This window comes from Calonectris borealis, chromosome 1, assembly GCF_964195595.1.
Source record: "Calonectris borealis chromosome 1, bCalBor7.hap1.2, whole genome shotgun sequence".
Classification (NCBI taxonomy): Eukaryota; Metazoa; Chordata; class Aves; order Procellariiformes; family Procellariidae; genus Calonectris; species Calonectris borealis.
The window spans coordinates 49,062,628-49,184,523 of NC_134312.1; the positions used below are offsets into that span (position 1 = coordinate 49,062,628).

A 121,896-nucleotide genomic window follows, 5' to 3' on the forward strand; every position below is an offset into this window, starting at 1 on the left:
GCTGTTACCTTGGTTTTACACATGGGGACCTGAGAGACTGTATACTGAAAAAAAGTATAGAAATACTCTGAAGTCATCACAAGCAAGATCTCCCAAGGCCTGGAGTAGCTTTCCAGCCATTGAATAACCCTTCTCTTTCACCCTAGAAAACTTCAGCTGAGGTTACTAGGGGTTCCCGCATGTGAAAGGCCAATGGGATTCATGCCTGGAATAGAAAGTACACAGTGAAGCCACATATATTTCTAGTCTGTGCAGCTGAAATGACAAACAAAAAGCCATCAATACTTCCTACAACATAGAAGAGATGTGGCTACAGAAGGACTCTTGGCACTCAAGCCCGTTAATTTTGGCTCTCTGAATAAAGGGTTGTGCTGTCCTGCAAAAAAAGGCATTCTGTTTCTGTTGTAAAAGGGGCCGTGTAAGAACGGAGACAGGCAAATACACAAGTGAGGTTAAAGAAGGAAACCTCTGACGCACTATGTGTTTCAGATCTTTATCATTGATTTAACTTGTCCATGGCAAGGAGCTGTTGTTTATAGACCTCATGTTCCTCTCTGATGAGTGATTTGGGCTACGTTGATTTATAGAGTGAATGGTCTGACTATGTTTTTGAGTTATCTGCTATGGCTACTTGCCCTGTAGAAGCCACCAAGAAGTTTTTCCAGTGAGATACTCCCTGTGGCTTCTCAAATTTTGGCTTATGTCCTCTGTTCAGGCTTAAGCACCTATTAGAAATATGGGATAAAGTTATACTCACATTGCTTTACCTTTAGGGACATGAGTCTGTCAGACATCTGAACATCCACTATCAGATGCTAGGGTTACACACCTCTGACAGGTAATCTAAACAGCCCAGGTTGTGTTTGAAATCACTTTTTCTTTGAGAGTTAAGGTCTCTGAGAGACACCTGCAAGGAAAGATCTTGCAATATCCTTGAGGTCCAAATCCCCAGATTCACACCTCTGGACAGGGTGAATCTGCACTTTTTCCTTAAGTGGTATCCCTAGAGATGGAATCTACCTTTTCTATTACAGTCTAGTGGTTGTAGTTTCTTTCTTTTGCCTGCAGAGGATTAAAGCCATATCTCCCCTGTAAAGTGGGATTACATGGATAGGCAGGTTATTGATTAGCCTGGGACTGAGAAGACTCATCTATTTCTCTGCTAAAGCCAGGCCAGTATGAAGCAAAGAGGTAAAGACTGGTAAGAAAGAGAAGGAATGACTCCATGGTCCTACTAGTCAGCCTGTCCCTTACAGGAGAGCTCTGCAAAACGACTGCTGCTAAGGCATTGCAGTCCTGGCCCCTTGCTGAACAGTGGCATAACTGACAAAAGAGATGGGTCTTCCTGTGAGTTGGGTTTGAAATCTCTCGTGCTGGGAAGGGCTCCAGATCTTCTAGAGAAGAAATATAAGCCATTACACAAAAGCTGGACTCCTAAATCCCTAGCTTTTCAAAAGAAAGTGGCCAGCAATGCTTTTCTGAGAGCCTTTGAGCTACCAGCGTATATGAAGGATGCTCTGAGCAAGAGACGTCTCCCACGGGACTTAGATGATGGAACATCTACTGCTGGTCTCAGATGAGACCTGAGTGTCCCTTTGCTCAAAAGAGGTCTCTCTGACAAAGCACAGACATATAACTCTAGGCACCAGGAAAATTTCAGGTTAAAGACGTAAGCACATACTGAGGTTGGCAGCTTTTTCTACCAACAGCATTTTCTATTATGATTTTAGGTTTAGGCTTCTCAGAAACACTTTGTTCCTGCTTTAGGACTAAAATCCTTTGCGGTATATAGCCTGTGGTCCAATTCACATGCGTTAGCTATAAAGTCCAAAAGCAAAAATAAGCATGAATTGTCAGCTTTGTCCACACAAAAAAAACCACTCATCAAAAGTGCAAACGCAAAAGGTCTCTGGATTCTGTTATTCTGGATATGCACTGTGTCAGATTTTGGAGCCTGCTGACTTCAGAAGCGTGTAACTGAGAACAGATCTTCACCATATGTATCTAAATGGCTTTGCTTTATATGCATTATCATCAGTTAACTCACTGTAGATGACTTAAGTATTGATGATGTAAGTGAAGCTAAAATGGTAAATAATGTGTAACACTGCGTTGCTACATACCCAAAAAGCCTCTCGCTTGTTTGAACTCTGTCCATTGGTACTGGGGATATTGTGGTATTTGTGTCTCACAGACACTGTAGTGACATTCCTTGTGAATACGCCAACCTGGCAAGAAGGCATAAAGAAATCACATTTAGAGGAACTTCCTTTTCACCCTGGTCACATTATGTTTTGAGAAAAACTGGCAGAAACCAGGTTTGAGGAACAGCTTTGCCCTGCTTGGCAGCTGCGTTCTCTGTGCCGGCTGCCGGCGGAGCTCCAAGGTGATCTCACCATCACCTTCTCTTTAGCCTCATTTCCTGAGGAACTTGAGCTTCTTTATTCATGCTCTCTTTCCATTTGTATCTCAGTTTGTCTGTCATTCACCTCCTACCCCGCTAGCTTTTAAATCTGACAGCTGCTGACAATCACGTCTCACAAAAAGGAAGAATTTCCGATGGGAGATGAGTTCCTACAAGCCTTGTGAAAATCAACAGGTGGGTAAAGGAAAGCACCTAATGCAAATTAGAGAAAAGAGAAACAGAGAAAAGTTTCAATATGAGCTCCCCAAGACCTTCTGGCTGGACAATCACCATGCATGTGTCTGCTTTCTGATCAGCATACGTATGGGCCACAGCATCTGCAGCACTGTGCTACTTCAGCCCGTAGTTAAGGGACATGGGGTGAAATGAGGTGACGAAAAAATAGGGAAATAGAGGAAATAGGAGTAAGTTAGGATTAACCTGAGGATGTGTAGCAGACATGAGGGGGCTGGGGAAGTCTTACGGACTTTTGAGAGAAACTGTGATTATCATGGGAAGGTCAGATGAAAATCCATAGGAAGTTGGGCTTCCTTGTTCTGCTTCTCATGAAACAGGATATGTGACATATTTAGAACTGAACCAGATCAAAATATAGTGGCAAAAATGCATACCTTCAGAGTACAGCCAAGCTACAATTTCATTAGGTACTGCCTTCATTCCATATTAGGCCAAATTTGGTAACAGATGTAGCTGCGGCTGTGCAGTAACCGTATTCACAGTGAAAAGGGACTTGAAGCTAAGCTTTCAACAGAGGCCCTTGCTGGGTAGCTCCACTGCTGAAAACTGAGTATCTGAGTTTAAACTAAGGAAACATTGGCTGCATCAAGTACTGAATGTGGGTTATTTTCAAGCATAAACGATACCCTTGCCACGGATGAAACAGGCCCCCGTCAAAGATCAGCAGACGTCTCCACTGTCACATACTTCAGCTTCCTGTTTGCTGCCAGCGTCTGATCCTCTCATCATTCATGCTGCATATATGCTCGCTCACTCCCAGGCTCCCTTCTGAAGCGAAATGACTAGTTTCCTTGGAGAGGAAGCCTGGATGCAGTTGACAGAATAGTTTGCTCCAGGCTCTGCTCCAGACAGACAAAATGGACTTGGACTGCAGCAAGTTTAACTCCCTCAGCCCATGACAGTTGTCTGATGTTATTCCAATAGGCCTTGTGTCCTCAAATCCCCTACGTGCTGTCACGGCATGCCACAAGCAGGCAATACATACTTTGAGTTAGTAAATCACCAACGCTTAATAATAAGCTCTCAGGGCCATACAGGGCCAGAGGAGACCTGGACCAAGGACTATCCCAAATCTGGCCATGCTGCCCTAAAGAGAGTAGTTACTCCTGAGCAATGTGGACAGGAGTCATCTTGCACCACTTGGCCTGGGGTCAGAGACTACCCTTGGGGCAGCTGCCCCAGTAGCATAGACATGGCCTGGAGAAGCCAGGGCAGACGCCGGAGCTCCCAACAGAAGGACTTTGCTTCCAGGCTTACGGCTGGAATTTGAACTATTCACACAGATAGGTGCCACCCCTCGCCATCAGCTTTCACTCGGGAGACTCGGGCGGCCCCTCCAGCCCTTCTCCTCAGAGGCCGGTTAAAGTATTCTCTCAAAATAGATAATGAGGTAATAATTTTATTTTCCTAGTTGCTTAAGAAGAGTGTTAGAAGAGTTAATCCAGGGATCAAAGGTCTTTGTTAGCAGAGAATCTTTTGAATCCCATGTGTGCTGGTCACAAAAATAACACAGAAAGTGTACGGATCTGAAAATGACAGCCAGGATGGAAACCAAATCAGCCACTACCTTCTAATGGCATTTAGTGTCTTTTAAATGTTTGGGTCAAGTTTGTGTTTTGCTGGTTTATGTAATTTGTTGTGGGATTTAGCCAGCTGCTCAATCTTTTCATGCAAGTAAAACTTTCCAAAAGGGCCTTAAACTCCAGTGACGAGTACAGTTATTTGTATGTCAACTGCAGCTTCTATTTATAGGATGACGAAAATATCCCCCAATCAGTAACTCTCTAAGAGACAGGCATTTCATAAAAATAGATTATAAAAAAACAAACAAAGAAGCAGGCATGTTTTAGGTTAACAAAAACACTGATATTCCAAACTCTCCTCGTAACCCTTATATTTAAGACATTGGTAAATTCAGATAGTAAACCCAGACACAAAACCACCAACTTTACATAGGATAAGGAATTTGGGTATTCAGGGAGAAGGAATATTAATATATTCTACGGTGAATGAACACAAAAGTAAGTGGAGGTTTTTAATGACTCATATAAAATTAAATTAACCGCTTTCTGTGATACCCAGTAGAGCTTGCATGAAGGCACTTACCAGAGGTGTATTGCTTTTAAAGGGTGTTGATTTAAGACCTGATTTGTTTGAAGGTTGACTTGAAAGAATTTCAAAGGATGTAGCTTAATTAAAAATATTCCAAACTTTGCATTCCTCGCAAAACCTTTTGACCTCTCATGACATTTAATGCTTGAAGGTGAGGAGTTGACTGACTGCTTCTCACTTCACCAAAGGCACTTCTGATCCTTCCCCCCATGCAACGACCGTCATTAATTGTTGATAGGTGCTCATTACATCACCTAAAACGAGCGTCTAGAGAAGTGGCAGGTCAGTATGTTGCAGGCACCTACTGCACCGGGGGGACTTTTTCCAGCTGTGCATCAAACACGGCTCATCCTTTCAAAGATGCCAAGAACGGAGCGCGCACGTGAAGGTCCGCGCGTTGCAGCCATGGCAAAGTCTGGCATTCCCACCGACGGAGGAATCAAATGGAGCTATCCATTAACAGGCCAGCAAGGAGTCATTAGAGGGACTCCTCCGACCCCCGCTGCCAGCCGTGATGGATGGCCTGCTGTCACCCCCTCCGAGGGGGCCTCTCACCATGCAGGCTGTTTGCATTCAGTCAACACTTTGCTTTTATAAGCCTGTGGAGCCAAAGATTGCTAGACTTTTGAACCCCAGGCTAACTTCTGTCTGGCTACAGCCTCATTTTCTGGAGCCAAAATCTTTTTTAACAACTACACAATAACAAGTAATTAGGGTAAAGTCTGCTAATCTTCTCCTTTGGGCCTGGAGGTTGTGTATTCAGAATCCGTTGGGGTGAAGGTAGAATTACTGCCATCAAAGCTGAGGTTACTTTGTAAAAGGGGTTGAACTCTAGGTCAAGGAAATGTTAACTGGACAAAGAGAGATCAGGGCAGATAGTGTTAAAATTAAAACTGTCCTACTGAGATAATGCAGAATTGACTGCTTTTGCTCTGGAAACTAGCTGAATGCAAGACGTGAAGGGAAGGCTAGAGCATTTCTTTCAAAAGATGAAAACATAGTTAGCAATAAAGGATCTATTGACTTACTTTCATATGGGAATTTATTTTTAGTCTCTTTATTCAGTAAGACAAAGTAAAAGGTCTTATTTTTTTATGTCACATTGTATTTGGGCCACCCTGTTTCCTAAAGCTGTTTGATTTACTAAATTAAATAAGCTATTTCTTAAATATCTTCTCTCTCTCTCTCCCAAAAGCCCCAGTGCAAAATTCATTAGAAATTGAGAGGTTTCTGCTCTTGACTTAAGAGTCCTGAGGACAAATGGGACTTGCTGGGTGGCCGGAAGGATAAACAAGCCCAGACTCACACGAACAGTGGAGGAAACGTGCTCCAGAAGAGAGTGGTGTCCGCGCAGTGTCCTGCATACAGCACGAGGCTGGTTTTTGTGCCTCCGCTGCTTGCACATAGCACAGGTCGAGGAGAGATTCCAGTTTTTCAAGGGATTAGAGCCCAACCACTGAAAATCTTTAAACATTCAGAATAAGATCACAGATTTTGCCTGGAAATCCATCACAGAGCAGGGCAGCCCTCATTCCACAGCGTGGAGTCACTCCAAAATTAATTCTGCTCGCTGCCGTCAAGGATAACAAATACGCCGCTACCCCCTCACCGGTATCAAAGCTGACAGCTCCGGCAGGATCGGCGGCACTTTGTTCTCCCCCGTCGCTGCGAGCAGGCCTTTGCCTGCTGCTGCCAGTGGATTTTGAGTCCCTATAAGGGAGCGGAAGAGCGGAAATTTTGAGGCCAGCTATTTCCCATGCCAGGTCCCGCTGGGCTTTGCCACGACACCCTGGCCGCCTCCCTCGCTTTCGGGAAATGGACGGAAATGCTTGGGCTGAGTCAGGCAAGGGGTATCTTTGGAAATCCTCACTATGTGACGGCAATCAGCACAGCAGTGGAATTACCTCGCAGTTCAGTTCTCAGGGCAAAGAAGTATTTAATGGTGCTGCAGTTGCCAGCTGGATTAAGCCAAGCACAGTAAAGCAGATACGGCTTTCTGCATCCAGGCTAAGCTATCAGAAGGATCCTCTTGTGGGTCCTCTGCAAAGTTGAAGGGTCCCAGAGTAGCTGGTACAGATACCATCAAGACAGAAAAAGTGTTTTGTACAAGACTAGTGGTAGCAAAACCAGCTCTCAGCTCTGTGGTGGGACACTTGAGTGCACAGGGAAAGACGTCTCCAGCCCATCTTCCTCCCAAGGAGGTGGCATCCTAAAGCTCTCCCCTGGGCTGTGGACAGAAGGAGACTTTCCAGTCTCTCCAGAAAAAAAGGCAATAGCCAGTCTTCTTTAGTTCCCTGTCATTTTGTTGGCATTTCCCAGGGGTTTGAGGAACCCCAGGCTGGCATTACCTTCACGAAAATGTAAACTTTCTCCATATATGAGCCAAATGAAGCAGGTCTCATCAGTAATAGCTTTCTTTTGTGATGGGTAGGTTTTGCATATATTTTCTTTTAATTATATCAGAGTAAAATGTATTAGTGGTGATGACTAATCACGGACACAAAGCATTTTTTTTTCTTTTGAAGCATTCTTCTGACATGGAGATAGAAAATGACAAGTGCATTTTTATGTTAATTATGGCCATGTGAATTACCCCAGATAGATGGCACAAGAACAATGCTAAAATCCACCAAAGTGAAGGGTGCCTTTTTTTCTGAACCCTAGCACAAGAGCAGTGTCCATGGTACAACAGACATTGGGATATGTTTCTTCAAGGTTCAGATTAGAAGTAACTGCTCTCTGCTGCACTAGCAGCCACATCAAAACTAGTTAACTTTTGCCTGGTTTAAATGCCTCACAGATTAAACTAACCAGTGTAGCTGTACCATGAAGCAATTCTTATTTGTGTGAATATAACAAATTGGTCTTTAGTCAGATGCGTCTCAGACTGAAATGCAAATCTGCTTCCTAATTCAAATGCCTCCATACATACTCTTTTCTGTTTTAACTCTGCAAAATGGCGTTTTGCGGCTACCAGTGAAAACTGCCCATCAAAACACCACACAATACTTCTTCAATTTGGTTTTAGAATACAATTTATAAGCACATTGTGGCTATGACACAAAGGTCTGTTCAAAATGGGAAGAAAAAGTAGACAGAAAATGATGTTGCAGAATAAAAAACTGGCCGCCTTCTGTGAGGAACTGGTAGTTTCGCACGTGGGTGTTACCCTGTTGGGCAGCTAGCAAGCCAGTTTGGGGGTCTTGCAGGCTTCCTTCCTTTAGGAAATAAATCAAGTGTGTGAGTCTGGTGTGCCCTCTGGTACCATGCCATTTTAATTCTTGAAGATTTTTTCCATGAACCCAACAGAAGCAGACATCAGGAAGCACTTTCCTTGCCCAGAAACCCCCCAGCCTGTCTTTCCAAGTAATTCTATGCCCAGACACTGGGGCCATAGTTGGATTTTATAGCTAAGCCAATCTCAGCTCAAGCTAATGCCAAAAGATTCAGTTCTGTCCGTCCCTCTATTGCCACTAACTGCATTTTCCTATTCCCGGCATCGCACTGCGTCTGATGCTTTTCTGACCTCATGGTGTGCTACATCAGGGCTAGATCACCAGAAAAAATATTGGTAAGTTTTGCAGAGCTTTGCAGACAGGCAAGTGCTTATGACAGCAAAGGAAGAAACAAGAGGACACAACTGAAAACTGAGAAGAAGGAGAAAGGGAATAGACTGCCTTTTCAGAGGCATCTGATCATCTGATTGCCTGGCCTGGCATCAGACTGTACCCTGCACCCTGACTGTCTGCTCCATCTCAGTGTGATGATCATGACTCTTTCCCTTATAGTCTGGTGACTTTTTTCTTTTCTGTACAAACAACAGCTTGCCCATCATATTCTTGTTCTTGCGCGCACAGACCAAGTATTTTAGTACTGCTCAAGCTTTGTCACGCACTGCTTGCCTGGGGCCATAACCCATGTCTGCTTCCTACCATCTTTGTATAAAAGAGCATTTATTAAACTCTCTGGTACTGAGTCCAAAAGAAGCAAACTCACTGTCTTTAGCCAGGTCGGTGATTACCAACAGATCAAAGACCTGCCTGACAAAAATTATGACTTCTAGGCAGACACCCAAGATACGAAAACAGCTAGAAACTTCTACAGGGAATGAATCAATCCTCATCATCACCATAGGTAGAAGACACAAGGAACAGAATCATTTGACGTGCACTTTGGAACAAACCAGGTTCCTTTCTATGTTTCTTGAATAACAGTAACTCACATTTACAAGAATACATTAGAAAGTCTATTTATCCTTTTTTCCCCCAAGTAATGGCACACACACGCACAGCTCCTGGGCCTGATTCATCACTCTATTACTTCAGCTTTATTTCAGGGACTCCATTTATAGTGCTGCAACAACATGAACTATCAGTCCTGTCTGTGAATGTTCTCAAAAGCAAAAGGGTAAGATGGACTTCCAAGTGGCTCGTGACTTAAGACTGAGTTGTCCAAGTGTCCTGCTTGATGCTCCTCTGTGGGACCAGCTCCCCAGGGTGTGAGGGCTCTGCACTTCCCAAACAAACTGCTTCTTCCTCCCTTATGCTGAGCAGCCCTAACACAAGGGCATTTAGCTCATTAGTTAATTCAGAATATTCTAGTAGTGTGAGAAATTGCCCTGCCCAAGAATTCCTAGCTTCTTCAATCATTAGTCGATATTATCAATCATTATGCAGCCTGCAGTGTGCAATGTGTTTTCACAGCCAAAAGAATGCCCCAGTGTCTAATTTTGCCAATAGTTAAGCATGCAACTAACTTTACTGACAGGAATAAGCTCACTGAACTCTGTAGTAAGACTCAGCAATCCAAGGATGTGGATAAGAACTGACATTCTGGAATATAGCACAAGCATTTAAGTCAAGCTACATACTGTACCTGGCTGTGCAGGACTCGGGAAAAAGGAAAATTTTCTTTTGACCTCAGATAATTATCGTATTTATTATTAACATAACAATAATTTCCCATAGCTCTAACCAGCTCTCATTAGCCAAGGTACTGTATAAACATACCAGATGATTAAATCCCTGTCAAAGGAAGCTTACATACACTTTGAAGCATAAAAAATGAGAATCCTGTTAATTTTATCCCACCGTAATTGACGTCTTTTAAAACCTTAATACTGTAATAACAAACTGAGGGTTTGAGTGTGATCTCTTCTACTCTTGTGTAAAGCCATAGGAATGCCATTCATTTAGACCTCAACCGAGAGGTTGAAATATGTATTGCTGGCATGAAGTAAAAACACTATTAGAAGAATATTATTAAGGTTGCAATGTCAAGCTCTTTGAAGCTTACAGAAGAACTTGTGCACCTAGCTGCCACCTGAGACACCTCAAAGCGTACAAAGTTTAACTGCCGATGAACCCCAGAAACAGCTACATTTTCTCATCTCTTGCCTTTCCGGCACCACCACCAAGGTACCCTGCTTTCTGTCAGCTGACGTCCGTTTTCTCCTCTGCCTAACACCAAAACTGTTCTTAGATGACTGATCTCATCCATATTTTGCCCGGGGAAAACAGGGATATAAAGAGTATTTATACTGCACAGTGCAGAGACATTTGAGACAGCTGTGCTCGGTACTGCTCAGGTACAGAAACAGTATAGCTGTGCAAACTTACCACTTTTGGGGCAGACTTACTGCACCATCCTCTACCTCACTGACACAACATCAGACATCCCTTCCCTCCCCCCAGGGTGCTGTGCCGTTGCTGCTCGGCGGGGCTGGCAGCTCAACACCAGGAGCCGGCTCAGCTAAATTTTATTGCTGCTAACTTATAAAGAAAGTTCAAGATGCAGTCGCTTGGCATGTGCACATCACCATCTTCCAACTGCTCAGATCTTGGGCAAAAGGAGCTTTTCAGGGAAGCAGCGCCAGGCGCATTCCCAACACACCCTGCCAGATTTCATGTCCCTTCCTCCCGGCACAGAGTGCTGAAGATGTTCGAGGAAACAGTAACAGATTTTGTTACATAGACAAAAAACAAGGCATTTTCTTCAGAAAAAAGGGCCAAGTCTTTTAGGATGACATTTTCAGAGGGATATTCATTTCTTTTCATCTTTATAGATCAGCCTGAGGCATTTATATTCGAGTCCAAACAAAGTCTAGCAAAGCTGTAAACATCTGAAAAGAAAAGTCCTCTTTTAAAAGGAAGCATTGGTCCACCTTAATAATAGATATCATCTACTGTCTGCTCTGACAGTAGTTTAGAAATATAAAAAAGCATTTGTTCACATACAGTAACCTGCAAAATTTCACTTAAAACAAAAAAACCTGGGTGAGGGATTGTAAAGGTGTATGTGAAAGACTAATTTGTTGTTCCTGTTTTGTATTCCCAGAAAACAGACACATTTTGTCTTTATTTATAACAAAACCATCCTGCACAGAGTCCGAGTGTTACTCAATTCCTAATGCTTAAATTGAATATCAGCTCAGTGCTGGGCTTCAGCATGGGCTGAATTTCAGTCCAGATGAGAGGTGCTGTGCTACATTTCTTCGCAGAGAGCAGAGTTGGCCTAGAAACCCCTCGAACAAATGAATGTGGTAGAAATAACAACACAGAAAATGCAATTTAGGTCACTGATAGCACAGAAAATCCTAATCAATCAAGCAATAGCTGAAGTCTCACTGATCCTGAATTCCTTTTTTTATGTGTTAGTAGGTCCCCAGGACACTAAAACGATCATTTTTTAAAATGAGGAGAAAAGTTGTCTCTCACCGCATTGAGACATTTTGACTTTCTACCTCTATGTCTAGTTCAGACTCCTATAATATTACTGCATATAGGGAAAAAGGATGTACAAAAATTACTAATGACCCTAATATAGAGGCAGATAATGTCTTCAAGGAGTTCAAGAGTGTTACGACCACCAGTCTGTGGCAGACTCTCCACTGGTAGTCTCTGCCTCTATGCTGATTTACATCATCTGAGTGTCCAACCTACCAACTGAACAGCTAATGTGTTTTCACAAATAATAAATACTAGTGCTTCCACTCTGTTTTTGTAAGGACATCATTTCCCGGCAAAGGAAAAAAACGCCACCTTTAAACTATCAAGAACTTTTGCCCTGAGTAAACCAAGTATCAGCCATCAATATGTTTTTCAGATGGCTTCACTTGCAGATGGGAATTTATTTCCTACAGAGTTGAGGTCAGCAGGAAAAAAAGATGAAAAAAGAGACTTCCGTAATGCCCCAAACATGGCTTTAACAGAAAAACAGAGAAGTTCATTAAAACAAAAGTCTTGGAGTTAAGCAAGGACATTGCCCATTTGGGAAGATGGAAGATCTCGGTAGCAGGACTTTCCAAAACACTTGTGCCTCTGGCAAAATGAGCAAAGTGCTTCACCATGGTCTCCACATTATGGTAAACAGACCTCCCACATAGTATCATTTTATGTCGCTGGTATCTGCAGTGCTGGAACGGCCCAGGGATGGGAGAGCGCCAGCATTTCTGCACGCTTCCTGCGTCCCGGGGATCGCAGCTGTGAAGTAGAGCAGGGCACAATTTCTGCTGCATGTCTCAAATATAGTCCTGAATGCAACTTCTGTCATTAAGAAATATTTCCTAAACAGACTCCATACCCCCACTTTCCATCTGATAATCATCTCCTTGTGTTTGTGGTAAGTCAACATCCTTCATCTTTGCCTTATGAGGAAAAGCTATGGCTGTGAGCACTCCAAAATTCCCTCAGCGCTTGCAGATCCCTACGATAACAAACAACAGAACGCATCTAACACGCTTTTTTCCTTTCCTTACAGAGACAAGCACTTTACTCAAAAGAGAGCAGCTCCCGTACCAGCTTTCTGCCTGTGCTATCTACTGAGTTACAGCACATGCTTTTCCCTCAGATTTGGCAATGAAGAAAGGAGACGCATGACGCAGCACCATCCGTTTCTGGCTGTTGCAGGGGGAAGAAAATGCATACCCCAATGTCACCACACCCCATAAGAAAACGCCAGTGGGTAGCCTTTATGTCCCTTCAGCTGAGGTGTTTGGAGCAAACTCGGTCACCTTCCTTGAATGCAGCATCTCGTTGGAGTCCCAGGAGTCGCTCATACACGCTGCTGCGTGATGGAGGGGTCTGGCCCCATGCTCGTGTTCCTGGGGTAACTGAGCAATGCCGAACACGCACAGTCAAGGTCTAGGGGGGGCACTGAGCTGAGCTTAGCAATTTGTTCCACCATCTTCGCTCAGGCAAAGCTTCCGCTGATTTATAGCGGTGTGGAGAGAGGGCCTAAGCTGTAGCCTCGTTTAAATGTTCACATGCAATTGTTTTTTCTGGAGCTCTGAATAAAGTGTCATCATGGTTCTCAACAGGGAAAAATTTTTGGATAAGCTTCTCAGAGAAGCTGAAAAAATGCTCTGCAGGCACATGGTTGTTAAACCCGGCTTCAGCTTTGCTAGCAGAGCCGCCTTTGGCGGCCACGGTTTCGGTCTCTCCCCACTTTCCTCACCGGTCCCTGCTCCTCAGAGGGGGGTCAGTGCCCTGTGACGCTGGATGGGCCCCGAGGAAAGGCTGCTTCCTCACGCCCGCCATCCCTGTTAGCAGCGGCAGAGTGCTGGGTGCTGTACAGAGAGGACCCAGGGAAGCCATGCGGAGCCAAATCCACACAGCGACAGGGAACGGAGAAGGGGAATAAGGTCATCTGCTGGGAAGTGGCAAAAGGACAGCAGTGGTATTTTCTTACTTTTTCCTCTCATATACACCTTTTCTACAGCTCACTACAACTGACCGAGTCCATGAGACTCATCCTGGTTTTCACTGTGAAAACAAAGAGTAGCGGGGAGGCTTAAGGCTGGGAGAAAGTAGAGTTGATTTAGGAAACATGAGACAAACAGCAAGAGAGTAACAGGGAAAAGAGAGAGGGTAAGAAAACAAAAGAGAAGTAAGAAAGGGCCATGGAGCTTAGGAAAAGGTCTGTGGAAGAACAGAAGGCATAGGGGGAAAAGCAGCATTAAAAAAGGACGAGAAAGAGAATGGGCAAAGAAAAAATTATGGCTACAACAACAACAAAAACCAGAAAGAGTTGGAAGACAGTTTGAAGGTGGCCATAGAGTGGTTTGAAAGGGTGTGAGCGGGAAAGAGGAAATGCAAGAAGGGGAACCAGGGCAATGAGCTACATGATGTTGTTGCACAGAAAATGGAAAGCAAAGTGCTAACGTCCACCCAAACACCGAGGGGAACCTCAGCCTTACCAGGGCAAAGGAGACGTGGATGCCACGGGACACAATTTCACCCTTTGTGTTAAAGGCACAGATGGGTCGCGTGAGAAAGCTCTGATCACTCCTGAGGGTACAGTTTTCCTTCCTAATATCTCCATAGCTTCTGAAGGAATTCAGTACCTCACACTCCTACATTATAATATGAAGCAGGTTGCGGTTTTTTTAGCTGCAAAGGGGGGCTATTCCTCCCCTTTCCCCTATACACATCAGGCCTGTCCCTACAGGCACAAAGGATTTATTCTTCCCTTTACAAATTACTTTACCAGCTGAAGAACTGCAATAGCTGCCAAACCCCCCAGAAGCCCGAGACCTCTGCCCCATCCCAGCAAGGACTGAAACAAGGGAGGGGAGAGAGGAAGCGAGTTATTTTGAAACAAGTTCTGGGGGGGGGACTGCAGGAGCAAGCAGAGCCCAGCCTCAGAAAAGCTGGCGAGCGCTTGTGTAGCAGGAGCCGTTCCCTGCACCGCGCTGGGGCAGTTACCCGGGAGCCTGTGCGGGGAGGGTGAACATTGCTGGTGAGAGCCCTCGCCCGCTCTTCCCTCCAAACCATTTGTAATCAAGAGCCAGCACATGAGCAAGCGTGAACACCCCCAGCAAAATCAGGGGTTGAACCAGGTTTTGGTTTGGCTCCAGTTCTGGTTTGGATTTGCCTGTGACCAAAGTTGTTCTCACCCAGTCCTGGTTCAAGTTCAGCCAAGGTTTCTGACTGACAGCTCTGGTTCAGGCCTCGCTCGAGGAAAAATCTGGAACAAGTTTTCTGCCCGACTCTGCTATATGTGTGTATGTGAGCAAAGCTGGTCTTCTTCGCTTGCTTGTCCCGAAAAATGATGAATTGCAGAAGTACTCATTTGGTGTTAGTCACTCGGTGCAGCAGGAAGGAAGCAGGAAGCCCTTGTGAGCACTAACTTTTCAAAGCAGCTTGCAAAGAAAGCCAAGGCCCTCCTCCCCGAGGCTACGTCGCTGCACGCTGCTCTTTACCTCCTCACCTTAACGGGCACCTAGTCACAATTAACATTTGCAACTCATTCAGCCGGAAATATTTGCCCGGTGCAAACAGCTGAGGCATTCGGCGTCAGCCCTTTCCCTGCACAAGGCGTATTAAAAAGGGGGAGGGAAGAGGAGCCCTACACTTGCTGAACGGGAGAGGCCCGATGGCGCTCGACAGGTTCAGTTCACGCTGTGACCCTGCCCGGCTTCCTGCTATTCAGATGTGTTACTTCCCCTTTGTGGTAATGGCCTGTGGCAGCCGGCCAGAAAACACTATTAATTTCAGAAGTGGCCTGACAACAAACCCACAGCGAAACGAGAGGAAGTGGCGGGGAGGCCATCTGTTGACTTCAGCAGAACAGTAGGGATGCAGCTATGTAGGTTCTACAAGGAAAGCAGATTAATAATCCACAAAGAGGAAACCGGCTAAAATTATCCACGGACCGTATTAAAAAAAAAAAAAAAAAAAAAAAAAAGAAAAAAAACAAGGGAGTCACTTGAGCTGCAGCTGGACAGGAAATTGCTAGAGCTGCTTGCAAATCTCCACTTTGAACAGAGCAGCGTAGGGAATGCCAAGAGCGGAAACCGTTCAAAACTGGATTAGCACAAGCCAAGTTTAACTGCAACCCACTTCTACTTTCACAGTTTATGCACTCAATCTAGGCCACTACTGCATGAGACACTGACTCACTTTTTTCCCATGTTTTGTTTGCTTTTCATTTCACACACTTGCAGTTTCTAAAATTACTTGAAATGTGCTCCGGCTGCCAGGAGTTCTGCAGAACCCCAGCCGACAGCCCCAGCTGCAGCATCAGCCCATCACCGTGGTACTGCACGCAGATTTTGGCACCACCCTACCTTGGGCCACTTCTCATCAGGAAGGATGTTAATGAAAATAAGTTGCAGCAGGAAGTTTTGCAATCGCTATAATCCCCTTTTCCTTCTGCAGAGACAGGCCTACTTGACGGGTCCAAAGAGGAAATGAGGTGACTAAGGGTATAATAGAGACTTTTCCTCCTTGCCTTCACCTGCTAAGCTGCAATGGGGCTGCACAGCAACAGAAAAATCATTTACAGGCTGCAGACTGTTGATGGATCTCTGCGAAATGAGTTCCTGCCAGACAGATAAGGGGAGCATGAACCCGTCTCCTGGCATCTGTAATAGAGTGGCCAAAACTTGTAAACAGATCCAGAAAACAGCAGCTCCTTACTCTTAAAAACAAAAAAGATCCTTATGGCCCAAGGTCAGGTGCATCCCTGGGGTAGCAAAGGGATGCCGGAATATTTTACAGTTAACCTAAAAGCCTTCAAAAGCATTCCCTTCACCAAAGCAAGACAAGAATCCAGCACATGCACTGTTTATTTATTTAGGCACTAGTGGACCAAAGGGGAAATCAACGCTTTATTGTCTTAGGGGCTGTACAAAACCTATTGAAAGCAATCATTACCTTTAAACATAACCATATGTGTATGTGCAATTAACCACACCCACACAGAGAGGAAAGGGGGGAATAAACCAGCCGGGTTCTCAATAGCCAAAAATAGTTATTTATTTATTAATAATTTAAGGTTTTACATTCTTATAATAAATTCCATCTTAAAACTTTTACACCGTGAATTAGATTCTCCCTTATTGGCAACCATGTGCAGGTTCACTGTGCGTACACACAGGTACAAATGCTCGCACATACTTCCAGTTTTATAGAAAAAAAAAAAGAAAAAGACGCAAAATATTGCATTTGAGGTGAAGCTCCCTGAAGAATTTGTACAGAGGTAATGCACTGTTTAGCACATCTGAAAGTTTTAAAAAGTGATCAAAAATCTTTCGCATTCAAAGACAAACCTCCTCCCAGATGATCTATTTACAAAAGGTAAGGCAAGAAATTAATTTAATTTAAAAAAAAAAAAAAAATATTGTGTGGAAACTACATCAAGAGCGTGAGGAAAAAAAAATCACCACAAGGAAAAGAAAGATATATGAAAGAAGAGGCTGTACTTGTTCACAAAGCATGATTTGCAAACTTCTCACCATTGCCATTTCTACCTCGTGGAAAGCTTGCTTCAGTTGAACAATAAAATTAAGCATGCTGCAAATATATTCTTTGCAATTAAAAAAAAAAAAAACAAAACAAACAAATAAAGCAGAATTTATGAAGAGAACAAAAACACAGATGTCCCTTGGATTGATTTCTTGAATACATGTGAATTAAAAAAAAAATTGCAAATCGATTTAAGATTAAATATTTACATTGATCAAGTAGAATACTACCGAGCTCCCGGCAAACAAGTACTCCAAATACACTAAGCTGAAATCTCTTTCTTTGGCTCCTCTAAATTAAAACAAACAAACAAACAAACAAACAAAAATAACCAGTCTTCACTGAAGACAAAGATGTGTGTCACAGATCCGAAAGCAGAGAGGGAAGCAGGACAGTTCCAGTCTCTAGAGAACACCGTGCTCAGCCTGTCCAGCCTTACCCTACCCCCCTGGAAGTCCTCGGGCCCAAGCCACTGCGCAAGCAGGGATGAGCGCGCTGCCCACCTGCCGCCTGGTCACCGCGGTCCTTCCCAGAGAGCTCACCACGTTCCCTCCCTTCGCAATAGCCAATTCCATACTGCGTAACCTTTCCTAGCCTGCACTGGCAGCTGCTTTTTGATAGCAGAGGCCAGAAAAAGAGAAAGCTGCGTTTTCTTTATCTTAACCATTGAGGAGTGATCCCATGAAACGGACAGGAGAAGGGAGGTGGTGGGAGCTCACGTGGACTGCAGGGAATCCACCTGGAAGACGTTCTGGTTGGAAGGGGTGGTGAAGTACAGCTGCTGGTTCTGCACTCGATTGTCACAGGGGCTGCTCAGCCCCAGAGTCCGCTCAAAGTCCAGCAGCTGACCCATGAAGTTGAAGTTGGGCGAAATGTTGGACTTCTTCATCTTGACGATATCGTAGGCATCGTTCATGGACAAGTTGAGCTTCTGCATGAGGTAGGCCACCGTCACTGTGACCGAGCGGCTGATCCCGGCTAAGCAATGCACCAGGACGCCGCAGTTCTTCCCCCGTGCTTCGTCTGTTCGGAGACAAAGAGGCAGAGAAGGACACGTAAGACAGGGGGTTGGTAACTGATCTCTCAACGCAAGTGAGATGAGTATCAAGTAGGAAGAAAGGACGATTCTGATCCCAGCGGCCAGCAGTGCAACGCAAGAGTTAACTTCACCGGCTTAAAACCAGGACAAGAGGAGAATCCACCCCCTACGTATATGTACCCAAGTCCAAGAGCTGAGAAAACTAAGAATGAGACAAAGGGAGCAGGATACTCTGCATGACACTGTTTTAAAAGTCAGTTTTAAAAGACATGCTTTCGCCTAGAGATTTGCCTTAAATTCTTACGGTCCCCTTGCCCCAGCATGGAAATCCTGCAATATGTCACTGAATGCCTTTTATACAGACCAGCAGACTGCAAAGGTCTATTAAATTATTCTCCAACTGTTGTGCAGCTAACAATGGAGGTATTCAGGCATTTTAAAAGAATGAGGGAAGTCACAGGGGACAGCCCATTAGGAGGAACAGGATGTCAACATTGGTTGAAAATGGGTTCCTTTGTAATAGGAAATGCATTACAATGCCTGGAGATTAGTTTCTTTGTGGCTTCCAGCCCACATTTCTTCCTGCTGGGCTCAGATTACCTACATTCTCCACTATTACCGGTATCATTCAACTGGATTACAGCACAGCTTCCCAACAGATCATGCGATGCCCACCCCACCGCACCATGATGGGGTGATTTTAGTCCTCCCCGAGACTAAGGAGAGTGCAAATTTTAACCAGAACTCCTTGAGCCCAAGGGGACGTGTTTCCAAATGTCTAAGGGCTGGCTAACCGAGGGACCGAGCCCGAGAGGTATATCATTATTGCCACGTGATTTAATTAAAGCTCTGACTATACATTCGCCACGGATACCGCTTATGAATAACTTGCATTTAAAAGCTAAAGTTAGCTTCCCAGACCGTTTCTTTTTATTATATTGCTCTTCAGTAACCTCAAGAAGGAAAAAAACCAACCAACCAATCAAAAAAAAAGGATGAATGAGCCATCAACCCCAGGCTCATCTACCTCCTCCCCCCGCCAGGAAGAGATTTAAAAAGATTCCCCATCCTGCGCATTGCTCAGTCCCCAGCTCCGACACAAACGGCTCAGGGAGGAATCCCACAGCCAGCCAAACCAGGTATGCGTTTGCAACCCGCAAACGTCGCTTACAATTCACCGGGGCTCCTTGATAACCCCCCAAACAGTCCCCACTCGCCCCTCAACTTAAACCGGCTTTAAAACCAGAAACCAGGGCATGCCCCAGAGACTGCCAGAAATGCTGCTACCGCTTCTCGCCCGAAATCTCCTGAATTCTGCAAAAGAAATTCAATTCTGCCGCTTGACATATAGCTATTAGCAAATAACCGGGTCTCACCTATAAAGGAGATGGCCTCAGGAAAGAACTGAGACAGATTTTGGCTCCAGTGGTCAGAGATCGGGATCTGTTTGTACTTGAATTCACCGGCGTTTTCAAAGAGATTAGGCAGGTTGGGTGTAACATTCAAGATATATTTAATGCCAAACTCTTCTAAAACGTCCAGATTAGTGGAGTCCTTGGCACAGCCTAAGTAGAGGTAGGGTAAAATCTCCACCGGGAAGGAAGGCTGGTTGTTGGAGAGAGGGCTGCCATCGGAGTCAGTGGCACTATTGGGGTCTCTGTCAATGTCAGATTCAATGTCTGACGAGGAATCGGAGCTGATTCGGAGGCCTCCCAAGCCCAGGACTGGCAAAGGAGGAGAGCTGCTGCTACACGAGCTGTCTAGGTTAGTTTCGCAGTGCAGGGCGAACTCGGCCTGGAACTTGCTGAAACCACCTGGGGAGAAAAGCAAAGGGGGAAAAAAATGCAACCTGATTTAAGATGGCAAGCCGACTTACCTCCCTGGTACAGCCCTGTCTGCAAAGGGGCATCTGTTTCCCACCCTCTCGAGCCCCGGGAAAAAGAAAAATAATATGTCACACTCTCACGCAGACGGACAAACCTAAAAGAAGGTTTAAGAAAATCGCCCGCTGCGGCGGAGGGCTCAGCACATTCAAGATTAAAGCTTTGTGCCGCTTCGCCCTGCGGGGACCTCTGGAGAGGTGTCTCGGCGGCAGTTCCTTCTGCCCTCCCCGGCTCATGCCGGGATCCCTGTTAGCCCTATCCTCCCCACGCTGATACAGCGATTCCAGTCCTCGAGGTCTCTTTAAACAAAGCGAGGACAGAGGTGCTGGGGGGGAAGCGAGCAGGGGTTGGTGTCCTCCCGGAGCGTCAGTGTGCAATGCCCGGGGGACGCTGCGGACGCCCCCCCCCTTCCCCGGGCAGAGAGCCGCACCGCCGAGCCGCGGGGCTCGCCTCCCCGTCACCCACAGCCCCGGGCCCCCAGGCAGGCAGGCAGCGATCTCTCCCCCAGCCCCGGGCGGCCCTTCTCACCTTCCAGATAAAACGCTTTGCAGCCTTCGTCTTTGAGGCGCTTGAGGAGCAGCCCCAGCACGGACTCGCCGCCCGTGTTCTCGTTCCAGTCGCGGCTGTGCTCGTCGTACAGCACCACCGTGTCGGTGCCGCACCGGCGGGCGAAGCGCTCCCGGTCCTCCTCGCTGCTGGCGACGAGGGAGCGCAGGGGCAGGTTGCCCTTCTGCAGCCGCCGCAGCATGATGCCGGGGATGGCCACGTTGATGGCCGACTCGATGTGGGACGACTCGTACAACTCCTGCGGCCGACAGTCCATCAGCAGCAGCCGGTCGTTGCCCATCTCCAGCTGCTCGTTCAGCCACGCCACGGATTTACTAATCGCCATTTCCGACGCGAAAGGGACGGGTCTGAACGTATCTAGCATGAGGAAGGACGGGGGGAGCGGAGCGTGCTCTAGAAGCGCCCCTCTCTCTCACAGAGGCATGCGGCTGGCGCGGCGGGCGGGCTGCACCCCTCTAACTCGGCACAACTTATCTCCCTCCGCCCCAGGAAAATGAATCACGCAGCCCCCCCGCGCCGCCTCCCCCGCGCCGGGCGGCGGTGGAGTCACGGGGAGGGAGAAGCGGCCCCGGCCCCGCCGTGTGTGTGTGTAAGTGTGAGCGTGCGTGTGTGTGCGCGAGCGGCTGTGTGAGTGTGTGAGTGTGCGAGCGTGTTCCTGCGTGCGCGCAGCCAGCCTGCCTGCTCTCCTCTTTTTTTTTTGTCAATGAATCCCTGAATGAACCTGCCTAACCGCCGCTGCAGCCCGAGCCCTTGGGCTTTTCCTCCGCCCCGAGTGAATGAAATCCAATTAACGTGCCGGCGAGCGGGGCTCCCCCGCTCAGCGCGGAAACACCGCGCCGGTGCCGGCGCTGCCGCGTCCCCGCCCGCTGCCCCGCGCCCCTCGGCCGCGGCCCCGCGCAGCCCGGCGGCTCCTCAATGGGTACAACCGCGGGACGTCTCAATGGATACATTCTCCGGCGCAGCCAATGGGGGCGCGCGGAAGGGGCTGTTGCCGCGGCGACGGGCCGGCTGGAACAGGTTGTGTTGATGAATCGTTAATGAGTTTGTCATTCACAAAAACGGAAAGGAATTTCCGCTCCGGATAAGCCGAGTGCAAACAAGCGGCAGCCGCGGCGCGGCGGGCGGGGGTGGCGGGGGCAGGTGAGGGGGCGGCTCTGCCCTCCCTCCCCGGCCCTCCTCTGCCTCCCCTCCCTCCCCTCCGCGGCCGCCGCCGGCGGAACAAAAGGCACCTTTTCTCTCCCTCCCTATTTTCTCTCCCTAAGTCCGGCGCCCGCGGGGGGCCGGCCGCGTCCCCCCTAATTCCCCAGCGCTGACCGCGGCCCGGCTTTTCATTAGGGCGTTCCGGGAATCCCATTTTTGGGGAGGCGGGTAGCCTCTGTCCTCAGCCGATCTCGACACGGGTGAAGGGTAAACCCCCAGCTAATCTCTTCCCACGCGGCCCGGCTTTATTCGCTGCACGAAGCGCAGCCGGGGAGCCAGCACCGCCTCAGGAGCAGCCCGCGGGCACTGCTAAAGCCCGGGCGGGCTACCCCAAAAACGTGACCGGGGAAAGCGGCCCGCCTCGGCGCGGCCGGCCCCTCCAGGTAGCCGGTAATTGAACCGCGCTCGCCCGGCTGCGGCGTGGGGCGGCCGCCAGCGCGGAGCCCGCAGCCACCCCCGGCGGCGCGGGGAGCGCCCTGCCCGCCGCCAGCACGGCGGGGCGCGGCCCGGCGGGGCCCCTCGCACCTGGCCCCCGGCCGCCGCATCGGCTCCTCCCGCGGGGCGGCCTGCGGGTGGGGCCCCGCCGCCGCCGTCCAGCGCTTCCCGCCGGCCTCGGCCGGGCGGAAGGGCACTGCGGTTCCGCCGCACCGGGGGGGGGAAGGCGCTGCGGGGCCCGGCGGAGCGGCGCCGGCGTAGCTGGGGCCGGGGGGGAGCGGGCGGAGCGGCGCCGGGGGACCGGTGGAGCGGGGCCGGCGGGCTGGGGGGCTCCGCGGGACCGGGGCTGAGCCGGGCGGGGTTGTTCCAAGGTGCGGGTTAGCAAATGGGTAAGTGAAAAGCGAGGAGCGAAAATAAACCGGGAGAAGCCTGGCCTAAATGCTAATCCCGTCGCCAACATCTGCTTGGGAGTAAAATTGTTCTGAAGAGGCTAATCTCCTTTACACTGCTGCTGTGCTTCAGGGCTCGTTTTTAACCCCAGCTGAAGGAGGTTCCTTAGGTAGCGAGCGGCTGGAGAGCGTTGACCCTGGGAACAGATAGTGGCATGGACAGTCTTGTGTGTTCTGCGCAGAAAACATCCGTGATGTTAATTAAAGTTGGCACATCAGTCGCTGCAGTTTTAAGCAAGGCTGACACCCAGATGGCGTTAACGACATGCTCCCCAGCAGGGATTTTGAGAGGATCCCTGCTTGCTACCTTTTTCAAAGGCTTGAAAGTGGGACTAAAGTGTTACACAAACCTTGCCCTGCCCCTAAGCAGGGGGATTTGGCCAGGCTGATGTGCGACTCACTGGACACATGCCACATACCTTGTCCCACCGCTCGGTGGGGACAAATTGTCCAGTCCACCATGTTCCCGCCCTCTCTCATTGAGAAGTTTCCGGACTGTTCTTACCAGGTGCTTCACTTGCTGTTCAGCTCTGTGTATTCAGGGTATGGTGTTTAAATGTTCAGAGCAGTGACAGATCAAAGCAGGAACCTTTGGGGTTTTTTTATTTATTTGTTGATATTTCCCCCCCCCCCCCCTTACTATATTTAAGTCTTTTGTTTTCACCCATGTCAGGGCTCAGGCAGGACAGCAAATTCTTTGGGCCTGGCACTGTTGGTCACTCTGCCATAGTATGACAAATAGCACAGTCCTGGTAAAATGAATAATCAGGTCATAATTTAAGCACTACCTTTTTTTTTTCCCCCCTTAAAATTGGCACCATGTTTATTCTTTATCCTTCTTCTCAAGTGTATCAGATCAACTTTTGTTCTAATTTTACAAACTAATATAAACCAAGCCTCAACCTTACTAACCATGGATTTCAGGCTTAAGAAATGAAAGTTCTAGAAATGGAAGTTCTGCCAAAGCAGATGAAATAGAAATTCTCAAACCACCTCAGCTGTAATTATCTCTTAAGGTGCAGTATAATGCGATGCATGTCTTACAATCATCTCAAACGTTTCTTATTATTCATTTATTGTAACAATAAGCTGTATTTTCTCTGTTAACCTTCATCCCAACAGGAACCACAGCCAGAAGAATCTTCAAATGATCAATTGTCACCTAAGGGGTCACTTAGAAAACAAGCAGAAGGAGTCATATTGAACTATAGTGAATGTGACCTGAAAGTTAAAGACAGGGACAATTTCTGTATAATATTGTGACAATTCCCAGCAAGATTGACACAATGATAAATCCAATTTGTTCCTTGTAATCCATGTTATTATTAATTAACATGGTTCTTTGGGGTTACATTGTACTTTGATTACACTTTTAAAAATGAAGATGCACAGAAAAACATCAGCACGTTGCAGACTTAGGATTTGAAGAAAACAGAACAAGCCCCAAATTACTTCCATCAAACACTTCCATATTCATATAAGGTAAACTTGCCTCTCTGATGACTAAAACATTTTAGGAGGAAAGTATGTTCCGATTATCATCTTTAGGGCATTTTCAGTGACGTTTTATGGCAGTGGTTTAAAATAAAAATCTTAGTCATTCAACATTTTAACCAAAAGCTACATATTATGCAAGCAGTTTATCAAACCCATTGAGATACCTGCCTAGTAGTAATGCAACAATAAATATTGATAGCATTTAAAGAGATTTTTATCATTAGTACTGTCAGATCTGATTGAAATGAGCATTAAGGTTAAGTATATGAAGGCAATAAAATGTTAGATGAAGCACGCTGAGGAGAGCTGTATTTCCCAAGTGGAGCTGGGGGCAGAGACTCGTAATGGTGATGGCTATACCCAGCTCATTGCATGGCAGCAGTCTGAGGGTGGCATTTGGTGAGTTGGGAGCCAGGCAGGAGATTTTGCACTGCAGCAGAGTTAAACAAGTAAAATACAAATTGACACCCTTTGAATTTGTAGTAGTACATCCTTCAGCACACACCAGCTGAAGAACTCTAAAGGAGAATGAAAACTACACGGCACATTGTTATCTTTGTGTTCGCATACATGTATGCACTCACTTTTCCTCTCTCTGTCTGAACCAGGCCGCCCTGTCAGTCGCTGAGGGATGCAGGAGCGGATTCCGTTAAACACACTACCATTTGATGCTTTGTCAGAGACCAGATCTACAACCCAAGCCTCACTAGGAGGTCACTTATCCTTCAACTTCCAGAAGTTTTTATAGTACATAGGCAGTAAGAAGAGCCTGTTCCTGTTATCCCTTCATTCATCCAGTCACTGGCAGAGTTAGCTTTTGAACTCTGAAATGTTTATTTCTGGGTGGGGTTTGGTTTGGTTTGGTTTGGTTTTATATCTCCCTGGCTGTGAATGAAACCTCTTCAGCCCAACTCATCACGAAAAGCCTATTTTGCTGGCTTTTGGACCATAAACCTTTTGCTCATTCTTAGCATGTGTAGAGGCCCAAATAGATCTGCATGAGTGCTTATAACCTGAGCTTGTCTTGGCCAGAGATGCAGACACAGGGGACAAGAGCCTCACATGGATGATGGAGATTAGAGTTCAGTGTTGCTTTGCCCAATTCCTTCATGTCTCTCCCTGTAATAGAAGCCCCGGCCCTGAATTAGGCAGACAGGCTATCTACATAGTGTAATGGGAGAGAGAAGTACCAAAAAGGCAGGTGTCGATGGCATTTTGAAACTAGGCCAACTGGGCTACTGTGAGACGCTTAACAGCCTGGGATACTGAGGCAGCGATGCAGAGGCATCCTCAGGAGGCTAAGTACTGATGAAATTTCTTCTTGCATTAGACATCAGGGATGGGAAAGATTTTTCCTTATGTAAGTGCTTTCTTCCTCTAAAGATGCAGGTTCACGCTTCTCTCCTACTTGATTTGGAGCAGAATTCAATAGGAGCTTGTCTTTCTATGAGAAGATAGGGCCTAAAATAGGAAAGGTTTTCTGCTTCTTTGGTCAGACCTTTCCCATGTTGCATCAATCAATATTTATGAAAGCAGGGACTGCAGCCTTGGTTTTCCACATCCCGCTCATGACCTGAATCAAAGTGGCAGAGACACTTTCTGTCTCTGCTCTGTTTAATGTCGGGCAAGTGAAGTACACTCTGGGATTGCCTGCTGGAGAAGGCCATGGAGCATGAAACATGCTGGCATCAGGATTTTGGTTGAGATGCCAACTCAACTCAACTCTGGAAATGCAAGAGCTTGGAAAATGTAGTGGAGACAGGTTTCTCCACCAACAGGTCACACTTAGGCATGAATTTTGAGGATCTTGACTGTCAGCTTTGACTGAACCAGCAGATACCTGTGCTTCAGCTAGGTAGTCATTCAGCTTTAGATGTCAGAAGTTAGAGGTTCACATTTTAGCTAGTTATTTCTCTTAATAATCGCTTTCGGGGGGTCTTCAGAGAGGACAAACTGCACTCTGGAGCCGCTCAGTTCCCTTCACTGTCTCTAAATGGTGTCTAGTGTAACCAGCTCTTACTTTTAGGTGCTTACCTTACAGCCTGTGATTCTTACCTCTAGGTTTATCTGTAGGTCCCCCTCACAGTTCCTTTAATTTCAGTAAAAGTGAGAAATAATGGTCTGTCCGTGTTGGTTTGTGTGAATGATCTATTTGAAAGTAGAAATACAAAAATCATCCTAGACCAAACTGGCCATAAAGTACCGTGCCTTTGGAGCAAAACTGGTTAGTGCAGGGTGCTTCAAAGGGAGAACAAAAGTGCCCCATAAAGCATTTTACTTGTTTTATGTAAAGCACAAACAATTTATGGAAATGGCATTTAACTGATTATTCAATGTCCAATTATTCACATCTAAAATAATTCCTGAAGCTGGAGAAATAAAACACTGAATGACTCCATTTAGGAAATCCTTTTGACTCAAGTGCTTTCCTTGAAACTGCAAATAGCTGGATGACCTCAAGCACATATTTAATTGTGCCTTGCAATAAAGTAATGTAATTAGCAATTACTTAGGAATGACGCTTTAAAATACTTAACAGCTACTACGGGCATGCATTTATTCAAGAGATCTTGTTTTCTTTTGACTTCTTGAAGTATAAACTAAGTTCCCTTCTGAATGTAGCTCATACGTGAGTTCTCCGAATGGTTCCTCAGGGTGTGGAAAGGTGAGCAGTTCTGTTTGACAGCAGATCGCTAATGGCTGTAGGGTTCTCCTTTCTTAGAGAATAAAACTCAGCTTGCAGGAGGGCAGTGCAAGGCACACATTTAGCCAGGCTCACAGTGTATTGGCCAAGCACACAGGCCAGCACTGATGAGGCTGCTGAGAAAATGCTATAATCTCTTTAGTGCTGCCCATTTTGATGTTCTTGGAAGGGCTTACTAGGCACTAACACGTGGGCTTACCTGGGGAGGTATTAGTGCTATCGCTGAAGTATGTTCCTTCAGTAGCACTGTCCCATTTTCATCTCGTTCATTCATCCTACAAGGAAGCAAACCTGAAGCAAGCATAGAAAGCAGCTTCCTGTTCCCAATGCTAAAGATTTATTTTGCTCTGCGTTTACGAGGTCCCCTGATCCCAAATCTCTCTCTTGTTCTGACCATGGGAATAAAGCCTGCCCCTGGGATGCCTGAAGGCTTGTTCGAGACCGTGAAAAGAGTAAACAAGGACTGCTTTTGCACACTGCAGGGTAAATCAGCTGTGCAGAGAGCAGAGCAGGGGCAGCAAATTACTTAAGAAAAAGATCTTCATCCTGGGACAGGCATATTCAGGGAAAGAAATGCTGTGCAGCTATCTTATGTTCTGGTTCCAAAGAGGGGCAATTAGGAGTCCAACCCAGGCATGAACAATTCAATTTCCGCTGTCTGTTTTTTATACGGCCACTGGAATGTGTCCTGGGGACCCGATGGAGCCAAGCACACAGTTTGGCTCCAGGATGTCACAGGGGGAGAGACGTGGACAGATATATGTCCTGGCACCTGCAACTCCCATTTAGCACATCTGCTTTACTTTTCACAGATGTAACCCGCATGGGGACCTCTCCTGGGCCAGGCAGGACCTGCACCAAATGGGGTAAATGCATTGACAGAGGCAAGAGTTTCCTTATTACTGGGGCTGGGGGGTTCCCTGGTGACCCTCTGCTGTCAAACACAGTTTGGAAAAAGCTTATTGGGGGGGAAGCACCAAACTGATGGCTCGACCTAGATGCTAAAATGTCCTACTCTGTTAAAAAACAGAGTTCAAATCACATGCTGGATTTGAAGCACCAGCGGTGTTGCTGACTTATGCATGTGACATAAGTCTTCGCGTCCTGCCATGCAAGGGCCTAGCTTTCTGGTTTGTATGCTGCATTTTGCACCACCACCCCCTAAAAAAAAAAAAAGGAACAGGAGATAAAAAGAAAACTGCCAAACTACAGTCGTCTCAAGGGGTCAGTCACCACAACTCCTAAATCCCGCAGATTAACCTAGTAATTTCTTTTCATCTGGAAGCTCAAGAGACGTTGGTCAGTGGGAGAGGGAAAGCAGTAGAAAGAATTTGGTGTAAATGGAACAAATGGGGAAAGGATAATGCCCTAAACATGGAGCAGTATTAAAAATGTCCGGGGCAGCATTGGGTTGTGCACATTACTAGGAAAGTATATATTTAAGGTGTACAGTCCTTTTGAAAGGCATACATCTTAAGGTATAGCCATAAATGGGGATGGTAGTTATTTCTTCATCTTTGATTCAGCATTTAAGAGCTTGGCAGTATACAACATACCTTGAAGGTTGGGTGTGTACAAGTGTAATCTCTGCAAATGTTGACAAGAGAATTACTGCTGTTAAGTTTATCCTGGCTTTAGCATGCTTAGATATTTATGAGGACTTAATGGTAGAACTGTCCCATCCAAATACCAGGTCGTCAGTTGGTATGTCAGAGCACAATGGCATGATGATTACAGTACTGTTCATGGTCACAGTTTATGTTACTCATTTGGTACATTGGTGCCACCAGCATACCACAAAGGTAAATTATATTAAATTATTACTTTCTCCGAGCAGTTTTGTAGTATAGCTGTAAAGTATAAACCATTTTCACAAAGTTTCCTATTCTGGCTAAACTGTGCACATAAATCTCTGTTCAAGTGTTCACTTGAGGTTGTTGTAGAGATGCCTACACCCCTATGCTTTCCAGTGATGCACTGGAGCCTCCCCACTCTTTCTTAGAGGTTTTCTCCAATAACTTATAAGTGTTGGTTTGTTATTTTGTTTTTGCTTCCAATCCAAGTTTGCACCAACCTGCTTCATTTCATGTGGCAGTCCCATCAGATCAGAGAAGTTAAGCATTTCTGGATCACATCGGAATTTGAATGGGAGTAAAATAGAAGTATGCAAGAAGCAAGGACCAGGATCCAGCAGTGCCCTGCTCCTTTTCCAGTCTGTGCCAGGTCAGTGCCCCAGCACAGGATCAGGATGAGCTGCACAGAGGGGAGCACTGTCCTGCAGATAAGAAGGTTCATGGCCAGCTCTAATAACTGGATTCGGAAAGGCGAACATTACACAGCATGGAGGTCAAAACTGAGTAGGTTGTAGGTGCAGTTTTTTCTGCATCTTGATTCAGCAAAGAGAATCCAGAAGACCACAGCCACATCTAATCCCAGCCTGCCCTTATATGGGGCTCGGACAGGTTTTCGCAGAGCAGATACCCTCCGCAGCACTGCCATTCTTGGCCGCTTCCTCCGTGATGGGTGGGCAGGATCCTGAAGATACAGATTATTCTCTTTTTTTTCCCTGAGTGAAGTGTAACTTCATTGGATCAGGGAAATCGCATTAGAATTACGCTATAGATGACGTATCCTAGATGGTTAGATATTCAGATACGTAGAGGAACGCTCAGTGAGTCAGCCCTGCAATTTTTGGTGGAGTAGGTCTATTCCGGCGTGTGGGTGTTCGCAGAACAATTACGTAAGTGTCAGGGTAGCGAGGAACTTTTGACATTTCTGGCAGCTTAACTGAGTTCTTTTCAGTCAAAAATATACTAATTGTTGTTCTCTTGCATTAAACACACATCATTGCCTTAACTGGATTTGGGGGGCATTTTTTTAAGCGTCAGTTGTCAGGGCAAGATATTGGAGTGCTTTTATTCTGGAGAAAACAGGAGATTTTTCACAGTTACAGTGAGACTAACATTTGTGAGAACCATTTTAAATCATATAAGAGGGTGCGAAAGTTGCTATGCCATATGCCTGGAATTTACTATGGTAAAGCTAATTACTGCCACTGAATGCAAGGGCCCATCAGCATTTTCATCATCACACCCACCCTCAACACCTTTTCTCTTTTTTTTTTTTTTTTTTAGTTTTAGTTTGCCTGACTTTTTTGCTTATATAGTTTTGGGGCTAAAGAATGATAATGCAACCTCCAAACTAACCCTTGAAATGCCTATATTCAAGGTGGGTAGGTTCGGTACCCCACTGAAGTATGGTGGATTAAATTACGAAGCAACTGCTTTTCTACGTGTATTACACAGCGAAAGAAGGAGAACGGGTTTGTTTCCCAAGAGCAAGATACCAAAATTAGTCAGACTAAGTCAGTGTCCAAATGGCATTTTCAGAGAAGATTTCTCTCTAAAGATTAAATATGGAAGAAACAAAAACTGATACCTGTTTTCTTTCTTATTTGATCCAAGTTGTGCCTTTGGTACCAAAAACTCCAGTCAAACTAGACAATGGATTTTTTTTTGATCTGGATAAATATGAAATCTTTCAAATGATCATGACCTTGATATACTGTCTCTTCTTCTGCACGATACAATTAATGAGCCAGGTCACAACTCTGAATGGTGCTGGGCATCCAGCTGACATGCCTGAGTGATCGTCTAGCAAAACAGCATTTGTCCATGCTCTTGGAGAGTCAACAAATGGTTGTAGGAAGTTTTTCACCTAAAAAAGTGTATTTTCTGAAGTCGGTCAGAGAGGAGGGCTCTGTTATGTGCTCTCTGGTCTCGGAGGGAGAACTGAACCTACCAGCTGTGTGGGTGCTTGTCCACACACAGCACGCTGGCTGTGTTAGCAAGTCCTTACCGAGACTGGAAGTATGCAAGATGAGGACTCTACCAGTGACAGTATGTGGTGAGGAATCACTGGGATAACCTGTGTTCTTTGGGCTCCAACCTATATATTTTTGGCCAGGAATTTTCCTAATTAGTGAGGACAATTTCAGCCTGGATGTTCTGGCTTAATGATATGTACATTATACCAGCTCAGACTCTTAGCATAAGGGTGTACATTTTATCACTTGTCTCTGAAAATAGCAGACTCAAAATTTGAATCTGAAGTCGCTGCCATCATCCAATTGCTTCTCCAAAACTTTTAGAAAATTCTGGAGATCTGCAGTGTGAATCCATGGCCTTATATCACTTGCAGCCTGGTGGACTGAAGGGATTCATTGTTCTGATGTGTGCAGGAGGAATTGCTTAAATCCAATGAGCAAAAACAAAGGGACTTTCAGTGCCTCATATTTACTCCCCAGGATTTATGCAAAGTAAATAAAGGAACCAAGTCTTCTGCATTGAGTGCTGGGGATGAGAGCACTCTTCACTCTAGCCCAGTGCTTTCAACCGCCACCCGTGTTGATTCACGTAGTTACTTGGAGAAAACTGGAGGCAAATAAGCATGAGTTCTTGCATACCAAGAGCTTTCTGTGCTCACTGATAAAATTAATCTCTCTGAGATTCAGACACAGACTAATTATTTAAAAACAATTGCTCCCACTCCTTTGAGACTCATTAACAACACACGTGATGCCTCTCCTATGCCAGGTGGACAAGAACTGTTACATACAGGTAGGGAAAGGTCACCTACCTCCATCATTCAGCTTCAGGGCAACTCAGAAACCTACAAGAGGATATTTCCTTTGAAGGGTTTTGTTAGCTGGATCTTTTTTTTTTCTGAAAACCTACAAAAGTAAATGTATGAATGCTGCATTATTAATGGTAAAGCTGAGAGATATATTGCTATGGGAAAATACTGATTACAATCTGCTAATTATCAGATGCACACCTGTCTGTCTCTATTGAGGAAGTATTGCTTGATTCAATCACTTTGATGCTATTTATCTCATCTGAGTAAGATGATCGGTATTCTCGAGCTAGAGACTGGACCGGAAACAAATAGAGCAGTCGGTTTTCTGGTTTTAGTGGCGAGGCAACTGTAGGTAAATTGACCCAATTCTCTTCATCGATATGTTTCACAACAAATAGCAACTGTAACTTTAAAATAGTAGCAAGAAATAATAGGAAAATTCATAGCCATTAGAATAACAGCAGCCTGTGCTGTGAAAACCATTTTAGGTGTAGTGCCTCACCTCCCTGTGAGCGGTGTTACAGCAGTTTTTCAAGCTAGGTTAGCTGACATAGTAAGGCAAAAGCAGTGCCTGGAATAGGATCCGTGATGTTGATTGTCTTTTTGCCCTTATAAGCATAGCCCATATTGATTTTGCAACTGATTCCCTGCAAAAATATATTGCATATTACTTGGCAAATGAGGCCAAAATTGCAGAGAAATTAACCAAAGGCTTTTTATTCTCAGGGCTTGGAATTGATCAGTCGCTCTGATCATCCATTACACTGGATTCAGCACATTGCCTTTAGAAAGAAGGGGAAAATGAGCTTCTGACCATAGAGACAGTAGAGATGAGATGGGGAAAAACATGCCAGAGGGATCAGGTCCAGCTGTGGCAAGGTGAGCTCCAAGCAGGGGTTATATGTAAGGTGAAGGTGACCCCAAAACCTCCCCTATGCCAACAGCTGCCCTGTGGATCTGTGCAGCTCCAGCCCCGTGCCCCTTGTCCCCTTTCCTCCCAAATTCCCACCTGACCTTCACACTCAGGCCTCCAAAAACACGTGAGCTGCCTCCATTCACTAAGGGTTGAAGAGTTTTGCCTGCGAGCAATTCCTGGGCATCCGACCTGTCCCCTACATGCACTGTCGTGAGGCACACTGACGAAAGGGTTACATGGGCCAGCGAGGACGGAACTGAGCATTTGCTGAGGTTGTTTTTGCCTAAGGCCACCCCTTAGAGCAAGAGCTCTTTTGGGAGCAGCCAGGAGACTTTTTGCTTGCTCGGGGTAGGGTTATGAACTGTGGCTGAGGTCAGGGAGGAAGGAGCAAGGTCTAGACAAAATGGGGCTGCTGAACCTGAGATAACACCCCTCCATGAAATGTGGTCTCTCTGTCTGAGAACAGGCTGCCCACCTAGTCCAGTCTCTGTCTGAGCTTTTCTTACCGGCATGAGGAGAAAACGCCTTAGCTGATGTATTCTTAGATAAAGACTGTTTTCTTTAGCTTTTCATAATCTGCCCAGCAAGGCCATTTGTTGAAACTCAAGGTGTCTGTTTTCGTTTCTGCTGCTGGGTGAGAGGGCACCTCGCACTTCTCTGTGGGCATGGTCTAGTTCACTTTTGGAGGAAGTACGAAATGCTTCTTGAGAAGTGGCAGGGAGGACTTTGTTCTCTGACTCCTTTCCTTTCCCTCAGGTCCAAAGAAGGGTTTCTAGGAAGCAGTTTTTTGGTTTTTTTTGAGAAGACACAGCAGTTCTAGGAACCTACAGTCAATATATACTTGGAAGAGAGAAGACAGGTGTATCATTTCAGAGGAATCAAAATGAATTCCTGAGATCTGTATGTCAAAGATTTCTTCCAAGGGTTTTCTTAGCAAAGGTCCATGTTCTTCTGAAATTTCCCATACGTTTTCAGGGCTTTCCTAAGAACATGTTGGCTATATTTGCTATGGAATGGCCCTTGGACCAGGGTGAATTTTACTTTCTAGGAATCAACTTCAGCTGAAGCATCCCAAAGTTCACGTCAAAAATTTTTTTTTGCCCTGCTGTCAGTGACATTTGTGAATGATGGAAAACCATCCATATGGCTAAACAGACTATCTCCACTCCCCCACAAGTGACTTAGAGGATGAAAGTAATATTCATCCTGATCATCTGTTTTGTAACAGGATATTTATCTCAAGTTTTCAAGAATATCATTATTATTGGGGAAGGAGGGGAATGGACAGGATCTGTAACAGATTATTGATGCTGGGAATTGGATAAGCTGGGGGGGAGGAAGCCTGCCTGAACCCCACCAGCCCTGCTATTGCCCAGGAATAATAGGAGGACAAGGAGGAGGAGGAAGCATTCTCACCATGGTCAATTAGGAATTCAAGGAGACTAAGTGGGGTTTGAAAAATGGTAGGACCCTGAAAGGGGGGATGACGATGACACTTCTGATGCGTGTGAAGAGAGGACTTGTTAGGACAGGGACTAGGGACAAGGTTGTAAATCTGTTCCTGCGAGCACATCCGTGAAAGCTAATCCCGTTGTGCTGGGAGGCTGGCAGTGGAGGAGGCTGAACTCTGGAACTCTGGTCCAGTTAAGCAAACGGCACGGTTCTGATTGATACTGGCCCAGAGTATGGCTCAGTGTTTGTGGCCGCCTAAAAATGATCTAATTTAAACTCCCATTTCTGAACTAAGGAGCATGAAAATTTCAAAGCTTTTTGCTTCCAGTCAGGACTTCCAGGGGTGGTATTAATAGCTTTGGTGAACTGTACTCCATTGATTTAAAGCACCTGTGCTTCTGGAAGTCAGGATTTTATCAATTTTTTATCACTTACACAGGAAGCAGTGCTGGGCTTAATGCTATTTATCCAGCTGGACATATTGACTTTGACTTAGGAGATCAAAGCATTTGGGTTAGGGATTGTGTAACATCTTCCTATAAGAACTGTCAGGGGTAAATTTACCAAAGCCTGAAACTTTGATTGATGATCATTTTGCATGAGTATTCAGCATCAGGAAGCACACAATAGACCCTTTCTCTTAATGGACCTGCAGGCCCTGGCACCTTTAAACATACATATTTTGAAACACATTTCGTCACCTCCTGGAACATAACAGTACACAAAACCCTGGAGGTACACTTGAAAGTGAGCTTTCCCTGGGCTCCAAGGAGGTGACCCAAGACCCTTTAAGATGCAGCTTGCTGTAGTGCAAATTGGGAGCCAGTAAGGAGAATAAGTGATTTGTCTTTTTTTTTTTTTTTTTTTTTTGCCATTGTAATAACAGCATTTCTCAATAGGTAAGAGGCCGGAAAGTGCTAGCTCAGGAGCACAGAGATTCAGTTCTCTGCTCCAGTCGGTCCTGCTTGCAGAACTGCAGACAACAGCACAGCCTGGCAGATAAAGCAAGACCTTCCTCTGAGGCTAGATAAAAGAGACTTGACTTCTTGCCCCAGCTTATAGCGAGACATATCACCTTCTGTGAACTGACTTCCCCTGTCTATTTATATGTGAAGGGTACTAAATACTCTTGTTAAACGCTTTGGCATCTTATGTCACCAATTATTGAGGGTTTATTCACATCCTCTAACTTTTTAAAGGTCCCCTTCACTAGGGTAATGAGGAGAAACTCCACAGAGCAGAGCTCAGCAGGGGATCCTAATTTAGGGGCACTAGCTGCCCCCCAACAGAGAATACCTTCTACCTCTGGCTATAAAGGGAGCCATGGAGAGTAATCTCCTGCTGCTGTCTCAAACGAAGCTATGTAAAGTATCTGTCCCAGCCTTAGTGGGATTAAAACGATAGCAGTCCCCTCATCACAGGAGGTGTTGTCAGCATGGATGTACCTTTTGGATAATTGCCCTTGCTGCAGTAGTAATGGGCACGTACAGAAATAAAATAGATGAAATTTGACAGACGGTTGTCTGAGTTTTTCTCTCAACATAAAATTAAAACCCAACAAGTTATATAGGATTATACTGGCCCTATTACTGTCCCTCCGTGGGTTTGAAAGCCATGCAGAGCTTTGACCTGCTCTGAAAATTATTGCCATTGTACAAGACAGTGTTACTCTTTTTTTTTTGGCTAGGTGCTGAGAGTGCAGACTATGCCCAAAAGATGGGCCAGCCCTTCTTTGGCCTGTCCCACCTTTGTAGCAGTGCCCTGCGGGTCTGTCCCCGGGGCTGAGTGTGGCTGCAGGGAGCTGTGCTGGCCGGCACTTACCCAAGACGGAGACATCTGCAGCCAGCCTGCTTCTACCCAGAGCAGCAAGGGCATTTTGAGTGGTGGTAAAGGGGCTTGTCGCTGCTGCCGCCGTTTTGTCTGCTGGTCGTAGCCTTTGTCCTGCGTGTGCCACCGCCCGTGCACAGCTGGCCTCTCTTGCTGCGGCGTGCAGAGGTCTCCTGTCCTGCCGAAGGGCGGCAGTTTGGAAATGTTCTGTGGGCTTTTCCTTTCTTTTCCTTTTTTTTTTTTAAGCTACAAACAAACAAACAAAACCTAAATATTTGGCGTGCGGATTGCATGGCTCAAGGACTCAGGATGATTAAAAGCAGGAGCCATACAGAGACATCCAGAAATGATTGTTTTTAACAAGACAGGAACTTTGTCTGAAAACAGGATGACCTGCTGCAAAAGACGCCAACAAATCCCCGCAGAGCTTTAGAAAAAACAAGCAGGCGCCTGAGTGTGCTTTAAAAAAAAAAAAATCCCGCCTAGTAATAAAAAGGGATGTAAAGGTAAACAGGAAAAGAGCACTCCACACTGCGAGCAGCCCGGAGGAGGAGAGGCTGGGAAGAGCGCTGATCTGAAAACCTGATATGGAAACCGAAGGGAAAGATTTCTTAACATTCCCCGGGACAAACGCCCTGTGAGAACACAGCCTCAATGCAGTTTTGAGTGGCAGTTGCCGACTAGTTCCCGTGTGCCTTCGTACCAGTAGTATGGAGGCTTTGGGAGAGTAGCACGGGCTCTGCAGGTTTTGTTGGCTGGCTTCAGTGGCTGTAAAGAAGTGTCGTTTCAGACTTGCCTGAAATACAGGCTTAAGAGACATTTCTACTGCATAACTGTATTTCCTGATGATGAAGTTACTGCAGTTCTGCACACCTGTGCTGCGGTTATACTGCAGTACGGCTCACTCTCCAGTTGTAGTGTGAATCTCATGACATATGTTGTGTTTTCCACTAAGCCCTAGCTCCTCAAGTCTTGTCATTTCATTACAATCTCGGTTTTCATGTATCTGAAACAAGTCTTTCTAGTCTTCATGCCTAAGAAAGAAGATGTTGAAATCATAAAGGCAGCTTACCATAATGCGTAGACCAAAAACCCTATTATTGCTATTTTCTGATGGTGAATTTTAAAATCAAATACTATTTTGACAAATTAGGATATTGATATTTAGGCTTGATCATGTTGACAACTTCTGCTGGCTGGCAGAATTTGCAGACTCAAATACTAAGCAGGTTTCCCACTGCAAGCCGCATACCATCAGTGAGACACCCGTAGCCATAAACGTGATGGGATATGTATGCAGCACCAGGCCCAGGGACAGCAAATTCCTTTACAGCAGGTTTCTCCTCGGTGCTGCTCCAAAGTCAAACACTTCCTCCGAACTGAAGTAACAACTTATTGCAGCTTGTGCTTGTACGTGGGCAGAAACGGATTCAGCAGGCTGTAAAATCCACTGGCAGTGAAAGATTCAGCCTCTCAAATATAGGGCCCGGCCCCTACCAAAAGGCAGACGAGCGGCTTGGGTTGGTGTCAGTGGTTTGGCTTCGTGTTGGGGCTTTCAGTGCAGAGGTTGCTCCCCCCCGGGCACCAGACAGCTCGGTGCAGTCAGCTCGCCACGGCAGCGATGCTCGCACTCGCCGAAAGAGCACAGCTTTCTGTTGTGGTGGGTCCTGAGGAAAAGGCTGTAGTTCAGGCACACATCTATGGCCTTACAGGCACTGATGGGATTTACAGAGAGGCTTTTGGATCACCTCCCTGGATGCAGCCCTAAATCCCTGGTGATGCACATCCTTCGGCTCCCTGCGGGTGTTGACCAGCCGTGGCCTGGGAGTGCCTCCATGTCCCTCCGTACCAGGCTGCTTTCCAGAGAGGCTCCAGCCTTTTTTGGGAGGGGAGCAGGGGAGAAAGGCTTAGAATCATAGAATCATAGAATCATTTAGGTTGGAAAAGACCTTTAAGATCAAGTCCAACCGTAAACTTAACACTGCCAAGTCCACCACTAAACCATGTCTCCAAGCGCCACGTCTACACGTCTTTTAAAGACCTCCAGGGATGGTGACTCAACCACTTCCCTGGGCAGCCTGTTCCAGTGCTTGACAACCCTTTCAGTGAAGAAATTTTTCCTAATATCCAATCTAAACCACCCCTAGTGCAACCTGAGGCCGTTTCCTCTCGTCCTATCACTAGTTACCTGGGAGAAGAGACCAACACCCACCTCACTGCAACCTCCTTTCAGGTAGTTGTAGAGCGCAATGAGGTCTCCCCTCAGCCTCCTCTTCTCCAGGCTAAACAACCTCCGTTCCCTCAGCCGCTCCTCACAGGGCTTGTGCTCCAGACCCTTCACCAGCTTCGTTGCCCTTCTCTGGACACGCTCCGGCAACTCAATGTCTTTCTTGTGGTGAGGGGCCCAAAACTGAACACAGTAGTTGAGGTAAATATTCTTCAGATAATGGAAGAGACATTAGTCTCCACCCTCTTCTGGGTATTGCTTTAAGGTTGACAAAGAACAGCTTCTCCTCACCGAGGAGGAGGACAGGCGGGCGCAGGGCTGCTCTGAAGCTGGGCATCTCAGACTGGGGGCCCAGCTCTGCAGCCGGTCACAGGGGTGACGGCTACCCCTGTGTGCCTTGTCAGCCCCTGCATCTGATGCAAAATGCTTCTTTTTTGGTTTTGATTTACGATCAGTTCACCTGCACTGTTCGGTTTTGCACCAGTTTTCTCAGGTAGCCCAGTCTCTTGGGCACAGGTTTTTATTCATTCACTTTTTTATTACATAACAGACATGGGGTTTTTTCTTTGCTTTAATATAAATGAAAGGTGATTTGCTACTATTAACGTATATGACTGACCATAGATCAAATACTTACCCGTGACCTGCAGCATCCTTCAGCACTGCACTACCTGAGATTAAGTATTACATAGTAGGCACTATGATCAGAGAAATTTCCAATTTCCGAGAAATGAAATTAAACCTGAATTAATTTTTTCTCTCGTCAAGATGGATAGAAATACCAGCTGCTTAGTCCAACGGTTACCTAATTATCCGATCCTCACATGCACGCTCACAGGGACACAAACAGCTATAGCAGCACGCTTTGGTTTGCCTCTATAACTTCCAAACTCACTATGAACACAAAACACAAGACCTACTTGCAGGGTGTGGATAAGCATGTCTGTGAAAGGATCTTGAGAATTTTATTCTTACAAAGTGTTCTTGTCCTCCTCGGACAAGCAAAGACATGATATCTTTTATATCAGTCTAAGAAAAATTAATTCTAAATAGACATGTCAAGGCGGTGACAGCTTGATTTAAAAAAGATTGTAAAATAAGTGTGCAAGATACTTAAATACATCATTGGGGGAGGGGGGTGGGAAGTTAATTCCTTCTCTGTAAGCAAGAGATGCTTTAAATTCTGCCTTAAAATGAATACAAATTGAGTGAGATGTCCCAGCTACCAAATTAATCTCACAAATTGTCAAAGGAGCACAGCAGAAGCAGCATCACTGGAGATCTAACATGGAAAAAAATGTTTCATTTATGTTAAAAAATGGTGAGTTCAGGGCAGCTGCTTAGATTTCTGCAATAATTTTTTTTTTTCCCCATAGCTCTGTCTTAAGTAAGAGGTAGTGACTTCTGTTTGTCACTTTTTATTTGAACTGTGGATCTTATGAGCCTTTGGCTTGGTTTTTTTTCATTTGAGGACGTTTTATCTCTTGCGAATGAATTTTCGCCTCAGCGTCTTGGAAGGGACTCATGGAGGACTGATACCATTAGTGCAGGATAACTTTTAGGCCATTCACTCTTTAATGGGCTATGAAGTAATTGGCTATTTTGGTTCTGCCCAGCGGGGTCTCCGGCTTCGCCAAGTATTGCTTCCTCAGTGGCTGCCACGCCTGCGCCCTGCAAATGCCTGGAAGCACAGACCTTCTTCACTGACAAAAAAGACCATTCAAACCAGCTCTTTTGCTGCAAAAAGCTCACTGTTTTGGGCAGTGAAAACAGAGCCTCTTCACAATACCGCCTTCTCTCCAGGGGGATGCTGCCATTTGCACGGGCCAGCCAGGCAGCGCGAGGGTCGTGCTGGGCACGGAGAGGTGCAGCCCGATGCTGGCGTGCCCGGCAGGGGACAGTCACGGCCACCACCGGCCCCCGATCTGGCTGCGGGGAGGTGGCTCCTGGAGACATGACAGCGGGGAAGAGAGCAAAGGAGAGGCAGGCTGCAATTAAGGTTTGGGAAAAGTGGCTATTTAAGCAACAGGCCAAGGCTGGCAGGGACCTCTGGAGACCATCTAGTCCAAGCCCCCTGTTCAGAGCAGGGTCAGCCACAGCAGGTTGCCCAGGACCAGATTCTGCACCTCTAGCTGTCAGCGGTGCAGAAGCATGTCTGAAGTTTGAAGCCTTGAAGCCAGAAGTTTGGCATAGCACAGCGTGTGCCAAACTCATGCTGAGAAGTTCTGAGTTACGAGGGATGATGCTCTGAAAAGCATTCATTTCAATGAAGCTCTTTTTCTTTGTATTCCAACTAGTCACAGATTATTTTTTTTTCTCGCTCCAGATATTATTTTGTATCATCCTTGCCATATGGAAGAAAGGAATGATGCCGTTCTGATCTACTGCCATAAAAATATGAAATGTTGTTTGTGTGATCTTCAGAGTAGATTAGAACTGGGAATTTCCACTTTGGGGGGATTTTCAACATGCTGAAATTCGTTTTCCTTTCAAGCTAGACAAGCTACAGTAGTGTCAAGTTTTCCTACAAATTAGAAATCCCCAAATGGATTTGTAAAATATTTAAATGTTTTATTAATCTTTATAAACAGTGCTGCAAAACAAAGACGTTCATTGATAACTTCCTTTTATTATTTTAGATAATTTGATTTTTAAATTATTCCATGGCTATTCTGGGACTCAGCTCATAGTTTGCTCACCTAGATTCTCAAAATATTCCTTCAGGAAGGACTCTCAGAGATGGCCAGCACTGGCATCGCTGCTCCCTCTGAAGTGATCATTGACTTCTGGGAACAGAACATGACAAAAACACAAGAGATTTTGGCAAGCCCAACATTAAAGCATGTGATTTAGCACAAAGGGTTAAAAAAGAAATACTGTGAGGATGGGAGTTGCGGGGAACAGGTAAGCATCTCTCCAGCAATACGTGTCATCTATGATCAGTTATACCTGAGTTGCGAGGCGTGATGCTGGAGCAGTCAGTGCAGGGGTTACTATGGTAAGTCTCTGTTTTCCTAACATTATAAAATGCCATATGGATTTCCTTTATAGGAAGTTGGCTACTGCTGGTAATGGAAATAACACAGACGACACAGGTACAACCGCTCCTAATTCTCACAGAGGGTTCAGGTATCGCCGCGTTACCTTCCCAAGTCTGGCTTCTGAAGAGACGCGTTGGCTGCGGTGGCAGCGAGCCAGCGCTCCCCGGGCAGGTTCTCCGCTCCAGCTAATAAATCCTCCGGGAGCTGGGCTGGTAGCACGAAGTGTGGTGCACTGGCACTTCAGTGGCTTGAAGAAGAGCTGGCCTGCGTGCAGGGTTCGTGCTCCAACAGACCCACGCTGGAGGCAGCCTGGGTCTCTCTACCCCAGGTCCCAGACAGTTTTCTGTGTGGTGGTGCACTCACATCCCAGACAGCTCTGCGTAGAGCTGACGGGTTTGGGCTTGGCCCCGTGGGGACACAGCCATCCTACTTCATGCCTCATCTGGCTCTGGAAGCAGTACAGGCAAGTCTGCGTGGTGCTTCCCCCGAGCCAGCCATCCCGGCTGGTTTGAGCCATCATCCTGATGGCACTCTTTGTCCCCCAGGTAGCTCAGCAGCCCAGACACTGGGATAGAAACAGGCTCAGGGAGACCAGCTGGCATCATTATACCTCTGTAAAAATTAGACAAGTTTGTTACTTGGGCACTTACAGTACAGGGGAGATCGGGCTTTGCATCACTGAGTTTATATGCTGTGGCCTGGGCTGTGCCAGGGGATGGCTTCTTACCCCTTCCCATCCTCGTTTCTTAATCAGACACAAGCAATGCAATGCTGAAAGGTGCAAAGCAAAATGTAAAATGATTTCTTAGGGTACATTATACCAGCGCTCAAAAACAACACAGCAAAAAGTAAAACAACAAACAATTAACATAGGACTGTATCCACATGTATTTTGGATAAGTGCTTACAATAGAACAGAACCGGTTTCTGAGGCATTTGACATACAAAGTGCACCTTATGGCCTTTCCCGGTATGAAAGTCAGAGCATTTTCAAAGTTTCTTGGCACTGCAGAAGGCAAGTTACTGTTGACTAGATGAAGTGATGCCACAAGTGGGAAGTGATAGATGAGGAGACAACGACAGCTCTCGGGGCGCAGACAGATGCGTCTCCACTGCAGTCAGGGACAGATGTATCTTGTTCAGTCCAAAATTGCTTGTAAGTTGTTATTGTCCAGTGTCACCGCTGTGTGAAAAAAAGCTGAACTGATTACTAATACAGAGTCTCCAGTCCTTTTCCTGTAGTCTGAATCTATACATCATAGCTCCAGGTTAAATCATATGTATTAGGAGTGAACATAAAATAGGTACAGAGCTCAGAAGTGCAGGTGACTGGGGAATCATATGTTAATGAGATAAAAATTGTATTTTTCCTCCCAAATGCAAAGAGACTATTTAAAGAGGAGAATTTTCCTTGGGGGAAAGACCATTTCTGAGGGCTTTTTTCCATTGTTTTTCAGCATCATTCCAGCCCAGCCAAATAAGCCGAGCTACCAGGAACAGGGCAGTATCACCCGAGAGTGATGCAAGAGCAGCTGGGGAAGGGGAGGAAGATCATCAGGGACGCGTTGCTGGGGGAGATACCTGGGGGCTTTGGCAGGATGTTGAGCTAACTCCTGAAGAAAACCAGGCAAATTCCGACTGAAATTGAGAGTTGCTGCATGAGAAGGAGGAGGAGATGGGGTGGATTCTCTTTCCCAAAAATGATCCCGTGGTAAAAGAGGACCAATAGCTATAAGGAGAAAAGTAATGTAAAGGACCAGTGGAGAAAATGCTTAGTAAGGGACAGAAAATGCCAGGCCTTCTCATGTTCCACTGACTCCCTTGCCAAGCCACTGTGTCCTGCAGCTGATGGATAATCCTGGACAGGGAACAGCCAGCCAGGGAAGGCATTTCATGAGTAGGGTGTATACGAGGCAGTACTTCATCTCCAGGCTTCAGTGGAGGAAAGGGAGCAGAGATAATGTCCTGATGAGTAGTAGCAGGCATAGATGTGATGTTCTTTCATCATGCTTGTTTACGGTGTGGCAGCTGGGCTGAACACGCTCATTTATATTGCATTGCACGGTGTGTGAGTGCTCAGCAAACAGAAGCAGGTATCTGAAAACAAGGTATTAATAAAAGCTGCAGATCAAGAGCACAACGAACTAAACCTGATCACAAATAGGCTTTATTATTGCACTGCAGGACAGTGACTCCTGCACTAAAGCAAAGAAGGGGTTTGAATGTGTGGGCTGCTGGCTTCATGCACTCTGGCAAGGACCACCATGTTGATGTTTATAAACCATCCCAGAGGGTGTCGGAGAATAGCACAGAGGCTCACGAAGGGCAGACCAGTTCTCCAACAACACATTGCAATTGAATTTAGGGGGTGAGGTAACTGAGCTGGGCTTGGGCCACCCAGCAGCAATCCAAACCCAGCCAGCCGTGCCAGGCTGCACACGGGTGTGGACCTAGCTTGAGCAAAGTACTCCACTGGGGCTGCCACAGCTTGGGCAGCCTTTGCTGGTGGGACTTTCACTTTCTGAAGAGAGTAGAAGGGAAATGAGCTGGACAAGCAGGGCAAGGAAGGAGGAGAGATTTCAGGCTCCTCTGTAAAGTACCCAAACTATAGCAAAGCATCTGGAAATGTGCTTCCAGAGACCAAACTGTTGCACGTGAATTGCTATGCTAGGATAGGGAGTTGAAGAAAAAAAGATCGGTGACTTTGCAGATGAATGACCAAAGCGCCGATATGAGAAAATGAGCTCCTGGTTTGCCATAAAGGCATTTGTTAAGCTTTCAAGTGTTGAGCAACAGGAATGTAAAACCTCTTTTGGTTTGGTGGCAAGAGGCAGTTGAGAAGGAGGGGTACTTGTCTGAATTAAAAATTGACTTTTGCTAGGCTGGTGTTCCTGGCAGGTTACACCTGCTTCCCACCCCGTGCCTTGCTGCCACTCTGTCTGGAGCAACGTGCTCTTAACAATAGCTGGTGGCTGGAAGGTACAGCGTGTGCTACGCTGCTCATTTCCCCTTCCTCCCAGCCTGATTGTTATTGCAGCGGTCGGGAGCAAGAAGGGCTCTTTAACACCATTAAGCTGTGAGAAACTGCGGCTGTGACAGTGAGGGTCTGACTTCACGCAATACAAAGTTGAAGAAAAATATTTAAAGAGAGAAGATGCCTTCCTGTAAGTACTTTGTACTGTAAAGCGTAGGTATATACACAAACACTCGCATCCACATGCATCCGGGAGGAGGTGTGTGTCCACGGGGGGAAATCCTGCCTGCACCAAAGTCAACGACAAAAATTCCCACTGGCCTTGGCAGGGCAGGGCTTCAGCAACCGTCCGTGCCCGTGGCGGGACCTTGCGCAAGCGTTCAGGCACACTGCAGGGCCGGGGGATGGCCGCCCCAGCCACGCTAGCAGTGCACTAAGGTACAGCTGGGGCGTGAGGGCTCGTCCTCAAGCCAAGCCCCAGGCGGCAGCAGCGGTACCTCGCCGTGCTGTCACGTCTTCCTGCGCCACGTCTGAGCTGGAGCAGCTTTGGCTGCCTGGGAGTCAGGAGAGCATTCCCAGGCAGTGACCTTGCCTACCTCGAGGGACTGGCGGGGGCCTTTGGTTGCTTGTTTGGTTTTGGCCTGGGGACTTTGTCTTTGTTTGTTTGCTTCCCTGTTTGTTTGTCTTTTTAACATTTGTTTGGATTGGTCTAAAAACTGGTGAACTGCCTTCATTTACTCTGCTCCTAAAATAGGTAGGATAGTTTTCAAGGGTCAATTAGAAGGGCCAACAGGCCTTTGGATAACCCTAATCCTACATTCAGTGATTTCATCCAGCTTATTTTACCCTTGCCTCTGCCTTTGGTGAGGCAGAAGTTCAAGAAACCTACTTCTACAACTGACTTTAGTGGTTACTGTCTTGAAAACTACTATTTTAAGGTTGATTATAATTCTATTCCAGTGATTTTTTTCAACTATTTTGAATTTGTGCAGCTCTAAGCATCTTTCAGTGATAATATAGATGGAAATTTAATATCCTAGCATAATGAATATACATCTCGGTTTCCTTAGGTACCTTTTGGAGATCCATTAAAAGTAATTTAGGGGCCCAAGGTTTAAAGACCTGCTCTAGTATGTTTAGCTATAATGTGCGAAAACTTAAGTGGCTATTTTCACATCAATCCCTGCATGCAGTGGGCCAGCCACCTGATTTTATCAACATAAAATGCGTATTGTATTTATGGATTCCTCCTGTTCACAGCTATCATTTTGTAATAGCTGGATCTTCATTTCTTCTGTCCTTCTCTGGCACTGCAATCATCACAAACCAGCATCACCACAGGCACTTACCTGCCACCTTCATCCTGACCGCACACCTCCCAGCCGGCACTCCTCTGTGGGGCACAGAATTAGGTGACTCCCAAGATCAGAGCTGTGATTCCTGCAGGAAAGCACTGTGTATCCATGCCTGGGACCAGATTTGGGGCAGTATGCCAAGTTCTTTTGAGAATTTGGCCCTAACTGTAATTACCATAGTTGATGGCTGCCCACTTCTGAAAATCTGCTGCAACATGACGGGTGCTGAACATTCGGAAAATCTGGTGATAAAGACCAGCCAGTCAGCGGAGCGCTGTCTCAGTCTGAGGGTGACGTGAAGGACAGCAGAACGGGGGCCAGAGCTGCTAGTAAAGGAAAGCAGAAACGCGTTCAGAGTAAGTGTCTGTTCAAGATTCCAAATACCTGGTGAAACCAAACTAAAACAGGAGTGTTACTAACAAATGTCAAGTGTACCTGTTTCTGCCTAACAAGTATAAAATGCTAAATCACTTCCAGAACGAACAGTCTGAATTACCTTTGCAAAAGACTAGTGTGTCCTCAGCTCCTGCAGAAGAGCTCTGAACTAAGGTCCTGAATCCAGAGCCTTCCTGTTGCTTTGGCAAATGCATCCTCACTCCCATGCAGAGCCGCGGCCCCTTGGCCGTGTTTCGCTGGAAGAGCTGGTGATATTGCAAGCTGCTGAAGAAGAAAAACTGCTGAACTGCTTTGGAGCTCTGAGATCTGGGTGGGTGAAATTCATTACAATTTAATGAATTTTTTTTTTTTCATTCATTTTAAAGATGTGTATGAACTACTTTCAGAATGTTATTATCATCTGTAATTTTTTTCTTTTTTCAGTGAATCTTTACACTGAGTACATATTCTTGACATTCTCCCTTTGGCACACCCTGTACATGGAAACCTGTACAGGATAACACATAAACGACTGTGGTAACCACTCTATAAAGATGTAAAGTGCCGTCATTGCCACAGTACCTACAAACCAGATTCTATCAAATTTACCTTCAAACAGGGATCTCAGCTGCCCCCGAATGTGTCTGGATGACCCCTACATGTGTTAGCAATATGCTGCAATGACATACATGTGTTCCCACGCGGCCTATCCCCGCATTGACGGCACAGGTTTCTTTGTTCAGAATCACATTATGCATGTGTTTGTTATTCATGTTTCTGCTTCCCCAACTTTCCTTTGATGTAAATTTAATACAACTTTTTTCATCATTATTTGAAACAGAAACTCTGGGACAAAAGGAGCATCAAATATAGGATATACTGAATTACATTAGGCAATGTTTTATACTTTTTCTGCAAGTCTAAGCCATAATAAAAAAGACGTATTTTTCAGAAGAAAAATAAAAGTCTCGACTGTATTCAGGAGCTACACTTAGACTTAGAGTTAGGGTCAGGCTGGGATGCCACGGCACTGAGCTGGCAAGAGGGTTTGTGTCAGGGGAGGCAGGAGGAGATTCAGGTTGGCTTCAACTGTGCTAGAGACATTTTATTTTAAGTTGCCATTAGCTTCTAAGTCCCCTGCAAGTCCTATACTGTGTCATATACAGTTTTGGAAAATGAATGGAAAGAAGCTTATGTGAAGGCTGGGGAAGATGCTTAATCTTAAGCCTTACATTCCTCTCTAAATGTTTCTGAGCCACACCTTCACCTGTTATTAGCTTGTACAGTGTATGAAGATAACGCTACTCTGTGCTTAACCTTTAAACAAAATTTCTGTGATTACTGGCCCTGGTTCCCAAAGCGTCTATGAGAAATGAAGAGGGCAGATGGGAGAAGGCTTTCCCAGTGGATGCTACAGAACATTTCTGTAATGATTTAAAGCCATGTTAAACAATAGCTTGATCACATTCAAATGCAGAGCATCCCAAGATGCTGCATGAGGCAGGGGAGAGAACTGAAATTGCTTTTGCGGAGATGCTAGGCATAATTAAAGGCTTATGTCTGAACCTTACAGCTGACAAACTGCTGTACAACAAGGGAAACAGCTCCCTAAGTAGCTTTTTACAAAACACTAAATATACTATCATAACAATAAAACCTAACTATCCAGCTGCTGGTGAATTATGTGCATGCGGTACTGTGGACATCACGTCCCCTCTCTCCCCTTGAATCCATCCCTTTCTGCTGCTGGAAAATAGCAAAGGTCCTCCAAGGAGCAGCTGAAAAGTTTAATAAAAATAAGTCAGAGCTGCTTAATCTGCTTTTGCAATCTGGCTGCACTTTTTCTGAAAATCATGATTGTTCCTTTGGCAAAGTTCAGGGCGAAGTGAGAGCTGTTAGCATGGCCCCAAAGAGGGGGGAGAAAAAAGCCGCTTGCTGTCTCCCCTTTTGACATGACAAATAAAGGCAAATGTGTGAAGGTATTAGAGCCCCACTGCAGAGCAGGAAGAGGGAAACAAATGGCACCACACCATATGCCCGTAATCCCAATTAAAATGCATTCAAATTCATTTCTCTTCTCCTCAGCTTCCCTTTTCCACACCAGTGAACAAGCATGTTTGACAACAGAGTGTGGGAATTTCTAGTTCACTGAGCAGGTTTCCTTTCTCTTTGCCCCTGCATCTACCTGAGGCTGCTGCTCCAAACCCTCGCCGTACGCTCCGAAGCAAGCCCTGTCTCCCCTCACCATACAGCCAGGCGTTGTGCCCCGTGCCAGGAACTCCGGGACAAAGCAAACTGGGAAGCAGCAGACACGGCTTGAGGTAAAGCGTTCTCAGCGGCAGCGCTGGGCTTCGTAGGAATTCAAACCTCTTAGGCTGCCTGATGACGCTGTGCTTAGCTCGCCACCTTTCCCAGGCACGGAGCTTCCCGTGCTTGAGGAATACACACGGGGAAGCATCTAGCAGGCGGGTGGGACCTCCTGCCTTCAACAGCACGGAGCAGCAGGCGCAGCAGCCAAGGTGATACCTACTCAGTGCCACTGGCAAGAAGGGGGCAGGGGAAAAATGTCACAGGGTACTTAGGAGTCTGGAAAATGCCTTGGAGTCAACAGGGTCATGAACACACGAGAGGAAGGCAGCATTAGAGGCTGAACAGATCGAGAGAGGGAAAGGATGTTAGTGTGGCAAATCAATCTGCAAGCATCAAATTGATTTTAAAAAATGCAAAAGGATGCACTCACCATCATAAAATCGAACAGGAAGAGCAACAAATAAACATGGTCTACGGTTCATAAACCCATGGTTAGATAGATAGCAGAACCCTTTTCTCAGGCAGGGCAGCAGGCAACCTCATCTGCAGCTTTTCACATTTCTACTTTTCACAGTTCTAATGCAGAACTAATTACTTCCCTCTAAAGGCCCTTCTCCTCCTCTTCATCTTCCTATTGACATAAAAGCTATTGACTGGACCTATAATCACAGCATTGCTTTTCACTGTCTTGCTTCAAACTCTGTTGCTTTCTCCCTCTCAGATCTCAACCAAGAATTCAAAACGTTTGCTTATAACTTCGCAGTCTCCAGGTTTTGGGTTTTACATCCCCCTCCTTGCCAGCCTTTTCACATCTCCATCCCACTGCTTCCTACACAAAGTACAGCTGCCAGGTTGATGCTACAGATGCAGAGATAAAATTCAATTCTCAAGAGCTGCCTTAGTAAAATGATTTTAACATACAGTTCCAGATAATTTTCTCTGTATGCATTTTCTTTATGCTTTTAGGTTCACCACACTGACCTTTGCCTCTTGAGCAGGTGGAGCAACCAACAGCAGCAGCAGGGTGTTATCCTCCGTGCTCACTCGCGCCACAGGGAAAGTGCACAGTTGGGGCAGATACCAAGCAAGTGGCTCGACAGACGTTTAGTCGAGCAAGAGGCTGCTCTGCAAACTGGTAGGAAACAGGGTCTATTGGACCAGGGTCATTTCTTCCTCTTGACCCAAACTTGACTTCTCCCAACACTACAATCTCCTCGGTGTCTCATACCGTCCCCTTCCACTCTGTGGTTTTCGGATCTTCTTTTCTGTCTCCTTACCCCAGTCTCAACCTCCATGTTGAGCTAGTCACGATCCCACTGTATCCGCATTTCGTCTGGCCTGGGTCATTCTTTGTGATAGTTTTCAGTGAGCTGCCTGCCTGGGTCCTCAGAAGAAATGTCTCCTACACCAGTTCGCTCCCATCAGCTGTCCGTATGCTTTCTGATGCCAGAAGGTCTCCAGGAAAGGTCCAAAGGGGGGGGTCATTCTTCAAAAAGGCTGAAAATTTCTAGAAAATTTCATCCTGAAAAGGATACCTAGCATGGAAAATTTCATTCAAATGTTGGGAAATTTGTGGGAATGGCCTCTTACAAAAAGAAATGCAGGAAATGAGGGCTATTTGTGGCACTCCTAGCCTGTGGTTGAAATAATTATAGGAGCCCTTGCCCACCGCTTTCCTAATCAGGAGTAAGGGCTCCCAAACGTGCTAAGTGATTCTGTATGTCAAGCCATACTAGTGCTGTATGAACTATAATATTTACTTAAAATCCTCTTGCAGACAATGTACTGATTCAAACTCGATCCCATAGCTGCTGCAAACAATGTCATTATTATACAGCTCGTTATCCCACGACAGCTGGCAGAAATAAGCTTGGCAATTCACATGCAACTTTGAAAATGTGCCTGCACTTCTAACTGTGTTACCCATCATGACTTCTTAATGGCCGCTTGGACAGACAGCTACCGAACAGTATCTGTACCGATGCTTCAGGCTGATCAAAAGAAACGAGTGAACAACACGAGGCAGATCCCTCGCGGCGTATGCTGAGGTTATGCCTGTGGTCATTTTTTGCTGTGTGACTGTGGAGGCCACGGTGTCTCTGTTGTGTGAGGTAACCCATGAGAGAAACCTGCAAGGAGGCACAACATTTTGAGGTTGCCTCATGCTATTCAGAGTTTGGCAGACCTGTTGTTTATACAACATTAATACCAAATTGATGCTTTTGGGAAACTCCACCCATGAGTGATCCAGAAAACTTCCTGATATGCCCAACAAGACTTCAGCCAAGTGCACTAATTGTAGGCTGAAAAATATTTTTTCAGAGGAAAAGGATGGGAGAGAAGAGAGGGTGAAAACAGAGAGAGGAAGAGATAAGGAAAGGACCGATGGGCTACAGTAGGACAGACAATATAGGCAGGACAAAGTATTAGTGCAGAAGGAGGCAGAGATTGTGGGTATGTTTGGGAAGACCATTCAATCTACTTACCAGAGGTTGTACTTAAGCAGAATGGGGTTCATGTTTGTCCTCTCCCTAGCTCTCTCTCTGCCTGCATTCAGCTTCTGCTGGCCTTGCCTTTTCCACTCACACCCCTAAAACTTAAAGCCTCCTCTTCTCCTTGGAGGTTTTGGCGTCTGGCAGGGCTCACAGCGTTGCCTAGAAAATTACACTGGGGCACATCCCTTTCTTTCCCCATTCTTTCTATAGCCCCTGGCCATGATAGTCTGATCCCGTTGGCTGCGCTAGCCTCTTGGACAATCTACTTTTGGCTGCATGGGTTTCCTGATTGAGAAAATATCATTAAAACTGAGAGGTCTGGAAAAAATGAGATAGAAACCCTAATGCTTAAAGAGAATATTAAAATTATGCTTACAGATGGATCCTGCTGTCTGGAAACACCAAGACCAAATTAACTCCGGAGTTTAAATCGCCAGATCTTCTCGATGTTGGCTGAATGCTTCTTCTCAGTCAGATGCTTTTCAAAGCCAAGTTAACCGAAGTGCACAGACACAATTAACATACTGATGAAACTCATGGGCTGAAGAAAAAAAAACATATAGGAGGTTGCTTGAGTTGAGAGTCTGGAGTATAAAGGCAGATAAAGTTGACTGCCTAGGGCGTGAGCCCTGAAGTGAAAGAGAAGTTATCTGCCTTCCCCAGCTTGCTTCACCTATTGAGCCCCCAGGATCCCGGGCACACGCCTGCGCAAGGTCCTGCCCTCAGATAACCCCACATTAAAGAGAAAAAATGAAACAACTGGCACCCGCCAGGTGATTCAGACTGAAGTGCAGAGAAACATCTCTGGCTCCAAGTGAAGATGGAGCAGATAAACCAGGGAGCAGCAGCCAAAGCACAAGCAGCCAGCCACCGAGGCGGCTTTCTAGAGTATACCTCTGTGCTTAACGTCCCAAGAAACCACCTCACGTCCACAATTCCAGCAGCCACCAGTGCCCAGAAGACACTAGAGAGGTCGATGCAGCCTCTGTACCAGAAGCTGGCCTGGGAGAAGTGAGTGAAGGAGACAGTGCTGAAGGGCACTGCTACTTCAGAGAGACCGCAATGCAAGTAGGCATTTTAGAAAATGGAGAGGAAGAGGCAATATTGGCAGCGGGAGGTCTCTTGAAAATGCTTAGAAATTAAGCTCAATGTGGTACGAAAAATATTTCACTTTCAGGGCAGTTTACCCTGAGCAGCTTCTCTGGAAGGGAGGAAAGCTGCTCTGGGTCTCCCACGTAACAAACCAAGAAACTGGGCTGTGCGATGTCCTCGTTATCAAAATACCTCATTCTGAACAATCAGAAAAAAGCCAATGTGTATTTCTCCCAAGACCTTTTCCTCTAATTTAAAAGAAAAAAAAAAAAAGAAATCAGGAAGAATCACAGGCTCAGTCCAGAGCCGTCCCAGAGCCGCGGAGCCTGGAGAGCTGCCAGGCGAGCTGGCAGGAAATCAGGCGGGCTTGTGATGGAAACCTGCCTGTGTTTCATCGGAAGTTCATCCAAACAGAGACGCTTCTGCGAAACATTTTGCTTACGACAAATCGGCAGTCTCTGACAAAAACCTGTGCTGTTGGAAACCTCCCAGCCAGTGTTTCTTATGGCATAATCGTTCCTTAAATAAAAAAAAAAAAAAAGAAGAAAGAAACTGGGTGTGTCATAACTAACATTAATGGGCTACATTATATATAGTTTTGTAAGTGAATCCTTATATGGGGCAAATCTTAAAAATGAGTCCTCGGGCATTTCAGTCTGGTTTTGTTTTCACAATGAGCGCTGAAGGCTCAGCTTTGTTACCCTACAACGTACACAAATGTAAAAGGGATGGTGAGATACTGGGTGAGGATGAGCGATTTTATTGTATCCATCATTTTTTCACTCTGAATAGCAATTTTCAAATATTAGATTGTTACTTTTGTATTCCTCCCTGTTCCTCCCAAATCCATTACACAGAAAAATACAGATGATTCCCTCCCAATACTCAGATTATGTAACAAGGGCATAACTCTCTCACTTTGAAATGACTAACTTGATCATTTAGAGAAAAGAGAGAGATGTGGAAAACACATACACAACTTGGGATAGCCGAGAGCATTTTTCTTTTTAAAGGAAAAAGGACAAAATGAGGGATATTTCCTCCTTTATGGTTTTGAATGATTGCTGGAAACCTCTCTCATTCTCGCATCTCTTCCAAAGGAGTACCCAAGAGGCCACAGGATAAGGTCTGCATACAAACTGGGGACTTAGTCCTCCACACTCTTCATTTACCTGAGCTCCAGAGCCAGAAGTGGGAGGCTCTAATTCAGATAGCTGTGAAATAAGTAGCAAAGTACCCATTTAAACTAACCAGAAGCTCAAGTTATAACGGCTATATTTGTTTTCCATGTACCTTTGAAAGAAAACAGCCATCAGCTGCTATTCAAATTTTCTTTCTTTGCCCCCCAGTTATGTGAATACAGTGCACAAGATTAAGACATTTTCAGCATGTAACTTCAATCATGTGAGAAGTCCCACTGATTTTAGCCAGCGACTTCCTATTGAGTCAGCAAAGTACTTATGCCTGCGTGTGATTTTGAGATGACTAATCTCCCTGGCTGCGTCTGCACTGGCGGGTAGGTACATCGGGCAGGATGTCCTGCGGCCCCGGCCCCCGGCATACGCCCTGGCTGCATCCTGGCCCTGGGCTGGGGCAAGATCGGCGTGACCACGAGCTCCTCCCGCATGCTCTGCTCTCGTTTGGAAAGAAATCCCTGTGCCCAGAGCCGGCAAGAAGTGCGGTGTACTTTGTGAGGGTCTGCAGCCGGGGTGATTGAGGGGCTGACTGGAGGGGCATCTACTCTGCTCCATGGCCAAAAGCCCAGCTTCGTGCTTAGTGTTACCCACTCTTTGGTAACTTGGAGTGGTACTGTATCAGCCCTGGCTCAAATGAGGCTGTCACAACTTCTCTAATGAACCTCTCACAGTCTTTCAATAATGCAGCTATTTATAGGCTACGTCTATACTGAATAGATTGCAGAAGCTGCACAAAAGCTCACAGTGTTTTAGCAATGAAGCTGTAGAGAGACATCAGCGCAGACCAAAACCACTCAGTACAGTTACATACAATTAAATGTTATAATCTACTATGCTTTGCCTGATTACACTCACTGCTTAACTGAAAAGTTAATGGCCTCTTATTACATTTATAAAATTTTCTTAGAAGTGAAAGCTGGTCTTGTGAAGTACAGGAATTTTCAAGTCTTACAGATTAAGAACTAAGTCCTGCTTTTGCCTGCAACGTCAATTTTTAGGTATAGCATCACTTAATTTTAACAGAATAGCCCCAGTAATCGGTGAAGAACTTGGACATAGTCAGAAACCATCAGCAACTGCCTCATCTTTCTCTTTCAAGTTGCTCTTTTTAGGCTCTAGCGAACGTCCTGGGTCTTGTGCTCCCAGCATGTACCGTAGGGTAAAAATAATAATAAAAAGAATGAGTAAAAAATGTTCGACAAGTGCTCTCTTGGGGAAGAATTGCTGCTGGGAGCATTCCGTCCTTCTCACCTCCCAAGCGCATTGCAGCTTAAATGTTTCTTTTTGAGATGTGCGAGATGAAGGTAGCACGAAGCAGCAGGACCCTTTGCATATGGCTCACCGGAATCTTTCTTAGAAGACATCAGAGAAAGGATTTTACTGCTTTGACCTTCCCAGACTTCTGCCTCTATGACACTTGTTCATAAAGTCCCAATAAACAGCAGACCGCTGCAAACATGCTTTACTTATGAATCTTATAAATCTTCTTCTGAATCTTAGGAGAGAATTGACATTCGATACAGGTGTTGGAATAAGCGCTGTAAGCCTTTGGCTTCCATCACTGCAGCCAGAAAAGGCTTCAGTGACACCCTATAGCTCAGGGGCTGGCAGCTCCTGCTACTTTCTCTTTGTCCTGACGTTTTCTCTCTCTAAAAGGAGCAGGGATTTCCTCTGGGGATTAGGAGGAGGAAAAAACTTGAGACAGAGGTATGTGTTCATTACAATACAAAGCACAAAAGGATGAAAAAGGTGATAGCTAATGGTTGTCTTTTCTTCTTCTCTTCTGGCAATTGCTTCCTCTTTGGCAGCTTTGAAGAGAAGTTGGGTTCCTCTGTTTTATCCTGGTCTGTAAGGGCACAGGCCATAAAGGGACTTACAAACCTAACTACTAGTCCAAGTCACAGAATCCTTTATTTAGATGGCATTGAGACCCTCAGCATTTCTTCTCAGCCCACTCCTGCCTCTGCAAGGGCACCAAGTCTTCTGATGCCCAGATCCCTGCTATCGGCATGGGCAGACAGTGTGACCCCAGTCGCCAGCGGACTCAGTACCCTCGTTAATGCCAAAGCTCCCGGGGGATTCCTGAACTAGATGTTCCTGCACTGGTCTAGACCATCACTGCTTCCCAGACAGCCGAATTTTACATTCAGCCCTCCTCAGGTGAAAGAGAGTGACTTCTGAAGAACGAGGCTAGGTTAGGCACATGGATCCAAACTGAAGTCCCCGCTCCAATGACTCGTATGAGTAGCCTAGAAATTCCCAGAGACCCTTGGAATCAAACTATTAAACTATCAAACAGCAGCTCTTTTGACCCTGACACACCAGATGGGTTTTTTCCACTTGCTTTATTAATTTTTGCTTCTGAAGACAGGGAAAATGAAGCGAGACAAGGTGAAGACCTCAATCTGATTGTGTAGCTTCGTGGCAGGAAACGTGCTAGTGAAAATAAGCAATTTTTCTGCTTATTTAGTGGCATTTACAAATACACTGTTGATACCTTGTCTAGAACTGCTGACTCTCTTACAAAAGAAGTATTTTGGAAGGGATGACACATTTTGTCTCGTAGAAGGTTCCTCGGTGCTCACCAGTAAAATTCTTCAATACCAATAAATAATCAAAGGCCTTATTTTCATATTATTAAGATGTTTAAGTGTAAGTACAAAACTAAGTTATAAATATGTTCTGTAACAGGTAATAAATGCAGCTGATCGCTCACTGACTAGTTTAGAAACTCATTTTTTTCTGCTGGATTTAAAATTTCTGGTGAAATTGGTAAGGAGTGTACTCAGCACATCCTGTTAGCTGAGTCAATTGAAATTGCACCTGTTCTTGGATGCAAGTCATAACAAATGCAGCCCATATACATTGTAAAGAAAAGGACTTGTATGCACTTCTTCCAATTAACATCTGCCTTTTGGCAAGTCATTAACCTATTTTCTCACAGAGAAACAGCTTCAATTGTATTATGCATCCGAAGCGTGCAAAAGTCCCTGAGGGGGCACTCTGACAAAAACATACTGTTCCTGGATCCAATGTGAACATACATATTCATTAATTGTTTGGGGCAGAGAGTACAGAATTTCTGATTTTTACAAGTCTTACACGGTAAACAGGTTACATAAAGCTATGTCCTTGGAAATACATTCACATCCCAGCTACCGTCGCTCAGTAGAAAACTCAAGAGTGGTCTTGTGCTGTGATATGGCAACGAAAATAATTCAGCAACACTGTAATAAGACTTTTAGGAAGAAAAAAACCTGTTCACCCTAAAAATAGTACAGCATATTTATTTATTTATTTAAATAAATATAAATAAATAAGGTGGGAAGTTGTATTTCTTAAATCCCTTATGCTACAGGGATCTGTTCAGGCCCTCCTAAAATGGTGAGGAGAACCTATTCTACCACAATTTCTCCAGCCAGATGATTAGTTTAATCAAAATTTAAAACTACAGTTTAAGTTTCTTGCAAGAAACAACAATCCCCCAAAGACGAGGGAGTTGTTCAGGTACGTTTGCCTCCAGGAACTGGTTTTCCAAAACCGTAAGTTTGTAAAAAATGTCAGCAGTGGTAAAAAGTAAATACTGAAGATTTTTGGAGAATGTAGTGGTGTGTTTAAAAAAAAAACCCAAACAAAAACTCAAAGAAAAAATGAAACAACCTGCGAAAAATAAAAAAAGAGAAAACCCAGAACGCAGTTTGAGTTGTCAGGTTGGTCCATAAAGCACAACGGATTATTGGCATAAACTGATGTCTCAGCCTGATTTTGCCCTGGTGTTTGAAAACCTCGATGTTCAGATCAAAAGAAAAAGGGAAGTGCCTTAAGGTCCAACATTGCAGCATTTAGCCATTCGGTGTCTGCCCCCATGGTGATAATTAGGAACCTCTAAACGTGCCTCCAAAGGAAGTGCATATTGCCATCCAAAATGAAAAACTGAGAAAAATACCTTTATTGCCTCAACATCATGCTTTATGTAATGCCCAAGATAAAAATTCCATTAAAATTCCACTAAACTTTGATGGGAATTACAAACAAAATTTAAGATGCAGCAGTAACTGACAGCATTTAGTTCAATTTGGAAGAACGTTTTTGTTTCTAAATGTCTGCAGAAGCACGTACGATGAGTTGCTGAGCTACTGCATAACGCTTTGACGCTTCAGGAATTTGAAGTTGGGTTCCTTCAGAGATGGTCTCCCAGCGATGCTGGCAAGAGAGGTTATTCCTGCTGCCACCTTCTCTCTCTCCCCCAAAAACCTTGGGTAGCTGCTGCATGTCATTCCGACATTGCCGTTAATTTTTATAGTAAGTAATTGAGCCATTTTTGCAGTAGCAGTCTTTCTCCATAAGGGTGGCCTATTTACATTTACTATCAGAGGGATAACTTAGCTTGAAGAAAGCAGGACTGCATCAGATACATGGTTCAGCTTGTTTAGAACAAGTATGGATTTTCAGTACTTCACTGCAGCCTGCAATACAGATATACTTATCATAATCATTTAAAAACCTGTGCAATTATTTTTTTCACATGGTGCAGAAGCACAATTAAGGCTAAACAGCAGTCATTTTCCTCTAGCTCTACAAGATAACTCAAATTAGTCAAGTCACCTGTTATTTGCCAGAGCACAAACCCTAGAGTAAATGCTTCTGAGAGTTTAACCAGCCTCTTCAGGTGCTTTTAAAGGAAGTTTTTCTATTCCACAGCTTTATTTGAAGTTACACGGATCAAAAAAATGAGATAACTAGCCCACATCAATGTTCCTTTAAAGGAAACATCACGTTAGCTGGTTGTGGTTGTGTTTTAGGAGAGCCATTGCAGCTTGAGGAAAATACCTCCATCCTGTTCTCAACCAACCATCTCTAGTTATACAGACATCCCAAGTGTCATGCATGTTGAGTTTCAGTATCAACAGACCACCTGATACAACGACAAGAACATATCTTAATTCGGAAGTGTCACGTTAGTTCACCAGATTCACAAACAGCAGAGGAATAAACTGGATTAAGTAGTAAATGCTCCAGCTAATAGGTACTAAAAAGGAAGAAAGATTAGTGACAGGAGCTAAGGCAGAAAGGAACATCGCAGCAAAGATTTTATTTAAAAATACAGAAGTAATAGAAATTTCCAAATCTTCTTGATAAATAATCCTGAAAAGATTAACAAAAAAACCAACCTACAGATTTAAAACATAAAAATATATATAGTCACTCAGAGAAAAGAAGAAACAAGCAAAGGATTTTAATAGCTACATGGTTTTGTGTCTTCTAATGGATCCAAGAAAAGGCAAAGACCACAAGGGTATTTGCAAATGCATAAAGCAAAGTACATCTAACCTAAAAGACAATATTTACATAACTATGCATTATATAGCATTATAAACAACTGCTTAAGACTGAGCTGAAAATATGTAGTACTTGTTGGTAAAATTCAAAGTTTACCAAGCAAGTGAGGTGATGTCTGGCTATCTGAAGGTGATTACTATGAGAGAAAATGAGCAGTTATGAAAGAAAAATTGACAGATCATTGCCTTGGCTTGAACCGCAATAGTATTTGCACAGTGAGCTTCTGTACTTAAGCTGAACTCTGTTGATGTTAATGAGGTTCAGCCTGGGAAATGGACTTTATCTATCCACAGGCAGTTGCAGAATTGGATTAAAATACTCCTCCTCAAGTGTCCTATTTTACAACATACAAAATATGAAGCTGCAGAAATGGATGACTACCTAGTTTTGATTGTGGATTTACAACAGGTGTTCTGCAATTTAAAAAAATAATAGGTAGACATAAAGAAGCATAGATGTTTACTATTAAAAAACAAGACCTACAATCGTCTTTCTAAAAATTGCATTTTTATTAAAAATAAAACCAAAATCATCATACATTGCAAAGTCTTTCCTGATTTATGGCTTCATTCATAACACATTAACCGTGGGGGAAATTCATAGCATGCAAAGCTTGAGCACCTGTGGAAGTCCTTGGAGGATGAGAATATTTTGTATTTATGATATAGATTTCGCATCATTTTGTGTTTGGTTCAAATACATTCTTCAGAAGTATGAAGCTGATTTTTATTTTTCTAAATATGAAAAATGAATTTTGATGGGGATAAGCAGAAGTGCTCAACTGCATCAGTCTTGGAGCTGAATTCACACAGATGTAATTACAATTTCAAAGTTTAACTGACTTAATTTTCCTATTTGTAACTAAAAGTTTTTACACTACATCTTCTTGCAATCATCACTAAAATGTTTAGAAGATGTAGAGTAATTGTGGCTACTTTTTGGTAAAATATTTGAGAGTATGTAACAGACAAAAAAAAACCTCTGGCATTTTTGAAGTTAGGGCTAATTAGGTCTTATTTAATTTAGGTGCTTGAGTACTGTTGCCTTAGCACAAAGAGCATTATTTTCACAATCCTTACCTGAGTTAAAAAACCTGCATAGTGCACTTCCATAATAATTGCTATTCATCTAAAAATACGTAGTTTGTTGCTTAGTCATATTTCAACCTAATAAGACCTTTGAATAAGAGTCCTGTAACATTCAATGGGAATGATTTTGGAAAATATTAACTTTGGCTGGGCTACACTTTATTAAATATATAACCAGAATATCTACTTGCTACCAATGTGTTTAAAATGTGTTGTATTTTTTTTTCTTCAGTTCTTATTACATCGACTTGTTAGAAAAGGAGGATTTTATTTTTTGCTTATAGCAAAATCCAATAAAGTAACATTTATTATTTCCTTGTGAATATATGAAACATTCATCAATACAGTTCGTTTTCATCTTCATTCTTCCTGTCTTCCCTGAAGTAACATTTTTTGCTGATCTTCTAAGCATTCTTTCAGTTTATCTTCAGTCAAAGTCAGACGTTGTTCCAGGATTGAAATAGTCTGCATGAAGAGGACAGTAATTTCAATTTGTTTTTATATTACTCACGCAGTATTATAAAAGTGTGCAACATAGTAACATAAGAAAAATCATTTTAATGTAACAGGAAAAAATACCCTAAGATGGCTTTTCCTTAGCTATTCCACTATTTACAACTATTTGAAAATAATGGCTTTGTATCTATGGAGATTGTCTAAAGGTTTAAAATTGTTCTCACAAAATATTTCTCAGAGAGAGGGAGAGAAATATATATGTGCATATATAAGTTACTTTGAAATACTATGCGAAAGTTCCATCCATATTTCAACAGAAAACCAGCCATCACTGGTGACTCCAAATGATGTCTTCCAAAAACCTAAAAGAAACATCTAAGGCATCCCCAAAAATAGGAAGTGAGAAAAAATATACTATTAAAAAGCATTCTCCAAGAGATTATCTTCATCAGAAAAGGTAGGTTTCTGGACACAGGCTGGCAGTTTAGTTTTAATCCAACTTACTACACAATCATTTTCAACTGATGACTTGACTCCATACTTCCCCAAAACTTATTTCTTGAGTTAACATATATATTGCAAAAGAACACAGGAAAAAACCCTTAGCCACTCCCTTTTGATTTGGTTTAATGTTAATATATTAGACTACAGAGTAGTATCTTAAAACATAGATTGGCTAAATCTGGTTTACTATTGAGCATTTGCAAACAAGTGACTTAGAGTCACTGACTCAGACTAGTATTTGTGCAGTTTCACCGACATTAGGAATTATTCCACTGCTTAGATTCCTACCTAAGCCAACACCTTGAACACTTAAGTTTGAAAAGGGATTTAACGGTTCATTGACAATTTACTTTGTTCATCCCCTGCTAACGCATGACTGTTCAAGCTGAAATCTGACAATGTCTGCTAAAGAACTGGCTTCTGGCAAATCTGCACTAGATGTCAGATTTACTGAAAAATAGTGACTCTCTTCCTCCAGAGTTAAAAATACAACAATAGCCTTTATGATTATGTAGCAGGAAGCTTTCACTTTAGCAAACACAATACATGCGATCAATATTTGCTGAAAGGAAAAAAACAAGTCACTTGACTATATAACTATTCAAAATAATGCCAGAGATTTAATATTCTGATTTATGAACAAGGTTCCTGGGGTTTTTTTCCCACTGACAGCATTATCATTTTCCGCTGCAAGTGTTATCTGTTATTGTGTACTTACTAAAGTTAAAACATCCAGCTGCTCCACAATGTGCTCCAAAGCATTACCCAGGGAGGGGGAGATGCCTGTTTGCTTGTCCACATTATGCACAGCCGATTCGCTCTCATTCTCTGACTTCCTTTTTGAACTTGTTGCCAAGACTGAAGCAGGGGGATACTGCAGATCTTCGCTGCTGACATCATCCTTGAATACAGAAACACCATTTGAAGATTCAGTTGCCTTTGTCTTCTTTTAATTGGAACCATACAAGAAGATAGGCAGAAAAGTCTGGCTTTCAATTTTTTTAAAAAAAAAAAAATCTATTTACACATATATGCACACACACAACAACGCCTTCAGATTTGCTTCTTGTACCATGTCCAATTCATAACACTTCAATTCATTCTGCCCTAAGAGAGAATTTCAGCTGTGATGGATGAGGCAATAAGACAAATCTCAGCAGTCTTTAGGTACGTGTTGCAGGTACATATGATTGAGGAACTACATGCTGTACTACTAAAGCTTGAATTAAAGCCTGAATAAATACTATTGCTGACTGGAGTTTTCTTCAAAAAGATAGCTCTAGTTTGCAAAGGAATTCATTCGCAGCAGTCATATGGATGAAAAATCCATATCTGACTAGATGATCACAAGGGTTCCTTCCAAGTTCATAGCATGAAGGCTTTGTTTAGTATGAATTAACCTCTTCTTTCAGAATATAGAAAAATTAAGTAGTTTTTAGTTGTTTATTCAGTGGCATTACTTTCATTTGATTCCTTCAGAAAACGGGAGGAGGAAACAACAGAAAAGACCCACAATGCAAAGTTAAGAGAGAAATAACTTTGATATATAAACATTGCTCCCAGGGTAAGTGAGAGAGCATGATCTTCCCAATCATTTCTGGTTTTGTTTGTGCCTTGAAGTTCTTAATGGCATTTTTGAGTCACTAAAGGTTAAATCATCACTAATTCATTAGAAGGTCCTTCTTAACAACTCTACCCGATTTATTAATGGCTTTTTGAGATTTCTTTGAAAACTTCTTATATCTTCAGATAATTTTAGTTTATTTTTACACTAAAATAAACTGAGGCAGTCAAGGTTTATTATCTCTAATTATATTTCCAATATCCACAACATTTAAAAAATAAAACGTTTACATGGTTACAACTTACTTGTTTCTCTGAAATTTATCAACAGTTGATGAAAATATCCATTAGCTATGCAAAGCGGAAATTTTAGTCTTACCTGATGTATTTAAAATACACAATATTTACAATGTACCCAAAATATATTTATGTTGTAAAGCTTAACAGATTTTTCAAAAGAAAGAGTCTTAAAATCACTGTCAGCCATTAAAAAAAATTCTCCGAAGTCTATAAAATAATCTTGTAGAATGTAAATTGCTAGGCAGAATTAGTGGCAAACCTTTACAAGATTACCTAGGCATGTTGATGAGTTTCTGTCAAGAATGATTTATGTGTAGTTGACCCTGCCTTTGAATCAGGTAGGATCAGGGTGTGATGGATGAAATACTACTACTACGATAATGTCATGGTTTTAAATACAAGTAATGCTAAATCATATCAATATTATCAGGAACTTATACTGCTGCATCATCCACAATACTATTCCTGTGTCTTCAGTGCCTGGTCCTGCACAGTCCTGACCAACTAATATGCTCTGTCCTCACTGTTGCTGATTCTCCAAAATCTTTTCTTCCCTAAGTGCTGGGGTTGTGCTATCGACATCAGTGAGAGAGAACTAAGCAAGAGACAAGTTGTGTCCACCATCTATCTGGAAGGACTTTTTTTTTTTACTAGCAAAGCACAAGAGCAAACCAAAAATGCCACACACAGAGTCAGTAGGAGACCGTGGGTCTAGGGAGGGGAATGGCTGAAAGCAGAGATTGTGGTGGGGTAAGAGGGTTTCACATCTTAGGAAGGCAAAGAAGAAAGTTTCACCACCCTCTCTGGGTTAAAAGTTCCATTGTGCAGTTAAGTTCTGCAAGGACAGGTCTCAGCCCCCAAGCAAGAACCAATGAAGTGCAGAGCATGGGGTTCATAGGGATAGGGGAAGATACCCATGCATATACTTCAGACCTTAACTTACAATGCTATAAAACCACATGGAACCCTTCTCAAGGTTTGATAGTGCCATGGTATTTGGTGATATGTCACTTTCATTGATTTCATTATGATGAAAGAAACAGATAAATGAACTAGAAGATACCTCTGGTTCCCTTTCAGCCCTCTTTTCTGTGCTTAGTGACTGATTTATGCAAATGAACGAAGCATGTCAAGTAATAAAGGTCTGATGCAACTAATACTGAAATCCATCAGTGATTTGTATTGATACCAGGTTGTGTCAAAAAATAAAAGTGTGCTAGACATCAAACTACAGATTTCAAACATTAAACATCCGAGGCTGTTCTACAGAATGTCCTAATGGTTACAACATTTGCTTTGGATTACAGAGAACTGGCCTTCTCACAGTCTAAGGCTATTTAAACTCATGGCTCATAGTGGAATGCTTTGTCAGCCAGGCTGTTACCTTTTAAAGACATGAGACTGTAGAAGAAAGAGTACTCTCTCCAGCCATGCTGTTCGAGTTTTGCCACTGGTCAACAGAAAGCAGCTTTATTCAGTGGTTGGGATGCTCAGTCAGGAGCAGGTAAGTCCTGTTCACATGAGAGGCTTTATATTTTATATATAAGGGGATAAAATGAATAAAAACTCCATAGGAGAAAAGATTTTAACCCAGAACTTCCCCACTACTAACTAGATGGTTTAATTACATCTTTCTCTCCAGTACCATGAATTTCAATTTCTTCTCAATAAGAAAAATCTTGTGATGTCAACAAATTATTTCAAAGAATTGTACATTGTGAAGAAGTCACTCGTCAGCACAAAACGAAACAGAACACAAATGGTTTGATTTTTGGACAAGGTAGGCAGAAAACAAATTTCCCATTTAATTTTACTTTGCTTTAGCTGCTTGCTTTAAGTGATAGAAGTCCTCAAAAGAAAGTGTTCCAAATATCTCAGAATATTCTGGCTCACAATGTATCCCATGTACTTTTACATGAGCATGAAGTATATAGGATTATTGCAACTCAAGACTGTCCATATCTTCCCTTTGCAGATTTCGTTATATGAGATAACATTAATTCAATCCTAGAAGAGCTCAGATTCACTGTGTTATTTCTGGCTTACCAAGTTATATCTGAGGTCCTTGGGAAACAGGATTAATGGAAGCTTTTTGGCACGCTTACCAAATCACAAGGTGGAGATAGTTTCAAATGCTGATTAACACGGAAAAGATTAAGCTCAATTTGGCATTCAAATGTTAAAGAAAAAATATTGCCATACATTAAAGAATTCCTGCCTTACAACCAATCATACTATGAAGATCATCCTTGTATTTAACTACAACAGGAGAGTCTGTTAGAATAGACTACTTAGTGAGATTTCTATAGAAAGATAGTGAGATTACAGAAACCTTGCTTCTGTCTGTAAATCTTGACTGCTTGTCCAGAAGCCTCCAAACCTCAACCAGCATTAGCTAAATTTGACTGAGAGGTACAGGGCTCACTGATTAAGTTGCAACAAATTCCAGGAAAATTGGAGGCAGGGTAGATGGGATACGTTGCAGGAAAGACACGTAGAACTCAGGCATTATATATTCTGTATGGCAGCGGTAAACCTGCCCGGTTATCACATGCCTTATGAAGCGCAGGCAGTTGATGAGGGAAATTAAAAAAGTGTCAGTGAAAAACAGCCAGCTGGTGCAGGAACAATTTGTAGAGCTTATGCAATTACTCTTTGTAGACACCTGTATGCGTCCTTTAAAAATTTTGGCACCTTTTGCTGATTTTAATCAAACCTAATGAAGAGGTAGGGGTCTCAGAAGTAATTAAGTTCCTGAAAACTTCAGGAAACCATTTGCCAGATTTTCCCATCTGAAGTTAACGCAGCTCTACAAGTTCATATTCCTTAGCTCCGAAGGGGAATAAGGATGTGAGTTCCAGAAGTGCGAGAAAGACCCAGGCTGGAACCCATGTCTTCCCAGACACCAATATCAATAAGCTCACTGGAAATAAACCTAGCATAGTTTGTATAATGTTAACAAAGCTATTCGTACTAATGTGTTAAGAAGCACATTCATTTTCTTACCATTTGAATGATACAAGTAATTAAATAACACAGCCGAAACAGATGTAACTGTAAACTTCAAGTGATGCTCTCTGACTTTGCTTAAAGTCAGAGAGTCAGCTGACACTGCTTTTCAAGTTCAGTGTCCTACAAATAATCTATTAATTCTCAAGTACTTAAAAATAAGAAAAAATAGATTTAAAATTCAATGGCACTCAAAATTAAAAATTTACTGTCTGTGATTTGAAGTGTTAGGATTTAAAATTAATTTAAATTAATGGAGCCGGAGAAGAAAACAATCTGAGGTTATTAGACATTGACAAGTTCTTCTAAAAACAGTTCTACTCTGAAGTTGGTGTTTCTCAGTTTCTTTTCAAACAAGCCTGCAGTACTTCAGACTGAAAATTAAGTAGAGATTTCAGTTTAAGCTCCCACAAACTGATTACAAATTTTGCTCTTAAAGCCAACTTAAACAGATTCTTCCAACCCAAGGAGGAAAGCTGTCAATTCAGGTAAACAGAGCAAATGCTAAGCTCCTAAAAATCTCACCAAACGTTTTTTTTCTTGCAGTAAAATTGATCCAAAATTCAATGTTACGAGACAGATAGGCTGTGAAAAATGCTTTGTAGCTCAGTAAATTGCCAGCAAGATTGCCAAGTCAGAGTACTGGAAAAGTCTTCTTGTAATTTAGTGGGTTAAGCAGGAAATTGAGATTCTTCTGTTATATACTCAAAGACGTAGAGGGACAATGCGACACAGAAGTACTTATATAAATAAGGCAAAGGCCTCGATGTTTGTCAAATCTGAAAGGATCAAGTACAGATAAGCAAATAATTGAACTTTCAAAATTAGTAAGAGAGAAATGAAATGAGACAGTTTCAAATTTTCAACTTACCTAAGTTGTGCCAAAATGGTTGTTATTTTTATCATATTCTGGAAATTTGTAGAGATTTTAAAATGTTGTCAGACATCAAGTATACTGCTATATCCTTGAGGTGTCTGCTTTATATTTTAACCTTTCCTAGTATCTGAATTTACAATCTCTTCCAGCTCAGTGAAGGGTCCAAAACTGCTGAAATCTAATGCAACACTCAAATGCCAAAACCTTGTTATAAAGGAGTGACACTAGTCTCAGTAGATTTCCTTTACTTTTGGATACTGATCAGTTCATGTCCACCACTTTCATTCAGCATAATCTTTTATAAAAAAGTTCTTTTTAAAGAAATTCTTTCTACCCAACAACCTATTTTACATAAAGCGTTTCAAGAACTAGATGTTCCCTTTCCTTCAAATAAGCCCCTTTCTAAAGTACTTTAAATACTACCAATTCATAAACAACAATTCTATATGTTGCCAGCAATGTAGTAAAAATGCCTCATAATTCAAAAAACCAAACTATTCTGAAAGACTTCAGAGCTATAGCTTATTTTGAGAGAATAAATTTGAATAAGGCAATCAATTTTAAATTGTCACTTCTGAGCAAAGCTAAAAAGAAAATTAAAATGTGTACAGTGTTTCCATTCACAGCCCGTTAGTAATAAAATGGACTCACATTTGAGCAACTTCATGTGAGTTACAAATAAGGAGGAGAAGGAATAGATTTAATTAATCAATAGGAAGTTATTACCATGACAGTACCAAGCGGATATTCAGTAGAAAATTAAATTTAGCTTATAAATGATGTCACAAACAGCAAACCATAATTGCTCATCTTTGTTTTCTGTCAAGCAAAATAGCCAAAACTCAGTGGGTGGTACTTAATCAATTTGTGAAAAATCCTTACACATAACCTTATCACCTCTGCCTATTCCCAAATGTTTTCCCATGAAACATTCACAGATCAGATAGAAACAAACACTTGCATCCCAGTCTCCCTTCACTTCATGATGTATAAGAATAGAATCTGGGTAAAATGCATCCATATATAAAAATGCCTGAGCAGTTTTATTTATAGAGGAAAAAAATTCCCTCAAGGAAAAAAATATGAAAAAATACAAGTCTCTGTCATTTAATTGAAAATCATTAGTCTTCAATCTTCTAAGAGCTTCGAATTCAGAAAATATAGACAACAGCTTCCAAATGAATATCTTAATTATCTTATAATTAAGATGGGCTTATACAAAAAAGTGACATTGGTAAGCTTCCTAATGAATCACAAAAATTGGCATGGTCTGCTTTTTAAAAATAATCCTTTAAATTTTGAACACATGGTACATTTGCCTACTAATACTAAAACATTTCTAATACTGTGATTAAAACAACTACAAACAATTAGTCATAAGTAGGGCATTAAGCTCAAACAGACCAAAGAGTAAAGGCATAACAGAGTAGTCTCCCACCTTACCAGACCTTGATTTCCTGTGGTTTTTGGTTATTTGAAATCATGGGAAGTTTCTCAGGAGAATTAACAGTACTATCAGTACCACTGCCTTTTCCTTCATCTTGTGAACCTACCCTTGAACGAAATTGGTTCACTGTGGATATGCTAAATTGAACCGTTCGGGAGATGGTTTTTCCTCCATTTTTTTCATAGGCCATAATTATTCACAGATCACTTCTATTGCTTTGAAATTATTTTTTTCAGTCAATAAGTGATCCACATAAAACAGAGCGCTCTGATCTATTAGGCTAACACGAATATGTTAAATCACAATCTGTTGTATCAGTTTCTACTGCAGAAAACTTCCCTGTAGTTTCAGCTGATGATAGCACTCTTCATTTCCTCTCCTCTCGCACGCACATGAATCAGCACAGCAAAAACCTGCCATGTGCCAGACTGCAGCTTTCTGCCCCTTGCTAGCTGGTGAGTTCTGGTATAACTTATTTGCAAACCTTAATCGAAGTTTTGCATTCAAGCAGTAAACTAAGATAAACTATGCAGCACATGTAAAACAAAGCTCTAGCAAGCATTTCTAGCTTGAGCAGACCTCTTTCAGAACAAAGAATTTCACACTTAAAGTCTTTCATGGCTTCTTACACATCTCAGTCTTCTCTAGCTCTTTGTCCAAGCTAAAAGTAAAAACTGAAAGCACTTAATGTAAGTGCACCTCATCCAATCTGACAAGGAAATGTTCGGTCTCCGCCTCTCTGGCATTGGTATCATCACTGAAGCTAGCACATCCTTCAGTTTAGATCCTGACCACGAGTAGTGGTATCAGGATACAAACTCACACCCGACAAACCAAGCCGGACTGTATTCCTTAGCAAAACAGGCATTTTCACCTAAAATGGAATGGCACATTCTTCAAGTCTTGAAAACAACAAATTCAACCTGAAGCTAACTGAGTTTATAGAGCTCACGAGGCCAGTACAGTACAATGAAAACTAGTTGCTAACTTGTTGTTTTGGGTTTTTTTAAATATCAGTACAAAATTAACTGAAATCCTGATGCACTTACAACTATGGTCTGATTAATCAGATTTATTTATTTCTATCAGGATTCCAGCTGTATTAAATTTAGCATTGCTGTAATGGCATGAAATAATAAAACTCTTCTGTTCACAGGCACATTTTGAGATATCCCGAATAGATAGTTTTATGTAAAGAAATTATATCATGGTTTACAAGTGTTCTTTCACACACATTATGAGAAATTGGCTACGTGGCTTTGTTATGTCAGATTGCTGCTGATGGTCTGAGAAAACACTGTAAAACAGTGCACATTCAACGCACTAAGTATTTTGCAATTCCACATGTACAGAATCTAGTATAGAACAAAAAAATTTCTCCATACTCCATTCATGTCAAGAGAACACAGAAAAAGAACTAAAAATACACCTTGTTTTCTCCAAGAAATATAAAAATCAATTATATTTCCCCAATAAAAAACTCACAGAAGTCCACAAATATTTGAGTGCATCCAGTTAGAAACAAATAATATTTCTGAAATATTTTTCTAAACTCTTAGATCATCAATAATACCTAAGCTTTACTTAAAAACAGATAGAGAAATTATTTTTTTTAGTTTGCTCATTGGTGTTAATTTCTAACATCAATAGTTCCCCCTGCAGGGAGTCTGATTCAGTAAAGGGATCCACAAAAAACTGAATAGCTATGCTCTGTTTCCACTAGATTTAGATAAACCTAACCCTTAAAATGAAACACAGTACCTAAATACAGTAGCTATACAGCTTGTAAAGGAAGAAAAATATCTACAGGCCCCCCAAACGCGTTCTAATCAAACCACTACGTTTTAAGCATTTAGAGAAAAATGAGGATTTCCCCCCACAAAACAAGCAATACTGCTGAGAAGTTGATAAATAAAAAAAATAAATGTCATGAACATCCCACCAACCAGACAGAAATCATTAGAGGTTCAATTTCCAAAGGTGAGAATTTCCCTGCCAGGAAGTCAATTCTAAATACAACAGATCAGGAACACCATATTCAAACACTTTCATAAATTATAAAAATACTTGCACCCCAGGCACTAAAAATAACAATATGTACCCCTGGAATAAAGGTAAAGAAAGGTAATAAATGATCGTCAATATATCTTCAGCTTCAGCAAGAAGTTTTTTAAAGCAGAGGACCGATAACCATAGAAACATTCCCGCTATTCACAATTACAAAGTAAAGTAGCTAATTTTAATTTAGGCAAATTACTTTGGACTGCATGTATGCACATCCAAGGGAACATCTTGTAGCTAAAATCAATGCTAAAGTTTCAAATGATGACTTATTTTTACCCATATAGAGTCCTAATAAAAACTGTATTACATACTCTGCTTGAACTTCTTATCCATACTAGGGCAGGGAAAAGCTGAAGGAGGGCAGGAGGAATACTTGTAACAGAAACTGGAAACATAATGAAATAGATATTAGAAATTAAATAATGACAGCAAATGAATAACCCTATATGGACAAGGCCTCCTTTCTAATACTATAAATAGAATATTCTGCTATATTTGATACTACAAATGCTAATGAATAAAAACAGAAGTAAAAAAAAACCCTAGGACTTTCCTAGCACGTGGGCGAACTCCAACTAGCAGATTGTGGAGGTTCACAGAGGGCATCAAATACATGGAGGGAAGGAGGCAGGGTTACCTCCGAGTGTGAGTGGGAGCACAGCATCCTCACCAAGAACACAACTACTCAGAGAAGTGACAGCCGTTCTTCTGGATTGTCTGCTCATGACTTCTTTCTGTCCTCTTCCACCTACTTAAGAAACTGACTGAAAGTCTCTGCTTTAGACCAACAGCTAGCTAAATAAGTCTAACTGAACTTTACAAAGAAACAACAGCTGGTAACAGTATGATTTATTGTGCAGAGTCTTAAAATACATATAAGGGCTAGCATTTCATCTATCTCATTCAAATAGCTGGCAAAGTCATCTAGTATATTCATTGGTATTGTTCAAAATGAATTTACAATGAAAAGAGATTGTTCAACAAACCCAAAGGAATTTCTCATTCTTGAAAGGCATGTTTACTCCTACGAAAACCAAACCAAAGCCATTTTTCTTAAGTTTAATTTTTCTAAACTAAATCATATACTTTACAATATGTAATTGATTTCTCTTAGATAAGTGTCTCTTATACCTAACCTGTTGGGGCAAAACCAATCTTGACCAAGTTACGCTGTATGCAAAAGGGAACACAATTCTGTCTTGAACCCCACCTCTCAATAAGAATGAGCAAAGAATTACTGAAGACAAAATCCTGAAAAGACTTACTCTGCCAGGACAAGGAGAAGAACTGAAGGACGTAAGTAACCTCCTCCTAAACCCCGCAGAAAGCTAAGAGCAGCTGCAGTCCCTGTACTCCAGTCTCCCCAGACCGGGGGTCTGGTGCTTCACAAGGGTGGGAGGCTGCTGCACAGGAGAACCAGCGTAGAGCTGTCCATACTGCAGAGCCTCCCTTCTCACATACACATACTACATTAGCAGGGCTCCCTGCTGTAGAAGGAGCACGTAAGATCTTTTTGCCAGCCCATACGTAAGTATATACTCATACATATCTACACACAACCTTCATTCAGTTATAGGCAAAGCCAACGGAAGCTCCTTTCTGTTGGCACAGTTGCACGTGTACCCATGGTTTTTGTCAGGATAACACTGTCAGTGCTATGGTATGATTTTTTTTTTTGGTACTTCATACCAACTCGTGTCAACAAAACTTTGTTGCATAGACAAACCTAGCTTGCCTCCCATTAGGGGATGCTAGGAGGTGCAGGGTGTCCACACAAAGTTTTCACAGAGAAATCTTCTCGTGTTAGCTGAGATCCGGCAGCTTTGACTTCCCTTCAGAGCAGGGGTAACAACAGGCAGGTATACCACTTGACTGGGTGGCTATTGACAATACCATTGGATTTTTACTCCTACTTCAATGGAGCAAGCAATCTCCTCCAATTCAAATTATTTACAAGAAAATATCAAGGAGTAAAAAGCATTGGAAACTAAGTTAGCAATCCAGCATAGTAGAATGCAAAGTTAAATCCAACAGGACCAGTACAATTGCTTGAAGTCTTTGCCAAAGAGCCAGATGCTACTATTGGGGGGGGGGGGGGGGGGAGATGCCCAAAATTTCACAGCTTGGAACTGAAATTCCCTGACTATAGCCAGGAAAAAAGTATATTACTATGTAATAGAGGAACACTGTTCCTCAGCATTTGACCAAGGCTTTTGTTAATAAAATGTTACACCTATAATGGGTGATGAAGAAAGTTTTGACAAGGACATCAAATACTTTAACAATAGCGTCACAGAAGAATCCCATGAGGATAAAATGAAGCTTCAAAATTTTCCTTGAAAAGTCAAATTTATATGCTTTTGTTAGGTTTCATTTAATACCTGGAGAAAGAAGCAAAAGTCTACACTGAGCTATTTCAGGGCTTAGCATTAGTAATATGCTGAAGGTTTGGACAAGCTGTCCAATTTGTCCAGGTGAAAACAATACTCAGTGCTGCTGAGCTTAGTTCAGAGTTGGGATTTTCAAAAACTGCTTTAGCAGCACCAGCATAACTTTGTACTTAAGTCAGTGGAGTTTTGAAATTTACTGTGTTAGGAATCAAATTAGGGAACTGCAAAACCTGAGAAATTTGAGAATTGCATACAAATATCCAAGAAATGTTAATTTTTGGAGTGGTCTGACATGCCTGTTATACTCTTGAAAAATCATTTATTTTAATTAGTGTTCTATTACAAACTTCTGTCAAAATACACACATTATTCAGCACCAATTAAAATGCTAAATGTGTTGGCACATAAGATTGGTAGGTAGATAGGTTCTGCTTGGCTGTATTAAAAAAGGAATTCAACTACGATAAAAATTACAGTTAAAGCGTTAAGGTTGCCAATAATAACTTTATTTTGAAATGCTTCATAATTTTCTCCCACTGTTGGGCTGTGACAGTTGGAACTTTGAGGAAACCAAAATAAACACCTTACTGATTTAAGAATGTTCTGCAGTTCTGCCAGTTCATTAAAATCAGAATTCAATTTAAAAAAAAAAAAATCTCTGTGATAAGCCAAGAGAGTGGGTTTCATTGCTCAAGCAATTTGTTAGCTACCAGGCTCTAAAGATTTATCTTCTCCCTATTTGACACTTGGTATTTGTATTTTAGCCAATTTCTTCCTACCTAAAGTGACCAAAAATTAACAAACCATTGGAGGTGACTAACTGTCAGCATGGGATAAATGGCAACACCACTCTGACTGAATTTGGGTGGTCGGGGCAGGGAGAAGGGTAAGGATGGTTGCTGACTCAGTGCGCTACAATTCCAAGAACATTTGTTACTCTTAAATTTAACAGGAACATACTACTAGAAGAGGTCTTGATCACTGAATCCAGTCTTCAGGTAAGAGAAGGAGTTTGCATCTATACTATTCTCATTGAGCAATCTCTTATTTTGGAACTGACAACACCTCCCAGGGTGAATTTCTTTTATGACTATTTATTTTAATTTAAAAAAGCATAAATATGGACAAAACTTAGTTTATACAGATTATGTTCTAGCCAAGTAAAAGCATAAAACCTTCCCACTTCTGCCTCAACAGATGCTCTTAATATCACAATGGTCACATCCACAATACTGTTGATTTTTGTTAAAATAAATAGGGATAAATAAATAACAAAAGTAGTCAGCTAAAATTTAGGGGTTTGTTCTCCACTTCTGCAAATGATGCTGGGAGAAAGCCTTAGTTCTTTGTGTGAGAATGTCTTATGGATTAAGATCCTAATTCATATTATTAGTGATGTGACACAGCTGGCTACTTTGCAGTCAGTTTTTCCTCCCTGCCAACCCAAAACAAGAGGGGCAAAAAAACCCTAATACAAACTCCTGCCTCTCTCAGCAGCAAAATGCTACAAGGCCAACAACTTGAGGAAGCTCTGCCTCATGATTCTTTTAGGATTCCTTTGCCACCAAGCTGCAGAGAGGCATTTGGCAAACACAGCAGAAGGGAAGCAACCTGATCTAGTGTCCATGACAATTCACAACTTCGGGTTCCAGATCCAATCGCTGTCACACCTTATTATTCTTTCTTGGTACAAGAGAAAACTCCACTTACAGTTTCCATTCTCTGTAGTGATGCTTATGTGACCAGAAAAGCTGAGGTACTACAAGCAGATACACAACTCACAAGAAACAATACCAATGCTTACTCCTTCATTCAGCAAGGTGTAGCATCTTTTGCACAGAAGAGGTTCTGAAGAACAGGCTCACTGGAGATTGGGACATCTCTCCATTTAATGTATATAAGTAGAAAATAATAATGTAATTTATGATTTTTCAAAAAAATAGTATAACATCACATAGGACAGTAAAAAAAATACATACACAAAGAAATATCTCCTTAAAATATAAGCATATATATAAAAGGCTATATATATACACACACTTTTTAATATGTATTTTATATATGTAACATTTTTCTATGCGTGTATATATATACACATGGATATATTCCATATATAATATGCATACACACACTCTTATATAAAACACCTTACAAACTCTTATTACCTTAGAATAGAAATAAACTACAGCTTTGTCCCCTATAACATGCAAAGCTTTAAAACTCTGTGTGTATATATATACGGAAAACAAATGGAAAACACTAAATAAAGGGTTTATCATTTGAAAATAAATATTGAGTTCCACTGGTCACGGTGTATTATTTTATTCATATATCCACCCAGGTTTAAATTAATTTGTTAAACACCCAAGTTCTTCTGCACACATTCCATATTTAATTATGCTTGCTGCTACGTTACTAGCACTTGTGGTATGTTTGGGGTTTCTCATTTGTTTGGAACAGCCAGACCTAAAGCATTGATTAACATTAGTGTTCTCTATGTGTTCAAAATGGGAAAAAATATGACAACACAATTATATATACCAAGTAATTCTTTAAATTGCTCACCTTCCTATTGCTCTAGCATACAAAAAGTGTCTTGGAATTATGTTTGTATTAGTGACATCCAGATCAGAACCATCACAGTCTAAAACAATATTCAATATCAATTGTCTTTATACAGGTCTACTCAATTCGGTATATTCTTGTATGAATGCTGTATCAAAGTCCTAACCAAAAAAAAAAAAAAAAAAAAGAATCTATATCATCATTTGTTTCTTTTTGGTGTAAAGGAACATCCTTTTAACATGACTAATCACACTGGCAGCCAAAACAGGAGCGTCAGTATGTTCCAGAAGTAGGACTGAAAGCCACAGTACACGTACAACTTGGAGCTCAAGCACAAGGGTAGAACTTGTTCGTGTCACTATATCTCAACAAACTACCGCACGTCTGTTCTGGAAATCTGGTCCTGTGGTTAGACCAGGGCAAAGAGAAACCGGAAACTTTTATTCTATTCCTGCTTGCCATTTCTCTGGCATTGAGGTCTGATACTTTACCAAGCAATAGAACAGAAATTTTGTTAAGAATCGCCATAGATTCAAATTAAAGCCCCCTTGCTTTGTAATGATGACTAAGTTGCAGTCTCTCTACAACTTTCCTGTTTTTAGAAAAAAAAAATCCCTTATTTGTACTAATACTATGATCTTTTAAAACTTCTGAAAGGAAGATTACTTTGGTATTTTATTATCACCAGCAGCAACCTTGCGATAGGAAGAATTTATGGAACTGTGTGTCCATGCAAGGTACAAGAGGATGTATCATTTCCCATACTCTAATAAAAACACAGCATCTCTGGCACTCCCTGTCATCTATGGTCCTGCATCTTAAGGAAAATTTTTTCTAATAATAATAATGACAACACTAACACAAATGTTTTCTAGAGATCAATCAAGTTAAGCGTGTAACACTTACATACAAGATACTCCTGTTAAGAACAGCAGCTCAGGTTCTGAAATATCCTTGCGCTCCCTTGTGCTCACGGCCACGTGGTACTTTCTTTGAAAGTAAAGCACATTTCTCTAAATAGTTTGGTTGTACGGATTAGAGTTGGATTAGGGATATAACTGAATTGAAAGAAAGATATATAAAGGTATAAATAATATTTAAATACTTCACTACATTAGCGTTAATGAAAAACTGCATTAAATACTATCCACTGGGGTATACACATGAAATATAAACACAACTATGCTAAAAGGCATGTAAAACAGAATATTGTACTGTTACATCCCCTTTATTAATTTCATTTCATTAAGGCTGACTGTGTGCTTGCAATTGCATAGAAGAGCTAAACAACGTGTAATCAATTGTACAGTATCAGTTATGACAGGTAGTGGTCTAGTCAAGATGGGGAGATGCCACGCTCAGTGGGATATGGAAGAGGGCATATCCCTGCTGTGTGCCGCACTCCATGCTTGATGTGAAAATGACAATAAAAACAAAAGCACTTGGCACTATAATCCCAGATCAACAGCTGGCATTCCAGTCCTAAATGCCAAATTCCTGTTGGGGATTTAGAGCCTTCATAGATAAAATACACTGTTGCTTTTCACAACTGTAAAAGGCAGAATAATACAAACGACCATAAATTAGAAGTGATGAAACACAGCTCATCAGGATAATTGAAGGCCTCAGCAGAAACTCTATAGCCATTAGAATCAGGAGCAATAAAAAGGACATTTTAGCCCACTTTCCTAACGAAACAATGCTGAGACTATAGTTTTTGTCTGCTTGTCCCCACACCTCACTTTTAAGTTTTGAACTTGTTGCAGATTTAAGAGGGTCTGATGGAGGAAGACATATTCTAGAGGGAGCTGATTTCATATAAGTTTCCTGAGAATAGATTGCCAGCTAAAGGAGAGAAATCAGCCACTGAGAGAAAGGCTGTGGCATAAGTTTACACATTGTTGGAGACCAGAGAATGCATATGAGAGAAACAGAACTTATAATTACCTCAAAGCAAGGGAAATGCTTCAAATAAAACCTTACAGTCAGCTATGAAGCACGGATTTGTAGGATGCTAGGCTACATAATTTCTATCACTCAAGGATTATTTGTGCTTTACAAATATCAGGAACAAAAGAAGTCCTAGCAATGGTACCTTATTAGCTAGAGGTGTTAAAGAGTGATGCAGATATTTTTTACAGTGGTTAATGAAGTATTTTTATGTTCCATTTCGGAAGATAATAAACGCTGTAACTGTATTTCTGGCAAAATACTTTCTATTCCAACCATAGCAAAAAAGACTGTTAAACAATTTACACTGTATATAAATATTTTTAAATCCTGGGTTACATAGCTTGAACTCAATGGTTTTGAAATAACTTAACGAGTAAGGTAATGATGTTGATTTTTAATATATCCTGGAATAATGGAGAAATACCAGGGGAGTGGGGAAGCTGACATTCCATCAGTAGTTAGAAAGGATAAACAGGATAACTGTGTGGTCACAGGTCACAGTCAGCTTGAGAATTGTGTCAGGGAAAAAACACTGAAAAACTGATTTAGGACAAATATAGCAAAGATTTAAGGCATAACGGCAAGCAAATCAATATGGTTTGAGATAGAAAAGATATGGTCTGTCAAACTGAAGACCTCTAGTGAAATATTTAGTCAAACTCTTCCTGATAAAAGTACCTTTTTTTTTTAAATCCATATTATGCACACTACAATTTTAATTAACACATTTTAGGTTGTAATGCAGTATGAAGTCAATTCTTTAGTTAGTGTTTCTTCAAAACCAGTTAAATCAGAAGGTTACTACAGAATTATGCTGGTTTTAGTGATTCCACTGAAATCTGTTCTTGTTTCAGTCCCATGCAAAACATACCAGCGATCTGGAAGATCAAGTTTACATATGACACAAAAAGGCATACTGGAAACTACTAAAATAGTCAGGGTTACTTGCCAATCTGACTTCATTCAGCTGTCCACATGAAACCTTATGTATACATGTAAAATCTCAGAGATGAAGACACTTTAGAGTAATATACTATAGAAAACAGAGGTGTTGAAAAGAATTACAATTACATAATACATAACTGAGTGAAATGATAAAGTTTTGATGTGATAAGGTTATTGAGTGAAGAATTACAGTAACTTCTTACATGTAGTTATAACTAGCTGAAAGTACTAAGCAAGAGGTAGTATTGTACTGTTACACTACACTGGCAAAAAAATGGAGGTATGGACACAGAATTCCTGTCTTAAGAGATGTGTAAGAAATGAGGAAATACTTATAAGAATGAATCGTGGCTTGGACAAGTGATCTTTTCAGTGAGGAATATTTGATACTAGTTTATCTAAGAACAGGTTAAGAATAAAGTAATTAATTCTCTTAAATCTCTATGTCAAGAAAGGGGTCTTCCTCTACAATAAAAATACTGCAATAGTCAACTCAGAGTTGCATTGCAATGCCTATGCTTCAGGTATATGATGTACAGTACGGAACTGACATCTTGGCATGCAGGAAGTACAATTTCCACGCAGTTAGAACACACCAGAGGACAGCATCTATCTATCCCTCCCTCCCTCGCATCAACCCAAGCTGGTACAACCAGAGTACGATACTGTGGGGGGATACAGGAGAAGAAAAAAAAAAAAGGTACAGCTTTTCAGGATAGTGATGCCATGTATCTCCACTTATGGTGGCAGTCACACAGCTCCTACTTTTTCCTTTCTCCTCCCCCCTCCCCCCCTCAAATACTATTTATTGTGAAATGCATAAGGGTAATGGAATCCAGTGGTTCTTTTCCAGAACACCCTAATCGCTAACCATGGACTGCTTCTCACTTGCTTTCCTCTGATGCCAGAGAAATCAGAGGTGTACTGATAAGTATACTGAAAGTATACTTTCAGCTTTTACTTTACAGTGCTTCAAATTCAAGCATGAAGGATAGAGCTGCCTCCATTCAGCCTCTGTCTCTGTTACCTCCTGTTTAGGTTACAGCCATGCAGACAGAAGAAAGCAAGCTGAAGCCTCTTAGGCTGAAAAGATAACTGAATCCAACACACCTACTGTCTGAACAGAAGGAAGCCATTACTACCACCTCCTTTGCTGGTATTTTTCCATTGCATCTTAAGAAAGATGATGTTCAGATGTGTCATGCATGTAACACACATGTTATAGCACAATCACACTGGATACATGGACATCAGTCCACCTCAGCTAGGTTACAGCCAGCACTAATCTCCTACTTAATCTCCAGATAATTTTTTCCCATTATTTTCTTTGTGCTGGTATTAGTGTTTGGATAGCTGAGCAGATCAGGGAATTGACTTGGATGGAATTAACCAAACAAAAACAGTTGTTAAGTTAAAATGACTGTGAAATCATCCTTTAGCATTGTCCTACCTAATTTCTGACCCCATAACTATTTTGGTGGAAGATACAAGCCAATATGCTTTCAGAGTTTTTCCTATATCAAACATCTATCTGATGAAGGAAAATTTTTGCTCTTGGTGCTGAGTTTTATTTGAAAAGTCTCAGTCTCTCAGTCTCATTTTAAGAGATTTTTGAATCTGACTCAGTGTTTCCATTATCTCACATGAAACAAGTAACTACATCTCTTACAGCAAACTAGACAGTAATGCAGCAAGGTTTGCAAGGAGAGATGTGTTGTATTAGAATAATTGATATATTTGGAAAACACTCAAACAAGCTTTTAGACAGAAAGCACCCTCTGGGTTTAGATATCACTGTAATCTAAGTGATAAATAGAATTTGCTAACACTTGTGCAAGCACTGTGATTCAGGAAAAATAAGAAAAGATTTAAACAGTATTAAAGTGTTTGCTTTTGTAACAAACTTGCATTAACCACTTCAAATAACATATTGGTTATTTTTTTTTTTTCCTTTCATATTCAAGGTTCTACCACACAGTTGCAAGCATGCTGTGCTAAACTTAGACTCCAGTAGTAGTCAAGAACAAAGGGTAATCCAAGGGCAGTATTTTAGCTTTAGCATCTTGTTTTCTGACATGCTTGATCTGTAGCTCAGGTTTATTATCCAACTTAAGATAAACAAAAATAAAACCTTGCAACCTTCTCTAAGAGTGTCACGCATTATGAACTAAACATTCCCTTGTTTCCCACAAAATGTGCAATCTCAGAATTATTAAAGGCCTGTGAATACTAAGAAGTTCAAAACTTAACTTGTGCTACTGCATGAAAAAAAATTAAAACAGGTGTTTACAGAGTAACAAAGCTACTGAATGCTAACTTCATTAACTTCCATTAAGCTAAATGACTCACAAACGGCATTTAGATCAGTAGTAAATCATCATCTAGGTCAGCAGGAAGCTCATTACAGACTGACAATCCAAGTGACAGAAACACTTTTCTACAAGTGCTATAGTAGTAATTTCCTGTGTGAAAGGCTTGCTGCTATTCCTGCATTCCTCAGGGGACGCTTCTTCTCAGAGGATGTTACTTTTCCCCAGGAAGAGGAAGGAACCAGTTGTTATTGGATGTGTGGGCTGATAGCTGTCAGGCATTTTCTGCATGCCGCAGAATCAGCTGTGAGAACTGTGAATACAGCTTAGATTCCCAGCCGAAGCGGGGCAAAACACTGCTTGGGCAGACAAGGTCAAAGCGTACACGTACAGTATCTCAGGAAGTTGAAACAGAAATAATACCTGGAACTTCCATCCCTCTGGTTCCCAGAAATGTGCTGATTTGCTAAAGGAACAATATACAGACATGGATTAACTTGAAAAGCATTCCTGAAGCATTGCACTGTTGCCATGAGTAAGACCCTATACAAAGTAAAATATTGCCAGTTCTAAAAGTCATCTACGGCAAGCCAGTTATCTTACAAAACAGTACCAATAGTCCAGCAAGAGCATCTGTTAATAGTGTCAATATGGGCAAAGGCAACATAATTAAACAAACTGCCTTGTGAGGAAACGAAATATTGAAGCTTAATCTTTTATATGGTGGGGGGGGTTAGGTCCCTCTCCTAAGTTTCCTGTCCTACAGTAACTCAAGCTCCCTCCATATGTGCTGTGACACCAGTAGCTAGTCCGAGCCTAGTCCAGTATCAGTGAATTCAGTGTCACATCCCACAGACTTTTTCTTTAGTGGCAGCACTAATATGTTTCCTTATTCTACTAACTGCTTATTTACAAACTTGGTTAAAAAAAACCAAACACCAACTATTTGATTCAAAAATTATTAGAGAGAGACAGATAAATAAACAGTACAATCTCATAAGGTACATTTCCTCAGGAAAGCAGGCTAAAAATAGTATAGGAAATATTATATTCTTGCACTCTCTAGTGCCCAAATTCAGAATTCTGTCTCCAATGAAAATTTGACTTTCTCTCAAGCTCCAGTTCACTCAAAGAATATAATGAAGCCTATTAAGGAACATCAAGACATGTATTATTACCTAATTACGTAGCGGCACAACACATTTCCTGTTCTCTCCTTGTAAACCAGCAGTTACACACTGTGTTAGAATAGCATCACTGCAAAACGCAAGGGCCATTTGGATCATGTTCTTTTTTATTACAAATGTTGAGTTCACCTTCATGTATTTGACCTTTAAGCATTACTTGATGCCAGTGGTATCAAAGCATATTGCTTTTAAGATTAAGTACACAAATCTTTTTAAACATGCCTGCACCTCTACAGAGGCTCAAAATGCAATTTTAGAAATTCCCTGTTCAATATGCCAAATGCTTCATCCTTTTGACACTTGCGACAGAAGATGAGCCATTTTGTTCGTAAACACCATACCTTCTTTGGAAGGCCCCTAGCTCGGCAACAGAAAAGGCTGTCTCTACTGCCTCATGGTTGTTCCAGATGGATTAGGTGTAGCCTTTGGGAGAGATGGGAGACTTCTTCCCTGAGAGCAGCTGAACACGTTTAGCTGCAGAGCTGTGGGGAGAAGGCAGCCTATCCTCTTCCCCCAGCCCCACACACTGTACCTGTATAGCATGCAAAAGTAGAAAGGCCTGTCTGGAGTGTGCTGTAAGGCAAGATGACACTAAAAATTGCTTGTCTAAGAGCAAGATTGGACAGAGGGAAGGATTCATTTGCAAAGATGCAAGAGCGGAGTTTACAAATTCTTATTCTGCCACACTGAACACTTCTGAGTTCTTCTATTTACAGCATTTATTCTATATTTTTATAAGACCTAGCATCAGAGATTCAGAGCCTGTTTGAGAGTTTTTGGTATGCTCGTCTATGGAAAAGGTGCAGACAGTTTTACCTCAAAACTTTGGAGAAACAGGATCTCTTCACATTATTCCCTAATTTCATTCTGTGTTTGTGATTTGGAGTTCAGATCATGGAGTTGGCATTTCGTTCAAATGTGCATTTACTGGTAATCAGAAGAATGGCAGTATATGAAAAAATCCATAGCTATTCAGGGAGTGGCTTTTCTTATTTCTCTGTCTGGGAGCAAGGAAGGTAAGGTGATGGGAGAGGCTGGGAACTGTCAATTTTTATCAAAGCCCTTCTACTGGTGGGATCAGACCTCAATGCAGAGCTCAGTATAATTGGCAACTGAGCTTTGGACAAGGAACACAAGCAGGACATTTTTCTCTTTCTTAGAGGACAATGGTTCCAGTCTTCCTTTCAAAGGGATAGTGCCAGAACTTTCCTTTGGTAGAGAAAAATGTATGAATATCGTGCAATGATCAGAGTTTAAGTGAAAGGCTACATGTCTGACGTCCCAAGCAAACTTGATATCCGTGAACTACAGAAAGCTGTTGTGCTTTCAGATGAACTATAACAAGCAGTAAGGGCAACCACTGTGCATAGTGAAGTGCCATATGAATTTTGCTCTACTGGCTGTTCCCTTCTGAATTGGACTTGGGCCCCAAAGGAGATGATCTATATATAAAATTCCTATTCTTTTCTTTCTTCCTTTTCCCCTCCTCTTAACCTCACTGAAGACGGTTGGTGTTTATTTCCATGTAAGGCTGGAGCCAGGAAAGGATGTAATTCAGAATAAATTTACATGGTAAGGAAAATATGCAGTGTTTTTAGTTTTTAAGATAAAATTTCTTTTGTCATCCTCTTCTACAGGATTCTGGAGTTGTGTCAAGCCATGCAAGGAAGAAACATTACTCCAAGATCTTTTCAAAGTAAGTTCCCATAAGGAATAGTTGTGTAAGCCTTCATGTACACAGAGATGGAAGAATAGATGCAAATTTTGCATTCATAATTGCTGTCTTTGCAAAATATATGGGGTGGTTTTTAGGTTGGCTTTTTGGGTTTTTTTTGGTTGTACTCTAAATAAAGGCAGAAAAAAATTGTGTCAAAAATACCTAAACCCTGAAATACATACTGGGGAAGCGATGTGTTTAGGATAAATTGAGAGTACAGATAATTCTACTTTTTGCATCAAGACACCTACTACAAATGCAGTACAGATAATCTAACAATGTCGTACCTTGAGGAATAAAAGCTGCACATGATCTTATTTTCTCTCACATATTTTACAAGTTGGAGTGGGGAGGAATTTATTTGGTCACTTTCTATTTTAAAACATAGTATGTTCCTTTTGCTCCAAACAGGAACGATCCTTATCTTTCCCCTTCCAATAATTAATTCAGTCTTAACTTTGTAGAAATCTTACTGTAAATGAACAATAAACATGTCTTGTTTTCAGTGTTAACTAGCACTAGAAGAGAAAGAACAGCAAACGTCTCCCAGACAGCGCAGACATTCTGACTTCCAGATTACAGTACATTGCTTTGCTTCCTCCAAATCCTGTTTACATGAGCAAGGTCAGGGGATGGAACATTACAGAGCCTCTACAGTGATTTCCTGCTGCTGTCAGTAAAAACTACCGAGACATCATCAACTTTCCCTTGTTCCCAACAGCTTATCAGAGACCGGAGGTTACCGACGTATTGCCTTACAGACTTGAAAAAAACCAACCTCCCTCAGAACTAAAAGTAAGATCAGAGGATGAAACAGGAGGAAATAGTCCCAAAGGGAAACAAGACTTCCAATTTTTACTTTTCAAGAGTTCAGAAAACAAAGGCAATATTAAGCTACTTGACACAAGGAGAAGGGGTGGGAAAGAGGCAGTAATGCTTTCAGAGTCTTCAATGAGATAGAAAGGAGAAAGAAACACCATTCCCAGCCTCCAAAGCTTGACCCCAATTCAGTGAACATTTTCAGAGTGTAAAAGGCTACAATACACCTCATTTTTAATAACTGCAACATACGAAGGCGTTTACCATTGGAAAAGTCAGGGCATTATGCAAATACCAGTTTGTTAAGCATATATAGCTTGTTTTATACTGGTTTCAGTAACACACAGGAGAACTGAATAAATGAATCATCAAATTCAAAGCTATTTTCCTGACAATAATAATACACAGACAGGAATTCTTAATGTTTTTGTAATTATAGTCCAAAAGAAAGCAGCTCCATACTTAAGATTACACTGATCGACACAATGACCACATTCCCTTCACTAAGTTTACAAAGGAAGTTGCATCAGTGTGAATCTTAGATGAAAACAGGTTTTTCACTGTGTTCAAAAAGAACTGGCCTTACAGCTTTAAGTTAGAACACAAGCTGAAAAGATAAGGTGGTTAGAGTTCAGAGAGTTTAATAATTTAAGCATTTTCTAGCAAAATCCCTACAAGACCATTCATACCTGCATATCTTGGCTTAATCTTTGAAGCAAGAAAATAAAAGTAAATTTAAAAAACCCACATAGGCATTTTAAGCATGGAAGTTGTTATGGATTGTTGGCTTTGATGAAGCAACAAATTAAAATTCCTTGAAAAGAAGAGGAGGAATGGGAGGAAGCGATAATACCGGTATTTCCTCATACAGATAAAGCTCAAAATATAAATGTGTTGCTAAGAAAATATCTAAACATATATTTTAAATTCACAATAAAGAATAAAGGAGTGTTAAATTCTTAAATATTTTTCAAATCTTCTCCAGGCAGACTGTTGTAAAGAATAGATGACAGTGATACTTAGCTGCACCTTAATTATCTGGAGTTGTGTGTCCTGTTTTGGGCTTCTCAATACAAGACAGACACTGACATCCTGGAGCAAGTCCAGCGATGGGCGAGCAAGATGGTGAGGGGGCTGGAACACATGATATACAAGAAAAGGCAGAGAACCAGGTTTGTTCACCCTTAAGAAAGAGGGATACAGGGAGATCTTACCACCGTCTCAAATGTCTAATGGGTGGATAGAGACAAGAGACAGAGCCAGATACTTATTAGAGGACCACTGTGATAGAATTAGAGGCAACAGACATGTTGGAACATAGGAAATTCTAGCTACATATTATGAAGAAAAAAATATTTTCACCAGTGAAACACTAGAGCAAGCTGCCCAGAGAGGTGGCGGAATCTCTCTCTTCACACACATTAACAAATGAACTGGACAAGGCCTTTAGGAACCTGATCAAAATTGGCCTTGCTTTAAGGGAGAGGTTAGATGAAATGACTCCAGACATCCCTCTCAACCTATACTGCTCTATCATTTTTATTAACAAATCGTTACAGAAGAGAAGAAGAGGAATACCTTTTTGCTCTGCCACAAGTCATCTTAGGGGCAGTAATAGCCTATTTCCTATGACCAGTAGGACAGGGCACAGTTCCAATAGCTGAAGAAGAGATTCTCAATAGGGAGAACACTTTCTCCTATTCCCTGGAGTAGCTTGAGATCTATGGGAGTTTGCCTACTTACCGTTAGGAATTTTGATAGCCATTCAACAAAACATTACGAGGTTTTGTATAGACTTCCAATCTCCCTGAAGATATTTCAGGGAACTTTAGGGAACTCATCACAGATCCTACAGATCTTCAATATTGTTACTTGTCCCAGAGAAGTTGGTCTTTAAATACTTCAGACAGTGAGCCGAGAAAGGCTGTATCTCTCTTCTTCAGTAGAAAAATTAAAGTAAATATGTTGAATAGCTACTTCCAATGGTCCAGGGACTTGCCAAGGTGTTTTGTAAATAACCCTTAGGACCCTGCTGTGTTACATGTGTGATAGATGAAAACATTGAAAAAGAACCCTTAAAGATACATTAGTACAGAGTGAATTTTTCTCTCTACACGTATCAGAAGGGCAGAAGAACTGCTTAAGCTAGAGCAAAACACTTCAAAAAGAATATGTAGGTATAGACAGGACATTTGTAAATTAACCTGGCAACCTGATCAAAGAATTTTAGTCATTTGAACAGCGTTCTTCCAGTAGAAGTAGGATCAAAAAGCCATAAGCAGCTTTAAGATGGGTCTTGACAAATTTGCAGGGGGTGACAAAAAAAAAAAAAAAAAGGAAAAAGAAGAAAGTGTACAGTGATACTGCTTTGATAACCAGTAGAAAGAGATCAATGTGGGGGAGTGGAATCAGGGAGAGGGATGGGGGAGGAGGATGAATTAGACTAGAGGTTGGTAACCTCAAGTTAGAGGAGGATTAAAAAAACAAAACAAAACAAAAACCCCACAAACCACCACACAAATAATGCACAAACACAGTATCATTCAAGGGAGGACAAACAGTATCAAGAGGAAATCTGGCACTGAAGGTGGGATGGGAAGAAATCCAGCCCTTCCCCCTTTGATTTTTATGAAGAACACGTGAAGCCTCTACACATTAGGGAAATTGAGCCAGCTTCGGATGAAAAGGACCAAAAGGTCACTGAGATCCAGAACCCTTTGGAAACAAGACACAAAGAGACTGGATGGCTGGCCTGATTAAGAAACAGGTGATAATTCCACAAACAACAGAATCTGATAATGCAGCAGATAGACACCGGACAGGATGATGACACTAAAAGATGGGTTGACACTAGAAAGTAGGGAGGACCACATAGGTTGGCAAAGTTGCGGAAAGTGTTACTTGCTATGGGGGAGGAAGGATGCTAGTGGCAGAGAAAATATGCAAATGGTTTCTGGATTTGTGTCAATAGTGGTGTGTTGGACAGAGCAGTTGTCCTTAAGGCTGTAGTCTGAGTAACACGGATTCAGAAATATTGCTAGATGGAAAAAAGATGCAGATGGCGAATGTTGAGATGCAGAAAGGTGAGAATCAATGGTGAACAGGAGATCAAGATAATGGAAAAAAAAAAAAGTAGTGATTACTGACACAGTCAAAAGGCATGAATTTTGACGCAATATTTTTGTGATGAAGACAATTGTAAAGCCAGTCAGCCAGCAATCAAAATGATTCTGTCTCTAGTGGGTCAACTTATTCCTACTGTAAGTATAAAGTTTTATAAACTGGGCATAAAGTTTTATAAACTGCTCTCATATCAAAAGAATTAATGAAGGAGATGAAATGATTGGCAGATTTATAGGTATGTACATAGAATTACAGTGTAACCATACATTCGAATTCTGTGATCAGTATTAAGATCAGGAAGTAATGAACACAGAGTATTTTAAAGCGATAAGTAGCCAATAAATTATATCCACCACTATCCACTATCTGTCAAGCCTACTAGAGAGATTTCTGTAAGTCTGCAAATTACTTTTGACAGAAGTTATCTTAAAGAACCATATTCAGCTGTGAAAACACAACATGACAACTGGTAAACCTTAAAATATATGAAATTATCATCTCTCAAATAAAAGTTATTATATAATTATTTGTTTTGAAGAAAAGGTTTCTCTTAGACATCAACCTCTGTATCATGATCTTCAATATAAAATTCTTTAAGATAATTTAAAGTACCTTCACAACATACCTTTTCATAAAGCATTCATGACAAAATAGAACAGCAGAAACCACACCTGCTGCCTATTCATATGTATTAACCCTTCAGCCACACAAACTCTTGTTATGGTAACTAAAATTGTTCAAGATACAATTTATGCCTTCAGAGGAACAGATTCAGAGCTAAAAGAGAAATCTCATTTTAACCTAATTCTAGAACAGTACATCTTTTACATTTCATACCAGGAGAGCATATTTCTCCTCCTACGAATCTACCGTTAAAACATTGCCTTCCTTTCCTCCCACATGCCATACCAATGTCATATGAAAAGCTAACACTAGAAGGATCTAATCCTATGATTCTGTCTTAAAATGTGGTACTTTTTTTTTCCTCCTGAAGAACTACTAGATGCCTTAAAAGGAGAAAAATTAAAACATCACTTTTGGAATTTTATCAATGAAGCAACTATTCTTTAGGTTTCCCATTATTTGCAGATAAAGACAGAGTTACAAAAAGTGTCTGAAAATAAGCCACAAATTTTAACAGTAATATTTAGATATAATTAGCATGGGCTTATAATTAGAATTTCTGCTTAGTATGTGCGTAAAATTACTAGTATAAAGTGAAAGCTTTGCTATTACACCATCTTCTGGTTAGCCTTGGGAACTGTGAAAGAAAGCTTGAGTTGAGAAGTTAGGATATTGAGCTCTGAGCAGTTGACAACTGTTTAAAAATATATTTCTTTCATACAGACAGAAAGAGCACATTTCCAATAACATGTTAGTTTAAGCCATACCCTATTTCCCCCCCATCCCCACCCCAGAAGGCAACTTACCGGAGTACTGAAAGATGAAGAGGAACTAATCTCTATGACAGGTGGGTCAAGTGTTTGTGTATTAGTCACATCAAGGGTAGGGTTGACCTGTTGAAAATGAATTATAATATTATTATTTCAGCACCAGTAGAGAAAGGGAAATAAGACTGAAATAAAAAGGATCACTTGCTACATTAAGGCACCACTATTCACTAAGGACTGGAAACAGGCTTTAAAATTTGTAAAAACAAAGGTAGGATGTTACCCTCCAACCATGTAAAATGCAATCATATGACACAGAAAAAGAATCCAGATATGCATTTATTACAGAAATACAATTTATACTTCATAAACATCCATCACCCAAAACTAACTCATGGGGTTCCTACCACAAGAGGTGCAAGTATTAAAGAAGTTCAGTTGTACGACAAATCAATAAAAATGAAGTTACAGCTACTAGTTTGAAATGGATTTACTAAGACAGTTAACTCAAAAGCTTCCCAACTCAGGCTCAAGTTCCTCAAGTCATCTATCGCAACCAAACAGACAGACTGTCGACATGCTTGCTTCTTACGTGCCAACTCTGATTGCCAAAATAACTTGAAAAACACTGTTGTGGAAAACAGGTGGGAGGTAACACTGAAATCTGTGATAAGTTAACTGGCCAAACACAAAGCAAGCTGTTCCTAAAACCATGGGAAAAACTGCTTTACACTGGGATAATGTCAGAGGCTGATTGATCAGATATGTCATCACAACATCTGCGATTTTGACGTCTTAATGTCACACTTGGACTACTCACTCAGTGTTGGTTATAGGAGTTTATATATAAACTTTAGCAATATTTTGCTAATGTCCTTTCCTGAAAGTGAAGCATTAACAAAATATAGGAGAATATAAAGTTTGAGAAAGCTGCTGCTTTTATTTATCCTTATTCACCGAAGGATCAGAATATCCTCCCTATAAAAATATGTGTGCGTATTTTCCCTACCATTGTATTATCTAGGCGTATCACAGCCTAATACGTTTGCCCTCTCAGCGTGATGTATGGAAGTACTATTCTTATTATTTTATGAAGTGACAAAATTCACAGAAAGACTAGATGACTTTCAAATGACCAAGAAGTCTGGTGTAGCAAAGAAATGAACTCTCCTCTTTTCAACTTCTTGTCAGTAATCCAACAGCGGCCTTATCAGAAACAGCATTAATTCCAACCATGAAAGTGGAAAAAATTAAAGAAAAACCCCAAAACTCACACTTGCCTAGCGACAGGGTTATATTTTAGTTGCTGAAAGTTTATTAGATACAAGGCCTTTCCAAGGAGAAAGAGCTTACCATTTCACCTGAGGACTGTCAAAACTCTGGCTCAGCCAGAGCTGCTCACTCAGTAACAGCTTCAATGCTATTTCCACAAGCAAAAACCCCTGATGCTAGGGTCCATACATTAGCATATAGACTTTTAGATCAGAGATCTATTTTTTAAGTAGCTAGAATGAGATCTTAAAACTGGAATTAGTAGCCAGAGAAGGCAGGCAATAGCATCTTGTACTGCCTGAAGCCTTTTCATTCAGTTCATTTGGATTTCCATAACTTACATGCAGAAATTTAGGTTAAAACTAATAGAAGTAAGATCTTCCTTGGTAAATGCAGGTAGAGGGGGAGCATGGGGAGGTAGAAGATGAACAAAGCAAGCTAGAAGGTAAAAATACATTTAAAGATAGATGTTTACCTGATTATTCAAGCTGAAAGTGATCCTCACACTTTGCAGCACTTACAAATCAGAGATGACAAGCCCTCCTTAAGCAGAGATCTTAATTATGTTTCTAAACTAGTTCACCTTTCTGACTAGCACTGCTTAGCTCTTTCTTGGATTCAGTTTCAACAAGCCATTCTTCATCCATGAGCTCTCTTTTGTAGGTATTCTGTCTTTTAATTCAGATTATAATTACATCAATCGAGAATGAGCTACCCAGAGACAATCAGGAAAACCCATCCTGCTACAGGGCCATCAGAGCTGATAATTTAACATTCTCCCTCAATTTGTAGATATTAGGATCAAGTCTTGCTTTCTTCCAATTGTGTCAAAGGGACTTGGAGGAAAGAAAGGGAAAAAGGAGAACCAAAGCCAGGTAACATGGTCTAAGTAATAACTTTCCATTTATCTGAAAGTTCTACCATTTTAACTGGACTTCTTTAGTTTCTTCTCTACAGAAACATGATTAAGGAAAGTCTCCTCTGCATATAGCATTGCTTACCACTTCATCAGAGTTAAGGTGAGGAAGAAGAAAACTGCAGATTTTTACTTTTTTCCCCCCTCTATACATACCCTGTCTATTTAGATTAAACAAACAACTGCCCTAAAGAGTTTACATTTGTTTAGAGCCCAGCATAACCAGGGTCATTTGCTTCTGACCATCAATCATTCCTGTAATAAATATAATTAACACATTATCTGAGTCTCAATCATACTACAGGCAGCTAAGCCTAAAGTCTTTTTCTGACATGCATCATTTGGGCACTGAAAAGAAGAGAGGACAAGGCACCCGCAGGACTCTGCAGAAGAGGGACAGCAGGTGCCTATCACCTATCAATACTCTAATGTAGAGAAGCTACTGTAGTATTATTACTAATAGCTCTTGAAACATCTTCTTTGAGATAATACCTCCTTGTTATATGCATCAGAGCTATTGTAGAATGAGTTAAATGCTTTTCTTAATACGGGGTTGCTAAATAAATACATGGTATGGTTAAGTTGAGAAAATGTGCTCTTTACGTGGAAGTGTCACACCCTGGAGCTGGAATGAAAGATCTCCTCTGCATATAGTTCTGCACACTGCTTTATCAGAGACAAGGGGAGGATGAGGGGCATTGCAAACACTGACTAGGGGTGCAGGAACTGTCATAGACCGTATTAAAAGATATATCTATATATATAGATATATAAAATTGTTAAGCAACAAGTTAGAAATAGCAAAGCATCTAAAGAAAAGGGCACAAAACCATGAAGGCTGTAGCTAAACCCTTCTTGCAAATATTTGTATTTAATATTGCACTAAAAATTAATGAGGTAATGGAATGAAGCTAAGTGTAAAAGTTTCAAATGACTTGACATTTCCTGACAAGGTGATGTAGTTAGCTGTCAAATAATATCACCAAACATATTTGGAAAAACTTAACTTTAAAAAACAAGAAAGAAAAACCAGAACACTAAAAAGCAAGGTAGAGAGAACTCTCATGTATTAAAGGTTTTCAAAAACACTCTTCCAAAGCTTTCCTTTAATTACCTGATAAATTGATATACAAGTATTTTCATTATCTTCTTCCAATACAATGATACAATTATCACATTTTGATCCATAGCACAAAAAAATATATTTGAAGGAAGGTTTCTACAGAACCTTTCATGTAAGGAATTACAGATTTCTAAAGACTGAAGTGGATCGAAACCAAAATATATTCTTTAAAGAAAGTGAGAGGCAGGAATTAGGATCACTGCTTAGGACAGAGAACTAGGGGAGGAACAAAAGAAGCAGGCCCAACTAAGTGTCGTTCTCAGCCATATGCATATCCCTCTGTTGATTTTAATAAAGTATATCCAATCTCAAAAAAAAAAAAAAAACAACAAACAAAACACCCACAACCCACCCTTCACTTAATTTTTATAATGCATTTCATAAGATATTGGCGTTACATCAAAAAACTAAAAATAAATAAAATTACAAAAGGAAGTTTTAAATGACTCACACTAAGTATTTCCTAGGAAAGTGATGTAGCTAGCTGTGAAATAGTCTCTCCAAATATACCAAGAGAAATTTAGCTTTCAATTCGATTAAACACTGTTCTTTGTGCCAGACTGGAGCCCTCAAGCCAAGCAAGCCATATATTCTTATTTCTACTGCCACCTAGCGTATATCTGGATTTCCTTCACCTAAGAAAATATTTACAGCTGAAATTACACTGAAAATTTTAAGATGAAATTAAATCAACAGTAGCTTTTCATGCTCAAGATATAAACTGTACTCATCTTAATATGTTCAAACCTTAATGCTATGTTTTTAAAGGAAACTGTTATTTCTATCTTCCATCCGCTTTAAAGAGGTCTCTAGTATATGAAAGATTAATTATCTACAAACACAGGAAATTCAGAAATACAACTGTCACCAAGTGGAATGCATTTCTTTTAGTATATTGCACTAAAACTGCATTACTGATTAAACATACTATTTTCAGATATCTCCAAAAGCTGCTTATTTCAGAGAGACAATGACTGGGATTTATCTCAGCTAAATTTAGACATACTGCTAGACACCTGTATTAGAGCTGGTCACCCAAGATTACCTCTATGGCCAAGGGAAAAAAGTAGGCGCCTTCAGAGAACAAGTCGTTTACTTAAATTTCCAAATTGTCTGAATAATTGTAATGACTATAAGCTTTAAACCTCTACTTACTTGAATATTCAAGAATCACATTGATCAGTGCAGTTGGAGAACAATTGTAAAGATTTATAAGTCAAGAACATGAAATTCAACACTGCATTAAAATTCAGGCTACTGCTGGTCTGAAGAGGAGGAGATACAAGTAAGAAATTTCTTGTAAAGTTAATTATGCCTCAAAAGCAGGCAGGGGGAGAGAAAAAACTAAAGAATATTACTGGCTCTGCCTATAGATTTGAAGAGTGAATAAGCAAAAGTTTGAGAAAAGGTGAAAGTATACTCAAGCTCCACATTTCAGTTACTATCCTGAGGGCAAAATATGAGGTGATACCTGCAATTCTTAATGCCCTTGTGCAAGCTGTTTTGTTCAAAACAGCATTTCCAATTGGTGATGTTGATGTTTCCTCTTGAGTTCTACTTGTACATCTGTTGAACTTTTTGTGTTCTACCACTTTGAATTTTATCCTAAGGCAACCTATCTTCATTCCTGCTATAGAGGTGACTAAACTTAACCAACTCAGCATAACTCAGGGCAAGGTATTGTAACACATTTCAAGTGTCTAGATGAAATTGTAGTGGCTTGTAGCAAACCTTAAAAGGTCATCTATACTTTTAAATATCCTGTATTTGAACTGCCACCTCTGCCTGCTTGTAACTCTTGCATATGTCACCAAGTCTCTTAAAATACTGTTGCTTCAGTTTAGTTAAGGTCAATCATCTTCCCCTGTTCCTCATGAAAAAGAAAATAAACAGAAAGCAAGCAGTTCTGCATTTTATCTGAGGTGCAGATGAGATACTAGGAAAAACTGTGTCATTACAATTCCTGTGCTGAAGTGGAATAGATCAACCAAAGAGACTGCGGAATCTCCATTCCTCTTCAAGGCCCCCTAGACACTCCCATGGTTGACCTGATGTGCCATTGGCAACAAAACTAGATGACCTCCAAAGGCTCCCTCTGACATGTCTGTGACTCAATTCCTCCTTTCCTTGGTACATTAGAAACATGATGAGCCATAGAAAGATGAGGCTGGTGTTGCAGTGGAACTGCCCAGTGCTAAAATTCTCTCTATTGCCTGTTGCTTAGAAAGAGATAGGGATGTTAAAAAAAAAAAAAAAAAAAAAAAGTATGTTTGTTTTAACTGAAGAGGGACAAAAATCTTTGTCCTCTTTTTTTTTTTCCTTCTCCAGAATACAGCATAGCACAGTGGGGCTAGAAATGCTGCTTTTTTTCAGTTACAGGAGCAAATATTTAAGATGGAACACTGGAAAATTTCAAGCATAGTTAGTGCCTCTAAAGCATGTTACTGCTGGTAGTAACCTGATACTAGTTTTGTCTGGTCCAGATGGTGAGGTCCATTCTTCCTCGCCACAACAAAAAAACCCTAATTTTTGTTGAGATAGACAGGAGGGGCAGTAAAAAAAGGAAAAGACACATGGAGCAAAAAAAACTTGATAACTTCACTTTAACACTCCCTAAACTATTATATTATTGCATTAATTCTGAAAATAAGCTGCAAAAGAGATCCTAATCATTATTATTATATTATTTAATTTACAAATATAAAAATATAGTACATTACAGTAATATCAGTTTTGTTGAAACTATCAGACATTGTTCTGTCTCAAAGAATATAATATACTTCATGTTTATTTGAGAGCAAGGTATTCTACAGATAACGTGATGTTAACAGAAAACTAAACACAGCAACCTGATTCTTAAAATCCTGAAATCAGGCCAGAAAATGTACCACAAGAGTCCAAAACTTTGCTACAACGAATGACAAAGCCATAGAGCCCTTTCACTACTATGGAGCAGCTAACCCAGAAGCCTATAAGCTGCTACAAGCCATGAAGAAATGCAGACATTAGGTTAAGTGAAATCTGTCAAGCTAATTGATAAATAATTTCTTGACATTCAACTATCAAATTTCCTTTATGTGCCTTTTCAGTATCGGTAATGAGGTGCTTCCTAGTCTTACTTTAACTTTAGTCTGAACTCATTAATACTTTTCCAGAGCTTCTCAATTACCTAGGACCAGGGACCAAAAAAAAAAAAAGAAGAAAAAACTGGAAAACTGCTTTAGAGACTGTTCATATCTTTGCCAGGCATCCGAGCAGCAGAGGTCTGGAAAAGTTGAGCTGAAAAGAAAGCAACTGAATCCTGCAGCTATAAGCTATTGTATTTGTTTAGCACACGTTATAACTGGGTGCAATTTGTATGGGTCTTGAAGCAAACTGTTGATGCAGCAAGAGTGGTTTAAATCTGCTGGCAAATGCTGTGATTGAGTTTGTTCCAGCACTGACTACCTATACTGAAGGTTGCTATCAGTAAACTTGACTTCATTCATTGACCTTACCATGAATATGACAGTCTGGCAGAGAAGTTTATGAAGCTTGTCATACATGAAGTTATCTTGCTCTTGTTCTGATCAAAATGCTAAGTATCAGAAAGCTTCTCATCCAACTTGACAACAGAACTAGACACATGAAAATACTTAGTGATGGATTCTATCAGGGTTCCTCTCCTCCACCAAAATATTTTCAATCTTTATGCTACTCATATCACATATATTCATATTGCAGACACACACATACACAAAAAGCTCAATATCCTCAAATCTCAATGTTTTAAAAGTCTGAGCAGGAAAAAAATGCCATAGCAGCAGTATCTGCATCTTATATGAATAAAAACAGGTAATGGTGAATTTCTGTAGTACTCTAGTCGTATATGACAGCAACCAAAAAGTTCCTAAATTTATGTCAGATACAGCTCTTGGACAGTAGAGGCACCTGGAGAATATCAAAGAAGAGATATAAGTATAGATAATCACCATGTAGAAGCTAGCCAGATCTACCAAGGACAGTCAAATATATCCCTGGGGTTTTAGCATAAACAATGGTCTTGTCTAAGGCATAGTACTGTTTACCTATTTAGCATAGCTTTTAGACAACCTGACAAACACAGGATTTTCCAAATACTGACACAGAATATTTGACATTTCACTTTGGTTCCCTAATTCCCAATACTTCCAAGAGCTGCTGGTAGAAGGTTTGACAGTAAAAGTAGCTGAAGAGTGAATTAGCAGGAAATCAGACTACATAGTGACATAAAACGCTCTAGAAAGGCTTTCTAAACTGTTAGATAGGTATCAAGATCTTCCCACAATATCTAAAGGTCTTGGAAAGAGGGACAACTTGTGACAATCAAGATTTGACTTTCAGTAATAACGCCACTTTGTCCTGCTTATAATGATGTATTTTGAGTAGTATCCTAAAGCTCACTGAAGATTCAGATATCTTCTGCAACGGTTGCCATGTTACTTCAGAAATCAGACTATCACCTATGTTTTGTTTACATCAGGTGTAGAGTACAGACTTACACAAGAAGCATGAAAGGAATTCACCAGCATAAATCTGACAGCATCAGCTAGCTTAGTAACTTTAATGTGGATGGTTATGGTTGCTTCCAAAGTATTATACATAGCAACAAAAAGTTCTCTGGTATACATAAACCACATTTAATTATAAATGCTAGACAGATAGCATTTACAAAAGCTTCTGGTTTCCTATATTAGAGTACTTGTTGCACTCACCTCAACTGACTGAAGTTTTTCATCATGGAGATGAGGTGACCTCGGGTAAATATCAAGAAGATGAGGAGGATCATCAATATGTGTTCTTCTAATATGGTGTTTAAGAATTTCTTTATAATCAAATGAATCAAAGTTGGTTTTCCATAGTAATACCTGTAAGAAGCCATTATATGAGTAACTGCTTGAAGCCTATTTAGTGCCCAAACATAACTATTCAGTGAAGTCTGTTATTACTAATAGATCATGACATCAGAATGAGCCTGCTGTCATCACTTAGTCTGATCTCTGCTACAACACAGGCACTTCCCCAGAGTATCTTGTACTTCAAGTCTAATGGATGTGGTTCAATCTATTTAAAAAAAAAAAAAAAAAGATCTCTAAAAGATGTCTCAATAATCATAAAACAAAGCAAACTTCTGTCCCACTGGACTGTAGTAAGTTATTTTTCTGCCAAATCAAGGGGTCATATATTATCAAATTTCTGTCCCCTGTAAAGGCTTGCAGGTCAAACAAGAAAGTTTGAGGGGACAAGAGAAATGACAGAGTTCCACAGAACTCTAAAGCACCTGGTTCCAGTGTTTTAACAACAGGAATCTGTTTTCTGAACCTTGTCCAATTACATTCAAGGTAGAAACAATATACAACAGTCACATCATGGCCAAATGCAGAAGTAAGGTAGTAGAATGCAGAGGTAAAATAACAGAAAGTAGTCTATCCAGACTTATGAATAGATCAGGAAACTAAATCATAACGCACAATGTTGCATTCTCATGTCACAAAATAATTGTATATGTAAGTAATTTAATTAAGTTTACCACAAGTTTACATGATTTGTGTCATCTTTGTTACTTTAAGTGCTAAGGGAAAAAAAGAAAATATAAAAGGAAGTTCATAACACTTAAAAGATGGCAGTTTCCAAAAGTCCAATGTTGATTTTTATAGCTGCTCCCTAAATTAGATGGGACCATGATTTGACTTAAAATTACTTGCCTGTCCAGCCAAAAATATTTTTGACAACAATTAAAAGTATTTTTCAGAAATTAATAAACTACACATAAGCAGCACAAATCAGATTTGTTCACAGAAATTCCAAGCAGACTAAATCATATTTTAAAGTAGCTGCATTGTTACAAGTTCATTTCAGGTTCAATGCCTTTCATGACTCTGTTGAGTGGAAGACCCCAAATATGCACTGGAAGACACAGATGGACTCAAACTAACTCACACATTAGTAACAGTGAAAGTGGGAGACATGGATCTTAGTACAAACTATATAAACCTGCCTCAGAACCTGGCACTTGCAGGACAGTTAGGTGTTAGATTAGTTGATTCACAGCAGCTCACTGAGCTGCAAGAGGAAGGTCCTGCTTTCTCTCCCTCCTCTTCTCAGCTGTGTAGTTCCACTACCTCCATCACCCAATCCAGCATGAAGTTATTCACATTTTTATGTGGCTTTTCCCCATTAATTTTCTGCTGGGTTAGCAATTCGAACTGGCTCAGCACTGAGTGTAAACAAGGGTATAGGCAGGAGGCAGCAGAAGTAGCACCTTTCATCAGTGGTGAGCATTTGAGCTGCTCAAGCTCTAAATATGTTTCATTTTGCTCTAAAGTGGAAGGCCACGCCACTGCAGCTTCATCATTACAGATGGCAAAATTACTAAGACTAAAACCAGCATGGAAACATCCGTGTATGCCTTGAGTATCTCAACTGCAATGCAAACAGTGTAAAAGCAACTATGCACAACCTTAGAAAAATAGTTATTCCATAAGGAAGTATTTCCCTTTACGTCCATGCAGTCACCAAACACAATGAGTTGTCTCTTCTATATGGTAAGAACTGAATTAACAGCACAGGCTACTACCTTCCAAAGGAATAGGTATAACTTTGCTCTTTCACTTAAAAGTAAAAGGTCTTATGTATTCCATGGAAGCAGGTAAATGAAATAATTTGTCATGTGCACAGACAGCCAAGAAGTGTGAAGAACTTCAGAACTCTACATGTTCAGGTTTTTTTGATTGAGGAAAGAAGCAAACAGGAAGAAACAAAAGTACCACCCAGTGCTTGTTTCAAATACTTAATGTGCTTCTGAACAAAGCTTTCAGCTGGCTCTGCACCAACCAGAAAGAAACTTGAAACTAGAAGCAGAGATACTGGTTTTCCTTCTTTGATGGAGGAAAAACAGATTTTATCTGTTGTTTGAAAATGTAATAGTCTTGAAATAATACGTGTATAGAGCAAGTAATCTGTGGTAATCTTACAATGAATCAGCTGCCTCCAACTCGTGCTGTGACAGACGGTATCTTTTGGATACCTGCACGAGGGATAGAAGATGATACTTTTATGGCCAGCCTTTGCTCATCAGCTTGACATTGCCGATCCACCAGCAGAACTTTTCAAATTAATACACCCTACATTTACAGTAAACCAACTTAATTCTGTCACAGTCAGTTGAGAGGAGGTCCCACAACTATTCTCCTGGCAGACCTGGAAGAAGGCTGTGGACAGGTCAGCAAAAAATGATGTTTCTGGAGTACATGTGTGTGTACACCAACAGAAAATGGACACTGAGGAATAACGTTCTTATGTTTACTATAGATAAAGATATAATAGCAAATAGGCAGTTACCACACAATGGTTAGCACTGCATATTTTAAAACTTACAATACAAAAGTGAAAGTTGCAGCAAAATGAGTAGCCCTCCCTCACCAGAACATTCACAAGAAAAAGGGAAAAACTTCAACAGATGAAAAAGTGCCTTCCTGTAAGGTAAATAAAACCAGGATTCATTACTAGACCTACTACAACTACTTTTTTTAATTCAACATTTACCTAAGGAAGCACTTCCTGATGAAACTGGATCTTCCCTCTCATGTATTCAGCATGAAATCACTATACCAAACTGCTGAGAAACATGAGCCATCTTACAGATTTTGCACTATAATACCTACTCACTCCATGATCCCATGTGCCACCAGCTCTACAGCATGGAGTCAGAGCAGGAGAAAGGCAATGACATGACTGCACTGAACACTCACGTCATTCAGGGAGCCCCAAATTCAAAGGAACCTTGCAATAAGACAGGCATTCCCAGGGTATGCTGGCATTTATTTGGGAGGTTGAACTAAGCTTGATACTGTAGGTCCTTTCCATCATCATAGCTTCTTACATGAATCTTCTGTCGTATGACCTAGTTTAATACATGCACTTCACTTTATCTCAAGTGTAATATACCAATCGTCATAAAACGCAAAAGAAAATATCCATGAAAAGTAAGGTCAACAATTCAGGATTACCTAGGAATCAAAGTTTCATTCTGGAACTGAAAAATTCTCATAAAAAAACCTTTAGTACGGAAAATAAAAGATTAGACCAGTGGCTCAAGGAATAAACATTTTTCCCCGTTCTTGGTTTTTTTTTCCTGCTTGTAAAATTAATATTGGAAGTTTGCTAACATTTTCACTTTTCCAACAACTGCAACTCTTGGCACTGCTTCTTACCAATGCCTTGTGATAGAAAGCAATTTTAATTTTTTTCTTTGAGTGCTTTCAAGTCATTCTAGAAAGTGTGCGGCCTGAAGCATCAAGTGAAAAACAGAAACAGACTGTATTCTTTCTAATGATACTGAAGTTTTTAATTGAAAAGTATTTATTATTTTCCAAGACTGTCTCTGTTACTAGCTGAAACATTTCAAACTCCACAAAACAGAATATAAACATGATTTATGGTAAATTCAACAGATCTTCATTTCTACAGCATGGTTTTCTGTGTCTACATTGAGCTTTTAGCTTTTTGTAACAGGAAACAATGAAAAAGACAACTAATATTAAGGAACATTTCAGACTGTGAAACTCTAAGCCTTGGGCTACAAAAGTTCTTTCTTTTTGGAGAATGTAAAGACTTGATAGAGATGATTCCAAGCTTGATAGTATTTTTGTAATTACGAGATTTATCACAGCAGATGAAGATTAATTGTATGATTTGCTGTTTAATTTAACTTTTTTGTTTTAAATGCTCAAACAACTCTTCCCTGTACGAAATCCAGTACTTTGCTGTTTCACCAATGTAAATTAGCAAAGCTAACACAAGATTTTTTTTTTCCCCATTCTAACCAAAGTTTTCCCAGTAGTACAACTTAATTCTTACAATTACAGAGTAGTGACTTTAAAAGAAGTGAAAACCTAATGGAACGTGTAGATGTTAATACTAGTTGCAACACAACTACTTTGTTGACACTGAATTGCAACACTTAAAATATTTCTATTTAAAAATCATTCCTTTATTTTAATATGTAAAACGGAGTGGCTAGTATTGTGGTCTTCTCCTCATCATAACATCCAACTGAAAGTAGTTAAGATCAAGTTTTTAAATGATGTATTTATCATTTTTCTCCTCAAATTTAACTTTAGGCTAAACAAAGTCTGTGTAACACACTACTAGACAGAATGCATGTCAGCATACTGTAATTAGCATGTTACTGTGACATACTATGTTTAACTCCCATCCACTGTAACAAACATTAAGATATTTAATTTAAAGAGACAATACCACAAACCTGAGCATCTGCTCCACCTGAGGCAAATTTTTCACCACCTTTTGAAAAAGCCACAGTAAGTACAGGTCCCTGAAAGAAAAAAAATTAGCATCCAATAAAATTACGCTATTACCGTAATCATGGTATTTTAATGCAAAGAGAAAAAAATACTTATGCCGTTATCTAATATAAATAGATTTTTCAATTTTAATAAAATAAAGAACAATTTAACTGTAGTGAAATTTTTGCAAAACTAGTTAATATTGCACATCTTTGTAAGATGCTGCATTACAATTACTACAATCAATACCAGGAAAATAGTGGCATTTTCCTTCGATTTTATGCTTTAAGTCTGCAACGAAAAATTACCAAATAGATATTACATTACTCAAGACAACATGCTTGAGTGATTCATTATCAAAAGTAGGGTTTGTTTTGCATTAAGAGGAAAGGAAGAAAAAGTCTGCCATTCTTCACAAAAGTTATCTTCCATAAGCTTCCCTCTCCTTAGAAAGCACTGTTTTTCAACAGACAAAAAAACTAATGTGCCAAATAATTGATTTTGACAATCAAGAGAATGAATTATTAATTAATTCAGAACATGACCTATTACTTAACATTAAGCATGCATACAATATTGACAGATTAACTGCATGGTCGTAGGTAAAATTCATGCATTTCCTTATGCACTTGTGACAAGGTGTATTAATACAACACTTTGCCATCCACTAAAGTTTATCTGCAAGATACAAAACACAATGGCATAAATGTTACTTTCCCTTTGAAAGATACTGAATAATCTATTAAGATCTCCATTTAAATAGGATTATTGTGAATACCTTGTGTCCATGAAGAGTGTAAATAAGTCTTCCTTCTAAGAGGTCCAAAATCTTAAGGGTACCATCAGTAGAAGCAGTGATGAGATAGTTACCAGAAGGATGGAATGATACACAATTAACCCCTGCTCTGTGAACTAATTTACAGAAGACAATATTCAAAGACTGTAGATATCTACTAACAGGAAATGTACACTTTATTTCTTCACTCTTTTCTACTTCCCAAAGAACAAGCTCCTTCATTTAAGGGAAAAACAACCAAAGTGCTGGGGCACAGCAGACTCTCCAAAGTATTTGCTTAGTTCTGTTCTAAAAATTAAGAGAAGCACTGCAAAGGAATAACCAGGATTCAGATTGGATTTTTAGGGTCGCTAGACTACAAAAAGATTACTTACAAAATGCCAATATGACCTGTTTGTCCACTTTCCCCAGTAAGGATTGAAATCATATAATCTAAATAAATCACATTTTGTTACAAAGAGCTCCATTCTAAAGAAAATACGACAAACTACATTGTTTTTACCTTTGTAATGCTGCAGTAGCTTGTTCATCCGAATATCCCACAGTTTCACCGTGTGATTGGAACCTGCAGAAGCTATACATGTACCACTTGGGTTGAAATCCACAAAATTTGCAAATCTAAATATAATTAACGAAAATAGATTGATTATGCGTTTCCATAGAAATATTGGGGGGGGGGGAGGGGGAGAGATGTAAAAACCATAAAACACATTATTAACATTGAGTTGCCACAAACTTGTGTGGAATCCACATGTATGGAAACTCAAATAAGGTATTTCAAGCAACTGAAATAAGCATAAGAAAACAAGATGTGCATGATAAATCAGATTATACAATCTGGCTTTTCTTAAAAAGATATAATTGTCCTGACTCAAACCTTCACAGTTTGTGTTGCAGTACAAAGTTCCTAGAAGAGAGTGCTGTGAAGAGTTTGTAAGCAGCAAGTAAAATAAATTTGTCTAAGAACAGAATATCTAGCTATATAACCTTTTAGCTTGGAAAAAGGATAGAGATGGCAGCCATGAAATCAGAAGAACACATGTACAAGATTAATATTCCACTGCATTTGTTAATTAAAACTCTGGTTACAAGATGTTTAAGAAAACTGCAGATAAGTAAAAGCATGTATTTTCTAAACCCAAATAAGGCAGGTCACTGAAGCTAACAGAATACTGTTTTCATCAACAAGTGGAAAATTCTTAAACTTCTCTTCTTGTTGAAGCATCCAATATCAAATACCATTATTAAAACGGAGGAAAAACATGAAAACATTCACAAATCCAAGAACAATCTGACTTCTCTCTGGCTTATTTTTTGAGTGTTGGAAAACAGGTGGGTAAGTGCAGCCAGTTAACCTATTTAGAAAAATGTGAAATGAATTATTTTAGTTTACATGGGTGGTAGAAGTTTGATCTATTTTCAGATATAATATATATAGATGTTAATACCACAAAACATGAATTTAATCTCATTAAAATTATACATTTATATTTCTCCTTTTTTCTAGTAACACTTACCCTCCATAATCTAAGAAGCTATCAATACAAGTTTTATTTCTCGTATCCCAGATCTTAACAGATTTATCCTCACTGCAAGATGCTATTAGTCTTCCATCAGGTGAAAATCTGGAACACGCAAGTGTATACATTACTAAACAACTGATACTACCTAGATTAGCATTAGACACATAAGTAGCAAAACACCAGAACCAAGAAAGCCTGTTTGGACTTAAAATGTGTAACATTCAAAGGACGTTTGAATTTCTCATATTTCTCATGAAGTAATAAAACTGAAAAGAAAAACTTCACCCCAACTCCTCCCCCCTCTATTTCAAAAATCAACTACAGTTAAAAACAGAGCCATAAGCAAAAGAAAGCGGGGGGAGGGGGGAGGTAACAGCAGCCTAAGGTTGTCACTTCAGATGCCAAAGAGATTATTATAGAAAACCATAGGCAAAAAGACAAAAAGGACACAGTAGAACCTTGCGTTCAATTTTAACCTACATATATATTCTCCTGTGAGTTCTCTCTAGACTTATAAACTGTCAGCAAAACATTCATGGTTATTCCTAGACTAGCAGACTAGCTTTTTTAAACAGGAAAATTAATTTGTCTATAATTTCACCAATCATCATTTCTCATATTGAGCAACTGCACAAGGACGTAAGAACATTGTTCAAGAACTTCCACATACGATTTCCTAGAGCTTTTATTTTTCTTTTCAATGATCAGATAATTTGGAACTTTGTAGGGCTCTGCACTTCACCAGTGTTAAATTTCTTTCTCAAGAGGTTTAAATCAGGCCTCTCTTAGCTGCAGATTTTCCATTAATATGGAAATAAAAAAAAAAAAAATCAAAGAACAATCTTGTCTTTGAAGAGCTGCCCTGCCTTTAAATAGAGTGTGAATCTTAACTTGCAGTACAAAGACCATTTCTTTTACCTTTTCCAATTACATAAGCTTAACTCATTTTGACTCATGACCATTCTTTTATGCCACTACCGTTCCAAGAATAGTTGAGAAAACCCCTACTGTGCATAATAAATCCAGAAACAAGTGAAGGCTGTGAAGTAAGTTAATACAGCACAAAAACATACAGGACTGGGGAAACAGACAGGATACTGACTGAAAACAAATACAGAAGACCTTATTTGTCCTTTAAAGTAAAAGAATTAATACCCAGCAACAGATTTAGTATGTACACATGTTAACACAGAGCAAGCTTTCAGACTTCAACTAGGAAATATATATGAAACATATGTGTGTGCAAGACTGATTTATTAAAATTTTATTAGTGACAGACCATCATTTATCATTCACAGATTTTTCTTCTCTTAGTTCTGCCTTGAGAACTAAAAACCTTTTGTTAGGAGTTCTGCTTCTTTACAAAGAGCATAAAAACAACACTTACTTGGCACAGCGAACCCAATGAGTGTGTTGGAATAGGGAAAAGAAAAGGTGCTGACGGCGAATGCTCCATATTTTTATTGATTTATCATTGGATGCTGAAACTAGAAAGTGGCCATCATGAGAGAAGCTCACGCTACGAACAGATGCTGTATGACCTTTCAGTACTGATGATTCTCCATGACTGGAGAGAAAAAAAAAAAACACAAACCGAAACACAATTATATTAAATTGAAAGAGTTTTAAACCCCATAAAACTCAAAGTTAACGTATTTGGAACCTTATCCAAATGAAAAAGCAACATATACAGGCTAAATCTTAATGTTGCCAATATTTTTTGCCTTATTTGTATATTAAATATTAGAATAACAGACTTTAAAGTAATTGTATTTAATATGACCAATTTTAGAAAACAGTGCAATTAACTAGCAGCATTAGCCTCCATACAGTATTTGAAAAAGTATATTATATTTTTTGATACAGTAATCTACAAAAAGCTTAAGAGTTAAAGTAACATCAGTCTTTCTAAGATCATTCTGAATAGCTCGTAATCACTACTACTTGAGAACAGTTTAAAAAGACAAGTCAATTCAAAATATTTTTTTCCAAAAATTCTATTTTTTGTTTCCTTCGTTCTTCCAAAATGAAGTGCAGCCATGCAATCCTTATTAAAGGAAATATATCCTTTAAGCCAAAGGAATACTACCAAGCATAGTCCTATACACGTGAAATTATGACCTCTGAATTGCTGTATTTTTCTTTGGAAACTACAGAATATTCAGTAAAGAACAAAGTAACACAGTAAAGAACGGTGTTGCTTGTGCTCCTAATCTCTCTTTCTGTCAAAGCCCAGTCAGGGACGTGGGAAGAAAAGAGAAACTTTTCTTGGGTAGAGACTCCAGTATTCACACTGCACATTAATGAAACACATAGCCAACATCCCCCAGTATACTCACATGCAAGGAATCCACAGTCGGACAGTACGATCTTGAGAAGCTGAAGCAAGTAGCTGCCCATCTGGTGAGAACTGTACGCTGGTCACCGCTTCTGCATGACCTACAAATTTGTAACCTCTGCATTGTGTCTTCAGCTTCCACACCATAAGAAATCTGTCCAAAGAGGAGGTAGCTGGCAAGAAATGAAAGATATTAGGAGTCTGCTCACTGTTAGTAGAAAAGTCAGAGCTAATGACTATGGATTTGGATTCAACAGTGAACTTACTCGGTATTAGGGGGAGGAAGCAGTTATTGGGTTTTAATGGATACTTGGCCTGAGCAGAAGCCTGGCAGCCAGCAATGCCAACACCAGGCTTTTGGAAGGACATCAGAAGACTGGGAGGAGTAAAGGATAATTCTTAACAGGTAGCTCTCCCACGTATTAAGCAAACTGGCTTGCAAGTACTTTAAAGATATAGAACAAAACATGCAAAACCGAACATCATGCACATGTCATTAAGTATGAATCTAGATTTGGCATTACCAAATACTAAGAACAAGAGACAAATTCTTCAGTGATCTCACTTTGATCTCCGAGATGGAATTTGTTTCAAGCATCAAGTGTTTAACTCTGAAAAGACAGGCCAACTTAAATTCAAGATACCATTTCTAACACTTGAGATATCTACACTAAAGTGAATATCCAAATATGATAATTCTGTATTCCTATTTAAGTACCAATTTTTTAATACTAACATTTGTCTAGTTCAAAACACAATGTGAAGTTGTCAGTCTGATAATAGAAAGAGGTGAACTTTTTTTTTTGCAGTCACTTTACAGGTGCACCATACTATCTACATTTGAGAAAGCAGACATAGCTTTTGCCAGAACTTGATCATTTTCAGGAAACTATAAGCAGCAAAAGCAATGAGCAGTTGAATTAAACTGATGAGTGTGATACTCCTACGCCCCTATTATCTTCACCTCTGCTAAGTGCTAGCATGGAGGTCATAAATAAAAACAAGGGATTCACACTCCCACCCCTCAGTTATAAAATTCCTACCCCTAGTACAGAAAGGGAGGGAGAGGAAGAACAGAGACCTCCTGGAAGTTGAAGAGGACTTGAAAAGGATGGCTCTTCCCTTCCCAACCTCTTTCAGGCACCAACATGGCACAAAGGAATTGAGTCTGTTTATTAGCACATGTATCAAGGCAAGCCTCGAACAAAATATTAGATATTAAACTCTCCTTAGGGATTTGGCACAGAGATATTATTTTTACTCCCAAAAGATTAGCTTCTGGTAAAAGATGTGGGACCAGACTATCTCTGTGCTTGTACCAATAGGCCTAAATCTGACACAGAAGTACAGGATATTTTCCCCCCTCCAACTTTTCAGAACTCTATTTTACAGCAGGCTCTTTCTAATTGTACTTGAATGATTTCTTTTTTCCCTTTGATTCAGAAAAATGTGACCTAGAGTGGCATAAAACAGAAAGGAAAAAGCCAAATTAAGCCAAAACAGAATTTGAAGGCATCACATTGGAAACACGTAACAGACAAGATTGATGATTTCCAAAACAAATAATGCACGAACTGCCAATTACCTGTGAAACACCAGGAGGTGCCTTATGAACTGCATGAAGGCCATGTAATACCAGCCCTCTTTGCTTTCAATTCCAAAAACTGAAGGAAATATTTTAAAAGATGACAATACAATAAATTCAAAGCCTGGTTTCTTGTAGCTTCCTCTCTCACAGATGGATTATCCCAAGGTTAATGAGACACAAGCAGTGACCTGAAGTTCTCCTCTCCCTGGGACATCCACAAGCATCTTCCCTGCTCTCCCTCTGGACTCCCTGTTACCTCCGCTCACACAGCCGCGTCTCTCCATCCTGAGGTAGATTTCTCTCTTGAAGCCACCCGCTTATCACCATGACAGTCAAAGGCTATTATTATCTCTGATACTGCAGTTCCAGCCCAGCAGACACCACCCCACGGGTGGCAGAGGGCAGAGGTTCAGGACCTGCACAGGAAAGGGGGAGTAACCGAGAGATCCGTTGCAGAACTGTTTTCCTAAGGCACACAGGCTGATGTGAGTCTATATCCAAACAGTGTGTGAGAGGCATAAACCCAGAAAAGGAAACTAAGCCAAAACTCTACATTCAACTTTTGCCCCTATCCTGCCAAGGAAACCAGGTTCCTTTACTATTAACAAGGCTCAGCCAAGCCAGGCTATTCCCTATGCAAGCAGGCTGAAATCAACTTTGGTGCATATGGTTAATGCCTAAGCATTTTGCTGCATGGTAAACATTTTATCTCAGCTAACCATAGGCACTAAATTCAAGAGTCTATAGGGTAACAGCGTTACCAGCAATAATTTCCATTATCAATACTAATCTTAAAAAGAAAAATCTACTATATAATTTACTATTATCAAACTTCGCTGTTTTTCTTTTTATTAAATTTTAAGTGATTTTGCCTACTTTATAACAACACTTCTCCAATTTACTCAAGCACAGTATCTTAAGAATTGCTTCTTTATCCCTATGTCTATGTCTATGCACTTAAGTGTTCAAAAGGAGGGGAGCAAGGACCTTCCAGGCCAGATTACACATGGGGTCCTATAGCAATGCAGACCAGACTCAGTTGTTACGTTCTGTCAGCGCCTGCTAAATATGCCAGCACCCTACAGTCTGACTTTCAATTAACAGACCACGAGTAAATGGTCTGCAACAGATCTCCAAGGCTAATTTAAAGTATTGGAACTGAAACAAAAGAAACACAGAAGGTCCAGGACAATTTTTTTAAGATGGGCCATACCACAGACAGGTCTGTTGCACATGCTCCTCAGAAAACATGACATAACCAGAACCTTGTTTAGATATGAAAGACAAAATTTGTCCTTGCTGAAGTAATGAAAATATTTGATCAACTGCAAAATATAACTAGAAAGAAGAAAGCTGAAAATTCACACTGACTCCAATATGCAACTTAGTCCAGTTTATAACCTCAGTCCTTTTTTTTTTTTTTTTTAAAAACATCAGTGCTTTCTGTACACGCCCAAGTATAGCTGACGCATCTGTAGGTAATTTGCTTTTCTGGTGATGAGTCATAACAGAATTTAACACCAAAGAATAAAGACGTAGCCTTATGCAAAGGCCAAGTTTGCACACCGCTTTGCTGCGGTTCTCTACACAGGTATCTGGGCTTCACATATGCCATGAAAAAAAAATTATGGTATTTGCAATGAAACCAAGTTCAATTTATAAGTTGTGAGTATTGATGGTATACATTTTATATATACAGGTGTATATATGAAGACACAAGTTGCTGCAATATGGAATTACCATTACACCCCCAATTCCCACAATACCACAGTAGCGGCTATAAGAAAGTTGTGCAAAAGATCGGAAAAGACATACTCAGTCAGGCTGTAACAGGTCATCCTTTTTTCCCCAAATACCGAAGCATCCTCAATATAATTAACTCACCCAGTGCAAGAATTACAGGTCAGGCAGAGTACAGGGCTGTGCATGTGACATATGTGTGAATATTCAAACACCACCAACCACCAAAAACCCCACACACTTTACAGGAACCCTGCAAATCTCAGTGTGATAAGGTGCAACATCACAATACAAACATACTTAACAATGATTCACAAGATTTCCTACTTGGAGGAAAATGGTTATTAATTAAACCTCTGTCAAGGGAGCTGATCTGGGATTTTAAGCGCAGTGGATAAGTTATAACAAACTTTTAATAGCTCCCATAAAGTTCAAGTTTATCATGGTTTTTACTGTATACTGTATGTACTTACACAAGTGGAAGAGAATTGAAAAGAGTCAGCACACTAGCCAACATTTAATTATCATTCTGGATTTTATTTTTTCAAAAAAAAACCCCAAGGCCCTCCCACATTCATTCAGTGTTAAGTTTACATTCACAATTTGTTTTAAGTCACTTAAAATCAGTAGTTTAAAATATATACAAGTGTTCCCCAAACTTTCAAAGTCTAACAGAACAGAAAATCTTTCAGCGTTTCAGATTTTCCAGAAATCTGTACACACTGAAAAACAAGTGGATTGGAGTATTTCTGTAGAATTGCTGCAACTCAGTTCAAAACTAGTGGAACTTGAAATGGCAAGGTTTTTTTTTTTTTCTTCTTTCGCCACCTCCCAAGCTTTTTTATTCCCATTGGGAACAAATTTAATTTTATTTATTTATTTTAGGGCCAGTTTATTTACTTTTGCTTTTTTTTTTTTTGCCTTTTTTTTAAATAACCACAAAAATAGAATGGGAGGTGGTGGGTAGAAGGAAGAAGGGTTCAGATACATACAGAGAGAATAACTTTTCAAACTTTAAGAGGCAGATTCACTTAGCCTTATTGCTTAAATAGATAAGGAACACTTTGAATGTCAGTTTTAACATGAAGGTAGTTCTTTATATGAAATGTCGTTTTTGCCAAGTCCTAAAAAAGTTAATTGTATAAAAGTTGCATAGTCTATATTCACACCATTTAATTACTTTCATCTGAGGAAACATGCATTGCACATACAACTTGTGCTCTGCCATGTAGGAGAACTCAGGCCTTTTTCCTGTCATTTCTATTGAATGTAACAGTTTGCAGCAAGCTTTTCACAAAAGCACATACTTAGTATAATTTATTGCCCCAGTACATAATGACTGGCTGCCTTTTAAAATTTGATAAATGGTTTATAACTTGTAGGTCCACAAAAGAATTCCTTGCTGCACAGTGGAATGGAATTCTTCAGGAATGTCTCCCTTATATAGTAAAGAAATACCCTTTTTCAAAAAAAAAAAAAAAAAAATCAGTGGGGGGGGAAGGAAGAAAAAAAGTCAAATTGCAAGTAACCTCCTAAAAATAAGTTGAAGGCTTTAACCAACCCATGCCACACAGTGGCAAGCATTTTTAGCATGATTCAACACTACATCCACAGCTCCAAATTTTATTCTTCTGTTCCCCTTCTATCTTAGCCTGCTTCCACCCAAACCCCTCAACTCTTTAAACCCACTAGGATTCAAGAATATTTCTTAATTTACTTTTGCTTTATTTTTGGCAAATTTTCACTTATTTCAGGTCTCCCTTTTAAACCTTCTACCTACTAACATCTGCAGCAAATGCACACCTACTACATTCCTCAAGTATCCAGACTGTTACTGCTCACTAGCTCAAGTTCCTACCCACCAGCCCCATGTCAAGAATTACTACGCTGTGGCTACTGAAGAACATTTATCAATTCAGTGAAAGCAATCAAAAAAGCTGGAATGCCTGAAACATTAAGATAAGCGTTCAACTTAAATCCTATAAAGCTAAAAACACAGATAAAAAACACAAGATTTTTTTTCAAGTACACAATGTATCTATCACATCTACTGTCTATAATCACACTCAAAACAGATTAGTGACATGATTCAAGAATCAGTATTCTTCAAAACTCAGCATAACAGCATACAGAAAACATTCTAAATCAGTTGTTCTGTGAATCATCTAACCAACAAATCTTGATTTCCTCCAAGCTGCTCTTTGCCTTTTCAACTACCTTCACTTCAGGAATTCCAGCTTCCCAATCTTACCCGAGGTCTCCCATGGTACTATTGTGACTAGAAACAGGCAGCATATGCTGCATTATTTCAAAACTCTACCTAGGACTGATGTATGCCAGCTGTTGCCAAAATACATGACGCAAAATAAAACAGCCCAAGTTTTCCTCTGTGTCTCCTTTCCTCTACCCTGCTGACAGACCAAAAGAAAAAAAAAGGATACACGGTATAGTCACATAAGGTATGTGTCCCTCGGATGCCAGGCTTAACATGGAAAAGCTTACACAGAGGCAATGTAAATATTAGATATATAGCTAAGAAACAGCAGTAGCTAATGCAATTCTGCGCTTTCTTTCCTTCTCCGTTATCTTTAAACAGAATTCTTACTTGTAGCCATCCCTATTTCTTCCCATTTGTGGTACCACCAGCATGTCCTTGGTTCCATTGCTACCACACTCTTCTCTAATTGCATGAGAGCTCCTCCCTCACCCTCATGAGGTAAGTTGTCCAGAATAGGCACAAGACTGCAAAACAGTGCCAAAGCCCATCTACTAAAAAACTTCCTTTTCTTCAATGCAATATAGCTAATTGTCACCCTGAAACCCTTAAAAGCATGTAAATTCCCAGAAAACTGCAGAATACTACAAGGCTTAAGATTCAGCTTTCCACATCAGTGTCGATTCAATCACATGCTACCATAGCGTTACTTAGGGTCTTAGATACATTTGTTATAATGTATCTGTAACATAGGTCAGTTAATTCCACTGCAAGAACCTTAACTTTTACTTCTGTAAGTAAAGATTCTTTACTTTCATGTAACATTATCTTGCAGGTTTAATGTGTATAATTTTTTTTAAAGAAAAAAAAAAATCCCTCCTCAAAAGCCTTTGTTTTACCATAATCAAGATAGACCAAAGTAAGAAAATAACGGATCAAAATTTTACAAAAATAAAAGGCATTAGATCTGTATTCAACATTTTAGAAACTAAACCCCAGTATTTACTTTTGCTTTCCATACAGTTCACCACAGCAAATATAGTTTCTACACCACTACAGATGCATCTGAAGATGTTCCAAGGTATACAATCAAACGTTACTATCTGCTCACGCACATAAAAACCTTGGAGATCACAGTCCATTCAATTTGTACTACCGGCAGTGATTATTTCTCAAATTTCCAAATCTGATTTTTATCTGCAGCATTACAAGGTCTCATTTGCACATCAGCACGCCCCTCAGTTGTACGATAAGCAGTAAGGCACTTTCCCGAATGAGGATGATAAACAGTTCCATCTTCTCTGAAATGCCATATAATAATTTCTGGGACAGGAGATCCATCTTTTGGGCAGCTCCTCATACCTATGAAGTCCTCATGCTCAGGGACTTCAGCACATAGCTCAGTTACAGAGTTAAATCTAATCTCTTTATTTGATGTGTATTCAAAAAATTGATTGCCTCCCTGACCATGACATCCGAAGAGAGAAAGGTGAGCCCCAGTAGGGTGATGTTCTGGTAAGACGTAGTCAAGGCATTCTGAAGCTATTCCTGCGCTGCGGATAGCACCATGCCAGCCAGGACGATCTTCCGGTACATGCAACTCAGCAAATATGTTTTTTAAATACCAGTTAAAACTCTTGCATTTCAAACGCTCTCTTAATATCTTTCTTTCAGAAATATCTCCATAGTTTTCTTTTCTTGCTGAAGGATTTCTGTTGTAGAAGTGCTCTTTGTAGTCATCCATCCACACCTCAGCAGCACGTGCCGTGTTCTGAAGGAAATTCGGTCTCGCATAGGGTGCACGCTTTGGAAACACATGGCCTACATGGGAGCACGGATGAATTTCCAACATGCCTCCACACTGCCAAACCCTAAATGATAATTCTAAGTTCTCCCCTCCCCAGACGTCCATTCCTGTATCATAGGTACCCAGGTACTCAAAATACTTCTTGCTGACAGCAAACAAGCCACCAGCCATGGTTGGGGATCTGATTGGATCAGTTTCAGATTTGCGCCTGAGACGTTCATGTTTAGGCACCGAGTGCCACTGGAATGTCAGCCGCCAGTCAAACCCCCCAATCATGGGCTCTGCTGTTTGCATGTAGTATTCAAATGTTTTCCAGTCAATGGTGTCAATGACAGGACAAACAATAACAGTCTCGTTCTCAGCAATCCTCTCGAGCAGTGGTTCCAGCCAGCCGGAGACACATTCACAGTGACAGTCTAGAAATGTGAGGACATCACCAGTAGCAAAGGTAGCGCCAATTAAGCGTGCACGAACCAATCCTTCTCGTTTGTTGGTTCTTATCAAACGAACTCTTTTCAGACTGCTTATGTATTTTTCAAGTTCAGTCTTCAAATACACTTTATCACTCAAGTCATCTACCAGTATAATTTCTTTTAGAAGCACTGAAGGTGATGTTTCAAGAACACTATGTATTGTCCGCAGCAACGTTGACCAGGCTTCATTGTAAAAAGCGATTATAACAGATGTCGTGGGCAGTCTTCTGTAGTCGTAAGATTTAGTTTTACAGCCACTCAGTCGATTGTCTTCAATGTGCCGGTGGAGAGAGATTTTATCACTCAAATAAATATTAATTGCATACTTCTCAATCAGCTCTTCTTCCTGTTTCTTTTCCTCAGGACTCAGCTGCAGGCGAGAAGGCTTACCCCATTCTCCTGGGGCATAAGGATCAGGCGGGGATTTGTCATAAACTGGACGAGCCAAATCCACAGCTTCTTCTGCTCTGTCAGAAAAGCGCCTCTCCCACTTCCCTTTGGTGATGCTCTCCCCGGCAAGGGAGGCACCGAAGGAAGAAACCGACAGCTCGACCACAAAGTAAGCGATCATCAAGAAGCCGAGAAACACGCAGGTTTTGCGGACCCACGTCCATCTTCTCGCCAGACGGATCCTCATCGCAGGCGATTAAAAGCAGCCCCTAGCAGAGAGGAGCTCCGTGAACTACTGCTGGCTCCCCCCACGCCCCCAGGACGGAGGGGGCTGCAGGCACTCCCAGCTTCGGGCTCGGGCCGCCGGCCGAGTTTGCAGCCAGTCCCTCCGTGGCGGGCCCAGGGTTTCCAGGGGGACGGCGCGGAGAGCGGGGCAGCAGCGGCGGCACGGAGCAGCCCCCCGCCCCTCCGGCCTCGGCGCTCCCCTCACTTACTTCCTCCTCCTCCTCCTCCTCTCTCGCCGCGGGACAAACCCCTCCTCCCGCCTTGTGGTTTGCTCAAAAAGTTGTCGCTTAAGGAAGGGGCAGAGACTCCTCGGCCCGCCCGGCCGGCGCGGGAGCCCGCCCCGCCTCCGCGCCCGGCGGCTCCGCCGGCTGCCGGGGAGCGAGCCCCCCCGCCCGGAAAGCAAACGGCGCCCGGCCCCGCCGCCGTCCCCCCGCACTCACCCAGCCCCGCCGCGTCCGCGTTGAAGGCGACGCCCGTCACCGCCGCTCTGTGGCCACGGAAAGGCCGGATCAAGACGGGGTCCTCCTGGGGGAGAGGGTGCGCACCGTCAGGCTCCGGAGGGGCGGGGGGGCTAACCCAACCCACCCGCCCCCCCACCCCCTCAGGAGCCGTTAACGTCCTGCACGCGGCAGAAGCAGGGCGGTGAGCGGTGCCCGCACCCCGAGCGCTCCCACCGGCGGGTGCGGCGGCCGCACCGGCTGTAGCCGCGCAGCCCTCGGCGCCGGGCGACACCCGCCGGCAGCGGTGCCCGCTCGCAGGCTGGCAGCCGCGGCTCGCCTGCCCGCCGGAGCGCCGCCCTGGCTGCCCGGGGCCGGGGCCGAGCACCTTACCAGCGCGGAGGCCATGGGCGGAGCGGGGCGCCGCGGCAACGGCAGCTGCCGGAGCGGCGCGGCAGCCCGTCAAACCCCCCGCGTTCCAGGCGCGGCCGGCCGAGCCCCGAATTCATCCGCGGCGCCAACATCGCGTCTTTCGATCCGCCCATTCGCCGGCCGCCCTGCGGGGGGCGGGGCCGCAGAGCCGCCTATCGGTCGTGTAGGTGCTCGGCTCCCTCTTAAAGGCGCGGATCCCCAGCGCCCCTCGCGTTGCCCGGCTACCGCGCGAGCAGGCGGCGCCGCCGCAGCCGGGCCCGGCTGTTCCCCGCCCGGGAACAGGTTTTTCCTACCGGCCTGTGAGGGAACCGCCGGCGCCGGGCTGGTTCTCAAGCCGGGGGGCAGCGCGGCGCTCTGAGCCGCACCCCCGGAGGAGCCGCGGGGAGCGGCCGGGGCCCTGAGGCGCTGCCCCCAGCCTGGCTGCGGGCGGAGCACGCTTTCGCTTGCCTGAGGGCCTTTTCTTTCAGGTTAGCTGAAAGGAAACCTGATGCAGCAGAATCTTCAAAGCTAGTGGAAGATCTGGCCCGTGTTGCCACGGTTTTGTGACTTACAAATTGTTGCAGGATAGCTCTGTTTAACACTTCAGACTAATTTTGTATTAAGCCACCTCAGGTAGCTTGTCTTTTTTCCAGTTGTTTCTTAGCCTGTTAGTACTTTCTAGATTTCCAAGTCAGCGCTCATGTTTGTATCATACCGTCTTTAAACAGTCCTTTGACGCTCTAAAAAAGTTCTGCTACATTTAAAAAAAAGTAAAAAAAAAAAAAAAAAAACGACACAGAAATGTTAGTGTTAGTAGTGCTGTGAATGTTTATGCAGCTTCATGGTAAGCTAGACAGGGAACCAATCTCACTGAAAAAATACTGCTCCAATAGCTATGCTAGTAAAAAGAGTGTTGACATCAATTAGCAAAAGAGAGGGCTGTGATAGCAAAACTCATTCAATATGCAAGTGTTCGTGAAGAAGTAACTTATACTGCAATTACCATTTTTTTTAAATACAGTCTGCATTTTACAGAGTTTCATCTGACATTAAACTCTTACAGAATCAGGTCAGTAATTAGGCCAACATGTAAGATTTGTCAGTTATAGGACAATTACAAATCAATTGTGTTTAACCATGAAATGCACATTTAAAATAATAATTTTTAAAATGCTGAAAAAAGCAGGATTACCACAACAAGTATATAAGAAGGTTTCCATGAAAATCTGCTAGCCACTCCTTACATTGATGTTATGCAGGCTGATAATTAGCCTTTACAGCTTTAGAACATAAAAGAAGGTTTTTTTTAAAAAAAAGTGGAGGGACAGGGCACATTGACTTTAATTTGGACCTAACTAAAGCTACAGTTTTATGTCATTATTTGTTCTTGGTTTGGTTTGGTTTGGTTTTTTTTCTACACAGCTCACTCACCCATCCCTTCGTGTTAGCTCCCATGATTTGGTTACCACAAAGTAAAATGTAGCATTAAAAAAGGTTGGTAATGATAAAACTTACATGTCCCACATTCTACCACATTGCAGGAACAGTGAATTAACTAGTTAAACTTAAATTCACTTGGCCTTTTCACCACTATCAAAGTCTTCCAGCCTGTTTCTCAACGGTTTTTCCAACTGTCCTCTTTCTCCTAAGGTTTATCCCCTGTGAATGACGCCTCTCAGCCGGGAGACAGCCAAGCTACATTTAGATCCTATCCCTCTGGGAAGAAGGTTTAATACCAAACTTCGAGTGATATTAAGTTATTCTGTCTTTTCTCTTTTCTTTTCTTTTCTTTTCTTTTCTTTTCTTTTCTTTTCTTTTCTTTTCTTTTCTTTTCTTTTCTTTTCTTTTCTTTTCTTTTCTTTTCTTTTCTTTTCTTTTCTTTTTTCTTTTTTCTTTTTTCTTTCCTTTTCTTTTTTCTTTTTTCTTTTTTCTTTTTTCTTTTTTCTTTTTTTCTTTTTCCTTCCCTTCCCTTCCCTTCCCTTCCCTTCCCTTCCCTTCCCTTCCCTTCCCTTTCCTTTTCCTTCCCTTCCCTTCCCTTCCCTTCCCTTCCCTTCCCTTCCCTTCCCTTCCCTTCCCTTCCCTTCCCTTCCCTTCCCTATCTTTTCTTTTGAATGAGAGAAAATATGCTCTGTGCTGCTGTAATTGTGTATTATGGTATCTCAGTATTTCTGGTACCTTTTGTTCTCAGGTTCAGATTGTTCTAGAAGCTCCTTAAAACCCAGTGGACAGAAGCACATGTTATTTTATTTATAAGTTGAGCTAAATGACAATTCCCAGTCATACTGAATCTTTTTCCTTTTGCCTTCTTCACAGCTGCTACACTTCCAGCAGCTCAGTATCCTTTACTCATTTTTGGGTGATAGCAATAAACTTGAATCTGTACCTGCCCACAAAATTCCTGAATTATAAAGTGCCAGGTGATAGGCATAAAACAAAGGAAGGACTGCGATTACTGAGAGAAAGAGGGCGGCATCTCTCTTTCTACAAATTGCTGGAAGAGTGTTTCTCAAATTGTAGGGCTTACAAAGTTAGTCTGTTCCTTGCTGCTTCTCCTGACCTGAGAGTGTTTTGCAGAATCCCAAATGCTTGTAGGAAGGAAAGTATTCCCTTGCCGCAGACACATAATTAGCTATAATAATGACTACAGTTATAAAGCTGGCAGGTAATAGTTTTTATGCTGATTATTTTTTCTCATTAGCATTCATAGATTTCATTTTTAGAATGATTTTAAGATTGTTGTAACTCCTAGTAATTTAATACAATTATGAGTTGGCATTGTCTTTTTAAGGTTGAGAATAACTGTTCTGCGATATACAAATGCAATCTACTGTATTAAGTTGTTGTGCACTGTGATGACAATGATAAATGGTGCATCAGAAAATATCTTCCAAGCGTCACGTCTCAGTAGCCTGTTGTTTCAGCAGCTGTGAAGTTCTTTTCTCAGGCACTGAGTTAAGGTGGTATATGTCCAAACAGAAATTGTGTATACGGAGGAACACTTTTAAGATTGTAACTCAAGGTTCATGCAGGCTGCGTGGTCACTGTAGGAGAAGACCTAGTAAAAGTACGTGTAGAATTCAAGGACACATGGACAAACTTGGTACCCTTTGTCCATGTATGTTACAATGCACGCATAGATTACACTGATCACATACGATTTCATAATAATTGAGGTAATATAATGCATGTGCACAAGGGGCAAATGTAATATACTAGCCCACCTAAAATTCTGTCATATCTAAAATGAGGACTTTTAACTTAATAATAATCCCACTGTAAAATAAAACCGAGAACCCCAGCTTTAATTACATGGGATCATATTGGGAGCAGCTGTGTTAGCAGCAGAGCTGTCCAGACCCCAGAGAGGCCTTTGGCCCTCCAGCTGTTGGCAGACAGCCTGGGGACCCAAGCCGGCGGTGGTGTGCCGTGGGCCGTAGAGGGGGGTGTGAGATACGCTTTGCCAGCGTGGTGTCAGTTATTCACCCACCTACATGCAGGAGAAGAATGTAGTCTCAGGGCACAAAGATTTAATTATAGGCTGTCTTGCAGTTGTAGAACCATTATACCTTATGCCCCCAGCATCTTTCCAACCTCTAATCCTACTTTTCTTTCTCCTACATCAAAATGGTTATGAAAATAAATATTAAGACTGTAAAGTAACTTGTGGAGTACTGTTGGTTTTTTGGTTTTGTTGAAATTTTCTTACCAAATCCCATTAAAGTCTGTTTGCCAACAGCAGCAAGAAAACAGAAAAAAAAGGATATCAAGAAGGTACATATAGATTTGAAATGCAAGGATGATTTGGAATACATATGATGTTACTTTTAGTCTAAGAAACATATAGTCTAAGAAATACCCCAGAGTCCTGAGGGAATTGGCAGGTGTAGTTGCTGAGCCATTCTCCACCATATTTGAAAAGTCATGGCAGTCAGGCAAAGTCCCCAGTGACTGAAGAAAAGGGAATGTCACACCCAGACCCTGGGAACTACTGACCAGTCAGCCTCACCTCTGTGCCTGGTAAGGTCATGGAGCAGATCCTCCTGGAAGTTATGTCGAAGCATATGGGAGGTGAGGAGGTGATTAGAGACAGCCAACATGGCTTCACCAATGGCAAATCACACCTGACTAATCTAGTGGCCTTCTATGACGGAGCGACTCTATCAGTGGACAAGGGAAGACCAACTGATGTCATCTACCTGAATTTCTGTAAAGCCTTTAATACGGCCCCCTACAACATTCTTGCCTCTAAATTAGAGTGATATGGATTTGATGGATGGACTATTAGATGGATAAGTAATTGGCTGGATGGCTACATCCAAAGAGTTACAGTCAATGGCTCAGTGTCCAAATGGAAACCAGTAACGAGTGGCGTCCCTCAAGGGTCTGTTTTGGGACCAATACTATTTAATATCTTCATTAATGACATAGAGAGTGGGATTGAGTGCACCTTCAGCAGGTTTGTGGATGACACCAAGCTGCGTGGTGCAGTTGACATGCCTGAGGGACGAGATGCCATCCAGGGGACCTTGACAGGCTTGAGGAGCGGGCCTGTGCAAACCTCATGAAGTTCACAAGGCCAAGCGCAAGGTCCTGCACCTGGGTCGAGGCAATCCCCGGTACCAGTACAGACTGGGGGATGAATTAATTGAGAGCAGCCCTGTGGAGAAGGACTTGGGGGTACTGGTGGATGAAATGCTGGACATGAGCCGGCAATATGCGCTTGCAGCCCAGAAAGCCAACCGTATCCTGGGCTGCATCAAAAGAAGCGTGGCCAGCAGGTCGAGGGAGGTGATTCTCCCCCTCTACCCCACGCTCATGAGATCCCACCTGGAGTACTGCGTCCAGCTCTGGGGTCCCCAGCACAAGAAAGACATGGACCCATTACAGCAGGTCCAGAGGAGGGCCATGGAAACAATCAGAGGGCTGTTGTAGTTGATAGATATTTGAGATTTTTCCTTGTTCAGTGTATAGATTGTACTTGTACTGAAGGATAATAATAAGAGAATTTAAAGTGCCTGAAGGGGAACGTGTAAAGGAAAACTGCATAATTTAAAACCAGCACTTTAAACCAAATAACCATCTGGATTAGAAGCTGGGAGTGACAATTAGTCTGCCAAAGAACTTGTCTTAAAGTCGTTAGAATTTGAATAAAAGTGGGTGTGTTATCCAAAGGGGTTTTTCCATTTGTTCCTTTTAATTAGATGCTTTTGTATAAAAGATATGTATCTTTCTAATGACTACAGGGATTAAATTCCTTAATGTTTCTCCCTAAGTACCCAAGCAGCACAGTAAAAATACTGACATAGTAATATGCAGCTGAAGCACGCGCTGAGCTGCATGTAAACCTCTCTTAGTGTTACTTTCAATGTCAGATTATAACTCATATTCTCTATAATGTATGTGCATTATTTGAGTCTGAGAATGTTTGCAGCCTCTGTTTTCTGATAACGGCACTGGTTTGACTGTGGAATTTTCTGGGATAATCCTATTATGGTCTTTTATAGCAGTGGCATCACTACCTGGCTGGATGCCCACATGCAATTACAAATTTAAAGAACATCTTTCTCTTTCCTCTTCTTTTTTTGTTTTCTTTTTTTTCTTTTTTTGTTTGTTTGTTTGTTTGTTTGGGGTTTTTGGTAATGTTTTAATGGAGGATCAATACCAGTAATGTTTGCTGTGTTGCCAGTAACATGGGTATGTTGGTAAATATATTTTTATTTCAATGTGCTTGCATCTAGCTTTTCTAAAAATAAGTAAAGCAGTTGTTTTCTAAATAGATATGTGGTATGATGGCTCTTTGCCATTGTATGCAATACCTGGGAAACTGTCATGTTGCAAAATTCAATGTGTTGGAATCAAGTTACTTTACCAAACTGTTGGGTAATGTGTGTTTAAAATCAAGAACTATTCATGTATCTTACCGAGTTCGTGGGGGTTAGAACAAATTTGGAAGAATTTAGTACAGTGTAGCAAAGGTTAGAACAAATTTATTAATGCTTCAGCAGATGCCATACAGAATGGTGTTTATAGAATATCTTCCATTTAGTACTGCTTAACAACAGCATCATCTAGTATGCTGTGGATATTAACTGCAAGAGGGGGTCGATGAAAATTGATGAACAGTGAACTGTTGTATGGAGATACCTAGCTTGGTGAAGTACCTGTTTAGGTATGTATCACAAGGCAACACTTCACCTAAAGAATATGGTAAGGAGAATGAACTAGGGAATGCAATAAACAGGATCAAGAGAAACTAAAATAAGAAATTTAACTAGAAAAATGAGCTCTTGCTATTGAAGCTCACTTAATTTAAAAAAAAAAGTATCTTTTATTGAAATCCAAACTCTGTGAAACCAAATGCTGGCTTAGCTGACAAATTTATGAATAAAAGGTGGCAGTAAATCTATTTCCTGGGTATTAATGAGGAACTTGGTATTTGCACATAGCAGAATTCATATTAGTAGGTGTTTTATAAGTTCATGTGGTTTGTTTTAAACCGGACTACATTAAAACTGTATGGGTGAGGTTTTCAACCATTAAACTGAAGATATAGAGAATACAATGCATGACAAAACCTTAATACATCATGCTTGACTCAGCTTTTCAAAAGGAAAACTACTGTATGCATTAGCTTTAAACAGAAAATGTAGAGAAACACCTGTTTTTACCACCTCCAATTCAATTGATCAGTGTATTTCATGAATCCAAAAAGCTGTTACAAACACTCAGAAAAATACACAAATTTTCCTTTGTACGTAGGTAGACAAATAGGGTACGAGACAGAAACATGAACTGAAGGCTGTGTAATAATCCAGAGTATATCAGTGACGCTGGGTAATTGATGATACACCAGTGAAGACCAAAGACAAGAATGTGTTTTTTTCTGTACTTGAAGAAACAAAGCAGCAAGGGAAGCATAGGTGTTACTACGAGGCTTTGGGGAACTAGTGGGATTGAATGAAAAATTACAAGATGTGCATATTATAGCAAAAATAATCAGATACATTAATCTGGTGCTTTTTATTCAGAGATTGTGAAGTATTTTTCTAGTTCTAATAGTTGTTCTACAGGTAGGAAGTTGCTTGCTTTCACATTTCTGTAGAAGCATACACAGTTGTGAAGGTCATTGAAAGACTGCTGTTGAAAATGTGCACTCCAAAAAAACTAATTTTATGGGGGATTATAGCAAAATCAGAAACAGAATTAATGTCTGACTCCCAATTCTGATTTCAGGGCTCCAAGAAATTACTAGCGTACCTTCGGGGAATACTTAGCCCCCAAAATTATGTAGTATCAGAGTCATATGGAAGAACAAGGGAATGGCGGTTTCTGTGTTTCTTGCATTGCCTTGGATATGGGGGTTTATAGCAAGAGGTATATAGGTATGTAGGCAGTACCTGGATTCACAGTGAGTCAGAACTCAAGGATTTTTTTAAATACCTCTTGCTTATGTTGATAAATTCTAAATTTGGTTTAAGTGTCTCCTAGCTCAGGCTGAAGCTTAATGGGCAATCC

The 121,896-nt window shown here is 41.4% G+C and overlaps 3 protein-coding genes across 3 annotated transcripts; all 3 read right to left on the reverse strand.

Moving 5' to 3' along the window:
• Positions 1-16,512: 16,512 nt before the first annotated feature.
• Positions 16,513-21,391, reverse strand: DUSP6 (dual specificity phosphatase 6). The gene is made up of 3 exons (XM_075150886.1): positions 20,473-21,391; positions 19,438-19,875; positions 16,513-18,045 (listed from the first exon to the last, which is right to left on the reverse strand). The coding sequence occupies exons 1-3, from the start codon at positions 20,873-20,875 to the stop codon at positions 17,738-17,740; spliced, it is 1,149 nt and encodes a 382-aa protein (XP_075006987.1). The 5' UTR covers positions 20,876-21,391; the 3' UTR covers positions 16,513-17,737.
• Positions 21,392-57,773: 36,382 nt separating this feature from the next.
• Positions 57,774-114,466, reverse strand: POC1B (POC1 centriolar protein B). Its single transcript, XM_075150911.1, has 12 exons — positions 114,364-114,466; positions 113,974-114,058; positions 105,037-105,208; positions 104,085-104,264; positions 102,692-102,799; positions 101,677-101,792; positions 101,157-101,290; positions 100,339-100,407; positions 95,786-95,938; positions 87,781-87,867; positions 60,801-60,983; positions 57,774-59,587 (listed from the first exon to the last, which is right to left on the reverse strand). Exons 1-12 carry the CDS (start codon positions 114,376-114,378, stop codon positions 59,483-59,485), a joined length of 1,407 nt encoding a protein of 468 aa, XP_075007012.1. The 5' UTR covers positions 114,379-114,466; the 3' UTR covers positions 57,774-59,482.
• GALNT4 (polypeptide N-acetylgalactosaminyltransferase 4) lies at positions 109,253-114,041 on the reverse strand. Its single transcript, XM_075150897.1, has 2 exons — positions 113,974-114,041; positions 109,253-113,517 (listed from the first exon to the last, which is right to left on the reverse strand). The coding sequence occupies exon 2, from the start codon at positions 113,493-113,495 to the stop codon at positions 111,744-111,746; it is 1,752 nt and encodes a 583-aa protein (XP_075006998.1). The 5' UTR covers positions 113,496-113,517; positions 113,974-114,041; the 3' UTR covers positions 109,253-111,743.
• Positions 114,467-121,896: the final 7,430 nt, after the last annotated feature.

Coding starts and splice junctions, on each gene's coding strand:
- GALNT4 (XM_075150897.1), bottom strand. CDS start 113,495: ATGAGGATCCGTCTGGCGAGAAGATGGACGTGGGTCCGCAAAACCTGC.
- DUSP6 (XM_075150886.1), bottom strand. CDS start 20,875: ATGCTAGATACGTTCAGACCCGTCCCTTTCGCGTCGGAAATGGCGATT. Junction 19,876..20,472: donor CAAAGCGTTTTATCTGGAAG/GTGAGAAGGGCC, acceptor TTTTCTCCCCAG/GTGGTTTCAGCAAGTTCCAG. Junction 18,046..19,437: donor TGAGGCCATCTCCTTTATAG/GTGAGACCCGGT, acceptor GTCTCCGAACAG/ACGAAGCACGGGGGAAGAAC.
- POC1B (XM_075150911.1), bottom strand. Junction 101,291..101,676: donor GCTACTGCAGCATTACAAAG/GTAAAAACAATG, acceptor TCTGTAAATTAG/TTCACAGAGCAGGGGTTAAT. Junction 100,408..101,156: donor ACACTCTTCATGGACACAAG/GTATTCACAATA, acceptor TTTTTCTTTCAG/GGACCTGTACTTACTGTGGC.